Source organism: Arachis stenosperma, chromosome 8 (assembly GCF_014773155.1).
Source record: "Arachis stenosperma cultivar V10309 chromosome 8, arast.V10309.gnm1.PFL2, whole genome shotgun sequence".
Lineage (NCBI taxonomy): Eukaryota > Viridiplantae > Streptophyta > Magnoliopsida > Fabales > Fabaceae > Arachis > Arachis stenosperma.
In genome coordinates, this window is record NC_080384.1 from 33,436,097 (window position 1) to 33,580,275 (window position 144,179).

The following is a 144,179-nucleotide window of genomic DNA, read 5'->3' on the forward strand; positions in this document are numbered from 1 at the left end:
GAGTGAATCACCATGGTCAGTCAACACTTTTGGGATATGCTTTGATGAAAAACGAGAATATTCAATCATTCAAATGGTTATTTGAATGTTGGCTTCGTTGCATGGAAGAAAATGCTCCAAAAGACATTCTTACCAATCAATGCGCATCGATGCAAAGGGCTATTGAGGCTTGTATGCCCATAACAATTCCCTAGTGGTGTATTTAGCATATCATGAAAAGATCCCAAATAAATTAATTGGTTACAAGCGACACAAAAAATTGAATACGAAATGAGTCATGTTGTTTGAAACTCTTTTACAAAAAAATTATTTGATACGAATTGGACTGATTTTCTAATGAAGTATGGTGTTGGAGACAATAAGTGACTTTCAGATAATGGTATTTTTATTATGATTAACTGATTTTGTTACTTTTAGTGGATGGATATTTTTTTGTTTTGCTTGTACATTAGAGGTGTGAAAATGTATATCTTTCAGTGTATTTTAGTTCTGATTTAGGTATTTTCTAATTTTTTTGAACTTTTTAAAAATCATCATTTATAGAGTCCAGTTTATCTCAATCACTACTTTTGAGCTAGAATGAGAAGCACACAAAAGTGCAAGAGCATGCATACTTTTTTTAACATGTTTATTACGAGCAACGGCCCACTTATCCAATTCATCAAACAGTATGATACTTGCTTAGGAAGTAGAGAGCAGAGATATAGAGAGAGAGAGCAAAAATTGGATGCTGTAGATTTTCATACTATCATACTGTATGCAGTAAAATCTCCAATAGAAGCTCAATTTCAGCATGTGCATACTCACAATAAGTTCAAGGAAGCCCAAGCACAATTTAGAGAAAAGGTGAATTGCATCACAAGATCAACGCAATCTGCTCTAGGTTTGTGGTTATATACGATGGGATATCATCTAAAGTTAAATGACAATGCTTATTATTCGAGACAAGAGGGATATTGTGTCGTCATTCTCTAAGCGTGTTATGTTTTGAGCGAGTAAATAAAATATCGCCAAGATATATATTAAAACAATAGAGTAAGAACGTAAAGAGGAGGCACACACATATCAAGAGCAGTCACGACGAGCCTCTATTGGAGACAAGAAGTAAGAGATTTAATGATTTGGTATTTCAGTCATAAAATATTTGTGAATTTGCATCAGAATCTGAGGGGTTGACTGTAATTTTGCATCGCGCTTTTGATAATGCTATAGTTGAGATGCAAGAATAATACAAAGCAAAAAGTAAAGAAAAATGTGCGTTATCTCACGAAGACGCTTTGTTAGAAGATATTAACGAGTTTCAAAGTTCTCCACGGGTGAGAATAGAAGGACGCTTGAAAAATAGATTGGGATCAAACACAGAAAAGCAGATAGCAAATATTTTAAAGAAAAAGAAAAAGAAAAAGAAAACTCTAAGTGAGGTAAAAGTGATGCTCTTTAAATAGAAAAAATTGAATTTGTGCAAGTTAATAGCTTTGTTAATATATGATTTACTTTTTGCAGTTAAACTATTTTTTATCGTGGTTCAGTGATGCAATCAAATTCCAATCATTAATAGTTTTGTTAATATATAGATTTTTTCGTGTTTTTTGAATTCTTTAACACAATTCAGTATAATCTACGTAACATTTTTTTTTTTATGAAAATGATATTTAGTTTTTATATTTTATTATTTTATTCTATTTTATCATGTTGCTGGTTGTTTTTAAATTAGTTTATTCAATTATTTGATGGAATTTATTTATTTTAAATATACAGTACACAAATAATTTAATACTTAAATATTATAAAAATTCAACTTAGAATTTTTATATTTTCTGATGAAATTGATTTTTTTAAATTTTTTGGTGTTTATTTGAATAGTTTTCGGTGTATAAATAAAAAGAATTTTGGTGTATTGTAGAATTTATTCTTTTTTTTCATGCAATTTTTTTAATATGAATTCATTCAGATTAACAGTATTTTTATTACAGTATAGACAGGTTTATAGAAATTTAAAATTTAAAAAAAAAATTTATAAAAAGATTAAATTGAATATTTACAAAGATATAAACTATGTGTTTGTTTGAACTATGCATTGTACAGATAATTTAGTACACAACTAATATAAATTTTTTTTACAATTTACAATATTCAAACTATTTATTATTAATATCCCCTGATTTCAATATACAATAAGAACTTAATAATGCAACATATGGCATGAATAGTCTAATGGCTTCAGATTCTTGAATAGATCTATCTCTAAGTTGATTTATTTCGTCAAATAGAATGAGTAGTGAAGCATATTCGACTCTAAAATGATCAACTTGTTCCTACAGTTTAAAGAAATTTCTTTCTTTATTAAATTTTGCTAATTTAGTAATAGAGAGTTATATATTCATTTTTAAAGATAGTTACCTGTTTTCAATTCTTTCATAAATATTTTTTTTTTGATCTTTTTCGGTTCAATTATCTTCAACTATTTCATCACATATATTCCACAATCGCATCTAAAGACAAAGATAAAATAACACATTAAAATAGAACAGTAACAAAAAACACATTAAAATTTATTAAATAGAAAGATTTGATACTTTATTCGCTGCCTACTAGTGTTGACGTATGATACTTCAACACCATCATCTCTTGTCTATCAAATGTTTTCCTTTGGCAAATACCCTCATTTGTGAAATTATGAAGCCCTAAAATTGCGGATATGAATCCGATCTGTAAGGTTATCGGATCGGATTATTGGATCCAATCTGCATATATATATTACTAGGATCGAATTGTAAATTTTGTGTAGATATCTGCATATCCGATCTCATTTTTGCGTATCCGTAAAAATAAAGAAATAAATAAGTAAATGTTCTTTTTAAGTTTTATTTCAACTAATAATTATCTTATATGTTTGTATTATTTTAATTTATAATTTAAGAAAAGTATGTTTAATATTATTATAAGAGTAAATATATTTAAAAAAATAAAAAATAATTTTATTAATATTTTTAATAAAAATAAAATTTTAAAAATATTTTTGTGTTTTGCAGATATATATATTCGATAACTGATCCGATCCACAAATGTGCAAATCAAATCAGATCTAAACTTAAAAATTGCTGATATTAAATCCAATCCGATCTGATGATTTTAATGCAGATCAAATTAAAATTTTGACTATATCTAATTCGATCTGCATTCACCCATACATGTATTTATTGTCAAAAATGGAGACAAACAATAAACAAATAATAACACAGCTCAGATGCACTACGTGCAATAACTTGATTAAGATCAATCTAAGTGGAGTTTTGATCCTGAAACCTATAAAATTGCTATGGTGATTTGTGAGTTGGCGACGATAGTGGAGTAGATAGATCAAGATGTGATTTCAAAAATAAATAAATAAATAAATAAATAAATAAATAAATAAATATTATTAAGGGAAGCAAAGTATTATTAAGGGATCATATAATAATGATCCAATTGAAATACAACCATTTTATGATATATATATATATAAAAGATTAGTTGTTACATTAATTATTTATATATTAAAATTAAAATAAATTATATAATATATATACATAAATATAATAATTAATTTAATAATTAATTTTTAATATGTACATAATATTTTTTATTTAAATAAAATTAACAATGATAAAAAAATAATAATAAATTATTAAATAAAAAATATTAAAAGGTCATCAGAATTTATTATTTTTTATTATCACTTAATCATTAAATAAATTTTTTTAGTTTAATAATTTAATATAATATATTTTATTCTGTATTTTTAAATATTGATAATTAAATTTTGATAACCCCTAACATTCTTCATATTATAATATAATTCATTTCGAATTAGCGCTAAGGTCCCTTCATGAAACACCGATAATTTCAATCAACAACATAATCAATAATTTATAATTAAAAAAATTCAAAAGTAATAAAAATATCAAAAATTTAAATAAAAAATTTAAAATTTAGAATTAAAATTTAAAATTCATAATTTATAATTTATAGTTTAGAGTTTAATGTTTAAGATTTAGAATATAAAAATTAAAATTTAAAATTTAAGAGTTAATATTTAAAGTTTAAAATAATCAGTAGTGATAAGTAGCCGATAATCTCTAAAAAAAATTGCTGGCAGTTGATTGCAGCGACGGTGACTAGTGGCAGAGGTGTGTGGCTTGTGGTGGTACCGTGATATGTGAAATTATGTTGTGGAGAGAAGAATAAAAGTAAAAAAAGTTATAAATAATTTTAAAAAATATAAATAGGTATTGAACTTTTTGAATTTTGATTCTTTAAATTTTGAATTTTTATTTTAGAGAATAAAGTGTGATATCTCATTTTTAAATAATTTTGTTCTCATATTAATTTCTCTTGGTCTCACCTATAAAATAAATGATAAGAAATCACACTTTTTTTTTAAAAATAAAATTCAAAATTAAAAGAATTCAAATCCAGACTTTTTTAGATTGTTGACTAATGTTGTCTAAATTTTAGTTGGTTACTTACCCTAAAAAGTCTTCTTAAATCAATTTTTTAACAACTATTATAGATAACCAATAAAAAGTTAACCAATATTAGCCAATAATCTAAAAAATTCCAATGTTCATTCCCAATTTTTTTGAAATTATTTTTTTAATTATTTTTATCTGTTTTTTTTTTCTCGCAACACATTTTAATTTCATTTATTATCACAAGCCACCTACTTTTACTTTTATTATTAGTTATCGTTTTACTGCTAGCTATTATTTTGGTTGCTGGCAATCCTCCAACGACTATCTTTTGCTCTTGTCAGCCACTTATTACTGATTATCCTAAATTCTAAATTTAATATTTTAAACATTAAATTTTAATACAGAATTAATTACAATATAAGTCAACTAAGTCAATTTTTCTTTTATTTTTAATTTAAAAATTAAAAAATTAAGATAATAGGTGACTGTTTATTTTTTGTTTTATAATGAACCTGCTTTTAACTAGTTAACTTGAATTAATTTTACTCCTAGTTAATTTTTTAGCTCAACTCCACATTTCTAATTTTAAATGTTTTATTTTATTATGAATTGTTAGCTATTTTATTGGCTAAAAATTATCAATTACTAATACTTTTTTATTTTTTAATCAACATATAAGAGCAATAACCTTCATCCATATATAAAATTTTATTAATGTTTAATTTGTATTAATTTTATTTCCAACATTTTACATATGGTTTATTTACACTCTTATTAGGATTAACATCATTTAAATAAAATGCTAACATGACAAATACTTGCGCAAGACAACTTTTAGTTTATGCTCAATGACATGTTAGGCGTAAAAGGTTTAGGATGGTAATTTTTTTCGGCGGAGTGGATATTCGCGGCAATTTACCTGCTAGGAAATAGGTTTGAGGAGTATTTTTTCTATGGAAAACGGGTACGGATACCCGTATAATAAACGGAGCGGGACGGGGATAGAGATACTCGTTTAATAACTATATATATAAAATTACAAAATTAACCCTATATATATAATATTAAAACCCTAATTCACAATCACACCATCGTCACTCACTCACTTGACTCTCTTCTCTCTGCGCTCTCTCATGCTCTTTTACAGGAGCCTTTCTCTCTCACTCAAAATCTCACTAGTCACCGCCTCCTTCAGTCTTTCTTCCTTCTCACCGCATCGTCGGCGTTTTTCCTCTCAACCCCTCACGTCGTCGTTCCTTACCTTCCTTCATCGCCGCTCACCTTCTTCCTCTCATTGCGTCGCTCGCTGCTCACAGCTTCGTCGTCGCCTCCGCCTATGCTCTGTGCGACGCCTCAGATCTGTGACATCAACAACTCTGCTCCAACAACGCCTCTTCAACACGATGCCTCTACTCAGCAAAGACGATGACGATTCTGCTCCATAGCTGGTTTCTGTTGTTTGATGAAATTGGTTTTGATATATATTTTGAATTTTTATTGATGAAATTGGTATTAGGATTTTTTTATGGGTTTAGGATTATGGTTTTGATTCTGTTAATTGATAATTTTGAGTTCATAGTTAGATTCTATTGTGTAAAATTTGATTTAGGGTTTGGATTTGTAAAATTGGAATATATACTGATTTATTTTGATTTTTCATTGATGAAATTGGTTTAGGATTTGATTTATGGGTTTAGGATTATGGTTTTGATTCTGTTAATTGATAAATTTAAATTCGTAGTTAGATTTTGTTGCTGTAAAATTTGATTTAGAGTTTGAATTTATAAATTTGGGACATATACTAAATTTACTTTAAACTGTTTTTGAAACTTTTATTGATTCTGTTTTTTTTCTTTCAAATATGTGAATATCCACAAATATCCAAATATCCGGTGGGTACCAGGTCTCCGTTATCCGTCGCGAAGACGAGACGGAGACGGGGAATTTTTTGGAGGCGAAGAGCGGGGGCGGCCCGCCCCATGAAGCCCGCCCCATGAAACCCGTTGCCATCCCTAAAAATGATTGTCACTTCATATATTGTCCATATCTAGAATATAATTACAACATAATGAAAATGTGTTTGAAATCAAATATTACAGAAATTAATTTCTAAATGGATAACACAATGGTGAAGTGCAGATAAATGGATGCATGGTGTGATGTCCATAAATGTGGACCTGTGAAGATCAGAGACCTGCAAAACGCAGGTAACGTTTTGCAGGCATTGGAAACAGAAAATTGTAGGCCCTGCAAAACGCAGGCTGCGGCGAGGGAAGGGAGCAAGAAATTGAAACGTGCCCTGCATGCCGATAGGACCAAGGCTTGACCAACTTCGAACTGAGCAAAACGCAGGTTGCGTTTTGCAGGCTCCCTAGCTGCATGCATGCCACGTGTTCTGGGAGGGGGTTCAGCTGGGTCCTTATAAGTGAGAAACGCAGATTGAAGTAGAAGCATAGTTACTGAAGCAAAACTAGTTGAGGGAGAGTGAAAAACTGTGAAAGAGCTTGATGAAGAAGAAGAACTACATGGTATAGAAAAAAAAAAATGGTGCGTGACTATACCAAACCAAAAAATTATATTATTGAGTATTTGGATCATCCCCAGTTTGTAAGTAATTTTTTTTAATATTTAACAATAAATATATAAATTTATTTGAATTTTATTTATTTGTGTTGTAATTAGTAATATTAATCAATATTGTTATAATTAATATTATGTTATTATTAATTTTGTGTTACGTTTTAAATTTATTATTATTATTATTATTATTATTATTATTGTTATTATTATTATTAATAAGCAAATTAATCTCTTTATTGTTAGTAACGTTGTTGTTGTTATTATTATTATTATTATTATTTAGTGGATCTGTTAATGAAAATAATTTATTAATAATTTTTAATAAGAATAATGTCTAAAAATTTATTATTATTTTTTAGTGATTTATTATTTTTTTATGACAATAATAATAATAATAATAATAATAATACTGTCAACAGTAAACAGTTTTGTTAATAATGTTTACGTAGAAAAAAAATTATTATAGATATTATAATAAATGGTTTTTTTCAGTAATATTTTGTAATAATAATTAATACTGTATGTTAATAACAAACCGTGTAGGTTATAGTTATTATAATAAATGGTTATTATTATTGTTATTATTGTTATATTTGGATAACTATTATTATAATTAGAATGTTATTATGATTATTTTATAATACTGATTATGATAGTGAAAATACATTATTATTAGTTTTTAATAATTAATAATACTGTTTAATAAGTAATAGATAAATATTCGTGATTTTTTTATAATTTATTATTATTATGTTTTAACCGATATTATTTAGAATTTAATAATTATCATTTTTTTAGGCTATCAGAAATTTGTTGTCCAGAAAACTGGATCCGCCAGATACATTAAACGAGGTAGCTGCAGTGACATTGACATTGACTGGTTTTCAACACGTTTCGCGAGTAAGTGAAATGAGAGGTCATTCTGCACTACTGAGTGCTTTAGTGAAACGCTGGAGGCCGGAGACTCACACGTTTCATCTTCCGGTCGGTGAAGTGACGGTGACGCTAGAAGATGTAAGCCATATTCTTGGTCTCCCGATTAATGGGAAGGCTGTTACGGACAGATCAGATAGCAGCCACCAGTTTTTGGTGGAGAACTACATCGCGTGTTTTGGTCGGGAGTCCGGTCCGGACGATCACGTGTTGGGAAAGGTTAATATTGCTTAGGTTCGGCGGTGCAGAGACACCGAGCCGTGTGATACTCAGGAGTCTCTCGAGCGGTACGTCCGAGCGCACATTTTCTGCGTGCTCGGTACAATTATGTTTCTGGATAAGTCGACCGTTTCATTGAACTCGAAATTTCTACCGCTACTTAGGGATTTCCACCGGATTTCAGGGTATAGTTGGGGAGCAGCCAGTCTGGCACACCTATACAGATCATTGTGTCGTGCCTCACGATTCAACTGCAAGAAAATGGATGGCCCACTGATATTGCTTTTTGTTTGGGCGTGGGAGCGTATGCCGTTCCTGGCACCTATACCCCGCGATCAACTCAGCAATATTGGTGTTCCACTAGCGCGATGGTATTGGCTTTTAGCGTTGTTGTTATTGTTATTATTATTATTAAGCTTATTCATATTGTTATTATTATTATTATTATTATTATTATTATTATTATTATTATTATTATTATTATTATTATTATTATTATTATTATTTTGTTCTTCTTATTAATAATGTTATTATGTTTTCGTTAGGTGGAGTCATTGGCGCCGACATACGAGATATATACGGCGGCCTACTGCGCATTTTAGGCGAGGTCTCGACGACATGGGAGTTGACGACGTAAGTTGTACCATTAATGTCCAATGTTTTTATTCAGGAGAATAGTTTTTCTAATCGACCTCTTGGTAACTATTATGCAGTTTATATGGCGGCCATATATGGGAGTGGAGATTCCGGATGGCCTCGCTTCCCATATGATTATGAGCTCCACCCAGTCGCCTCTAGTGTCATTCGAGTGCATAGAATGGCACGCGACAGATCGGGTCAGACGACAGTTCGGGATGCAGCAGCTACCACCAGGCCCCGCGTTCAACCTTGGTCGTGATCACTGCAAGCGGCTGACAGGAGCACAGAACCATGACTGGGGACAGATTTACAGTCAATGGGTTAACAGATGGACATTTGACCGCTATAACACAGTGCAGCTAGGCGAGGAGATTATTGACTTCCATCTTCAACCCTCTTCGTTGCGAACTCTGAATACGTAAATCCGTTGCGAAGACGCTCATGAGCCTCGGTACTCTTTCGAGTGAACAACTCATTCAGCCGATAGAAAGTTGACTGGACCAAGGCAGTCACAGGAAGGTTGCGTGCCCCATTCAGGACAGAATTTATGCACTCTACCAAGTTTGTCGTCATATGTTCCCAACGATGACCACCATCGAATGCCAACACCCATCTCTCAACACCGATCTCATCGCACCATTGAGTATATGCCTCATCCCGCTCTTTAAGCCTTTGGTAGTTTTTGTTGTACTCCTTCTCCGTTCTAGAATAGCCTGTTGAACAAACCATTTAGTCATAAGCAGATGTCACAAATTTACTATGAATAGAACCATAATAGCGAGTTGATATACTTGTGTTCACCACGAGTTTATGCAAATATGGAGTCTTGAACCTCCTTAAGAAGTTGGAGCCGATGCGCCTGATGCAGTACATGTGCTACGCCCTTGGTGGTGACCATGCACCGTTACTGCGAGCTATTGCAGCATCGATGGAGGTATGGCGGTCAAAAATAATACCCACACCATTAATGGTAACAACATATCTCCGCAAATTCGTTAGGAAAAACTCTCATGCGTCTGCTGTCTCACCCTCGACTATGGCAAAAGCAATAGGCACAATGTTTTGATTCCTGTCTTGTGCAACCGCTACCAGAAGTGCACCTTTATATTTTCATACAGGTGCGTGCCATCAACTTGCACCAGCGGCTTGCAGTGTCTAAATGCTACAATACTTGCACAAAATTTCTGTATAAAAGGTTGCTCACCCTTTTCAAAATATGGCTTTGAATGTTATTACAAAGCCCATTTTGCAACTCGACAAAGCTCATGGTACATGGAATAGCAAATGACAACGGACATTCACAAACAAAAGTCACTCCTTCATGTGTGTTTGGTATAACTTCACCGTTATAATATACTCGCAAATTTGTAATATTTTTCATAACTTCAACCTCACGTACTCCGATTTTTTGACACAGCTAACTGCCAAAAAAAAACTAACAACTACAACATATGTATTTGAAAGAGGAGAATGATGAGTAGAATGGGAGTGAGGCCGTTGCGCTGAGGAGTGCTTTGTATTTATAGGCAGGCCTCTTCAGGAAAATATTTTTTTTTCAACAAACACAACTTGCGTTTTTCAAAAAGCAATCTGACAACGCCAAAAAATGCTACCTACGTTTTACATTTTTCAAAAAAAAAAAAGCTGGCCCTCAGCACAAAACGCAAATTGCATTTTGTTATTATAAAAAAAATTATTTAGCCCAACACAAAATGCAGGCCACATTTAGATTAAAACAAATTAAAAAAAATTTTGAAAATCCTGCACTAACCAAAACGCAGACCACGTTTGTTCCCTTTCCTGCAAAAAAAAAAAAAAAAACAAAAAGAGGCCAAAAGTAAAATGCATGTTACATTTTACGCCTGTCATCATAGCAGAAAAAATTTTCTCCATGCATCCATTACGTTGAATATCACCAAGCTTTAATCCATATAAAAAAAATGACCCCAAATATTAAGTATCAAATTGAAATAAAATATCAATACTGAAGACAAGATTAACATTTATTTTCAATGAATTTTGTTATAAATAAAAATTATATTAATAATGTCTTTAAATTAAACATATCACTTTTAGTAAAACTTATTTTAATACAATAATATTTTTTATTAAAAACAAAATTTTGATAAATATCACATTCTCATTAATAAATTACATAAAAACATTTTTTGAAATAAAATTAACTATTATTTATATCCATAAATATTAAAAACACCGATAAATTTATTCAAAAAACAAAACTAACATTATTCACAAAAGATAAATTCTAATTGACCCTATAACTTAAACACTAAAAAAACAACCTAAAATTTTTAAACTACCATTTCTTAATCTAACCGATCTCTAAATTTCTAATCACAGCTTTAACCCCACTCCGCCACCGTATTCTACAACCTCTCTTCTTCCATTCTTACCACCACACTCACCTTCTCTTTGCACTGTTCCAACCTCTTCAAACAACAAATCACCTCAACATCCTCTCGAAACTTCACACCCCCCCTTATTCTTTCCCTGAATTCAACCACTGCAACATCCAATGGAAGGGTAGACGCGCGAAAAGCTGGTCATGGAGGGTGAAGTGTTGTGCCTGAAGATAGGGTTCCCGAAGAATCATTTTCTGCCCTGAGGCTTGACGAAAGAGACGAGTCACTGTACGAAGTGGATAACGTGTGGCGGAGAAAGGTAAGGAGGAATAAACTTGTGTCCTCGACCAACAAAGCGTTTGTGTTTTCTATTTTGCATAGAGAAAATGTTTTTTGGTAAATACTTAAATGCAGTCGACTTTACATGAACTTATACTAAAATTGTTGACTAAATTTCCATTTTAGCACCTGACATTCACGCAATTACTCATTTTGGTTCTTGAAATTTAAAATTACCTATACTGGTCATCCAAATTCAAGTTTAGGTACCAATATGGTCCCTCGATTCTTTTCAATGATGATTAGGCAAATAGAGTGCTGAGATGACACCTTTCTTGTCACGTTAGACGCTGTAATGGCTAGTTAATATGGCGAGAGTTGTATTTGTATCCAATTTAGTCCCCTTTGTTAAAACTTTGTCATTATAACTTTGTCAAATTAGATACAAATACAACTCTCGCCACGTTAACTAGCCGTTGCAGCGTCCAACGTAGTAGGGAGGGTGTCATCTTAGCACTTCGTTTGCTTTATCATCGCCGAAAATAGTTTAGGGACCACATTGGTGCTCGAACTTGAATCTGGAGGACCAATATAGATAATTTTAAATTTTCGAGACCAAAATGAGTAATCGCGTGAATTTTAGGGACCAAAATGGGGATTTATTCTAAAACTATTAAATGATTTGACTAAATTTTTATCTAACGACTCTCAAATATCAACTTCACGTAAAATTGACTTTACCTGAGTTTTCACTTTTTTTTTATTTCCGACAAATTTTCGGGCTTGTATAAATATAAAACAAAGATTAAATTATTAAAATAATATACAAAAATTTATTTTTAACAAAAATAATTTTAAAAGATATTAATAATAAATAAATTTTAAAAAATTAAAAAATATGACATAAAAAATTAGATATTAAATATATATTTAAAAAAATTTTAAAAATTATATTTTGATATAATTTTTTATAAATATTATTAAAAAATAAAAATATTTTTATTTTTAAAATTTAATATTTTATATTAAATAAATTTAAAAAAATTAATTGTAGATCACCAAATTTTTTTTAAAAAAATTGAGATTAAATTTTATTCTGAATTTTTTTATATTTTAAATATTTATTTAAATATTATCACAAAAATTCAAAATAAATACATAAATTATTTATTAAATATGAATTTTTGTTATTTATAAAAATATAATATTTATTAATTATTTTTATTATATTTTTACATTATTTAAAAAGTATTTTATTGATAATATCTTTTAAATTTTTTTTATTAATATCTAAATTTTTTGAGTATTAAATTAGTTGTTATTTTTAAAATAAAAATACTATTTAAATATTAAAATCAACTATCAAAATTAACTACTGATATAAAATATATTTTAAAATATAAAATATATATTAAAAATAAATTAAATAACATATATATTTATATATAAATTAATTTTTATATATACCTAACCTGATTAATATAAAATTGAAACTCGTGGTAATTTGAAGTTTTTGAGAGAAACGCCGGTTAATTGAAACTGAAGCCAAAGAGGGATTTTTTTTTAAATTTTTTCCTATGATTTTCGGTGAGGTGATATGCTCCTCTTTACTCTATTTGTCGTCTTAAGTATAAAAAAATCATCCTTTAAAAAATCAGATATAATTAAATAACTGTGTCAGTACATTAAAACTAATAATATGATATAAAATATTTTTTATTGTGAATACAAAAAAAATTAAACTCCAACGTATATAACGGTGATATCAAGCACATAAAAAGTTTTATGAACAATGTTCGAGAGAAGGAAAAGTAATTTACCCTTTATTTCATAATATCATCATCTCCAAAGTCTTACCCCACATGGTAATAGACATTATAGCCATGAGCTAGCCCATGACCAACGTACCCTACCCTGATTGAGATAGAAATTATTAAACTACTAAAATAATATATATGAAAGCCAATCAGAACAATAATAGAGGTCTCGTTACATATATTATCATATTGCCTAATTCAATTCAAATTGGTCATCATTGACAAAGTTTGGTGAACACTTTTGATGTGTTGTTCAAAGATGTTGATGAATAGATTCATTCGAGGCCATTCAAGTGAAAATCCAACTTCAATTGCTCCTTCTTTATTCTTACTATCAGAAAGAGAAATTGACCCTGATGATTCAAGATGTGCCGCTTCAGATTTCCTAGGCTTCCCCCATCCAAAATCAGTTTCATACACTCCCAACCTTGGTGACCCTGCAACTATGATTAATCTTTCTCCAGACGTAGCTAATTCCTTATACCTTTCCATCACATTTTCACCATCTCTATATGCTTCTCTTTTCAACTCTTTAATTTCACTCTCAATTGCACTTGCCACCCTAACAATCCCATTTTCTCCTAATATGTCACCCCTTTTGAATGTCACAAACCCAGAGTCTAGACAATTTCCAAAGTAATTTTGAGGTACACAAAATTCAACATGGCCACGGCAATCAGCTAGAAACACCAAATGGCAATTTTCATCATACTTATTATTATTATTGCATTGTTCTTCTGATTCTATTATACTAACCCAAACCAAAGAGCTTGTGACAACAAAGGTTGAAATGTGTTGCAATGACTCAGAGTTATCACCATAGGTGTCGCTATATTTAAGCGACACCCATTTTTTTAATTTGTCAACTTGGTCACGTGTCACCACGAGCGTACCACGTGCCTTGTTGGTAGAAACATCTTCAACAAGCCCTCGGAATTCCAAGCTCTCAAAATAAGATTTTTTCAGCTCTTCCAAGAAAACTTGTTTCAGCCCTTTTGGGTCCTTAATCATGTTTCTATCATGGGAAGGTAGGGTTAAATTACTATTAGACCCTTCAAGAAAGGAGCCCAAGTTATTACCTCCTTTTGTTACTATCTCCTTGCAAAGTGTGGCCCAAAACTTGATGAAATGATGAAGAGACTTGCCATCTGCAACAAGGTGGTTGAAAGTGAGACAAATAGCGAATCCAGAATTCGGTATCATGGTTACTTGAATCGCCATTAGAGGGATCACACGAGTGCCATTCTCTAAGGTATCTTGTGGAGGCAAAGAAGGAACAAAAGGGTGCCAATCTCTTGCATTTTGTGGTGAATCAGATACAAGAAGATTGAAATCAGCTTTGGACTCCGCAACCGTGAATGCAACTGAGTCGCTACCTATGTATATTGCATAAACATAAATAAATAATATAAAAGATATTTAAAAAATAATAAAAAATTAAAAAACTATCAGAATTAATTATTTTTTATTATTATTTTTAGTCATCGACTCATTAAATTTAATAATTTAATAATATATTTAAATTTATATTTTAATATTAATGTCTAATAATTAACTATCAAAATATTACTTTTTAATTTAAATATGAAAATGAGGAATAATATAAGACGCAGTTATGAAGTGTATAGTTTTTTAATTTTTTAAACATAAATCGGAAAATTTTATTATTTTTGTTAAAATTTAAATTTTTTTTCCTACACTAATTAGATTGTTTAATTAGTAAGCTTAATCTTTTTTACAAAAAAATTAAATGATCCGATTTTTTCGTTTCTTATTTAAAAAAAAAATGAAAAAGTCTAGGGGGCCAGTAGTTTTATTGAATTTTGGCCAGCATGTAACCAGCAGAGGAAGGTGAGCCATTGGATGAAATTTCACACCAATCTCACACCATCAAATCATCATTGATGGTTAGTTGATGGCTAACAATCACAAAAATTGCTGCCCCCTAGCATTGCTTAAAAAAAATTATCTCACATTTATGCCTAACATTCACATTCTCCACAATAACACATAATACACATATGCTTCTCATATAAAAAAAATGAGCTTCAAAATATCGCCCTTAACATTTCTCTAAAAGAAAAAAGAGACTAAAGAGTCGATAATCCGTACCTTGGTGATAGCGCATGAAAGGTTCGTGCGGTGGTGGAGGCCAGATGAGTTTGGAGGCGAAAGGGAAGAAGTGTTGAAGAGCGAGGGAAAGAGAGTGTTTGAGAGGAGGGAGTGATGATTGAAGGAAGTGGTTGGTAGGGTAAGGGAAGTCATAGAAGAAGATGCGCTTGACGGGGTGGCATAGGAACCATTGAATATCGAAGAAAGTGAAGGGGAGTGTGGTTGAGGGAAGAGAACCTTGTGGTGGAGCAACTTGACAATTTTCTATGATCTTCACCTCATCATAGTTGTCGGTCTCAGGAGCCATGATCGATTATTATGTGTTTGTACACTGATGTGTGCCGCATATATACTAAAGGAAGTGTTAATAAGGAACACTTGTTCAGTGTTTTTTTTTTGGTAGACTTCTTGTTCTTTAAATGCAACTACGAATCTACAACAACACTTGGTTTTATTTTTTTTTCTTTTTTTTGCTTTGTATTTTTGTCCGTTACTTTTGTTATTATTACTATTATCATATGAGAATCTCTTAAGTGCAACACAGCAGATGAATTTGACGTATATGTGATGTATGTAATCAAATATAATTTGAGTAATGTTGGGAAGAAAATAAGCAAAAATTAATTTATTTAATTTAATATTTATAATTTTATGTATGTAATATTTATAACTATATATTTATTTTAGTAGTAATTACTGAAAACAAAATATGTAATTTTAAATTATTTAAATTGATTTTTATTATTTTTAAATAGTTTTTTTTATAATTTAATGGTGTCCGCATCTATATGAACGAAATTATTGATAGATATTGATATATAACTATATTAAAATCTACTTTAATTTGCTATTGGATATTTTGATGCAGGATATATATATATATATATATATATATATATATATATATATATATATATATATATATATATATATATATATAACTTAAATGAGAAATGTTAGAAATTAATTTTTTGTAGTTAATTTTTTTAAAAATTATTTTATTTATTTTAGATTTTAAATATTAAATTATAAATTTTAATAACTTTAAATTTTTAAAATAAAATAAAATAATAATTAATTAACTAATAATAATTAATTAAAAAATTAATTTCTTATATTTTTCTAATTTAAATTGACCGATCGGGAGGTTTGATCATTTTAAGAGTATACTATCCCCACCTTGTCTGGAAGATTTTAATTTTAATAGCGACTTAGCATCATATTAATATTATTCAACTACTCCTCGAAGAACTCATGGCATAGTTTCTTTTTTATTATTATTATTATTATTATTATTATTATTATTATTATTATTATTGGTTGACAAGTATAGTTTTTTTAATTCTTTATTATTATTTTTGTTTATAATAACATTACAAAAATATAAATTTTTTTAAATTATGTTGATGTATTTTAATATTATAAATTATAACAGATAAAATTTATAAAATTAAATTATTTTTACAAAATATTATAAGAGACAAAAATTTTCATAATCAACTAAGGCGACCAGAATTTTTATAAATAAAAAAAATTAAATAATAAATTATTTAATTATTATTTTTATATAAAAAATATAATTTTTTATTAATAATTACTTTTAATATTTATTATTTAAAATTTTAAAAATTTAATATATATACTTTTATATTTATTAGGTATTAATTCTATTTAACAAATAAAAATAATTAATATTTATATTTTTTATTTAAAAAAAATATTTTTCTCTCTTTCTCTTTCTAACTCTCTCTATATATATAATAATTAGATATTAGTATAAAAATTTTATATTGATAATTATAAAATTAACGTAAAATTAATTTTTTTTAATAATTAAATCTTAATCTTAATTATTAATCATAGTATTAGTATTCTCTTTAAATAATAAATATTTGAAAGAAGAGAAGTGAAATATAGATTAAAAAGATACACAATAAAAAATTAAAATTAAATAAAAAAAGTATGTATATAATAATAATAATAATTAAAATTTTTATGTGAATAATATTATAAGATTATTTTTTAATTATATTTAATTATAAATTTAATGTATTTTTATAATTTTATGAATTTTTTGTATTATATTATTTTATTAATTTTATTTTTTGTAGAATAGAAATGTAGAGAAATAGAGAATGAGAGAGAAAGTTAAAGAAGAAGGAGAGAGATTATTAATTTTGGAGGAAAAAAAATTATTTTAATTGTAATAAAAAATATATCATGATATATTTTGGTTTGTCAAATTAATAATATAAAATATAAATTATAAGTTATATATAGAGTGAGAAGAGTAGGAAAAAATAGAGAAGAGAGAGATAGATAAAATGAAGGAAAAAAGAGAATTTATTAATTTTTAAAAAAATATATTTCATCTCAATTTTAATGAGTGAGTGTAATGTGACACATTTTAGTTATTAAATTAGTAATATAATATAGTTATATTTTAATTTTGATTTTGATTTTAGTTACAATTAAATAATGTCATATTGTACATTTTGATTGTCAAATTTGTAATTAATCATTATATATAAAAGAGATACAGTGGGTAAAGGAATGAAGGAGATAAAAAAAACAGAGACACTACATGAAAAACACTGAATACCGTCGGATTTAGTGTCGGGTTTAGAGGCGGATTCATCGGTAGATTTTGCAATGAATTCGTCGGGTAAAAGATTTACTGTCAGATTCTAGTTTACAACGGTAAGAATTAGAAGGAAGGCGAAATATTGGCGCCACGATAACCGTCGGATTTACATGTGAATAAATCCGATGGTACCTTGATTAGTGTAAGGTTGTATTTTGGCCAATCACAAAACTTTATCCGCCAGTAAATTCGACGATAAGTGTATCCTAAATTTGAACCGCAAATCCTCTTTCCCCTCATTTTGAATTACTCTCTCTCTCTAACCCTCTCGTCTCCCACTCTCTCTTTAACTCTCTCCCCCTTCTCTCAACATTCCTTTCGGCAGCCTCTTCTTACGGTCCTCTCTCGTCGTCCGAACCGAATCGAATCGAATTGCTGCTGTTTGTGGTAGTTGTTGCTGCCACCTCTGTTGCCGTTGCTCCTTCGAAGTAGTATCTCCTTCTTCCATTTCTTAAATTTAGCTATGATTTGATATTAGATGACCATTGATTAGAATAGATTTTAAATTGATTATAAATTAGAAGTTGAGAATAGATTTTAAATTATATTGTTTGTTGTTTAACTAGATACTCAATTAATCAATTAATAATATAAATCATATAATGCTTAGTATAACTTAAATTTAAAGACAAATATATATTTACAATATTAGCTTAAATAAGGTCTAGTAATTTATATAAACTAGAACTTAAAGTTTTGATTTGAATATATAAAAATACGTGAAGTAATAGGTTTTAGATGATATTTAATATCATCAATCTTGAGTCGAATTAGAAAGAAAACATCATTAGTATTTAACAATACTTGATGATATGCTTGTTTTAGTAATGTTAAAGTTTGAGAATAGATTCTCTAGTTGATTAGTTAGGTTTAATTTCAAGAGTTCTAATTTTGTAAAGTTTCGAATTTAAATATGTTTCGATTGTTGTGCGATTTATTACCGTGAAGGTTAGCACCTTTTAAGGGAGGTTATGTCAAAATTTCTTTCAAATAATATAATTTTGAAAAGATTTATGTTAATTAGTATGCTTTTTACAGATATGATGACAGGTAGAGATGTCACGGATCGGCCTTGTGGTCGTAACCGTAGTAGAAGGAGGTTTTCTTCTGGTATTCTGAAACTTCTTTGTCGTCCCCCTCTATTCTGACTATTCCGGTAATGTCATAGACAATGGATACACCGGATTAGCTGTTCATCATGGTGTTTAACTCCAACGTGGCTCCTTCTACCTCGATGACACCGCCTTCATCCGCTTAGCAATCTACTATCTCGACGATGCTATCTCCAGTGACAAAGGAGCACGGCGCGACGAAAGAACACGACTTGAGGGAGGAGTACAGTGAGAAAAGAGCGCAGAGCAGTGAGAAGCGCTGGGCATGGAAAGACAGGGGAAGAGCACGGCAACGAAAGAGGAGTGTGAGGTGCTACATATCTATATTTTATGAGTGGGTTTAATTAATGGAGTGAAATCTGTTTTTTAAGATATTTAAAGAGTATTTTAAATGTGTTAGGATTTAAAATTAAATTGTTAAATTTTAATTTTAGCCAAATTAATTTTTGAATTTGTATTTTAAATTAAAAAATATTAAATCTATTTAAACGTGTTTGTTTTAATTTTTTTTATTAGTATAATAAAAAGTTGTTTAAAAGATATTTAGTCGTACCAGAATACCGATAAAGTTAAACTATATAACCAACATCATAAAATGCAAGTACATATATAATGACCACATAAAATAAACTACGTAGGGAAATCATGATCGATGTTTTGGAGGTGTTGTTCGAAAATTTTGATGAATTTCTTCATTCGGATCCTCTCAAGTGCAATTCCAATCTCAACCGCTCCTTCGTTGTTCCTACAATCCGAAAGAGAAAATGCTCCTGCTGATTCAACATGAACTGCTACTGATTTCTTAGGCTTTCCCCACCCAAAATCAGTTTCATAAACTCCTAATTTTGGAGACCCTGCCACCACAGTTATACTACGACATTTATTTAATTCTCTAGCATATGAGACAAAACTTTCAACCCTTGTTAATGCATCATTTCTCAGATTTCTAATCTCCCTGTCAATTCCACTTGCTGCCTCAAAAATCCCATGATAACAATCACCATTATTTTCTCCAACTAGCTCACCCCTCTTGAGTCTCACATATCCAGACAATAAGCAATTCCCAAAGTAATTTGAAGGTATTGAAAACTCAGAACGGCCACGGTAATCAGCTAGAATTATGAAATAGCAAACTTCATCATCAAAATTCTTCTTAGTATGATGATGATTGCCTTCGGTTTGTTCTTCTGATTGCATCATACAAACCCAAATCAAGGAACACGTGACCACAAACGTTGACATGTGTAATAACGTATTAGAACCATAGGTGTCACGGTCTTTAAGAGACACACATTTCTTGAGTTTCTCAACTTGACTATGGTTTAGGACAAGAGTTGCACGTACCATGGTGTTACTATTGACAGGGGCTTGAGAATTCATCAAGTTGTTGTTCTTCCTCAGCAAATCTCTTACCTCTTCCATGTAAACATGTTTAAGCCCTTTTGGGTCCTTAACTATGTCTCTATCATGAAAAGGAAGAGACAAAAAACTAGATTCTTTAACATCTTCATCATTTGTTCCACTACCTCTTGTTATTATTTGCTTGCAAAGATTGGCCCAAAACTTGATGAAATGATGAAGCGAGTAGCCATCGGCGGCGAGATGGCTGAATGTTAGAGAAATGGCGAAGGCAGTGTTTGGAAGAACAGTGACTTGAATGGCCATGAGAGGCATAACAAGCGTGCCATCCTCCATGGTAACCTTAGGAGGCAAGGAAGCGACCAAAGGGTGTAGAAACCGAACATCTTGTGGCGAATCAGATACAAGTAAGGAAAAGTCTGCTTTAGACTCTGCAATGGTGAAAGAGAGTGAGTCAAGACCGTCAAGAAAACGGATGAAGGGGACACTCGGGGAGGGAGGTACGATGATGTTGGAGGCGAATGGAAAGAAGTGTTGGAGGGAAAGGGAGAGGGAGTGTTTGAGAGGAGGGAGTGATGATTGAAGGAAGTGGTTGGTGGAGTGAGGGAAGTCATAGAAGAAGATGCGCTTAATCGGATGGCATAGGAACCATGGGATATCCAAGTAAGTGAGGGGAACAATGGTGGTGGTGGAGGCAAGAGACCCTTCTGGTGGTGCAACTTTACATTCTTCTATGATCTTCACTTGCTCATGCTTCGAAGCCATGATCATGCACTTGTTTTTTTGTTAGATATGACATACAATATGGTACAAGCTAAGGAGATATAATATAAAGTTTCATTCAAAAGTTCATCCCAATGGCATTTATAAATTCCATAAATAGTAAATACATTAGATATATATTTTTTTTAAAAAAAATATTCTCTGTGTTAACCGAAAATGAGAATAAATTTCTATTTTAATGATTTTTAATAAATTTATTCAGCAAGTATTGTAATTCTTTGAGATCTTTTTATCTTATTTTTAAATGAGTCTAATTAAATCTGTTTTTATTTGGAATTTTTTTAATAATATTAGAGAGTTAATATTTAAAATTATTTTATATAATATAATAATATTTATAATTTTATATACATAATATTCGTAATTTTATATTTATTATATCTAAAATTATATAATTATTTTAGTATTAATTAATAAATATTAAATAAAATAATTTTTACTTGTTTGAGTTTATTTTTTATAATTTTTAAATAACTTTTTATGGATAAAAACCTCTCTACTTGATATATATTCAAATTTCTCCTAAATTAAAAGGTTTACACAATAATTATACCATGAAAGAAATACTCCAAAGAGATCAGATTATTATATATTAAAGTCTCAAAAAACAGAAAATAACGTACCAACAGGCTTAATGTTATTTTGATTATAGGTCAAATATAAAATAAAATAAATGAGCAGGGTTAGTGTTGATAAGATAAGAGGAGAGGGATTAAAATTTTTTAAGGAAAAAAAAAATTGGTAAATAATAAAATAAAGAATTAAATTATTTTTAAATTGAGATAATAAAACATACCTCCTATCAAAATTATAGAATACGATTAATTTTTTATTTTATCATTTTAAAAAATTTAAATTCGAGAAAACAAGGAGACAAAAATATGAAGACAAAACATATTAAAATTCATACTTTGATAATACCGTCAGCAAGCTCTAGAAACTGACTGAAAGTAATTGAAGTCCATATACATGCGGCTTCATAATTCAGAATTAGCACTTGTCGGGATTGACAGTGAGAGAAAGTAAAGTTGGAATAGCTAGAAGGTGAACTCTCAGTTCATGCTTATATATGGAAATTAACCAACGAAGTTTGTCTCATCTTTATTATAATAAATGATTTTGTTATTTTGTATTTTATAAATATATGTTAAAATTATAAATTAAAATTTTTTTTATTAAAAATATAAAATATTCAAATTTTTTATATAACGAAGTTTGTCTCATCTTTATTATAATAAATGATTTTTTTATTTTGTATTTTATAAATATATGTTAAAATTATAAATTAAAAAAATTTATTAAAAATATAAAATATTCAAAGTTTTTATATATTTATTTTTTATTTATTAAAAAATTTAAAATATTTATTATTAATAATTTTATTATATATTTGAAAAACATATATTAATTAAACTGTATTATAAATTATTAAACTTTTTTTATGAATGAAATCATTGAGGCAAAATATTATAATAAAAATAAAATACAATTTATATATATAGTACACACTTATTATTATTATTATTATTATTATCTAGTTCGTTGTTTAACTAATAATGATTATTTGATTTAACAAATAAGTTTATTGTTTAATTTCCATTTTTCCAAAGCTGAACATAGATATATAGGAGCGCCATTGCGCCAAGCGGTGGACATGCTGTGGCTGTGGTATTCAACTATTGATTCTTAATTTCTTACCAAGGATTCAGTACCACATCATTCAGATAGAAAACCAACTTCGCACTAAAATCTAAAATTCATCTTCCCAAGGAACATGCATCGGTGGAAGAAGCGGCAGCAATTTGTATGTTCTCAGAAGAGAATCTGTGTGCAATTTCATTTATGATTTATGGAATAAGTAAATTCATTTTGCATGTTATAAATGTATAAGTTGTTCTCTAAGTAAGATTTGTTTTTTTTCAACTTACAAAGTTCTATAGATTTCATATAATCCCTTCTTAATCATAGTTAAATAAGGATAAAATATTAAAGTACGAAAATAAAATAACAAAACTGGGACTTGGTTTTCCTTTTTCTTTGTTGTAAATGGCCTGAACTGTTTTGCTTTATTTTTTGGACGGCACTTGTTGTTTGGTCCAATTTCTGGACAAAACTTGCTTTGGTCTTGTAAATAACAAATTCTTACCTTTTAACAAAAAATGATATAAAACATTTTCGGTTTTGACAAAGAAGAGGAAATAAACATAACTTAAATTGTTGACCCAAACAAAAGAGTAAAAATTAGAAGTTAGATTTGACCAAAAAAAGAAAACCAAAAAAAAAACACCTTAGATTAGAATTGATTGAATAATTAATTCACCTATTTATTTAAGAATTAATCTCTACATAAAAGTGATTTTGTTATACAAGTCTTACAAGTTCTCTAATTGATATTACGCTCAAACGCGCTTGTTATGCACATAATATGTTTCACGCGCCTCTAACATATTTTTAATTTTTGAAAGGATTCAGTTTCCTTTTTCGAATTTCTTGCCTTTTTTCTCTCTTTCTTCATTTATGTGCTTTTCTCTCTCTGTTCTCTTTCTTCGTTATTCTCGATTTCCATTGTTTTTTGACATCAAGCTCTAAAATCGTTTTTGAAGATAATGGATAATTCAACTTCAGATTGTCTTATGAACCAGTGCATGAAACTTGCCTGTGAAATTTGCTATTAATTCTTCCTTGTTTGAATTGAATCTAATGTACTAGTTCTGATTAGAATTAATATAAAATGGACAAGATTATATTAATTCTAAATCACACCAAATTCTTCCTTGTTTGAATTGAACCTTACTTGTTAATTCTTCCTTGTCTTATTCTTTTAGTTGAATTGTTTTAGTTTCTGTTTAGTTATTATTCATGAACCTGGTTTTTGTTATTTTTTATGATGGTTTTATAGTTGTATTTGCATTCTATAGTTTATGCTTGTTTTAATACGGTATATTTTGGGTATATTTTGCAGCCATTCTGTGGTGTATTTTGGGTGTATTTTGCAACCTTTGTTGACTTTGGTAGCTGATTTTAGTGTACACGTAACATAACTCATTTCTGTATCTGTAGCAAATTTGGGTGTAAAAACGAAGATATTTGGGTGTAAAACGAAGATATTTTGGTGTATTTTTATTCTGATGAGTTCTGCATAATTCAGAACTCTTTTTCTTACTTTTCCTCCTCCTCATCTTCTGCTGCTTCTTCTTCTTCATCTTCTTATTTCATATTCTCATAATTCTTTCTGGGAGGAAAAAATCAAACAAAGAAGAAAAAAAATACATAATGTTACAAAATCAAAAGAAGAAAGAGGAGAAACACGACGATGAAGATGAAACACGCGAAGAAAAAGAGGAGAAACACAAAGAAGGAGGAGAAGAAGAAGGAAGAAGAGGAAGAGGAGGAGAAACGCGAAGAAAACTAACAATTGTGGTTTTCATCGAGTAAGAAGAAGAAGATCAAGTCTTTCATAATGATGAGTAGCGCACTTTGGAAACAGGAAGTGGTTGAGTAACGTACGTGTATTTACTCTTGAATGTGAGAGTGTAATGCGTGTGTGTTTTATTGGCCTTGTACCAACTTGTAAGACTTGTAAGCCAAAAAGACTTGTATGTGTAGCATACCTATTTATTTAACTAAGTATTAGAAATTTAAATTTTGTCTTATGCATATAATAATCTATTAACTAATAAAAAAATTTTAAAACTTAGATTTACAAAAGATTAATCATTGACATATTAGATTAAAAAATATCGCAGAAATTAAATGATACAAACAGAGGTTAATGAATGGAATTAATCACAATAGCAAAATAATGTCTCGGTACATATATGCAACATGTGTGTAAGTATGAAAAAGTATAGAGTGTGGTCTATTATGAACAAGGAACATAAGAGGGAAATCCGAAATTGTGCATGAGTATTATTCAATTGTCCTAGAGAGATCACTTGCAAGTCAAGAACATAGAAAGTAAAGGAATGAAGCTTAATAAAGATAGGTCAGGGAAAAGAGAAATTCAGCAAAGAAGAGAATCACAATTTACTTGACACCCTTCACGATGCCTTCTCACACCTTTTAATCGTTTCTACTAACCAATTCGATTATGTTCTTTTTCTTGCTTGGGTTGCAAAGTTCTCTTTTCATCACCTCATTTGGTACATGTGATGGGCCTCAACTATAGCTATATTTTCCTTCTTTGTATCATTATCTCCTCATTTAAAAATGGCCTTATTCTCAAGGTAGAACGTAGTAAATTGTTGTTGCATTACTTTATATATATGGTTCTCAAGTTGCCTCCTCCTCGAATAAGCCTTGCCATTTGATAAGAACTTCTTCCTGCCAACAGTCGTGTTTCTTCACCATTTTGTATCCCAAAATAAGTTGTGGTTGTACTTTTATATCCGGCTCATCCAGGAGCAATGACATAGGAATATTAATAGCTCCTGGTTCTCCTTTACACTTTTTCAGTAATGATACATAAAAAAGGGGTATATCTTTACCTCTGGTGATAGTTGTAGTCGATAAACAATTTTGTTAATCTGTGCCGTGATAGGAAAATGACTGAAATATCTCATGCCAAACTTTTGATTCTTCCATAATGCTATTGATTGTTGACGATAAGGTTGCAGTTTTACAAAAACATAGTCTTCGACATTGAATTTCACTTTTTGTCAGTTACGATCTGTGTGGTGCTTCATGCGCAGTTGAGCTCGTTGGAGGTTTATCTTTAGGGCTGCTAAAATCTCATCTTGCTGCTGTAAATGCTTTTGAACTATTGGAGTATCAGTTTCAGAAGGCTCATAATGAATTAGAGGGAAGGGATCCCTAGCTACCAAAAATAGCTTTGAAAGGGACATTCCAATTACCGAATGATAGGACCTATTGTAATTATAAGTTGTCCAAAAAACAGAGAGGGAAGTTCTATGGTGTGGATGGAAAAAAAATCCATATATGTGGATATTATGTGGCAAGCTTGTTAGATGAATACGTTTTGGTTGGCCATAGTCACAAGTTCAGCTGATGGGACACTAGGTCATGGAGAAGCGGAAGTTTTACAGTTGTACTGCACATTGTAGAAAAATTAATAAGTGTAATTAGATGTTAATTATTTTTGGCAAGTTAAGACTATTGGGCAAGTTTTATTTTTTTTCTGTGTATGTGGCCATGAGTGGATTTTGGGCTTGGATCACATTTTTTTATGTAAGTGTGCAAAAACAAATTTTCTTGTGGATAAAAATTAGTCAAAGATAGCATTAAAAAGGAAATGGGCTAAACAAATTTTTGGACTTGTCTGGATTAACCGATTTTTTAATTTTCAAAGAATGTGGGTAAACTTCTGTTGTTTTGTTACGGTGTTCTCATAAGATGGAAGGGATTGTATATTGTTAAGTGGAGAAAGAAAACAAAAGGATGTAGTGCATTATTTGATATTTAACCTAAAAAATTAAATAAATAAATAAAGAAATATGTGACGTATGTTACTAATAAGACAGTAAAATAATATTTAAGACAGAAAAATAATATTTTTGTGAAAGGATAATATTATTTTTTGAATGTTATCCTTTATTTAGGGTAAAAAACTAAAATAAGCTAAGGAAAGATTCTTATTACTTGAATCAGCCAAAACGAAATCTGATTCACCAATCAACCAATGCACAAATATATGTAGTTCGAATCAAACTATTTCAAACTTGAGTTGAATGTAATTCAAATTGTACTAGCTCGAATTATATACAAACTTGAAACATACATAATCGAATAGAGTCAATTCGAATTACTATGAAAAGTAAAGTCAGCATAATTTGAATTGTATAGATTCGAATTACTACCAAACGTGAATAAATCCTAATTCAAACTGAGCTGGTTCGAATTACATATATATAGTGCGAATGAGGATGATTCGAATTAGTGTGGACCAGACCTGTATATATATGATGTGAACGTGAGTTGCTCTCATTAGAGGGGTCAGATGGCTAGTGAGGACAGTTTTGTAGTGTTGTTCACCACAGATGATTGATTAAGAGAAAAACGCGTTCCGGTGTGAAGTTCACTGATAAGGATCCTCACTGTATTATCGTGAGGCCTACGACGAGCTATGATGACCTTGTGGGCTCTGTACTGCTGAAACTTGGTCTGGAAGGTGTGAAACGGGTTAAGAAGTTTTTCTATTGCATTCCAATCACGGTGCTCCAAGAAATCGTGAAGTATGATTGTTTCATGACCAGGAGTGATAAGGACTTGCAGGTCATGTTTCATTGTCGCCGGTAATTTCTCGAAGTGAGGACACCAGAGCTGTTGGCAAAGTTGGTTGATGTGGTATCTAGCTCGGGAGTTCAAACCGGAATACCACCACTTTAGCCACGGTGGCCGGTTCTAGCTCCAGACCTGCCGTTGCTTCTTCCTCCGTCCCTGCGTACGAGCCACCTGTCCAGCATGTCACACCTCTCTACAGTGTGCTGCACCGGCTGGGGTTGGAGATGGATTGTTTGATGATCCAGATGACGATGATGTCGAGCCGGATATGATTGCTGATGACAGTGGCGATGATATTGGAGCGAGTGAGCCTACAGGAGCGGGAGGTGGTTCTAGCTCTGGCACACAACAGTACCCTCCACATTTTTCATCTTTGGACCTGGATGCCATGAGGCAGGAGGGGGTTCCTGGGCAGCCTGCTGAATTTGGCGCTAGAGATGCAGAAGGGTCTGCTGGTATGACAGAGTTCCAGGTTGGTCAGCAATTTCAGGATAAAGATGAGGCCCTGTTAAGTGTAAAGACTTACAGCATCCGCCGAGGGGTACAGTACAAGGTAGTGGAGTCTGACTATCGCCGGTATGTGGGCAAGTGTTCTGAGTTCGAGAATGGGTGCACATGGTTGATTCGGATGAGTCTCCGGCAGCGCAAGGGCATTTGGGAGGTCAAACGGTACAATTGACCGCATACGTGTCTCGCCACCTCCATCTCCAGCGACCACAGGAGTTTGGATTATCATGTCATAGCGGCATTCATTATGCCAATAGTTAGGGCTGATGCATCCGTCAGCATCAAGGTGCTCCTAAATGCCACGGCCGCACACTTTGGGTTTAGGCCGACGTACAGGAGGGTCTGGTTGGCGAAGCAGAAGGCTATTGCCGTCATCTATGGTGACTGGGATGAGTTGTACAACAAGCTCCCTAGGTGGGTGTTAGGAGTCTAGTTGACCATGCCTGGTACTGTTGCAGTACTTAGAGCGAGCCCTGTTCAAGTTGGGGGATAGCTGGACAAGTCTCAGGCTTATTTTCACAGACTGTTCTGGACGTTCCCACCGTGTATCGAAGCATTCCGTCATTGCAAGCTATTGGTGAGTATTGATGGCACCCATCTATATGGCAAGTATGGGGGAACGTTGCTTGTCGCGATTGCACAGGACGGGAACTCCAACATACTCCCAGTTGCATTCGCACTAGTTGAGGGTGAGAATGCTGAGTCGTGGTCCTTCTTTCTCTCCCACCTGCGTCAGCACGTGACACCGTAGCTGGGTCTGCTGGTTATTTTGGACAGGCATAACGGCATCAAGGCCGCGCTTGAGGCTCCCGACGGGGGATGGCTACCTCCAGCTGCATACCGGGCATTCTGTATTCGACACGTAGCAGCAAATTTTGCCCTCACCTTCAAGGGCAAAGGCGCACGGAGGCTTCTTGTAAATGTTGCATATGCTAAAACCGAGGTCGAGTTCGATTACTGGTTTGATATTCTGCGCTCTGAAGAACTGGCGATGTGTGACTGGGCAAACCAGATTGAGTATTCATTGTGGACACAGTATTGTGATGAGGGCCAGAGATTCGGGCACATGACGACGAATATCTCTGAGTATGTGAACTCAATCCTGAAGGGTGTCAGAAACCTTCCTGTGTGCTCACTGGTGAAGGCAACATACGGAAGGTTGGCCGAACTATTTGTCCGCAATGGGAGAGTGGCCGAGGCCCAGCTGGGTACCGGACAACAATTCAGTCAACATCTGGTGAAGTGTATCGAGGCCAATTTGAAGATGGTGAGGTGCTTCACCGTGACTTTGTACGACAGGGATAACTTGGAGTACACCGTGGCAGAGACGACTCCGACTGGTTTGTTCTCACTGGGTACCTATAGGGTCTCACTTGGATCTTAGACATGTGACTGCGGATACTTCAGGCACTTTATTTCCCGTGTCCGCACGCACTAGCATGCTGTGCCTACTCACGAGTTACTTAGCAGCCTTACGTCCACCAGGTGTATCGTCTTAGTTCGGTTTTTAGTGTGTATCGGATGGGATTCACACCTCCCATTCCGGAGGGTTTCTGGCCACCATATGATGGGCCGACAGTGATACCGGACCCGAACAAGAGGCGTGCGAGGGAGGATCGTCCCAGGTCCACTCGGATACGGACCAATATGGACGAGGCAAATCCAAACCGGCCAAAGAGATGTGGCCTCTGTCGGTAAACCGGACACACTCGTCGGAGTTGCCCACAGGTCGGAGGACCCAGCCATACAGGGAGAGATGAGTTAGTGTGGTGTTGTGTTGTTAGTTGTATTAGTTTGATCATTTGACTTTTTCTTTAGGACACCGATGTTCTAGGTTTGCTAAGTTGGCATTGTTTTGTGATGAAAAATTGTTACATTAAAAGTCATGTATTTTACATGTCTTATTAATTAATAAATATGATCCTTATCCAACATGAAATATCACTTGGTCAGCCTATAGTTAAGGCAATAACATGAACTTTCAAATTAAATGAAACATGCTAACTAAATTATGGAAATAAGTTAAATAAGCAAAGTACACGTGTTTTCACAGTGACTGATAGACGATAAAACAATAAGAAACGCACACATACATCAACTGATAAACTAAAGGTGGCTACGAAACAACACTGATAACGAAAGACATAAACGAAGATAGGTAACATACAACACTGATCATGAAATAACATACAACACGATACACAATCATCTAAATAGGTGCGACCCGTGAAGCAACGACGTGGAACCCGTGTCCTCTCATCTCTCCGGATAAGCGGCTCCTCATCCTCGATCTCATCCTCCTCGTCCTCCGGGACTGGCTGTGCAGGCGTCCTAGGCTGGACATGTAACGGTCGGGATGAAGACGGCCCGGTAACTGAATGTGACCCAGCAGTATGTGCGGAAGGTGGGGTACCACCCAAGGCGAAATAGTCAGTAGGAGCCATGGAGGGAGGCTCATTCAGATCGACACTAACGGTGCCTGTGACCCCGTCGTCTGACCCCGTCGACGGGCAGCCTCATCCTCCTGCATGATGGCACTGATCTCATCTAGGAAGTGTGATCCACCGAAATCCGCATCAAGACAATCACCGGCAAGAAAGTATGAAAACATGGATCCCGGACTCACCCATGGTGTACTCTCCTGAAGTGTCTGGTCGTCACCGGGAACACCAACAAAGTAATCTCTGAGCGGCCCCTCTCCAAGTCCAGCGTCACCATTGGCAGAAGGATCTCCCATACCGGACCCATACCACTCTCCACTATGCCCGCCATGATCGGGACTAACACCCCCCACTGCAGCCCCTCCTCCAGCGGCATCCTCACCACGATCACCGTGATCGTGCCTCGCAGCAGGCGCTCTCTGTCTGCCTCCACGCCCTCGTCGCCGACCACCACCCCTACCTGCCTCGTCACCCTCCTCCATAGCCTAGTCCAGCCACCTCCACTCATGCTGGCTCCGTCGTGTCCCGACACGAGCTCTCTTCTCAACCCGACGCCTATCAGGAACGTCGTCAACACGGTCCATATCAGGTACTCTCCCGGCACCCCTCTGTGTTGCCTCAACCAGAATAGGAATGGCTCTAGGATCCCCCAAGTACATCTCTAGTGACAAGAACCTCTTTCCGCGCTGACGCCACCAGTCCAAGAAGTCATGTGAGGGTCCCGGGTTGGCAACAACATGAAACCGAAGAACGTGATCCGCATGTGTCTCCCAATGAAGATGCCAGTACTGCAAGTGGTACGGGAACCAATGATCACCTCCTCTCCCGTCCTTCGACATCAAGAAGTCGATGTTCAGGGTGGGATGTGGGCAGGGCTGAACGCCGCCAAACTGCGGTAAGACCCTATCAACCTGGTGCCACTCAACCACCATAAAATATATCAGTGGCGTCACACACTGTCATAACGCCATATGACGAGGCTCTAACACCTCCGGATGGACAACCGGTACAACCATGCTAGTGCCGCCGACCCTCAGCTGTAGCCACCCATCTCCTCAAGCCTAGCCACATACGGTAGCCATCTGATGTGAATACGGTTGCCGGACTTGTCGGCAAACAGCTGGGTGCCCAACAACATCATGATATAGGCACGGGCATAGCGCCTCACTGTCTCCTCATCGGCCCCCTCAGGGCACTCTCTAAAACTCTCCTGGAACCAGGTGCAGTTCACTGCGAACTTTTGAATTTGGTTCGCAGGAGGTAACACACAGAACAACTCCTGGAACCACTGCCAAGGTGGCTGGCCACCCTGTATGTATTGATGGAAATCTGTCAGGCAACCACTGACGTAATGTCCGTCCACTGGCAACCCCAACTGGTACGCTACGTTCTGAAGTGTGATCGTGCACTCTCCAAAAGACATATGAAACGTGTGTGTCTCCAGACGCCACCTCTCTACGAATGCACTCACAAGGGGCTCGTCTAATCGGAACCATCTGTCGTTTAGTCTCGCAAGATGGTATAATCCGGCCATCTGCAAGTATGGAACGTACCTCTCATCCAATCTCATCCCCTGCTACCGCCGCATGCTCGATATGCATCGCTGGGGCTACGCATCAGATGGACCGCATAATTAGAACGAATTATAATACCACTTACAAATACAATTCATGACATAAACAACTAACAAATACCACATGCAAAAGCATATATAGTAAACCACTAGCAAAACCGCATACGGAAACTGCTAACATAGACCGCTTCAAAAAACCACATGCAAAAGCAAAAGGTAGTAAACCACTAGCAAAGCCGCATACTAAAACCGCATCCAAAAAACCACTAACGTAAACCACGCGCAAATCCACTTACGAAAGCAACAAGCAAAACCACTCAATTTAACAACTTCCAATACTACCAACGTAAACCGCTAACATAAACCGCTAACATAAACCATCAACAAAACCACATACAAAACCACTACAATAAACCGCATGTAATACCACTAACCCAAACCACTAACATAAACCGTCAATAAAACCGCATGCAAAAGATCTTAAATAAACCACTTGCAATACCACTTTCATAAACCGCTAACATAAACTATCAACAAAACCGCATACAAAACCACTAGAATAAACCGCATGCAATACCACTAACCCAAGCCACTAACATAAACCGTCAATAAAACCGCATGCAAAAACTCTTAAATAAACCACTTGCAATACCACTTTTATAAACCACTAACATAAACCACTATCATAAACCACTATTATAAACCACTAACCTCGTCGTTGATCACCCCGACGATATGAGCAACTCCATCCAAACGATACAGCCTTCCCGGATCGTCCCCTATCGTCTGAATATGCTGCTCGAGTCTTTCTCGGACCGATTCTGGATCGTTTTCTCTGGGATTTAGTGGGGTATGAGAATGAAAAATTGAATCGAATGACCTTAGTTCGAATTCCTTATATAGGAGAAGTCCTTATAATTCAAATCAATTAATTTCGAATTACTATGTGTTGCCAATTTGTGAGTAGTTCGAATCTATATGCTTCAAACTCCTTCAATCAAGTGCTGCTAGTAATTCGAATTAACCTTTCTCGAATTATGCTATTGTAATTCCAACCAGGTAGCTTCGAACTACCTATAGACATAGATTGAGCTTAATTCGAGCTAGCTTGTTTCGAATTATATGGAAATGTAATTCGAATTTAGTTGTTTCGAATTATATTATAGTGTACTTTGGTTGATTGCTGAATCAGATTTCTAGTTAGCTGATTTGTGTAATAAGATTTTTTCCTTGGCTTAATTATGTTTTTTGCCCCTTTATTTATAAAAGGCGTTAAAAAAATATTATAATAAATTGCTACTCATAATGATTTCATTTACATTATTAATATGAGATACGTAATGTTTAAAAGGAATTCTCTATTTTTATAGTTCACTGAAACTATGCAAATTTATGCTATATAAATAATTACTAACAACACACTAATAAAGGATAACATTCAAAAAATAATAAAAATATTATTTTTTTGTCTTAAATATTATTTTACTGTCTTATTAGTAACATACGTCACATATTTCTTTATTTATTTATTTAATTTTTTAGGTTAAATATCAAAACAATGCACTACATCTTTTTGTTTTCTTTCTCCATTTAACAATATACAATCCCTTCCATCTTATGAGAACACCATAACAAAACAAGAGTTACAGAAGCTTAGCCACATTTCTTGGAAATTAAAAAACCGGTTAATCCAGACAAGTTCAAAAATTTTTTTAGTCAATTTCCTTTTTAATGCTATCTTTGACTAATTTTTATCCACACGAAAACTTGTTTCTGCACACTTGCATAAAAAAAATGTGACCCAAGCCCAAAACTCACTCATGGCCACATACATAGAAAAAAATAAAACTTGTCCAATAACCCCAACTTGCCAAAAATAATTAGCATCTAATTACACTTATTAATTTTTCTACAATGTGCAGTACAACTACAAAACTGCTGCTTCTCTCTGACCTAGTGTCCCATCGGCTAAATTTGTGTCTATGACCAACAAAAACGTGTTCATCTAATAGGCTTATCACATAATATCCACAGATGTGGATTTTTTTTTTCATCCGCACCATAGAACTTCCCAAAAAGAGATGGTATCAATCGTAGGAGTTCTTTGAGTATAGAAGCCTAAGTACATTTCTAAACAATGATCGAGGATCTTAGTCTGTCCATCAGTTTTTAGGTGATACACAGAGTTCTGAGCCAATAGGATTAGGGGTGTGCATGGCTCGACCCGGTCCGAAGACCTGGTCCGATCCCGAATACTTTAGGGGCTAATTTGGTGTGATTTTACTGGGTCTATGGCCGAGTAAGGGTCTCAAAAATAGACCCGGTCATTATTTCGGGTCGGGATCCGGGCCATGGCTCGGGTCACCCGAAATCGGCACGGTGACCCAGTCATCATACACAATTAATATTTTGTGTTATTAGTGATGGATGATGGCTATTCTTATGTGAAATTTAAGTATTGTAAACTTTAATATTTTGTGTTATTAGTTATTATAAGACTATAAGTTAATGTTTTATGTTTAAAATGCATAAGATTTTAGACTAATTAATGCATAATATTGTGTTATTTGTATTGATTTAAATATTTGGTGATATTAGACAATATTAGTATTGATTATGGTTATGTTTTAATTTTAGAGAAGAGTTGGTTCTTGTTTTATTTTTCTAAGTGAATTTTACCATGTCAAATAATGGTTGGAGTATTGAAAATTTGGATATTTTCATATGCTAGCTTATAAGAAGGTATCAAGATAATGTAATGTTAACGGCTCGGTTTTTATCCGATATAATTGTAGCGCGAAAGTGTATAAGGTTTCATCGAATTTAGGGTCGGATTCGGGTCTAATAAATAGGCCCAGTATATATTTCGAGTCGAATTTGGGTCACATCAAACCCAGTTTTACCCGGCCATACACACCCCTAAATAGAATCCCTTGCTTGCCACAACATTGTTCCTAAAATTCACTGGTAAACACTTTATCTCTGTCCCGAGACAATGGTTTGAGGAATGCCATATACGCTCACCACGTTTCGAACAAATGCCTTCACAACTTTATGGGCAGTAAAATCCGCCGGCAAGAAAATAAAATGAGTGACCTTCGACAAGGGATCCACCACCACCAGGATAACAGAATAACCGTGGAAGAGTGGTAGCCCAATAATAAAATCTATTGAAATATCCTGCCAAATATGAGATGGGATGTTCCAACAATTCCGGTGGTAGCTGAGTACTATATTTTACTCGTTGACAAGTGGTACCAGCGGCAATATAATTCTTAATTGATTTGGCCATACACTTCCAATAAAATTGTGCCGATATCATTATTAAAATTCTGTGATATCCAGCATGTCCTCCAAGTAAGAAATCGTGTTCTCGCATAATTGTTTCTTGACCATAAGTCTTGTCGCTATAGGAGATTACCTGACTGCATTTGAGCTTTAGTGAACTCATCTGCTGGTATATATGTCTTGAGTTCCTCTCGTAATTGAGGTAGCAAGGAACAATTTATCACTGAGGCTGAGAAATGATCTTGACAAGGCATCCGCTTCCTAGTTCTCGCTCCCTTTCTTATATTTTATAGTAAAATCATAGCACAACAACTTCGAAAACCATAGTTATTATTCTGGTGTTTGTATGATTTAAGCTTGTATCTCCTTAATGCTCTTGTAATCGGTGCAATCATAAACTTGTAGCACAAGTAATGGCAACACTTAACTACTGGCATGAGGATTGCTTGCATTTTTGAGACATACGTTAATTGTTTTTTATTCAAGCTAGAGAGTTTCTGAAAAAAAAGTTTATTTTTACAACTCAAATTAATATATTATTATTTTTATTATTAATTTGATAGTATTTAGTGAATATATATAAAATCCACTTTAAAATATTTTATTTTATTTTTTTTATAGATATTGAGTTATTTATTTATTGCATATAATACTTTTTATAAGTTATTTATGATTAGTATAAATAACAAAAAATATATAAAATTATTTTATATAAAATAAATATATTTATAAATAATTTATTTTAAAAGTATATATTTTAAATATAAATATAGAAAAATAAATATTTTTTTGTGCATCATGCGGATACATATACTAGTACTAGTGCTATAATATATTACTAAGGAAACTCGTAGGAGAATAAATTCATGGTGTAAATTACACTTGATTGGTTTGATCCATTGAATTTAGTTGAGTAAATAATAGATAAAATACCGTAGTTTTGTGCTGTTGTTAAGTAACATCTAAGCTGTTCTTCATTAATTTGATCCATGTGCCTATTAGCAATAAATCATTAAATTAAAACATAATGCAGTATTTCTTGAAATGAAAATTCGCAGTTGAAAGTTCTAAGACGCCATGAATTATATCTTCTAGAATAGTAAATAAATATTCTAAGATACAAGTCGAGAATTGAGAAATATTCCAAACACAAACACATGGACCCGCGGCGAATGTGACTGCAGTTCGCCATTGGGTCTTTTTGGCCTCCTTTATCTCTGACTCGTCAAACGCGCCGAGTCAACTCGCTCTTCTTTTTATTTGACGCTTATCGTGTTCAGTAGTCACCTTCCTCTCTTGTCTGAATCTTCTGCATCCTTTTCACGCTCTCAGATCTTCACCGTGATCCGCATCACCTTTCTCCAGGTAAATTATTCATCTTCGTTTTCATTTCCTTTTCACTGAACATACACAATTCAACTTCATTCTCTATGCTCTTTTTGATCAACGTCACCTTGCATTTAAATTTTGACAACTTTGACTTCAAAATTTGTTATCCTTTGTTGTTAGCAATACTAAGCTCGAGGTAAAGCGCGATATTGTGAGTGGAAGCTGACTATAGCAATGGCTTCTCGCGACTCCGAATTCTTGAAGAACTTTTGGATCCCGAGTTACATGCTCGTGCCGGAGTCTGCGGCTGAGAGCAGCCAGATCGCCCGTGGCAATGGACCTAAGTGCCCGGTGCTTGTTTTTGCGAACTCCAAAAGCGGTGGCCAGCTAGGAGGGGACCTATTGAAAACGTACCGTGCTCTTCTCAACGAAAAACAGGTGCCTTAGTAGACATTATTTTGATTGCCGTTGCCGGTTACGGTTACTGTTTTCTGTGATTATTGAATATTAATATTGGGTAAAATTGCCGAAAAATATGACTGATCTCGGGGGCTCTATGCTGTAATACAGTGTTGGAAACCTCTACAATAATAATATTGTGGCTGCAATTGCATTTGTGGACAGAAATTTTGATGGTACCTTTTGCAGAAATTTTGAGACTCCGATTTTGTGTGTGAGGGACTGAGCAGGGCGTGTGAAATTTTCAGGTTTTTGATTTAGGGGAAGAAGCTCCCGAGAAGGTACTGAGCAGAGTCTATGCTAACTTGGAGAGACTCAAGGTTCAAGGTGATCAACTTGCTACAGGGATTATGGAGAGTCTGAGATTAATTGTGAGTTGATATTCTCTTTGATCCTGATCAATTCATCTTTAAACAATCATCAACTCCAAAAATTTTGAGTTTCTGACAATTTGATGTGCTTGATCTTATGAGTTTCTGACGTTAGTGACATTTGATATGCATTTCAGGTTGCTGGGGGTGATGGAACAGCGGGATGGCTACTTGGAGTTGTTTGTGATCTCAAATTGTCCCATCCGCCACCAATAGCCACGGTTCCTTTGGGCACAGGGAATAACCTACCTTTTGCTTTTGGCTGGGTAAGAAATCACGCTTCATTTTGGGGGCTTTTATTGAAGTACAAGTAGGGCATTATTATCTCTGACTCTACCATGAATTCATGGTTCAATAGCTACATATAATGGCTTTTAAGGAGCTATCATTTTATGCTGATTAAGTTAACTCTTGAATTATTTTGGTTCCCATGTATATATAAAGAATTGGGGTTTACACAAGGCCCTTCAATTCTGAGTAGAAGTTGGAGAAAGCTTTAGGCGGACTATACTTTAGTCTTGTCACTAAGAGCGACATTTCACCTAGGACTTACAATATTATCATATTTGTTTAGTTGAAATAACAATTTATTAATGGTATGAGCATAATCCAACTAAGTGCACCATGAGCACCTACCTTCACTGAGAATTGTGATGATAAATTGTCCATCAGAATCGTGAAAAAAAAAAAATTGAAGGGACTCATAATTTCTGCTGCTTTATTACAGGGAAAGAAGAACCCAGGAACAAACGAGCATTCAGTGAAGTCATTTTTAGATCAAGTAATGAAGGCTAAAGAAATGAAAATAGACAAGTAATGAATTTTGGTCCTATTCTTCTTTTCCTTTTATTTTTATTTTTTTGTAATCGATATGTTTTGTTATGCTGCCACCCATTTGTTTGTCTTTCTTGTGGGATAAAAATAAATCAATTTTTTTTTAATTAAAAGATACACATAAAAATTTTAAACCATTTAAAAATATTATGTTTTGTGTTTACATCTAATGCTGTTCTTAAGCTGTCTTGCTTGCTGTTGTTTGAAAAGTGTTATTAGTATCTCTGTTTTAGTAGGTTTGAGTTGTTTATTGTTTGGACATTGAGTTTGATTTTGTCTGTCATGATTCCCCAACTCCGGTTCTTGTGCTCCTTAATCCAGAGCAAATATACAATGAATATTTAAGGGCTACATGTTGTTTAAGATTCCTGATGGTAGTTGTTTGTTTTTCTTAACCATCAGTTGGCACATTCTTATGCGAATGAGGATTCCAAAAGAAGGTCCATGTGATCCGATTGCACCTCTTGAGTTACCGCATTCTTTGCATGCCTTCCATCGCGTATCCGAGACAGATGAACAAAATATTGTAAGATATGTACCTTTGACTATGTACACTTTTAATCAGGTTCATGGTGCAACTATAGGAATTTCAAGGAAATATGCTTTGTTTCATATGCTACAGTCTGATTTGACTTGAATTTGGGTTGTCCATTTTACTTGACAATTTATTTAAGAAAATGCCAGATGAGACAGGAGGGTTTATTATTACAGTTACACCTACTATGGGCATGAATTGCTGTTTTGTTCTGAACTTGGGAATGAACTTTGGTTTTCCTAAGACCAGTTCAACAAAACCTCTGCATATTTGATTGCTGTTTTTGACTTATGGAGTTTAACTGTTTTAGATAATAAAAACTGGCAGGATTTTTAGTTTGAATATCTATAGAGTTAGCTTTTTTCCTACTCACTGCACTTCCTTGTGTGATTACTGCTCCTCAGGAAGGTTACCATACTTTTCGTGGGGGATTTTGGAATTACTTCAGCATGGGTAAGCATAGTTTTCCCGAGTTGTACCATACTTGAACTTTAAATTTCAAAGTATGGAATTTCTATTTTTCTCATGGAAGAGTCGGTTGGTAGATCCTTTGATCTAGGTTAAGCATTTCTAAATATCAAAATACAAAAAAGCAATGCAGAAATTATTAAATGGCAATTACATGTTTACATTTCCCCCCTTATTTATTTATTTTTTTAATAGTCATTTAGAATGTCTTGGATCATAAATTATATCGGGGAACATCTTTTTGTTCCATCAGTTCATCTTATTGAAACATTTATTAAAAATGTCTATGATTCATGACTACAGGAATGGATGCTCAAATATCTTATGCTTTTCATTCTGAACGAAAGTTGCATCCTGAAAAATTCAAAAATCAGTTGGTTAATCAGGTATACTAGTGTTTCTGCAGTAGTAAAATTCATAAAAGCATCTTGCAGAAGATTAATGAATAACACCATTGCTTGTTTGACTTTGAACTTTTCAATCTTTTATTGAATGGAAAACCTGGATAGTTTTGTACCAGTCATTTATTCATCCGCTTTCTGTTCTGATTTCAATATTCATGAATCATGACAGACTACATACGCTAGGCTTGGATGCACGCAAGGATGGTTTTTGGCTCCTCTATTCCATCCTCCTTCCAGGTCAGTTCCTGTAGATCAGTTATTAAATTGATCAATTGCAAACATATCTAAGCATACATGCTTCTGGGTCCTACATAAGCCTTTTTCCAATATATTTTTATCACTTTACCAGTCAAGTCAATGTGATTTGATCATCTAACACAGGAATATAGCACATGTTGTAAAAGTACAAATCATGAAAAGGAATGGCCAGTGGGAAGACCTGCAAATTCCTTCCAGGTAAATCTTTCGGTAGAATCATATATATTTATATCTTTTTACTTTTCAATGGCCGAAGGGAGGATTAGACATCCAAAAGGTGGCTTAAAGGTTATAGACTTGGGTTCTACCAGTCAATTGAGCTAAGCTCTAGCAGTCGTATATCTTTAGGAAACATGAAAGTGACAATGATAAGAAGTTCTGGTGGATAACTCGCTGCATTTATTGATTGTCAATGATCCCAAAGTCACAGTTATACATGATGTTTCCATTATACTCAACATCTCATTCATGTTCTCTTAACTATGTTGCTTTTATTCACTGATGCTTTAGTTCTTTTATTGGTTGATTAATACCTTCTTAAAGTGAAAAGTTAATTTCTTGTTTGTCCAACTGTTGTTTTCTCCCCTGTTTACTTCTTGATAACATCTGATGTGTTCTTTCTATCGCATATCCAGCATCCGGTCAATTGTATGCCTCAATTTGCCTAGCTTTTCTGGTGGACTGAATCCTTGGGGTACACCAACTAGGAGGCAACAGCGTCAAGTAAATATCATATGCGTAAACTATTGATAGATTGATATATTGGATTTTCCTGTTTAATGAAGAGAAGAAAAGTTGTTTTTGAAGTTTGCAATGCATTGAAGGCATATTGTTAAATGAATTGTAGCTTACAAAGTTTTATTGTTCAGCCAAATTTTCACTTTCTTGATCCTTAAGGCATTGATTACTAAAATTTGTTTTATTTAGCAAAATCTCTTTTAACTGTAAACTGGAAATAAAGAATAGTAATTTTAAAAAAAAAAAACAAAACTAATGCTTCTATGCAATATTTTTGTTGAAACCTAAACTCTAAATATGCTATCAAATGCAGAACGACTGGACACGTCCATATGTAGATGATGGCCTAATAGAAGTTGTTGGCTTTAGAGATGCCTGGCATGGGCTTGCTTTGCTTGGTCCAAACGGACATGGAACTCGTCTTGCTCAGGTATGTGCAGTACCATGAAATATTAGACTTGTTTTACTTTTGAAGATAGTTTCCAAAAATTTCTTGCTGTAGTTTACATGACAGCATTAAGTTTCTGTACCAACCTTAATTTTTCCTTGGTTTCGATATTACAAATGCCTTGAAATTATCTCAACATCAGGCTCGCAGAATTGGCTTTGTGTTTCACAAAGGTGCAACAGATCATACATACATGAGGATTGATGGGGAACCTTGGAAGCAACCCCTCCCAATAGACGATGACACGGTTGTAGTAGAGATTTCTCACCATGGCCAGGTTAACATGCTTGCTACTCATGAATGCAAGTCTAAAAGTGTGCATGATCCTTCAACACATTACAATGATGATGCTGAGGAAGATGATAGTAGCAATGGAGACTCTTTAGCAGATGAATTTCGAAAGTTTGGTGCAGCTGATACATTTAAAATCCCAGATGAGGTAGATATTTCTCAGCTTAGTTAAAGGTCTTACATTCAATCATTAAAGATGTGTTATTGTACTTACTCTTATCCGATTCACTGAGCCAACACTTTCTCTTATACTATTGAATAGAATGTGGGACTCGCGAGATAAATCCCACATTCCATCCAATGATAAAGGGGCATGTGATGACTCTGTACCAGACAGAATGTGTATATACAGTATTTCTCTAACTCTTGAACCATTCTTTGGTTTTATGCGGTTGATATCGTGTTCCCCTATCAAGGTATATCACCAATTTGATTAATTCTAGCAGCTCTTCTGCAAACATGATAATTCATTATTGTGTAATTAAGAATTGAGACAAACTTGGTTGTAAATGTTATTACAGTTGAAACGCATAGATTTCAGTTTACTCCTCGTTTTTCTCTCTGTGTAGTCTTAACTTTTATATATCTTTAATTTTAATTTCATTTCAGTTTGTCAAATCCAATAAGAACCCTGAATAGTATCGATCTAATCACGAGTTTGCCCGTAGCCCCTCAAACAAAGGCACAACAAAAGGGCTATACATCATGATGAGTTCAAATGCAAAATGGATACATGAAATGAAAGGTGAGTATATGTATATACTGAAATATAAAAAATAGAGAATAGTCTGTTATCATGAGGAGAAAACTAATACATGTAAATCGTGTTGGATTTTGGAATTAACAATGGTTGACTCTAGGTGATACAAGGATTTCATGTTGATCACCAACACAGAATATTACAAATTTACACATAATAAAATATGCATATCGAAATTCGATTGAGTTGCCTCTACTGATTATCCAAACTCTGCATAACCAGAAATTATGTCAAGGACACCGAATTATCAGTAGATGTTATTTTCATAAGACCATAGCTGCTGACCAGACAGTTGTTGTCCCAAACACTTTGTAATGGTCTCATTAGCCTTTTGGGGTTCAGCTCTTTCTTCTCTTTTCTTCTTCTCCCTGAAGCAGAGAGATCATAGAATCAAAATCTCGCTGAGGAGAACCAGCAATATAAATGCATATCTATTCAATCTTCAGTTTAGGGGCTAAAGAATGTATATTTAATAGATTTGCAAGAAGGTAGTGTCATAAAGTTGAAAGCCATTAGAATGTAGAGAAGGAGAAGGAACAACATTGAAAGCTTTGATGATGTTTTACCTGTCAACGTATTCCTTGAGCAGCTCCTTTGCTTGAACCAACTTGGAAAGCAGATTCCGATACACATCCAAGTCCCGATCAACACTTTTTTTGTTGATGTTTAAAGCTGCGCAGAGCTGTTTGATTGACCATAAAGATTAATTGATAACACATGAAAATTCCTTAAGATGCAAGTAACAGATACTTTAATAATCAGAACAAATTCAAATCATAAGCCATAGTAGTGTCTTAAGTGAATTGGTTAACCTTTTCCAAAATTGTTGGCTCTGTTGCGTTTGTTAACTCAAGAAGACGAAATAGTCCTACTGCGAAGAAACGACTGTAGCTGAAATCCCCCTTTCCTGCTCTTTCTGCTATGTCCTTCAAGATCCCCTCAATTTCTCCATCTTTGGATGAAAACTCAACAAGGGAAGTTAGGTTTTGAGCCCTCGCCCACTCTTCCAACTTTTGAGCATCTTTTCTGCGGAGGGGAACATAGAAAGATCATCTGATGTAAGATAAAATGTTCCTCAGATGCAATATAAGCATAATCATTGTATAAATATGCAGAAAGAGGCTACAAAATGATAGTAGCTTAATTCAAAGACAATAAAATTGTTCAAAAAACCCCACCAGAATTAGCTTAATAGGAATCTGAAGCTTGTATGTTGAAATGGCCTTGGAGCCACCAAATGTGATTCTCAAAAATCATGTTGCATGCACAGCTAATTCGCCGTTTCTAAATGCGAAATGAAATTCACAACTAGAATCTTGTGAACCAAAGTTAACATAGGCTAATCTCCAAGGATTTACACTTTACAGCCATTAGTTTTCCATCATTGAATCAAGAGTTTTGAAGTTGAACCAAGCAAGGAAATAAGAAACAATAAACTTAAATAGTGAAATTTCTCAAACATTTCTAACCTGTATTGTTCAGGATCTTCATTCAAAGCATTAATATATGCTTTGAAGATAGCATCCCGGTCCTCATCACTAGGATACCCTTCCATGAGTTGATCATAAACAGTGACAAAACCAAGAGCAAACACAGGGTCATAGCGATACGATCTCTTATATCTCATCAAATGTTGCTGCACAATGAGCTCCTGCAGAACAGTGTTGTAGATACTTGGGATTGGTCGCTTATATGCCTTAAGGAAATTTAACTTTGTCTCAGAAACAGTAGGAGCATCTGCATATATATCAGGTATATAAATATTTAAACAAGAATCCATGAAAGAACCTAATGTGGAAACATGTTCAACTAATCAGCTTAATCTCACTCATAGTGCATTCATATATCTCAATAAAGGTTCTTACTTCTTATAAATAGAAAGTACTCTCAATTTGTATATGATACTTTTAGTTATCTTTTCAAACTTTGGGAACAAAAACTTCAAAAAATCGATGTCTTTCTAATGAAACAAACTCTTTAAACTTTCCAACATGCAGTGGCATAATAAGTTCGTTCGAAACTTAGATGCAATCACTTATTGCTCTATATTGTAGCATGCAACTCCATTACAGATGCAACATGTACATTTCTTCTACAATTTCCATATTGTGGCGAAATTATAACCACAATTTAAAACCATTAAGAAACCAAAGAAGCCCCCACGAACCTGTGGCAGAAGACATGCATTGAACAACCATTTTGGATGAGGAACAAGAAGCTCGAACACCCCCATAATGGTACGAGAAAATGGTCCTAAAACCGAAGACTTCAGAACTTGAAGAGACAAAGAAACGATGAGTTGATGAGGACACAGTTGCTTTTCTCTCACAGCACTGAGTGAATGATGATGAGAAGGACAAAGAAGTGAGAGCTGCCATAGTTGGAAAGGAAAGAGTGGAATGCAAATAATCAACACACAACACAAAGAGAAGAGGCAAATTCAGAAGGTGTCCACCATGGGAGGACAAGTTTCAGTGATGACCCTCATTTGGTTTCTAAGGTTTTTGTTGCAGAAAAGGGAAAAAGAAAAGAGAAAATCTTATCCACACTGTGAAGTCTCAAACTGAAACTGAAAGCCTTTTGTTTTTGTCAACTTTCCAAGGAGCCACTACTCTCATGACACGTTGAAATTTTGACATCACAACGGTTTTTCTAAGCTAAATAAATTGTATAATTAGATTCATTATTTTATAATCATAACTAAGATAAAACATTCCTCCAAAATTGTAACTATTTGTATTTAGACAACAAGTACAAAATTTGTTAGAAGACGACACCTTGCATTCACTCTATGATATTTGATATTTGTCTCACCAACTTGTGGCTGAAACTGAAAGGGAGATGAAACAGCTGGTTGATTTTGGACCAGTCATGCTCACTGCTTGATTGTTATTGGATTGTTGTAGTAAAAATTGAAAAATGTACAAGACATTTAAGAAATTCCAATTGTGACATGTACCATTGGTAGATTAGATTAGAAAGTCCAATTAAATCAGTGAGAAATTCAAAGGACATGTTATTAGATTAGATTAGATTACTACTTTTGATTGGTGAAGTATCAAATATCTAGTAGTAATAGCGTAAGGATGTGAATTTGGAAGAGAAAAAATGAATTAGTGGAGGATTGATGCCTTTCCTCACAAGTAATGAAAACCTTATCACAATATACAACACCACAGAAAGAAAATTCATTAGTGGAATAGGAATGAGAATACTTGGTTCAGTTGGTTGTTGCTTACAAGTTACAGTGGTCCTCCCATTTTTGTTTCAGTCGCATAAACTTGTCTGCTTCTGCAAATTCATATAATTAACAAAACATTGCAAAAATGGAGATGCGGGGTATCGATCCCCGTACCTCTCGCATGCTAAGCGAGCGCTCTACCATCTGAGCTACATCCCCACGATGACTGTGCTTTTCATTATTTTTTAACATTACATAAAGAGCCTAGGTGATACTGTAATTAATAACCCAGAAAACAAAATCATCAACTACAATCTTAATATACCATTATGAAGCAGTTTAGACTTGACACAGATGGAAGATTTGTAAGCCTCTCCTCAAACTGTAATAAGAGTAGAATATAAAATCTTTTTTAATGTGTAGTGAATATAAATTTCTTTTTTATGGAGTGAATGTGTGTATTAGTATAAATATATATATACTATTATGGAGATCGAAAGAGATGAATTCTGATGGAAAAATATTTTAAGATAAAATCACGGATAATAAAAAATCAAGCAGAATCAAAATTTTTATATATATACATCGCATGTTGATTAACATTACTAGAAGTAGCTATTAACTATATATATGACGTCTTGTGATCTTTTTAAACTACAAAGGCGAGGGAATAATATTCTAGATCTTTAGAAATTTGAGCTAAATTGACGCCATCAAAATGCCAGATAGGCAGATATTGCCTATCGCTCCTCCGCATGATTAGACATCATTACTATGCCACTGGAGCTCTATTTGAACGGGAAAAGAAAGGGGTAAAAATGTAGGAATTTTTAGTAAGATCAGAATTATTAGTTAAGTTCATTAATTATTTATTAATACCAAATAACCGAACTTAAATATAATATATAGAAAATAGTAGATAAATAGAAAAATAGAGAAATAAGTAGAGAATATAAAATACAACAAGAAAAGCACATACACGTACAAAATGCACATCAAGGAATATATGCAACAAACAAGTATAATGTATGTCTATTCTACGCAGGTCATGAGCTCATGCGTCAGTTGACTACTCACAACCCGACATTACCTAAGCACAAGCCCCAGCTATGACTTTTCAATTGCATTAGTTGCATATACAAGTAGTACGGCCGAAATCACATAAGTTGACTGATAAATCACTATTTTATGGTTTATCTTGTGCTAATTTGAGTGCTTTTTATCAACTCTCTGCTCACTTATTCATATGATTTGCATGAGTTTACATTTTCCTTCCTGATTTTGTGCTATGATTGAAAACATGCTTCTTTGGTCTTAATTTAGCTAATTTTAATCATCTCTTATTACTATTCGATGCCATGATATGTGTGTTAAGTGTTTTCAGAGATTACAGGGCAGGAATAGCTCAGAGGATGGAAAGGAAGCATGCAAAAGTGGAAGAAATACAAGAAACTGAAGGAAATGCTGAGCTGTCCAGCCTGACCTCTTCGCACTCAAATGGTCATAACTTGAGCTACAAAGGTTCAAATGAGGTGGTTTTAGTTGCGTTGACCTGGAAAAAATTCAATCCGCGCGAACGCGTGGACGACGCGTACGCGTGACTTTGCCGCGTGCTGGATGTATCAGAAATCGCTGGGGGCGATTTCTGGGCTTTTTTGACCCAGTTTTCGGCCAAGAAAACACAGATTAGAGGCTTCAAAGTGGGAGAATTCATCTATTCATTGAGACAACTTTCATATACACAATTTTTAGGTTTAGATGTAGCTTTTAGAGAGAGAGGCTCTCTCCTCTCTCTTAGTATTTAGGATTATGATTTCTCCGTCTTTTTAATTCCAGGTTCAATGTTCCTTTAATTTATGTTTCTCTTCTACTTTTATTTATTCTAATGCTTTTACTTGTATTTGACTTATGTTACCAAATTGGCTTACGAACCTTCTCATGTTAGATTTGAATATTCTATTTAATGCACATTGAGGTATTTCAAAATTAAGATTGCTTTCTTCAAATTTATGTTATTAATGCTTTTCATTTAATTTAGATTTATCCCCCTTTGGTTAAGTAATTGGTGACACTTGAGTTATCAAACTCAGCAGTTGATTGAAAATTGGAAATTGCTGATCGATTTGGATCCCTCTAAAGTTAGTCTTTTCACAGGAGTTGACTAGGACTTGAAGAATTAAGTTGATTAGTCCACTTGACTTTCCTTTATTTAGTAAGAGTTAACTAAGTGGGAGTAATAAACAGTTCTCATCACACCTGATAAGAATAACTAGGATGGAATTTCCAATTCTTGTGCCTTGCACCGGTGTTCATGATAATTAATTTACTTTCTTGCCATTTAAATTACTTGTCCCCTATTTTAAAAACCAAAAAATATACATTTTTCCATAACCAATAATAAATCATACTTCCCTACAATTCCTTGAGAAGACGACCCGAGGTTTAAATACTTCAGTTATAAATTTTATTGGGTTTGTTTAAGTGACAACCAAACTTTTGTACGAAGGGATTCTCTGTTGGTTTAGAAACTATACTTACAACGCGATTATTTTTATAAAATTCTTTACTAGCAAGAATCCTCTCGTCATTGACTTGAAGTCATATGGCCAAAGTCACATCAGTTGACTTTTAACTCTTTCTACAAATATGCATAACCATGGAAAGCAGTTCTCAGTCTGTGGGTATTCCCAGTATATATTTGGCACTAAGACCAAATAAAATATTCAATTTTCATTTTACCATTCCCTTTTATCCTTATCAATTCTCGATTGTGAAGTCTTATGACACAGTCATTCAGTCTACTTCTATTTCTCAATTTTCCTTTTCTATAAAATCCTTTTTAATTCCTTTCTTTATTCTTTCTCTATTCTTTTTTCTTAACCGTTTCTTTTCAATTATCAGTTCTCAATTTTTTTTCTTTCCATAACTTATGTTTTTAATCATATTTTCTCGATCTTAAAACATTTTAAATATATTTCACAATTTTACAATAAGTGAGTACCAACAAATATTTCAATGCTTCAAAAATACATATTCAAGTAAAATCAAATGCTTTAAAATAATATAAAACTTCTTCAAACATATATATAATCTCATAAAAATATATAGTCTCATGTGCATATTAAAATGAGCTTAATAAGGATAAATATTTAGTTTTAATAAATTAATTATTCAAACTAATTTTAAATCCTTTGATAGTAATTTTTTGTCAATATAACTATAAGTTTAAAGCACTGTATATCAAACTAATTATAGACGTAAAACTAAACAATTATAAATATAAAGTCTACTCACAAATTGGTCCCAAAGGACCGAGGAAACCAAATCCGGAATTCTAAGATAAAAGGTGAAGAAGGTTGAAGTAGAATGGAATGAACGAAAGAGCACACGGAATTTGAACCGGAGCAGCAGAAAGTTGCGGCTGCAACAACATAAGCTTCATTCTTACCAATATACACACAAATCAATGGAGCAATTGCAACACGATCACTGACAGCCCAAAGGAAACAACGTGATGGAGCATGAGCAGCTCCGGTGATCCTCTCCAGCCTGGACGGTAAAGGACTCAGCAGAACAGTGGTGACAACAGTTTCTCTCCTCTAGCAGTGACTCCCACAGCAGTAGCACCACAAGCTTTGACGAACAGCGGAGAGGCAGGGCTCAACCCCCGTGAAGTAGAGAAGGGCAGAACGCGAAGCAGGCAGGCAGGGGATCTAGTAGCCTCAATGGCAAGTTCCGACGACAGTTGCTCGGCGGTGACAGCGATACAACTTCATTCTTCTCTGTCGCAGTGTCTCGTTCTCTCTCTCATGCGTGGGCTCCTCTTCTATCTCTCTCTCCTCTGTGACAATGACACGACGACAATGACAACGACGGCAGCAGGACCAAGCCTTGTCATGTGGTCTCTCTCTTCCCTCCCCTCTTCTCTTCTTCCCATCTTCCGTTTCCCTCTTCCTCTGTTTCTTTTTCTCGACTTTCTTTTTTTCCTTGTGGTTTCAGATTGAGAGAGAGTGTGAGTGAGAAGTGAGAAGTGAGAGTGAGTGGGTATTTAAAATTAATAACCGGTGTCATTATCATATAATTATCATATTATTATTATTATTATTATTATTATTATTATTATTAAAATAATTAAAAATATTTTTGATTGATAATTGATAAGTAATTTAATAATATATTAAATATTAATTTTATATAACTATAATAAAGATATTTTCCTAAATTAGTATAATTATGCATTATTATTTAAATATTAATTATAGTATAATTATAATAAAGATATTTTTATAAAATAAATTAGAAGCGAAAATAGTGCATTCATTTTGGCGAAAAATAGATTTATATGGATTGGTTGTCTCACAATTCAATTGATTGGTTGTGTTACCCAATCGATTGAAGTCATCAAAACAATATGGATTTGCCTAATTCAACCGATTGGTTGTGTTACCCAATCGATTGAAAGCTTTTATAATTTTTCTCTATTTCTATGCACTATAGAGATATTTTAGTTTAAAAAACTCATATTTTTATGATGAAGTAATGTCATTTTCATTTATTATTTCAACAACAATTCCATACAAATTTTATGTCTTGTGAATTATATTTTATTTTATATAATTAATTTAGTTAAAAAATTTCATATCTTATTATTTGTTTGCATTCTATTTTATTCTTTTCATTTGTTCAAGATTTGACCTCTCTATTAAATCTTGACTAGAAAAAAAAAAATAAACCATGCAATATATATCAAAGCATTTTAATAATTTGTTGATATATTGCTAAGACATATACGAAGTATATATATTACAAATTTTTAATCAATTCTTCCTAGATTAACAATGGAAGTCCCCTTTCCAATCCTCCATTAGAGCGATAGGACTTTTAGACTTATCATCTTCAGATTTTACAGTTTCCTCAAGAGGCACACGATCCGTTATTTTCTCATTGTAAAGCTCTAATAACATTACTTTCATGTTGTGCTCTGCATTCTGAGCCTCCAATATATTGAACATCTGTTTCACAGCTCCAGGGATGACACCAGCATCACTCGGCAATTCGCCATTTTGCACGATGAAGAGCACAGAAGGATAATTGGATTTCAATACAAAACATTTAAGCAGACATAAAAAGCAGTTAAAAACAGGGGAATATTGAATATCTCCTACACCACCGATATCCCCTGCACCACCGATATTTCTAATTAGGGGTGTTTGATATGAATTTCTCAAAAAGGAGGAACATTTCAAGCAACGAATTCCCTATCAAAAATAAGAACATTCATTAGGAGTCAATACATGATTTCAAAAAAGGGTAAGTCAAGAGACATTATAACTACCCAGGCATCGAGTCATAAGCCTGCACCACTCTCTCATGATACATAAAGAGATTGATACACGATTTCAATGGTGGAATTGAATAATTGGTGATAGATTATTCACCAATTTATAATGTTAATATTAAAGAAAAGATAAGATTAGAGTATCTAAATCAAAATAAAGTCTTAAAAATTGAAAATAGAATTTTTAACGTTAAGATAGATGAATAATAAGATAATAATCTATAAAAATGATAAGAAACTTGAAAACGGCGTAGTACACAATTCAATCGATTGGGCAAGACAACCAATCGATTAAATTGGGCAAATCCATATTGCTTTGATGACTTCAATCGATTGGGTAATACAACAAATCGATTGAATTGTGAGATCTCAAGTTGCTTTGGAGCATTCAATCGATCAGGTAGTATAAGAAATCGATTGAATTTTAAAAGACCAACATTTTAGTCATCGTTCAATCGATTGGGTAATATGACCAATCGATTGATTTTTGCGAAAACCATGCTGCCTTGCAATTTTCAATCGATTGTTTTGTGATAACCTGTAGTCCAATCGATTGAGTTATGGGAAACCTGAAATTCAATCGATTGTTTTGATAATCCAATCGATTGATTTTCAAATAAACATGATTTCACAGCCTTGGACGAACGTCACGGATCAAATATAAACTTTTAATCGATTGGAATTGCCAAACAATCAATGAAAGATCTAATTCGTTATTGTTTTTTATTTTGATTGTTAATAAACATAATAGATGAATGATAAAATAATAATTTATAAAATAAAAAATAATTTTTATAATTAAATAAAATATATGGGTTCATTTGTAATTAAAATTAGAAAAAAACTATTTAGCAATTGTTAAAAAAACTTAAAAAATATGTTTTGTTATGAGACCATTTAATGGTCCAAACATTTTGGGACCATCGAATCCTTAACCATGACAATATAATAAATAAAGTAATAAACAAAACTAGAAGTGTAATCAATTAAAATTTTTATTTATTTGAATAAACTAAAATTAGGATAGACATAGCGATTATCAATTATGGTATGTGACACATTCTGGTATAAATTTTGTACTAGATATTCTTTTTATTTATTTCATATACTTTTAATTCCTAAATATACCGTTTATAGGGATAAGAACAATTAAATGTTATTACTTTGCTTTAATTCATCATTTAATATTTTGTTGAATATGGGAATATTCAATGTGATATAAACAGAAATGTATATATATTAAATTGATTAAAAAAATTTAAAAATAATTAGAAAGATATAATTCTAATATATATTGTTTGTACGAGATATCTACACAAATTTTTTTGTAGTAGATTTAGAATGCATGATTGGAAAAAAATTAATTTTTCGTTTATCATAGTAAATAAATATGCACAAATTAAAGAGTTAAATGATGACATAATTAAAATAAAATTCCATTTACATTTTACAGTAATAAATATACATATACATAAATATACATAAAGCGAAAATTATTTTTAAATTAATGTAAATGATAATTTTGTAAAAAAGTTTCATTGTCGTTGAATGCCTATAAATAATTCAATATTGAATCTCTTCTACAGTGTGTGAATTAAATTTCTGAACTTATTAATATGAAAATACATTTTCATTTCTTCGTCTTCTTACTTATTCTTTTCATGTGTTTTGGTTAGTACCAAATTTATCAAAATAATTCAATATAACATGTTTTGTTTTTAGCAATTGTTATATGATTTTAATTTCTTGGTTAATGACTGTGTATTTTATGTCTGAATGTTTGTAGGTAATAGCCAAATGCAGGTAACAGAAGAAACAACAATATGCTTTAGTATTGTCAAGGGAAAATATTGTCCATACACAAAGGAGGATAAATGTTTTAAGGCTTGCCTGTCTCTTCATGGTGCTCACAGTTTGATATATGGAGGATGTGTTCCAAAAGGATGCCAGTGTACTTTTTATAATCCAGATAAAACTAAACCATGTCCACCATATGATGTTTAATTTGTTATAACTAGAACAGTGATATACATTAGTTGTTTATCCTTTTTTGGGTGGCGTTCTAATAATGGTGAATAAAATGATGGCTGTATTATATTCTCTATCTATCTATCAAAATAATAATTAAACAGTGGTTGTACTATGATTTAAAAAAATCATGTTTAAGTACTTAATAATAAAGCTGATGTGGGCATATTTTTAAAAATATTTTTTGTTTTATTTTTTTAATTTATTAAATATAAGTTATTACGATAAACTAACTATATTAACTAATTAATTTGATTAGATATTTAAATATCACATAATTTATTATAATTTATATCAATTTAATTTAGTAATATTTTTTAATTTATTTTTTTAATATTCTATTAGTATTTTTTTAATTTATTTTTTTAATTTATTAAACCAAATTTATTATGTGTATTAATTAATTTGATTAATTTATTAGTTATTAAAATAATAAATCTATGAATAACATAGGCAATCGAAATATTTTCAACTAATAAGTAAATTAAATCAAATCATATATATTGAGACAAATTCAAATCATGTGAATTAAGGACTAAACTAAAATAAAATAATTTTTTATTTATTTAAATTAAATTCAATAAATACTGTTGAGTTTGGAAATAAATATTAAATATGATGATCAAATATTATTAAAATGTTAGTTAAATATTTATTAAAATATTATAAATTGTTTGTTTGATCAATTTGGTTAAATGTGCAGGCAATTTAATTTCATATTGGGCCAAAAGATAAACAAGCACAAATGGATCATTCAATTTAGCCTTGGACAAAATTAACTCAAATATTAGTGGCTAAATATTAAAAAAGAAAGAAATCCAAAGTTGGCCCAAAAAACTAATAAAAAGTCCAAATAAACTCTTCTCTTGGTCCAACATCATCATTGATCCAAACTAAAAGAAGAAAGAAGTGGATTAAGGCATGCTTCAATTACTTACTGGAATTCAAATTTCAATTAAATTAATTATATTCCTTGGTAATTGAAACTCTCATAGTTAATGGACTTCATATTGCAACTCAATTAAGCTCATACTTAAGTACCCTAAAGCCATACGTGACTGTATGTCTTGGTAACCAAAAATCAATTCAATTTAATTTATTTACATTGAAAACTCCACGATTACCTATTCTCTTTTGTAGATTGGAATTCAAAATCAAACTTGGTTAATTGCATAGGTAATTAAAACTAAAAATTAAATTGAGTTAATTTTACATTAAATGCTTTGTCTCTTTTCTCTTTGTTCTCTCTTTGTTTCGGTTGTCATTTCACTCAAGAAAGAAGAGTGAACAAGTTATCAGAGAAAATAGTACATAAAGGAAGGAAAAAGAAGTTATCAAAGATACAATGAAGCTATAAAGACGCAAAATGCTAGGTTGATGAAGGCCTTTGCAAAAGGAAGATCTGAAACATGGCGTGGCTAAGATTTTTGCCACTAAAGGCAAGATGTGAAGAAGAAGCTTCAAGATTTTCATGCCAAGAATAGAAGTAATCGGCCTTGGTCAGAGAAAAAGATCTCAGTGGTATAACTCGTTTCTATTTTTGTTCATCCAAGACAGAAGGTAGCTATTGGAGGTACATTGAGGAGGAAGCAAATATGGAACAGAAGGAGTTGTTAAGGATCAAGGTTTCATCAAGGGTCAGAATTCATTCTTGGGGACAAAGTCAAGATGAAAGGCTCATATTGATGAAGCTTGATGAGAAGGGATGAGAGAGAGGTACATGCATATTGATTTGCTTTCGGTTTCCCTCTCTCTTCTCTCTATCCGAACCGGTTGTATGAGATGGAGAAGATCTTGGTGGCTTGGTTGAACTGGTTTCAACCTTGGAAGCTTCCCCTTCTATAATAAGGGTGAATGGCCAAGGGTTGAAGTAAGGAGTGACAGCACACGTTCGAGTTCCCATAGCTCTTTGAGCTGTTTATTCTTCTCCTTCATAGCTTTCATTGAATACTTCTTTTTCTCAGTTTAGTCTGTCTATGTTTCATTGGTAAAAGGCAAAATGTGAGGTTTTGTAAGAAAAAACCAATGAGTGAAAAAAGGCAGAGAGTTAAAGAAAAAGTCATAGTTATCTCAGAAATTCTTTGTATGTGTTTATATTTTGTTGTCATGATCTTGAGGGGATTCTCTTTCAAGTTGGGTTAGCACTTTGCGGTTGAAAGTTAGATTGAGGTCTAGTCAAGTTTAGGTTGGGTTAGAATCTGGACTTGTCCTAGATAGGATTGGGTAGATCCTAGGGAGAATTAGTGTTTGTAATCTTGAAAAAGAGATAGTGAAATTCCATCATTGATGGAGACTGGATGTAGGTCACATTGTACCTAGTGGCTGAACCAGGATATATCTGGTGTCAATTGTTCTTCTCTGCTTCTTCTCTATTTCTGGTTCGTAGGAGACAAAATAAAAAATGTCTCTCAACTTGTTACGATACAAAACAAAAATGTCTCTTAACTTGTTATGAGACAAAAAGTGAAAATATCTCCTGAAACTCCTTTAAAAGCCAGAAAGTAATATTCAGCAAAAATGGTAGCTAAGATTCAACCCCCCATTCTCTTAGCTACTGATTACCATTAATTGATATCAGAACTTGATCTCAAAGAGATCAAACTTCACAGCTTGGAGGAAAAGATCCTGATGGCGAACTACTTGGGTTCAAACACAGTGGCTTATATTTTGACAGAAGGACAGTCTAACAATAGATCTCCATTGAAAAGAAAAACTAAATGGCAATGCTGTCAACATGCTGAACTGTGTAATCAGCTTCAAGGAATACCGGAAGGATTCAAGATGCAAAACAACAAAGAAAATCTATTTTAGATAGGTCCATAAGTTACTTTTTTTTTTACTTCTAACTTATGAAAAGGTATAGTATTAATATCTGGTACAATTTTTAACACCAAATTTTAACTTTTTAAACAGCTATTTTAGTGCTTATAGAGAAGTTAAAAAAAAATTTCATAATAAAAAGTTTTTTATCATTCTTCTCCTAAAATAAGCATTTTTAGAACTAAAAAACCAAACACAAAATAATTTATTTATAAATTACTTTTAATATAAATATTTATTGTTTAAACTATTTTTTAAAAATAATTTAATTAATTTATTTATTCAAATTGAACCTGAATCATTAGATAATGAATCCAATAACTATTTATAAGATTACAAGTTTGCATGTTTTGCTAGGCAACTCAAAGAACCAAAGACGAAAGTTAATTATGATCCAATTTTGTGGGCTGCTTTTAAATTATTACTTTCTTAACCTTGCTCTTTTATAATCATTATGATTATTTTCTTTTTTATATTGGTGATGAATATTTTATATATGGAGTGCATTTAAGAGACAAAATTAAAGTACACGTTCTATATTTAAGAATAATGATTCAATCATAAAAAATTAAAAAATATAATGTAATTAATTATAGATTTTATCTACTTAATATACTAAAATTGGATTTTCCCTCAACTACTAAAGGTGACGTGTCGATCTCTCATGCTTCCGTTTTCCCTCCAAAATAAATAAAATTTTTTTCTATTCTAAATTATTTTATTGTAATTATATTATAATTAATACTAAATGAATAATATACAATTATACTAATTTAGCAACATATCTTCATTATAATTATATCAAATCAATATTTAATGCACTATTAATAAACTACTTATCAATTATCAATTAAAAATACTTTTAATAATTTTAATGATAATAATAATATCAATAATAGTAATAATAATAATAAAAAATCTTTGTTACCCGATTCACGTATATCAAATAATTTTTTTAAATTATTTTATAAAAAATATCTTTAATATAATTATATTGTAATTAATATTTAATGAATAATATATAATTATACTAATTTAGAAACATATCTTCAATATAATTGTATCAAATCAAAATTTAATGCATTATTAAAAAATTACCTTAATAATATTTAAATTTACATATTTATTTTTGTTTTACTAAAGTCTATATATAGTGTTTTCCTATGGTACATAAATCTAAATTTGAGAGTCAATTCATAATTTTATATTTAGTGTTTTTTTTACTACTTCATAGAATAAGAATGTATTCTTCATTTTTTATTGAAGTTGATCCTTTTAAGGTACAATTTATAATTTTTTATAATATTTTTCATATACTCATTCTATTATATTATTCTTTTGATAATTTTTTATTTGTTGTTACTCTAAGTTATTCTTATCGTCTAATGTTCCAGTTCGATTGTCTTTTGTCACAATCATTTACAATGCATCACATCCATGAAATACCTCATCGAATTGTCTTCACTGATTCGGGTTCTAACTACATGGATGTAAGCATTCAAAGAAGAGGCAATAGTCTCTACTTTATCGAAAGATAGTTGGATCTACTCACCTATTATGACCAACCCAATGGAATATGGTTAAAGTTATATTTTTTAGGAGGAGCTCGATTTTTTATTGAGAAATTGCATCCACGGAACTTTATAGGGCAAGTTCAAGTTCCATCCCCTCCATACTTTTTACGTCTGCCCGAAAATCTTCGAAGTGGAGCACATAATGAAATTGAATTCCCTCAGTTTCAGTTCAGTTTTGCTAAATTTGTGACAAATTCAGATATGCAATTTCAACGATTGGTAATATATTTAAATTTTCTTAGTTTAAGTTGTTCATTATTAGAATAATTTTTTAATATATTTTGATTTTTTTTCAAAAATTACTAGCTTTCTTTTGCATGCATGCAATGCCATTGATGAGAATAAGAGTTAGTTTGGTTTATCGGTGTGGCAATTCTATACATTGTCGCATTGCATGGATAGCGGATGATGAAACTTATCTAACAAGAGGATGGTCTGATTTTGCACGAATTCTAAATATTGAAACTTACGATGTTATTTCAGTTGGTTGTCGTTACAAGAATGATTTTATACTATACGTAACTAAGGACTAGAATAGGTTCAATATTGTTTAGGTAATTTGATTTTACTATTAGTATTTGATTAAATTATAATTATAGAATTTTAAATTATTGCCTCAATTTATATATTACGATTATTTTTTGTGGATGTGCTATTTTTAAATAATTTTATAAAATGAAGTAGTGTCAGATATTATTAAGTTTATTTTTATCCTTTATTTCTTTATTTGTATTTTCATTATATTTGACAAAAAATGAACCTACACATATATTAAATCGTTGACCTAAAGACAATTTATTTGCCAATAAAAACAGATTTTATTTATAATTGGAATAAAATTTATTTGTCAATAATCGGTGGATAAAATTGAAATTACACCCATGTCATATAATTATATATAATTGATTAATTGGTATAAAATGAAATTATACCCGTGTTATGAGTAATAATCTAAATAATTATATCTTAACAAAATATAATTTGAAATAATTTATAAACAATTATCTTAACAAAAATAATTATTTAATAATTGATTTAAAAATCAATGCAAAAAATAATTATTAATAATAATATTATTAATTGGATAAATAATATAATTTCAAATTATTACTTGAAATATAAATAATATATGAAAATCTATTGCGTAAATCAATGATTTTGCACCTTAATAATTTGATAATTATTACTTAATTAACCAGTTAATTGAATTAGTAATAACAATTTCCAATTTCAAATTTTGTATATTAAGTAGTTATTAAAAACTGGGTAATAACGATTTACACGGGAAAATCATTGATAAATTCAATTAACCATATAGAAGATAATATACTAACAGTTTTAATATATTATTTATGGCAAGCGAAATTATTTCCTCTGATTTTTTATTAAAATTGAAATTAGTAATAGTTTAAAAAAATATTTATTAATAAAATTACTAATAGTCACATTTTTATACACAGGATATATGTTTTCTATATATTATTTAAAAATATAATGAAACATGAATAATGAATGAGTATGTTATTTCTTCAACTAGCTAATTAATGCAAAATCGAGTATCCTTTTTTATTCGATTGAGGTCATATCCTGTTTGGTGAAAGTTTCAATCACCTTAATTAAATCCTGTCTTTGTGCCTTAATTTATACAGGTAGTAATATGTTACATATTATTTGGTATATTTAAGTAGTTATTTTTCATAGGGGATATGTAAAAAATCATATTAAGGTTTATTGCCAAATAATTAGTAGATGAATAATAGTAGATTATATTATTTTGGAAAAGTATTTTCATTATAATTATATCAAATCAATATTTAATTATGATAAAATATGTTAATTATAATAATATCATAGAATTATAATAATTACGATATTTATGTTATATATTTTAATCATTTATGTACGTAAATAATTAAAAATCAATCAAATCAAATTATCACGGTAAATAATATGTTGTATATTATTATGGAAAATAATCCGTAGATAAAATTGAAATTACATCCGTGTCATATAATTATAATTGATTAATTTGTATAAAATGAAATTATACCCGTGTCATGAGTAATAATCTAAATAATTATATCTTAACAAAATATAATTTAAAATAATTTATAAACAATTATCTTAACAAAAATAATTATTTAATAATTGATTTAAAAATCAATGCAAAAAATAATTTTTAATAATAGTATTATTAACTGGGTAAATAATATAATTTCAAATTATTACTTGAAATATAAATAATATATGGAAATCAATTGAGTAAATCAATAATTTTGTACCTTAATAATTTGATAATTATTACTCAATTAACCAATTAATTGAATTAGTAATAATAATTTCTAATTTTAAATTTTGTATATTAAGTAATGACTACTCAAAATTGGTGATGGTTTAGCTGGTGATACAACAGATGGTGAATCAATCGTTCATATACCATCTGACATTTTGATTAAGAACTCTGAGACAGCTTTGGATGACCTCATTGATTTCGTGTATCCAGATATATTATCCAATTTATCCGTTGAAAATTATTTCAAGGATAGAGTAATTCTTGCACCAACTTTGGATTGTGTCACTGATGTCAACAACAAGATGACTGCAGGGTTATCTGGACAAGAAAGAGTCTACTTAAGTTCAGACTCTGTGTGTGCTGAAGAGGAAAATATGGAATTTGAATTAGATGCTTTCTCACCGAAGATTCTAAATGGAATAAATTGTTCAGGTCTACCACCACACAAGTTGGTTCTGAAGGTTGGCGCTCCTGTTATGTTGCTGCGGAATATAGACCAAACTAATGGTTTGTGCAATGAAACGAGGATGCAAGTTAGAAGAATGGGAAATCATGTGATAGAATGCAAGACTTTAACTGGTAACAAAGTTGGAAGTATTGTTCTTATCCCAAGACTAAATCTAATTCCAAATAATGAAACATTACCAGTCAGGTTTTAAAGAAGACAATTCCCAATTATCATGTCATTTGCAATGACAATAAATAAGTTCCAGGGACAAACTCTATCGAAAGTTGGAATTTACCTTCCAAGGCCAGTTTTCACCAATGGTCAATTGTATGTTGCGTTATCAAGGGTAACGAGTAAAGATGGTATGCGAGTGTTGTTGCAAGATCATTGACACTTGGAAGATAACTGCACGATGAATGTGGTATATAAAGAAGTTTTTGACAACCTATAATAAAAAGTAATAACAAAATGTCTTACTAAATTTATTTATTTATTAAAATTTATTACTATCACTTAAAAAATTTAGAAATTCTAGGAACTAATAGAAGAATTCTTATTGTACATTAATAGTTTGAGAATATTAAAATTATCATAAAAATTCGTATAATTTTATTCTCTTGACAAACAATTTTATAATTACGTTAATCATATAATTTTATATACGAACAGTGATATAGTGTTGTTTCATGTATATATTTTGCAGGTATCAAAGGATAGCATTGAATTGTTATTCAGTAGGTTTAAATTATTTATTGTTTATTACAAAACTTTTTGCATTAGGATTCTCTATTAATTTGTTCTTCATTTTGAGCTGATTTTGATATTTTCTTACTTTACAGTAAACCAACATATAAAACTTTGTTGGTAGATTTAAGTATTACTAGATTATTTATGGTCATATTGAGTATATATGCCTGATTTATTAAAAAAAGTAGATTAAATAACTATTTTATAGTTAATACAATTAACACTATATTAAGAAAAGAAAAACAACGCATACAAGTTATTTTTTTATTAATTAAATTATTATAATTAAAATAAAATTTAATATAATAACTTAAAATTATAATTTCAATCTTATCACGTGCATGGCACGGGTGATTAAACTTGTTTATAATGAAATATGAGATGAATTTGAGATATAGAGCTTATTTGAGTGAGCTTCTAAGAAAAGATCTTTTTTCGACTTATCTTTGTTTAGAAGATCTTATGTAAAAGTAAAAGTAATTTTATGTTTGAATATCTCATGCAAAAAGTTCTTTTTATCTATCAATTATGTTTGGGTATAACAATATAAAAGTATTTTTTTGTTTATTTATTACATAAAAAATATCTTTTTTTAAGAAAAAAAATCTTTTAAAAAAAGATGTAAATTACAACTTCTCAAAAAAGAAGTTTTTTTTTTATTTTTTTAGTACTTTTACTTTTGTTCTTAAAAATTTGCCAAACACATTAAAAAATAAAAAAAATATTTTTCATTAAAAAAATTATTTTGCCCACAAGCACATAATCAATCTATCATTGTTGGTTTAAAGATTTAAATAACTAGGTAAAGCAGCACACAAAATTGGATGATTTGTTGTATTTTAGTGCCTGTTTTTTAAATTAGTTCTCTCATATAAATCCATTTAAAAGTGAAATGATTGCCAAGTATATATTTTTAGAAAAATCATCAGAATGTAATCAATTAAACCTTTTATTTATAGAAATAATCAATTAAAAGATATAATTGAGATATACATAATAAAACTCATCAATACGGATATAGAATTTTGAATACGTGACGGTGGGTGAAAAACTCAAGAACATGATACATTATATATTCGGTGTGATCGAGTCTTCAAATTAATGCGTTATTTTAAGGGATGAGTCAATCATGACATTAAAATAAATAAACAAAAATAGAAGTGTAATCAATTAAGGTTTTTATTTATCTATTTATCTACTTAATATACTAAAATTGAATTTTTTCTCAACTAATAAAAGTGAGATATCGATTTCTCGTGACTTCATTTTTCCTCCAAAATGAATGCACTTTTTTCTATTCTAAATTATTTTATAAAAAATATATTTATTATAATTATATTATAATTAATATTTAATGAATAATATATAATTATACTAATTTAAAAACATATCTTCATTATAATTATATCAAATCAATATTTAATGCATTATTAAACTACTTAGCAATTATCAATTAAAAATACTTTTAATAATAATAATAATAATAATAATAATAATAATATAATAATATATAATGGCACCGGTCATGATAATCATGATAAGAATATTTGATTCTAATCATAAAATGATCAAATTTTATGATATTAATAACGCACATTGATTTTAAATATTTTTATTTATTTTAATTATATTAATTTTAAAAATATTGATATAATTCTAATTCTTATTCATTATCTAATAATAATAATAATAATAATAATAATAATAATAATAATAATAATAATAATAATAATAAACTTGAAAAACCCGTATATAAACTATTTCAATTACCTGTGTATTATTATTAAAATTCTATCTACTTAATATACTAAAACTGGTTTTCTCCCAACTAATGAAAGTGAGGTGCCAAATACTCATGAATCCATTTTTTTGCCAAAATGAATGTACTATTTTCTTTCTAAGTTTATTTTAAAAAATATCTTTATTATAATTAGCATTTAAGTAATAATGCATAATTATACTAATTTAGAAAAATATCTTTATTTTTAAAAAGTACTATTCATTCTTTTAAATTTAATTTTAGAAAAATATCTTTATTATAATTAGCATTTAGTGAATGCCTGATTATACTAATTTAGAAAAATATCTTTATTATAATTATATAAAATAATTTACTTAATATACTAAAATTGGATTTTTTCCCAACTAATGAAAATACGGTGTCAATTCTCATGAATTCATTTTTTTTAAATAAAAGTACTATTCTCTCTTCTAAATTAATTTTAAAAAAATATCTTTATTAGAATTATATTACTATTAGCATTTAATGAATAATTCATAATTACACTAATTTAGAAAAATATCTTAATTATAATTATATAAACAATTAAAATTAAACATAAATTTATAATTCTAATTGTCATAAATATGATATTAAGTGATAAATTGATATTACAATAATTAATTCTTATAATTATTTTTGTACCACTAAAGGCTATATATAGTATTTTTTTTTTGTGGTTCGTGAGTCTAAATCTAAGAATCAAAAGCATTTTTTTTTCTAATTTGTTATTCTTCTTTGATTGGACAATTGTTTTCAAGGAGCTTTGTTTGTCAAGTTCAAGTCTCATCTCCTCCACACTTTCAACGTTTATTCGAAAATATTCGAAGTGGAGCATATAATGAGATTGAATTTTCTCAATTTAGGTTCAGTTTTGAAAAAATTGTGTCAACCTTAAAGATGCAATTCAAAGATTATTGGTACTATATTTAAATTTTCTTCTCTTTAAGCTTTTTGTATTAAAAATAAGTTTGTAATATATTGTTATTTTTTTCAGAAATTACCGGCCTTCTGGTGCATTAATACAAAGCCATTGAGGAGAATAAAAGTCAATTTAGTTTGACAATTTTAACAAGAAGATGGTCTGAATTTGTATGGATCTAAATGTTCGATCTTATGATGTTATTTTGGTTAGTTGTTACGAGAATGACTCTAATCTATACGTATCTAAGGATTAGAATAGATTATATATTATTTAAATAATTTAGTTTTAATATTGATATTTGATTAAATTAGTTTTAGAAAAATTTAAATTGTTGTCTCAATTTATATATTATGACTATTCTTTTTGGATATATTATTTTTAAATTTTTTAATATAAATTTTTTTCTTTTTTTATGCTTAAGTTTGGTTTCTTTCTTGAATATATGTATCACCTTTTTTTTCTATTTTTCGTATTTTAGATTAGTAATGCAATTATTAAAAGAAATGTAATTCATCAATATATTAGAATGATTAAAAATTTAATCATATAATTAAGATTAAAGCATAAAAAAAAGTTAACATATGTGACTTAAATGCTTATATGTACAATTAACATATATAAAAAAATATTTAGAATTATTTAACAAAATTAATATATACGTATACATAAATAAGAAATTATTATAATTTATGAAAATTAGACATACGATGACATTAACAATAAAGAATAAAAAAATTATTGAATAATTGTAGGCTAAAAAAAAAATTAATCATGATAAAAAAATAATTAATATATATATGATTTAAATATATTTACATATAATTAATATATATATATATATATATATATATATATACTAAATAAATTAAAGAAGTATTTAGAATTATTTAACAAAATAAATATATTATAAAAATAAAAAATTATTAACTAAGCAAATGATATACATATAAATAAATACAGAAATTAGTATGATTTATGAATATTATTACATGTACAATGGTATTAATAGAATAATTAAATTATTGAATGATTATAACCTAAAAAAATATTTATAATAAAAAAATAAAAAATAATTAACATATGTGACTTAATATATATGTATACTTAAATAAGAAAAAATTTAAAATTTTTTAAACAAAATAAATAAATATATCTCATGAATAAAAAAATTATTGACTAAACGATCTGTACTGGTAGTATAAATAAAAAAATTATTAAATAAAAAAATAATAATATATTTTTAATTTTGAGAATAAAACGTAAAAATTATAATATAATAATTTATTTAATTATTAATATTTATAATTGTTATTTTAATCATAAATTTAGAAAAAAAAATGTAGATTAATAAAAATGATTAATAACTATATTAGAGTTGACTAACAGTAGATTAAAAAAATGAACAGATAACATGTTACTTTTTTATTAATCAAATTATTATAATTCAAATTAATTTTAATAAAATAATTTAAAATTATAATTTCAACCTTATCACGTGTATAGTATGAGTTATTGAACAATTTATTATTATGTATATGGCACGAATTATTAAACAATTTCTCATGTATTTTGTTTTCTTCAAAATGAAAACACAATTTTTACTTATAATTATTATTCTTTATCAATTCTTTCATTTAAACACTAATATTATTTATTATTTTTTTATTTTTATTTCTCACATTTATTAAAAATTCCTTTTCAATATTTTAGGTATTAGTTGTTGTTATTTATTTAACTTATTTTAGGTATTTAATTATTAAAATTTTAGATATTAATTATACCTCAATTACGGTATTAAGACTTCCCAGTTTGGGTAAACAACTTAATTAATTTTTTTTTTGAAAAAATAGCTTAAATAATAAATGACTATATTAAAAGTAACTTATAAATATGTTATTTTGTGTTTGGATTTTTAGTTCTAAAAATACTTATTTTATAAAAATATGGTAAAAAGTAGTAGTATTAGGAGAGAAGTAATTTTTTTTAACTTTTCTATAAGTTTCTAAATAGTTTTTTAAAAAGCCACAATTTAATTTTGAAAATTACACCAGACATTAATACTACTACTTTTTATAAGTCAAAAGCTAAAAAAAAGTTACTTTTAAAACTTCCCAAACGGCCCTAAATATGATCTCAATTTAATTTTGGATAATATCAAGAACAAATATATATATATATATATATATATATATATATATATATATGATATTTTAGGTATTAATTATTATTATTTATTAACTTATTTTAGGTATTTAATTATTAAAATATTAGATATTAATTATATCATGTTTACCGTGTTAAGACTTTAGACATAATCTTAATTTAATTTTGGACAATGTTAGAAGTAAATATATATAATATTAAATTAGAAGTGTAGATTTTAATTTACATAAAATAATATAATAGATATAGCATATAAATAAATTTACTTGACAAATATAATTATTCATAATGTGATATTTTATTACGATAACATATCTCTATGTATCGGCTCTGTAAATCCCGGTTAAATTAGTTAATAAATTAGTTTTTAATAAGGAGGATTAGAAATGTGAATATTATATTAAATTAGGATAGAGCTCATCGAAACGAGAATTTTGACACCAATTTCAAAGAAAACGGTCAAAAATTGGACCGAACCGGTTGAACCGGACCCGAACCGGGCTATCGGTCCAACCGGACCCACACTTTTAATGAGCCCGAAAGCCCTTCTTCTCCATTCCACCAGCTGCAGCGTGAAAAGCCCCAGGGAGAAGAAAAACACTCCCGAATCCTTACGGTAACCTTCCAACCCCCGTAACTTCTCCGTCCGAGCTCCGATTGCCGCACCATTTGCGGCTACGCGTCCACCGCGTCGAGCTCTACATTTCTACCGGAACAATTTCACTGGTAACTTGTTTAATCACTCTCAGCCCTCTTTTCCCCCAATTTTTGGATTTTTAAATGTGAAGGTTGAGTTTCTTTGATTTTTGATGTTTTAGGATCCAATTAGCTTGAGAAAAATGTTCACTCTTGCTTATGTGAAGCTTGGGTAAGGTGAGGATACGATAATTATATTTTAATTTCATTAAATTTGAGCTTTGAGTATTAAATTGGGTATATATGTGTTATGAATGTGTATTAGGTTGAAAACAAATAATTGGAGCTTGAAATTGTGAATACTGGAACTTGGAGGAAGCGGATTAGTTGAGTTTTGAGGGGCTGTCTTGGTTTTGAATAAATAGCTTTGGTCGTTACGTGGAAATCGGCCAAGGTATGGTTTAGGTTTCTTGCATTTAATATATAATGTTCTGTGAAAACTTAGGCTAGACGGCCATAGGATAAGTTGGAATGCAAGTGTATGTTTAATGTTTAGTAATTTATCGATGAATATATATTTGGTTGAAGTTTATTGGATAATTAGTTATTAATCTTGGATGGTGAATGTTGTTATGTTAATTTGGAGAGAATTATGGTTGAATGTAATTGTTGATGAACATGGTTGGTTTAGTGCTAATGATTTGGTGAATTATTGATTTGAGATATTTTGTGTTAGAAGCCTAGGATTAGTGAACTATGATCCTTAGTTGAATTTTGGTTGTTGGATTTGAATATTGTATGAGTATAACTGTTAATCTGAAGTAGATTTATTGTGGTGACTGTTATGATGATGAGGAAGGGTATGTTGAATTGAAAAGAAAGCAGGTTTGGACCCGAAAAGGGTGGCAAAGTCCGAGTTTTAGAGGAGATGCTGCCGAAATTTTATAAAAATTAGAGATTTTGTTTATATGATTATCTAAAAAGATTTAGATTCAAAGGGTATGTGGTTTGATTTAGAGTTATTAAGAAAATGAGCATGTTTTAAGTTTGATTCATTTAGAAAAGAATGAATTATGTTTTGAATTGAAACTATTGATGGACGGAATGGGAGGTGTGATAATGAAGGATAAAGATTGAATATGATTGACGTATAATGATGAATGAGATGTGATTGAGAATGATGTGGATGTTGATGAATTATAATTGAATTATTTATATGGCTTATGAATTTGAATAATCTGAGATACGAGATTCCCTGGATTAAGTGCCGTGGCTTGCCACCACGTGTACCAGGTTGAAAACTCGATACTCTGTTGACCCTACGACGTAAGTGTGACCGGGAACTATATAAATTCTCGGAAATGTTACCCCCATTGAGTAATATTGATTATTTGAGAAAAAATCTATGCATAGACTCTTGGGAATGCACGTCGGGGGACAGTCTAAGGATAATTCAGACTTGTCGGATTGGCTGGATAACCGACAGATGAGCCTCATCAGCCATAGGACAGGCATGCATCATATGCATATTATTTGAATTACTTGCTTGTGTATTAATTGGGAGTGCCTAAATGTACTTGCCATGTTAAATGTATATTTGTTATCTGCAGTACTTGTAACCTTCTTGTGTTTGCCTTTGTCTGTTTAGTTGTCTGTGAAAATGCATGATGGAGTTGGGAGGTATGGAGGAATGGCAGTATGGGATTTAGATTTAAGGTTAAGTTAAGTTAGGATTAAATATTTTTAGAGAACCACCTTTTATGGCTTCTGTTTAATACTTTAAGCTCTATAATCTGAGTGTCGGTGTTATAGGATTGCCTCTGGCATTCCCAGGACCTTATATATTATGTGTGTGGCACCTTTACCATACTGAGAACCTCCGGTTCTCATTCCATACTATGTTGTTGTTTTTCAGATGCAGGTCGAGAGGCATCTCGTTAGGCGTCTGGACTCTTGAAGCGGAGTGGTTACTGGGATATTTTGTTATGCTATGATGTATATATATGTACTTAGCTTTCTTTCCGCATGACTTATTCTTTTTGATCCTCTTAGAGGTTTATGGAGAGGCAGGATTGTGTATATGTACTTTTGGGTTTTGGGTTTGTATGTATATATGTGTAAATATGCTCCGGCCAGTCTTGACTTCGCAGGCTGAGTTAGGAGCTTGATATTTTGTATCTTTGGCACTCTATTCCCGCTTCTGTTATTTTGTGTTTAATAGTTATGGTTTTCTTAGCACGCAGGTTAACTCGTTCCTTGAGCGTTGCGCTTTTATTTCGCGATTTTTGTTTCCTCATTTCTTCAAGGCTCCTAGCATATTATAATTCTTCTGCTATTATATGTACTTATTTTATTCAGAGATCGTAATACCACACCACCTCTGTTTTATGACTTAAGCGTAAAATTTAGTGTGGTAGGGTGTTACATTATGGTATCAGAGCAGTTCGTTCCTATAGAGCCTGAAAGACGGACTGATTGTGCTTCTGTGCATTCTCTGAATATGTGTTTATGTGCTATTAGGATATCTGACTGATATATATGGCATAAACGTTTGTGAGCATGCATTTGGAACTTAAATCATTAGACCTGTGATATTGAGACTGATCAACTTAATATCACTTGTTTGGTGTGTATAGGGACCAGATGTCGACTCGCGGACGCGGTCGCGGGCGAGGTAGAGGTAGGACAGGCACCGTTACTCCTGCTTCCATAGGGACTGATCCAGTAGACTTTATGGCTGCCCTGGGAAATATGGCTGCAGCTATGCATGCAACAGTTGAGGCATTGGGTAATCAGATAAATCAGGATAATCATGGGAACAATAATGATGAGGATGGTCCTATGACACTTGCTACATTTCTGAAAGTTCACCCTCCGACCTTCAGGGGAACCTCAAATCCCACTAATGCAGATAATTGGATTCAGGCTATGGAAAGGGCATTACAGGCACAACAGGTTCCTGAAGAGCAATGGGTTGAATTTGGAACTTATCAATTGCAAGGTGAAGCTCAGTATTGGTGGCAGGGAACACGACGTATCCTGCAGCCTGATGGTGCTGCGATTCCTTGGGAGGTTTTTCGGACAGAGTTCTATAAGAAATACTTTTTTAATTCAGCTAGAAATGCCAAGGAACTTGAATTAATGCAGTTAAAGCAAGGACAGATGACTGTTGCTGAGTATACCAGTAAATTTGAGGAGTTATGTCACTTTTCTCGTATCTGTCAAGGTGTGCCTGAAGATTTTGCTGAATGAAAGTGTATTAAATATGAGGGAGGTCTTCGGAGCGATATTCTGAGCTTCGTTGCCCCAATGGAGATCAGGGTGTTTTCTGAATTGGTGAATAAGAGTAGGGTGGCTGAGGATTGTGTGAGGAAGGCGGCAGCAGAAAAAGGAAGTTTGAGGGTGCCTTTTCAGAGGCCTTCAGGGAGGAATTTTGCTCCGAGAGGTAGGAATTTCAAGCGTGGAGGCTTTATTCCGCAGCAGACTCAGGGTCAAGGTAATTATAGAAGGCCGAATACTAATGCTAGTCAAGGAAAAAGGTTTGGGAAGCAGCCACAGCAAGATCTAAATTGTCAGAAGTGCGGAAAGTATCATCCTGGAGTTCCGTGCAGACTAGGACTTGGAGTGTGCTATTCTTGTGGACAGCCTGGGCATATAGCCAGTAATTGCCCTGAGAAGAAGAAGTATGAGACTGGTAGGGTGCAGCAGCCGGGGAGAGTATACACCACTTCTACCATAGGTGCTGAGGGATCTGAGACACTGATTAGAGGTAATTGTGAAATGGCTGGTAAAATCTTAAATGCTTTATTTAATTCAGGAGCGTCTCATTCATTTATTGCATTTGAAAAGGCCCATGAGTTAGGATTGAGAATGGTGGTCTCAGGTTATGATTTAAAAGTATATAATGCTACTCATGAAGCTATGGTGACTAGGATAGGATGTCCACAAGTTCCCTTTCGAGTACAACAGCGTGAATTTGTGCATGATTTGATTTGTTTGCCTATGACTGGTCTTGATCTCATTTTGGGATTGGATTGGTTATCCAAGAATCATGTTTTGCTTGATTGTTCTGAGAAATCAGTACAGTTTATACCAGAAGGGTCAGAAGCACCGGTTGTGGTGAATAGTTATTATTTGAATTCTATGATAGTAAACTGTTCTGGAACCAAATGTCAGGATATTATGTTATTAACTGTGGGAGTATCAGGTGATGATCAGAGTTTAGAGCAAATTCCGGTTGTATGTGAATTTCCAGATGTGTTTCCGGATGATATTAATGAATTTCCACCTAACCGAGAGGTTGAATTTGCAATTGAGTTGGTACCTGGATCCGGTCAAATTTCAACGTGAATTTGTGCATGATTTGATTTGTTTGCCTATGACTGGTCTTGATCTCATTTTGGGATTGGATTGGTTATCCAAGAATCATGTTTTGCTTGATTGTTTTGAGAAGTCAATACAGTTTATACCAGAAGGGTCAGAAGCACCGGTTGTGGTGAATAGTTATTATTTGAATTCTATGATAGTAAACTGTTCTGGAACTGAATGTCAGGGTATTATGTTATTAACTGCGGGAGTATCAGGTGATGATCAGAGTTTAGAGCGAATTCCGGTTGTATGTGAATTTCCAGATGTGTTTCCGGATGATATTAATGAATTTTCACATAACCGAGAGGTTGAATTTGTAATTGAGTTAGTACCTGGATCCGGTCCAATTTCAATTACTCCTTATAGGATGTCGCCTTTAGAAATGGCTGAACTGAAGGCTCAGCTGGAAGATCTGTTGGGTAAGCATTTTATCCGACCAAGTGTTTCTCCGTGGGGAGCGCCAGTGTTACTGGTAAAGAAAAAGGATGGGAGTATGCGGCTGTGTGTCGATTATCGGCAATTGAATAAGATCACTGTGAAGAATAAATATCTATTGCCTAGAATCGATGATCTAATGGATCATTTACAGGGTGCCGGTGTGTTTTCTAAGATTGACCTGCGATCCGGATATCATCAGATAAGGGTTAAAGACGAGGATATTCCAAAAACTGCTTTCAGAACCTGTTATGGTCATTATGAGTATACAGTGATGTCTTTCGGGTTAACTAATGCCCCGGCAGTATTTATGGATTATATGAACAGGATTTTTCGACCGTATCTGGACAAGTTTGTTATTGTCTTCATTGATGACATTCTTGTTTATTCTAAGACTGAAGAGGAGCATGCTGATCACTTGCGAACTGTGCTGCAAATTCTGAGAGATAGGAAGTTATATGCTAAGTTATCTAAATGCGAGTTCTGGAAGAGTGAAGTGAAGTTTCTTGGCCACGTGGTGAGTAAGCAGGGGATAGCTATGGATCCTGCTAAGGTGGAAGCAGTGATGAATTGGGAGCGACCAACTTCAGTGACAGAGATCAGGAGTTTCTTAGGTTTGGCAGGGTATTATCGCAGATTCATTAAGGGATTTTCACAGCTCGCCTTACCTTTAACTAAATTGACTAGGAAGGATACACCTTTTATCTGGACTCCAGAATGTGAAGAGAGTTTCCAGGCATTGAAGCACAGGTTGACTACTGCACCTGTATTGGTATTACCTAAACCAAGTGAACCGTTTGAAGTGTATTGTGATGCATCTCTGAAAGGTTTGGGGTGTGTTCTGATGCAGCACCAGAATGTTGTAGCATACGCCTCACGGCAGTTAAGGCCGCATGAGATGAACTACCCGACACATGATTTAGAACTTGCTGCTGTTGTGTTTGCTTTAAAGATTTGGAGGCACTACCTTTATGGCGTTAAGTTTCTTGTTTTCTCAGACCATAAGAGTTTGAAGTATCTTTTTGAGCAGAAAGAGTTGAATATGCATCAGAGGAGGTGGATGGAGCTTCTGAAAGATTATGATTTTGAATTGAATTATCATCCAGGAAAAGCGAACAGTGTGGCGGATGCTTTGAGTCGGAAGTCTTTATATGCAGCTTGGATGATTTTACGGGAGGAAGAGTTACTGAAGGCATTCCAAGGTTTGAATTTGGGAGTTAGAGAAGAATCTGGAATCCTGTGTTTGAGTCAGTTGCAAATTTCTAGTGATTTTAAATCAGAACTTCTGAAGGCTCATCGAGACAGTGAAGCGTTACGTAAGGTATTACTAGCAGTCGAACAGGGAAAACAATGGAGAGTGTCAGAAGGACAAGATGGTTTGTGGAAGTTTAAGAACCGGATTGTTGTGCCAGATATTGGAGACCTGCGACAGAGAATCTTGAAGGAAGCTCATAAGAGCGGGTTTTCAATTCACCCAGGGAGCACTAAAATGTATCAAGATCTGAAAGCGATTTTCTGGTGGCCAGGAATGAAGAATGATGTGGCATTACATGTATCTAAATGTTTAACGTGTCAGAAGGTAAAGATTGAGCATCAGAGACCATCAGGAACCCTTCAGCCTTTGGAGATTCTGCAATGGAAATGGGAGAGTATCGCAATGGATTTTGTGATAGGTTTGCCTAGAACCCGGTCTGGTTGTGACGCTATTTGGGTGGTTGTGGATCGACTGACGAAATCAGCTCACTTTTTTCCTATCCGAATAAGTTGTACAATGGAAGAATTAGCTCGAATGTATATTAAAGAGATTGTCAGGTTGCATGGCGTGTGATGAGCGGATAATTTGTACGTTTTTTGGCATTGTTTTTAGTATGTTTTTAGTATATTTGGTTGAGTTTTTAGTATATTTTTATTAGTTTTTAGTTAAAATTCACTTTTCTGGACTTTACTATGAGTTTGTGTGTTTTTCTGTGATTTCAGGTATTTTCTGGCTGAAATTGAGGGACCTGAGCAAAAATCTGATTCAGAGACTGAAAAGGACTGCAGATGCTGTTGGATTCTGACCTCCCTGCACTCGAAGTGGATTTTCTGGAGCTACAGAAGCCCAATTGGCGCGCTCTCAACGGCGTTGGAAAGTAGACATCCTGGGCTTTCCAGCAATATATGATAGTCCATACTTTGCCCAAGATTTGATGGCCCAAACCGGCGTTCAAAGTCACCCTCAGGAATTCCAGCGTTAAACGCCGGAACTGGCACCTAAATGGGAGTTAAACGCCCAAACTGGCATAAAAGCTGGCATTTAACTCCAAGAAGAGTCTCTACACGAAATTGCTTCATTGCTCAGCCCAAGCACACACCAAGTGGGCCCGGAAGTGGATTTTTATGTCATTTACTCATCTCTGTACACCCTAGGCTACTAGTTTTCTATAAGTAGGACCTTTTACTATTGTATTACAGAGCTTTTCGATCATGTTTTTATGATTGAACTCACTTTGGGAGGCTGGCCATTCGGCCATGCCTAGACCTTGTTCTTATGTATTTTCAACGGTGGAGTTTCTACACACCATAGATTAAGGTGTGGAGCTCTGCTGTACCTCGAGTATTAATGCAATTACTATTGTTCTTCTATTCAATTCCGCTTGTTCTTTGTCCAAGATATCACTTGTTCTTCAACTTGATGAATGTGATGATCCGTGACACTCATCATCATTCTCACCTATGAACAAGGTGACTGACAACCACTTTTGTTCTACAAGCAACCAAGGCTCTAGTGAATATCTCTTGGATTCCTGATACACGATGCATGGTTGATCGCCTGACAACCGATTGCTCGCCTGACAAACGAGCCAGCCATTCCGTGAGATCAGAATCTTCATGGTATAGGCGAGAACTGATGGCGGCATTCAAGAGAATCCGGAAGGTCTAACCTTGTCTGTGGTATTCTGAGTAGGATTCAATGATTGAATGATTGTGACGTGCTTCAAACTCCTAGCAGGCAGGGCGTTAGTGACAGACGCAAAAGAATCACTGGATTCTATTCCGGCCTGACCGAGAACCGACAGCTGATTAGCCATATGCTGTGACAGAGCATAGGAACATTTTCACTGAGAGGATGGGAGGTAGCCACTGACAACGGTGAAACCCTTGCATAAGCTTGCCATGGAAATGAGTAAGAAGGATTGGATGAAGACAGTAGGAAAGCAGAGAGACGGAAGGGAAGGCATCTTCATACGCTTATCTGAAGTTCCTACCAATGAATTACATAAGTACCTCTATCTTTATCTTTATGCTTTATTCGTATATCACTATACCCATTTGAGTCTGCCTGACTAAGATTTACAAGGTGACCATAGCTTGCTTCATACCAACAATCTCCGTGGGATCGACCCTTACTCGCGTAAGGTTTATTACTTGGACGACCCAGTGCACTTGCTGGTTAGTTGTGCAAAGTTGTGTTTATGCCATGGTATTGAGCACCAAGTTCTTGGGGCCATTACTAGGGATTATTTGAGTTGTGAAAAGTAGTGATCACAATTTCGCACACCAAGTTTTTGGCGCCGTTGCCGGGGATTGTTCGAGTATGGACAACTGACGGTTCATCTTGTTGCTTAGATTAGGTATTTTTCTTCAGAGTTCTTAAGAATGAATTCTAGTGTTTCAAGGTGATGTTCTTATCATCACCAAAGCTGATTGATTTTCATCAATTTAGCTCTTGAATGCAATGTCCTGCTGAAGCTTGGCTGGCCATGTCTAATTCCTTTAGACTGAAGCTTTAGACTAACATTGCATGATTCCTGGAATTCTCATTAAGAATTTTGATATCTTTTTCCACTTAATTTTCAAAAAAAAAAACACAAAAAAATTACAAAATCATAAAATCCAAAAATTTCTTGTTTGAGTTTAGTGTCTCATTTTAAGTTTGGTGTCAATTGCATGCATTCATTCATGTGTCTTAAGGATCTTCAAGATGTTATTGATGATTTCTTACTCTAATCTTTAAATTCTCTTGACTTGAGTGTTTTGTGTGTCTCATATGCATTCTCATTAGTGTTAGTAGTATACAAACTGCTAAGTTTGGTGTCTTGCATGCATTGTTATTTGATCTTAGTTGTATTTTGATTATTAAAAATCCAAAAATATTTTTAATTCATGTCTTCTCAAGTCAATAATACAGAGAATTGAAGATTCAGAACATACAGCAGAGGAATTGCACAGAAAAAGCTGGGCGTTCAAAACGCCCAGTGAAGAAGGACAGACTGGCGTTTAAACGCCAGCCAGGGTACCTGGTTGGGCGTTTAACGCCCAAAAGGGTATAGTTTTGGGCGTTAAACGCCAGAATGTGCACCATTCTGGGCGTTTAACGCCAGGATGGCACAAGGGGGAGGATTTTGTTTTCAAATCAATTTTTTTTCAAGTTTTCAAAGTTTTTCAAAATCAAATCTTTTTCATATCATATCTTTTCAATCAAATGTTTTCAAAATCAATTTCTTTCCTTTTTCAAAGATACTTGCTATCAATTAATGATTTGATTCAACATTTCAAGTATGTTGCCTTTTCTGTTGAGAAAGGTTTAATGTTTGAATTATATCTTTTCTTGATAGCCAAGTTATTAATTTTTAAAATCAAATCTTTTTAAAATGTTTTTCAAATCATATCTTCTCAATCACATCTTTTTAAAACCAATCATATCTTTTTAATCACATCTTTTTCAAAATAGTTTTCAATCAAATCTTTTTGATTTCTAATTTTAAAATCTTTTTCAAAAATCACTTGATTCCTTTTCCACTGTGAGTTTTCGAAAATTATCAATCAATTTTTCAAAATGATTTTAAAAACTTTTTAATTAATTTTCGAAAATTCTCTTCCCCTCTTCCCACATCCTTTTATTTATGGAGTACCACTCCTTCTCAATGCACAATTCGAACTCTCTCTGATTTAGTTCGAATTCTTCTACCTCTTTCTTCTATTTTTCTGTTCTTCTGACACCTCAAGGAATCTCTATACTGTGACATAGAGGATTCCACATTTTCTTGTTCTCTTCTCTTTCATATGAGCAGGAGCAGAGACAAAGGCATTCGTGTTGAAGCTGACCCTGAACCTGAAAGGACCTTGAAGCGAAAGCTAAGAGAAGCTAAGGCACAACTCTCTGTAGAGGACCTAACAGAAATCTTCAAAGAAGAAGAACCCATGGCAGCCGAAAACAACAACAATGCAAACAATGCAAGGAAGGTGCTGGGTGACTTTACTGCACCTACTCCCGACTTCTATGGGAGAAGCATCTCTATCCCTTCCATTGGAGCAAACAACTTTGAGCTTAAGCCTCAATTAGTTTCTCTAATGCAACATAATTGCAAGTTTCATGGACTTCCATTGGAAGATCCTCATCAGTTCTTAGCTGAATTCTTGCAAATCTGTGACACTGTCAAGACTAATGGGGTAGACCCTGAGGTCTACAGACTTATGCTATTCCCTTTTGCTGTAAGAGACAGAGCTAGGACATGGTTGGACTCACAACCTAAAGAAAGCCTGGACTCATGGGAAAAGCTAGTCAATGCCTTCTTGGCAAAGTTCTTTCCACCTCAAAAATTGAGTAAGCTTAGAGTGGAAGTCCAAACCTTCAGACAGAAGGATGGAGAATCCCTCTATGAAGCTTGGGAAAGATACAAACAATTGATCAGAAAATGTCCTTCTGACATGCTTTCTGAATGGAGCATCATAGGTATTTTCTATGATGGTCTCTCTGAACTATCCAAGATGTCTTTGGATAGCTCTGCTGGAGGATCTCTTCATTTGAAGAAGACGCCTACAGAAGCTCAAGAGCTGATTGAAATGGTTGCAAATAACCAATTCATGTACACTTCTGAAAGGAATCCTGCGAACAATGGGACAAATCAGAAGAAAGGAGTTCTTGAGATTGATGCTCTGAATGCCATTCTGGCTCAGAACAAGATATTGACTCAACAAGTCAATTTAGTTTCTCAAAGTCTGTCTGGAATGCAAAATGCACCAAGCAGTACTAAGGATGCTTCATCTGAAGAAGAAGCCTATGATCCTGAGAACCCTTCAATGGAAGAGGTGAATTACCTAGGAGAACCCTATGGAAACACCTATAATTCTTCATGGAGAAATCACCCAAATTTCTCATGGAAGAATCAAGAAAGACCTCAACAAGGTTTCAATAACAATAATGGTGGAAGAAATAGGTTTAGCAATGGCAAGCCTTTTCCATCATCTTCTTAGCAACAGACAGAGAATTCTAAGCAGAACCCCTCTGACTTAGCAACTATGGTCTCTGATCTAATCAAAACCACTCAAAGTTTCATGACTGAAACAAGGTCCTCCATTAGGAATCTGGAGGCACAAGTGGGACAGCTGAGCAAGAAAGTTACTGAACTCCCTCCTAGTACTCTCCCAAGCAATCATGAAGCTAAATGACAAGTTATTTGAAAATGAGACTTGGGAGAATGAACCTCCTTTGCTCACCAAAGAACTGGATGACTTGTCTAGGCAGAAATTACCTCAAAAGAGACAAGATCATGGGAAGTTTTCAATACCTTGTACCATAGGCACCATGACCTTCAAGAAGGCTCTGTGTGATTTAGGGTCAAGTGTAAACCTCATGCCTCTCTCTGTAATGGAGAAGCTAGGGATCTTTGAGGTGCAAGCTGCAAGAATCTCATTAGAGATGGCAGACAACTCAAGAAAACAAGCTCATGGACTTGTAGAGGATGTTTTGGTGAAGATTGAAGACCATTACATCCCTGCTGATTTCATAGTCCTAGAGACTGGGAAGTGCATGGATGAAACCATCATCCTTGGCAGACCCTTCCTAGCCACAGCAAAGGCTGTGATTGATGTTGATAGAGGCGAGCTGATCATTCAAGTGAATGAAGAATCCTTTGTGTTTAAGGCTCAAGGATATCCCTCTGTCACCATGGAGAGGAAGCATGAAGAGCTTCTCTCAAATCAGAGTCAAACAGAGCCCCCACATTCAAACTCTAAGTTTGGTGTTGGGAGGCCACAACCAAACTCTAAGTTTGGTGTTGAACCCCCACATTCAAACTCTAAGTTTGGTGTTGGGAGGTTCCAACATTACTCTGAGAAAATGTGAGGCTCCATGAGAGCCATCTGTCAAGCTACTGACATTAAAGAAGCGCTTGTTGGGAGGCAACCTAATGTTATATGTTATCTATTTTCTTTTGTTATTTTATTTTATTTTGTAGGTTGATGATCATGAGAAGACACAAAATCAATTGAAAAAGCAAAAACAGAATGAAAAACAGGAAGAAAAACAGCACACCCTGGAGGAAGAACCCACTGGCGTTTAAACGCCAGTGAAGCTAGCAGTTGGGCGTTTAACGCCCAGTCTGGCACCATTCTGGGCGTTTAACGCCAGAAAGGGGCACCAGACTGGCGTTAAACGCCAGAAAAGGGCAAGAACCTGGCGTTAAACACCAAGAATGGGCACCAGCCCGGCGTTTAACGCCAGAAATGGCTCAAAACGTGATTTTGAATGCCATTTGGTGCAGGGATGACTTTTCCTTGACACCACAGGATCTGTGGACCCCACAGGATCCCCACCAACCCCACCACTCTCTCTCTCTTCTTCACCCATTCACCAATCACCTCAACTCCTCTTCCCCAAAAACCCTTCACCTATCAAATCCCTTCTTCCTCTTCACCACTCACATCCATCCTTCATAAAACCCCACCTACCTCACCATTCAAATTCAAACCACTTTCCCACCCAAACCCACCCTCACTTGACCGAACCTTACCCTCCCCCCTCCCCTATATAAACCCTTCTTCAACCCTTCATTTTCACACAACCTAAACACCACTTCTCCCCCTCTTTGGCCGAACACAAAAGCCATTCCCTTCTTCCTCATTTCTTCTTCTTCTACTCTTTTCTTTCTTCTTTTGCTCGAGGACGAGCAAACCTTTTAAGTTTGGTGTGGTAAAAGCGTTGCTTTTTCATTTTTCCATAACCATTTATGACATCCAAGGCCGGAGAAACCTCAAGAAAGAGGAAAGGGAAGGCAAAAGCTTCCACCTCCGAGTCATGGGAGATGGAGAGATTCATCTCAAGGGTGCATCAAGACCACTTCTATGAAGTTGTGGCCTTGAAGAAGGTGATCCCCGAGGTCCCTTTTTCACTCAAAAAGGGTGAATATCCGGAGATCCGACATGAGATCCGAAGAAGAGGTTGGGAAATTCTTACCAACCCCATTCAACAAGTCAGAATCTTGATGGTTCAAGAGTTCTATGCCAATGCATGGATCACCAAGAACCATGATCAAAGTGTGAACCCGGACCCAAAGAATTATCTTACTATGGTTCGGGGGAAATACTTGGATTTTAGTCCGGAAAGTGTAAGGTTGGCATTCAATTTGCCCATGATGCAAGGAGATGAACATCCTTACACTAGAAGGGTCAACTTTGATCAAAGGTTGGACCAAGTCCTCACTGACATTTGTGAAGAGGGCGCCCAATGGAAGAGAGATTCAAGAGGGAAGCCGGTTCAATTGAGAAGGCATGACCTCAAACCCGTGGCTAGAGGATGGTTGGAGTTTATCCAACGCTCAATCATTCCCACTAGCAACCGGTCCGAAGTTACTCTAGACCGGGCCATCATGATTCATAGCATCATGATTGGAGAAGAAGTGGAAGTTCATGAGGTTATAGCCCAAGAACTCTATAAGGTGGCGGACAAGTCCTCTACCTTAGCAAGGTTAGCCTTTTCTCATCTCATTTGTCACCTCTGTTATTCAGTTGGAGTTGACATAGAGGGAGACATCCCCATTGATGAGGATAAGCCCATCACTAAGAAAAGGATGGAGCACACAAGAGACCCCTCTCATCATGAGATCCCTGAAATGCCTCAAGGGATGCACTTTCCTCCACAAAACTATTGGGAGCAACTGAACACCTCCCTAGGAGAACTGAGTTCCAACATGGGACAACTAAGGGTGGAGCATCAAGAACACTCCATCATTCTCCATGAAATTAGAGAAGATCAAAGAATCATGAGAGAGGAGCAACAAAGACAAGGAAGAGACATTGAGGAGCTCAAGCACTCCATAGGATCTTCAAGAGGAAGAAAGAGCCGCCATCACTAAGGTGGACCCGTTCTTTAATCTCCTTGTTCTTTATTTTCTGTTTTTCAAATTTTAGTGCTTATGTTTATCTATGTTTGTGTCTTGTGATCATTAGTGTCTTAGTGTCTATGCCTTAAAGTTATGAATGTCCTATGAATCCATCACCTTTCTTAAATAAACAAATGTTCTTAAATTGAAAAAGAAAAAGAATTGCATGAATTTTGAATTTTATAGCAGTTTAATTATTTTGATGTGGTGGCATTACTTTTGTCTTCTGAATGTATGCTTAAACAGTGTATATGTCTTTTGAATTTGTGGTTCATGAATGTTGGCTCTTGAAAGAATGATGAAAAAGGAGACATGTTACTGAGGATCTGAAAAATCATAAAAAATGATTCTTGAAGCAAGAAAAAGCAGTGAATACAAAAAAAAAAGAGGCGAAAAAAAAACCGAAAAAAAGAAAGAGAAAAAGAAAGAAAAAGAAAGAATAAAGTTGTGATCCAAGGCAAAAAGAGTGTGCTTAAGAACCCTGGACACCTCTAATTGGGGACTCTAGCAAAGCTGAGTCACAATCTGAAAAGGTTCACCCAATTATGTGTCTGTGGCATGTATGTATCCGGTGGTAATACTGGAAGACAGAGTGCTTTGGGCCACGGCCAAGACTCATAAAGTAGCTGTGTTCAAGAATCATCATACTTAACTAGGAGAATCAATAACACTATCTGGATTTTGAGTTCCTAAAGAAGCCAATCATTCTGAATTTCAAAAGATAGAGTGAGATGCCAAAACTGTTCAGAGGCAAAAGCTAAAAGCCCCACTCATCTAATTAATACTGATCTTCATAGATGTTTTTGGAGTCTATAGTATATTCTCTTCTTTTTATCTTATTTGATTTTCAGTTGCTTGAGGACAAGCAACAATTTAAGTTTGGTGTTGTGATGAGCGGATAATTTGTACGCTTTTTGGCATTGTTTTTAGTATGTTTTTAGTATATTTGGTTGAGTTTTTAGTATATTTTTATTAGTTTTTAGTTAAAATTCACTTTTCTGGACTTTACAATGAGTTTGTGTGTTTTTCTGTGATTTCAGGTATTTTCTGGCTGAAATTGAGGGACCTGAGCAAAAATCTGATTCAGAGACTGAAAAGGACTGCAGATGCTGTTGGATTCTGACCTCCCTGCACTCGAAGTGGATTTTCTGGAGCTACAGAAGCCCAATTGGCGCGCTCTCAACGGCGTTGGAAAATAGACATCCTGGGCTTTCCAGCAATATATGATAGTCCATACTTTGTCCAAGATTTGATGGCCCAAACCGGCGTTCAAAGTCACCCTCAGGAATTCCAGCGTTAAACGCCGGAACTGGCACCTAAATGGGAGTTAAACGCCCAAACTGGCATAAAAGCTGGCGTTTAACTCCAAGAAGAGTCTCTACACGAAATTGCTTCATTGCTCAGCCCAAGCACACACCAAGTGGGTCCGGAAGTGGATTTTTATGTCATTTACTCATCTCTGTACACCCTAGGCTACTAGTTTTCTATAAGTAGGACCTTTTACTATTGTATTACAGAGCTTTTCGATCATGTTTTTATGATTGAACTCACTTTGGGAGGCTGGCCATTCGGCCATGCCTAGACCTTGTTCTTATGTATTTTCAACGGTGGAGTTTCTACACACCATAGATTAAGGTGTGGAGCTCTGCTGTACCTCGAGTATTAATGCAATTACTATTGTTCTTCTATTCAATTCCGCTTGTTCTTTGTCCAAGATATCACTTGTTCTTCAACTTGATGAATGTGATGATCCGTGACACTCATCATCATTCTCACCTATGAACAAGGTGACTGACAACCACTTTTGTTCTACAAGCAACCAAGGCTCTAGTGAATATCTCTTGGATTCCTGATACACGATGCATGGTTGATCGCCTGACAACCGAGTGCTCGCCTGACAAACGAGCCAGCCATTCCGTGAGATCAGAATCTTCGTGGTATAGGCGAGAACTGATGGCGGCATTCAAGAGAATCCGGAAGGTCTAACCTTGTCTGTGGTATTCTGAGTAGGATTCAATGATTGAATGACTGTGACGTGCTTCAAACTCCTAGCAGGCGGGGCGTTAGTGACAGACGCAAAAGAATCACTGGATTCTATTCCGGCCTGACCGAGAACCGACAGCTGATTAGCCATATGCTGTGACAGAGCATAGGAACATTTTCACTGAGAGGATGGGAGGTAGCCACTGACAACGGTGAAACCCTTGCATAAGCTTGCCATGGAAAGGAGTAAGAAGGATTGGATGAAGACAGTAGGAAAGCAGAGAGACGGAAGGGAAGGCATCTTCATACGCTTATCTGAAGTTCCTACCAATGAATTACATAAGTACCTCTATCTTTATCTTTATGCTTTATTCGTATATCACTATACCCATTTGAGTCTGCCTGACTAAGATTTACAAGGTGACCATAGCTTGCTTCATACCAACAATCTCCGTGGGATCGACCCTTACTCGCGTAAGGTTTATTACTTGGACGACCCAGTGCACTTGCTGGTTAGTTGTGCAAAGTTGTGTTTATGCCATGGTATTGAGCACCAAGTTCTTGGGGCCATTACTAGGGATTATTTGAGTTGTGAAAAGTAGTGATCACAATTTCGCACACCAGCGTGCCTTCTACCATTATATCTGATAGGGATCCTCGCTTTACATCAAGATTCTGGGGAGCTTTTCAGCGTGCATTTGGGACTCAGTTAAGTTTAAGTACTGCATATCACCCTCAGACAGATGGTCAGTCAGAGAGAACTATTCAGACCTTGGAGGATATGCTAAGGGCTTGTGTTTTGGACCAGCCGGCAAGCTGGGATCAGTATATGCCATTAGTAGAGTTTGCTTATAATAATAGCTATCATGCGAGCATCGGAATGGCTCTATATAAGGCTTTGTATGGCAGAAAATGTCAGTCTCCACTATGTTGGTATGAAACTGGAGAAAGGAGTTTATTAGGGCCTGAAATGATAGCTGAAACAACTGAGCAGATAAAGAAGATTCGTAGTCGAATGCTTATAGCCCAAAGCCGCCAGAAGAGCTATGCTGATCAGAGGCGAAAGCCTTTGGAATTCGAAGAAGGAGAGCATGTCTTTCTAAAAGTTACACCAACCACTGGCGTGGGAAGAGCTATTAAGACCAAGAAACTGAATCCCCGTTATATTGGACCGTTTGAGATTCTGAAGAGAATTGGACTAGTGGCTTATAGAATTGCCTTACCGCCGTACCTTTCAAATTTGCACGATGTATTTCATGTATCACAGCTTCGGAAGTATACTCCTGATGCAAGTCATGTTCTAAAACCAGAACCAATCCAAGTGAGAGAAGATCTAACACTCTCAGTAATTCCGGTGAGGATTGATGACACCAGTGTTAAACGATTACGAGGAAGGGAAGTATCATTGGTAAAAGTAGCTTGGAGTCGAGCTGGTATCGAGGAACATACCTGGGAACTCGAATCAGATATGCGAAAGGACTATCCAAATCTCTTTTCAGGTAACTAGATTTGAATTTTGAGGGCGAAATTCTTTATTAGGTGGGTAGGATGTAAACCCTGGTTAAATTAGTTAATAAATTAGTTTTTAATAAGGAGGATTAGAAATGTGAATATTATATTAAATTAGGATAGAGCTCATCGAAACAAGAATTTTGACACCAATTTCGAAAAAAACGGTCAAAATTGGACCGAACGGGCCGAACCGGTTGAACTGGGCCCGAACCGGGCTGTCGGTCCAACCGGACCCACACTTTTAATGAGCCCGAAAGCCCTTCTTCTCCATTTCACCAGCTGCAGCGTGAAAAGCCCCAGGGAGAAGAAAAACACTCCCGAACCCTTACGGTAACCTTCCAACCCCCGTAACTTCTCCGTCCGAGCTCCGATTGCCGCACCGTTTGCGGCCACGCGTCCACCGCGTCGAGCTCTACATTTCTATCGGAACAATTTCACTGGTAACTTGTTTAATCACTCTCAGCCCTCTTTTCCCCCAATTTTTGGATTTTTGAATGTGAAGGTTGAGTTTCTTTGATTTTTTATGTTTTAGGATCCAATTAGCTTGAGAAAAATGTTCACTCTTGCTTATGTGAAGCTTGGGTAAGGTGAGGATACGATAATTATTTTTTAATTTCATTAAATTTGAGCTTTGAGTATTAAATTGGGTATATATGTGTTATGAATGTGTATTAGGTTGAAAACAAATAATTGGAGCTTGAAATTGTGAATACTGGAACTTGGAGGAAGCGGATTAGTTGAGTTTTGAGGGGCTGTCTTGGTTTTGAATAAATAGCTTTGGTCGTTACGTGGAAATCGGCCAAGGTATGGTTTAGGTTTCTTGCATTTAATATATAATGTTCTGTGAAAACTTAGGCTAGACGACCATAGGATAAGTTGGAATGCAGGTGTATGTTTAATGTTTAGTAATTTGTCGATGAATATATATTTGGTTGAAGTTTATTGGATAATTAGTTATTAATCTTGGATGGTGAATGTTGTTATGTTAATTTGGAGAGAATTATGGTTGAATGTAATTGTTGATGAACATGGTTGGTTTAGTGCTAATGATTTGGTGAATTATTGATTTGAGATATTTTGTGTTAGAAGCCTAGGATTAGTGAACTATGATCCTTAGTTGAATTTTGGTTGTTGGATTTGAATATTGTATGAGTATAACTGTTAATCTGAAGTAGATTTATTGTGGTGACTGTTATGATGATGAGGAAGGGTATGTTGTATTGAAAAGAAAGCAGGTTTGGACCCGAAAAGGGTGGCAAAGTCCGAGTTTTAGAGGAGATGCTGCCGAAATTTTATAAAAATTAGAGATTTTGTTTATATGATTATCTAAAAAGATTTAGATTCAAAGGGTATATGGTTTGATTTAGAGTTATTAAGAAAATGAGCATGTTTTAAGTTTGATTCATTTAGAAAAGAATGAATTATGTTTTGAATTGGAACTATTGATGGACGGAATGGGAGGTGTGATAATGAAGGATAAAGATTGAATATGATTGACGTATAATGATGAATGAGATGTGATTGAGAATGATGTGGATGTTGATGAATTATAATTGAATTATTTATATGGCTTATGAATTTGAATAATCTGAGATACGAGATTCCTTGGATTAAGTGCCGTGGCTTGCCACCACGTGTACCAGGTTGAAAACTCGATACTCTGTTGACCCTACGACGTAAGTGTGACCGGGCACTATATAAATTCTCGGAAATGTTACCCCCATTGAGTAATATTGATTATTTGAGAAAAAATCTATGCATAGACTCTTGGGGATGCACGTCGGGGGACAGTCTAAGGACAATTCAGACTTGTCGGGTTGGCTGGATAACCGACAGATGAGCCTCATCAGCCATAGGACAGGCATGCATCATATGCATATTATTTGAATTACTTGCTTGTGTATTAACTGGGAGTGCCTAAATGTACTTGCCATGTTAAATGTATATTTGTTATCTGCAGTACTTGTAACCTTCTTGTGTTTGCCTTTGTCTGTTTAGTTGTCTGTGAAAATGCATGATGGAGTTGGAGGTATGGAGGAATGACAGTATGGGATTTAGATTTAAGGTTAAGTTAAGTTAGGATTAAATATTTTTAGAGAACCACCTTTTATGGCTTCTGTTTAATACTTTAAGCTCTATAATCTGAGTGTCGGTGTTATAGGATTGCCTTTGGCATTCCCAGGACCTTATATATTATGTGTGTGGCACCTTTACCATACTGAGAACCTCCGGTTCTCATTCCATACTATGTTGTTGTTTTTCAGATGCAGGTCGAGAGGCATCTCGTTAGGCGTCTGGACTCTTGAAGCGGAGTGGTTACTGGGATATTTTGTTATGCTATGATGTATATATATGTACTTAGCTTTCTCTCCGCATGACTTATTCTTTTTGATCCTCTTAGAGGTTTATGGAGAGGCAGGATTGTGTATATGTACTTTTGGGTTTTGGGTATGTATGTATATATGTGTAAATATGCTCCGGCCAGTTTTGACTTCGCAGGCTGAGTTAGGAGCTTGATATTTTGTATCTTTGGCACTCTATTCCCACTTCTGTTATTTTGTGTTTAATAGTTATGATTTTCTTAGCACGCAGGTTAACTCGTTCCTTGAGCGTTGCGCTTTTATTTCGCGATTTTTGTTTCCTCATTTCTTCAAGGCTCCTAGCATATTATAATTCTTCTGCTATTATATGTACTTATTTTATTCAGAAGTCGTAATACCACACCACCTCTATTTTACGACTTAAACGTAAAATTTAATGTGGTAAGGTGTTACAGGCTCCCTCTATAGCAATTATATATATATATATATATATATATATATATATATATATATATTAGCTCATTATTTTTCTATTACATGACATATTTATTATTATATTTTAAATTTAAAGTTTTCTTAATGAAAAAAAAATATAGAAACATTCCAAACATAATTACCGCTAATCCTTTTTTCTTTAGTTTTCAAATATGTTATTTATTTTATTTATTTAGAGTAATAACTAAATTTATTATAACTATACTATAATTATCTTTAAACTATTAATATTATTAGTATATTTTTAAAAGTATTGATATATTATTAGTATATATAATAACCAATAGTAAATTTCTTCTCATATTTATCATTTAAAAAATTTATAATTTTGAATAGTTTTTTTTTTTCATACCTAATGCCTATTGGCTACAATCCTATCAATATATCACCTAATAAAGACAAAAATTATAAAGCTATAGAAAATCCCATCTAAGTTTGACAAGAACAAGACGACTTACATAGAAATAGTTCTAATAGATGATAAGATTAGTTGATTCATTTACTAAATTTTTTCAAGTAATGCTAAGTTCAATTATATATAGAGTTTAATTTCGATGCATTGATAGTGTAAAGCGTTTTACACAGTCGTGCAATCACATCCGTTCTTTTGGATGACCATTCACGCGATCAATATAAAAGTTATTTATTTTTATTGATGTATCATTACGTAATTGGATGCACGTGTAAAACTACTTTACACGGTCAGTGCATTAAAATTAAATTCTTATAAATATTTGTAGTTCATATTTTAAGTTAATTTTATAAGTACACTATTTCACAACTCAAAGAAAATTCTTTTTAATAGCTTTGTAAATGCTAATAGCTTTTATATTTAATTTATTTTGTAGTACGATAAAATTTATTGTTCAATCAAGAATTATTTGACAAAAATATTTGAGAATGAATTGATAGAAAGGAAGGTTTATATCTTCTCAAATTTTGAGACTGAGAAATCAATCAGAATATATCTTCTGACTGTATACACATGCAAATTAAAATATCTTTTAAAAAGGAGTCACATATAATACATACGGTCGATAATCGTAAAATTTTGGATAATCATTTTAATTTGCTTGCCCATGCGAATATATTGAAACAAACAAACGAACGATTCTACTTATTTGGTACGTAGTTAATTTATATTAACCCACACAAAATTATTTTCCTTTTAATTTTAAGTTTTGCCAAAAAATTGTATAATAGCATCGTTTTATCGATAACAAAAATTTTAACAATTTATTTATGAAAATATTTGAAATTGTATTGTGACTTTTTTTAAAGGTATATCCTTTTGTTAATATACCATTGTTAGTTTTATCATTTAACATAAACTAAATCAGTAAAATCTCTTTATTTATACACGTACAAAGTTATAATTTCTTATATTATTCACTCATTTGTCTTTAATTTGGTACTTTTAATTCAAATTTTTTTTGTTCAATTAGATATTATTGGACTCTTGACTAAAAGAAAAATTATATCATGGTCAAAAATAGAGAGAAGTGACCAGTACATTGTGATTGATCTTCATGATTTGCAGTATGTAAAATTTTAATATTTAATATGAATATTTTTTTTTTGGTAATAATTATGTGTTGTGGTGCAATTTTTTTTCTTTATATTTACTTACTTCTCTTAATTCTGTTTTTTATTCAGAAATGAGAAAAAATAAGATGTACACTGTGAGATCAATTTACAATCCAATTAGTTAATAATCTATGTGATCAACATTGGTAAACATATTGGTTTTACATTTATTTATATATTTTATTTATTTATGTTGTATTTGTAATTATATTATATCTATTTTTATCAATATATTTTTAAAAAAAGTACCGTTAATGTTAGCACATAGTGTATTAAATAAATTAAATGATAGAAATATGTAACTATTATTTTTTTCAGTCAAGATTCAAGAAAATATTGTAATTTAGACTTGCAATATCAATATATTAATAGTAAAGTAGAAAAAAATATAATATCATATTAAAGAAAATTTTTTAAATCATAATTATAATTTATAATTAAAATTATAATTTAAATATTTTAAATGGAATAATATATTTAATACAATATTTAAAAAATACAAACAATGTATATTATATTATTTATTTATTAATTAAATTATTATAATTCAAATTAATTTTAATAAAATAATTTAAAATTATAATTTTAATCTTATCACGTGCATGACACGGGTTATTACACTTATTTAAATAAACTAAAATCAGAATAGACATAACGATAATCAATTATGGTATGTAGTGGCACATTTTGGTTTAAATTTTGAATGAGATATTCTTTTTATTTATTTCATATACTTTTAATTCCCAAATATACAGTCTATAGGGATAAGAACAATCAGATTTCATTACTTTGCTTTAATTCATCATTTAATATTTTGCTGAATATGGAGATATTCAATGTGATATAAACAGAAATATATATATTAAATTGATTAAAAAAATTTAAAAATAATTAGAAAGATATAATTCTAATATATATTAGTCACCAAAATTCTAATATATATTGTTTGTACGATACGTAAATATCTACACAAATTTTTTTATACTAGATTTAGAATGTATGATTGAAAAAAAAATTTAATTTTTTGTTTATCATAGTAAATAAATATGCACAAATTAAAGAGCTAAATAATGACATAATTAAAATGAAATTCCATTTACAGTAATAAATATACATATACATAAATATACATAAAGAGAAAATTATTTTTAAATTAATTTAAATTATAATTTTGTAAAAAAGTTTTATTATTGTTGAATGCCTATAAATAATTCAATATTGAATCTCTTCTACAGTGTGTGAATTAAATTTCTAAACTTATGAATATGAAAATATATTTTCATTTCCTCGTTTTTTTACTTATTCTTTTCATGGGTTTTGGTATGTACCAAATTTATTAAAATAATTCAATAAAATTTTGCTAACATTCCATGAAATTCTGTGTAGATATTGTCTTAAGATAGGAGAAAAAAAAATATTCAAACTGGAGATAAAAAAAACATCTTTGAATCTTGTTTGTTAAAAATAAAGATACACAGACAAAAAAAAAGTAAAAATTAATTTTGTTTTCATCTTTTGTCACTATCCTCAGCAAACTAACTTCTTCTACCACTATTCTTGAGTGTTGAGCATTAAAGTTTTTGGCTCTATACATTATTATGTCTCCTATTGAGTGGAAAATTTTTTTTATAAATTTTTGTTTCTCAAATAAAATCTTTTTCTTTTCTTAAATTTTTGTCCATATCCTTCCTTTTAAATATCTTTGTTCTTGTATTTGTATTTCTATTTTTCTGTCTATATTTTTTTTAGAACAAATAGAATCTAAGGACACGTGTCAAGATTATTCTCAATAGAAGTTTTAAATTTTTTATTTTAATACACGTATAACAAATGTATTAAAGATTTAAATTTTATATATATTTTCAAAAAAAATTTCAAATTAGTAATAGCATATATTTTGCTAAATCCTTTATGATTTGAGTTATAACATGTTTTGTTTTTAGCAATTGTTATATGATTTTAATTTCTTGGCTAATGACTGTGTATTTTATGTAGGTAATAACCTAACAGAAGGAGGAACAGTAACATGCTCAGTTGTTTTGAGTAGGGACCAATATTGTGCAAACCCTAAGGCATGTTTGAAGGCTTGCGAGTTTTTTCATTATAACGATTTGGTCTATTCAGAATGTATTCCAAAGGTAGGATGCGTTTGTACTTTTATAAATCCAGATCAAACTAAACCATGTCCTACACATCATATGATAAACTAGAACAGTCATATACATTATATTATTTAGTTGTTTATCCTTTTTTGGGTGGCGTTCTAATAAAATAATGATGACTGTATTATATTATCTATCTATCTATCTATAAAAATAATAATTAAACAGTGGTTTTGTACTGTGATTTATAAATCCTTGCCTTTCTCATTTTACTATCATATGATAATTTTATTTTATCGTTAAATATTTTAATCAAAGAAAATTCTGAGTTTTATATTTGTTAGGGTCTTTCATTGACGATAGACACTTTAGTTTGAATTTTTTTCCTCTGAGTAATAAAAAGGTCATATCCTATACTAACCACAAATTGGATAATTGGATATGACTAGATACATATATATGTTGTTGTTAATGGTCACAAAATACTCTTAATTGCACTAATTGCATTGTGTTTATAGCTAAAGTCGTCGTGGACCAAATAAAAGTTAAGGCGAATTTTGTTTATTAAGAATAAACATATGTTCCTAAGGACATAAAATGTTCATATAATCCTGATGAATTTGTTGTCAAATTTTGCTTCACAGCTCAACAATAGTAATTTATGCTATCGTTAAAGTAAAATATTGTATAAATAACTGACAAATTTATCCACCAAATTTGAGAGAAAAAAATGTGATTAATTTATACTGACTTTACTATGAGAAATTTTAATAGTAAAAAAATTACTAAAATATCTTGCTGGTAAGATAAAAATATTTTTTTTAAAAAATTGACAGAGAAAATTTACAATTAGAGTTGGTGATATATGAACATTTTCTCTCCATTATGAAAAAATGAAGTGATTATAGTAGAAGCAGGAAGAGAAAGTGCATGTAGATATTCAAATGAGACCATCTAGAACAAAACATCTTATTAAAATTCGATCTAATACATATTAAATCAATATTTTCTCAAATTTTTTTTCAATTTATTATAAACAAAGAATATGAAATATGTTTAAAGTTATTTAATCTTGGTCGAAGTCTGATCTTGGCATAATAGCAATTCATTTGTGGCTGAGATCTTGACATAATAGCAATTTATTTGTCTTATGAGTAACTTTAACCCTTTAAATATTATGTGTGTGTAAGTGTATAGTATGTGTAAATTTATAATATCATTTAATATACTAAAATTGAATTTTTTCCCAACTAATAAAGGTGAGGTATCGATCCATCGTGATTTCGTTTTCCCACCAAAATGGATGTACTTTTTTCTATTCTAAATTATTTTATAAAAAATATCTTTATTATAATTATGTTATAATTAATATTTAATGAATAATATATAATTATATTAATTTAGGAACATATCTTCATTATAATTATATCAAATCAGTATTTAATACATTATTAAACTACTTATTAATTATCAATTAAAAATAATAATAATAATAATAATAATAATAATAATAATAATAATAATAATATATGATAATGATATGATAATGGCACCAATCATAGTAATCATGATAAGAATATTTTATTCTAATCATAAAATGATCTAATTTTATGATATTAATAACGCACATTGATTTTAAATATTTTTAGTCATTTTAATTATATTAATTTTAAAAATATTGATATAATTTTAATTTTTATTCATTATCCAATAATAATAATAATAACTTGAAAACGCGTGTATTAATCTAAATATTTAATGAAAATAAAGGATGAATTTGTGGCTGGAATGATAATACAATTGTATATTCTTGAAGATTTTAAGGCTACGAGTAAATAAGTGATATAATAGAAAAATGCTTTTGAATATATATTCTTTCTATATTAATATACGCATGCATATCACTTCAATATTTACTTTTTAGATCGCTCAATTTTCATTAAACGTAATAGAAACCATAAAAACCAATAAATAATTATTTGAGTTTTTTGTTATTCCTATATATAGGCTTTATTTTTTTTTATAATACAGTCTATATATATTTATATCTATTTTTTATATAGCAATAATATTATATATATATATATATTTATATATCTTTTTTTTTTAATTTTTTTAAAATATTAGCATATAATTAATGTAAATAACATATATACTAAATAAATATCTCTATTGAATTAATTATAACGATTAATACAAGATAATAAAATAAGAATAACCTAATTATAGTAAGAATTTTCATTATTTCGTTTATTAATAATTTTTTTATAATTATTTCGTTTTATATATATGATTTTTTTATTCTACAATCGTACAATAATTTTTTATTTTTTATATCCATATATATTCCTCAATTCCAGCCCCATTTATACGCATATTAACAGTTTTTTCTAATAGTGATATTTTAATTTTTCGTTTTTCTTTTTTTCATGTATCTTTTATTTTTTTAAATAGTGATGTTTTAATATTTTTTTTTAAATATATTTTTATAAATAATTACATTACTAATCTGAATATAAAATGAAATAAAAAGTGATACATCTCTAAGAAAAAATAAACTTAAAAATCAGAAAAAAAAAGAAAGAAATTTTATATTAAAAAATATAAAAATAATATATTCAAAAAAATAGTCGTAATATATAAATTGAGCCGACAATTTAAATTTCTCTAAAACTAATTTAATCAAATACCAATATTAGAAATGGATTATTGAAATAATATTTAATCTATTCTAGTCCTTAAATACCTATAAATTCAACTAAAACAACATCGTAAGTTCGAACATTTAGAATTTGTGTAAATTCAAACCATTCCCTTGTTCTTTGAAAACCTTTTGTATCCCTGATAGAGTTCAATCGTAATTCCTTTTATGGAAAAAGAGTTACGGAGGTCGCTTTGATGTGTTGGAGACCAAAATCTGGAAGTCACTATTTATATTTGAGTGTGACACCCATTAAACTTAAAAGGCCAAATAAAATAGTATCTCTGATCTTATTCTCATTTAATTCTAAATCAAAAATAATAATGACTTATTTAATTCAGGATTTATGATAATAAATGAGATGACCACTACATTTAATGTAAAATAGCTTAATTTGCGATTATAATTAATATATGTATTGCCTATGAATAGATTAGGAACTAATAATCTCATAACAAAATAATCATTCAATTTGAATTACAATTAATTGATTGATAGAAATTATAATAAATTGTATGATATTTAAATAATTAACTAAATCAATTAATTGATATAATTAATTTATTATAATAAATTGAATTTAACGAGGTAAAAGAAAAAAATAAAAAAATACCATAAAAAATATGCCACGACAGTTTTATCATTAAGTGCAGAAATTTAATTGTTATATAATAAAATAGATATTTACAGATTATTATATTAAACACAGACTAAAAAAATACACTAAACAAAATAAAAGCATCAATGGTAAAATATAACCTAAAAAATCACTTAAATTAAAAAAGAACCTTGATGAGTTATAATAAATCTACAAGTTTAATTACCCGTGCCATGCACGTGATAAGATTGAAATTATAATTTTAAGTTGTTATGTTAAATTTCATTTTAATTATAATAATTTAATTAATAAAAAAATAACTTGTATGCGTTGTTTTTCTTTTCTTAATATAGTATTAATTGTATTAACTATAAAATAGTTATTTAATCTACTTTTTTCAATAAATCAGGCATATATACTCAATTTCTACCAACAAAATTTTATATGTTGGTTTACTGTGAAGTAAGAAAATATCAAAATCAGCTCAAAATGAAGAACAAATTAATAGAGAATCCTAATGCAGAAAGTTTTGTAATAAACAATAAATAATTTAAACCTACTGAATAACAATTCAATGCTATCTTTTGATACCTGCAAAATATATACATGAAACAACACCGTATCAATGTTTGTATATAAAATTATATGATTAACGTAATTATAAAATTGTTTGTCAAGAGAATAAAATTATACGAATTTTAATGATAATTTTAATATTTTCAAACTATTAATGTATAATAAGAATTCATCTATTAGTTCCTAAAATTTCTAAATTTTTTTAAGTGATAGTAATAAATTTTAATAAATAAATAGATTTAGTAAGACATTTTGTTATTACCTTTTTATTATAGGCTCTCAAAAACTTCTTTATATACCACATTCATCGTGCAGTTATCTTCCAAGTGTCCATGATCTTGCAACAGCACTCGCAGACCGTCTTTACTCATTACCCTTGATAACGCAACATACAATTGACCATGGGTGAAAACTGACCTTGGAAGGTAAATTCCAACTTTCAATAGAGTTTGTCCGTGGACTTATTTATTGTCATTGCAAATGACATGATAATTGGGAATTGTCTTCTTTAAAACCTGATCGACAATGTTTCATTATTTGGAATTAGATTCAGTCTTGGGATAAGAACAATACTTCCAGCTTTGTTACCAGTTAAAGTCTTGCATTCTATCACATGATTTTCCATTCTTCTAACTTGCATCCTCGTTCCATTGCACAAACCATTAGTTTAGTCTATATTCCGCAGCAACATAATAGGAGCGCCAACCTTCAGAACCAACTTGTGTGGTGGTAGACCTAAACAATTTATTCAATTTAAAATCTCCGGCGAGAAAGCATCTAACTCAAATTCCATATTTCCCTCTTCAGCACACACAGAGTCTGAACTTAAGTAGACTCTTCCTTGTCCAGGTAGCCCTGCAGTCATCTTGTTGTTGACATCAGTGACACAAAAATCCAAAGTTAGTGCAAGAATTGCTCTATCCTTGAAATAATTTTCAACGGATAAATTGGATAACATATTTGGATACACGAAATCAATGAGGTCATCCAAAGCTGTCTTAGAGTTCTTAATCAAAATGTCAGATAGTATATGAACGATCGATTCACTATCTGTTGTATCACCAGCCAAACTATCACCAATTTTGAGTAGCCATTCTGCAAAATTTCTGAGTTCTTGTATGTTGTTGTTTTCACCTAGTGACAATCTCATATTTTTTGTAAGCTTCAAAACCTTACAGTTATGCCACAAATATGAAGAATTAATAGAAGACTGGATTATATCTTGCCTTGAGCCTCTGGGAATCACAGGTAAAAATTGTCTAAAATCTCCTCTGAGAACAACAACTTTACCTCCAAATGGCAAATGAGCATTATACGAATCTGAGCACCTTAAGATGTCTCTGAGGCATTTATCTAAAGCTTCGTAACAATACTTACTTATCATTGGAGCTTCATCACATGTGATTAATTTGGCCTTAGCTTGGATATTAACCTTGCAAGAGGACTTCCCTGTTTAATGCTACACAAAAAATCCTCATTTATGGCAAAAGGAGTTTTAAACCTTGAATGTGCAGTTCTTCCATCAGACAACAAAAGTGCAGCAATCCCACTCGAAGCAACATTTAAAACTATACCTCCTTTAGACCTAATTGAGCATGATATAGTTGACCATAAAAATATTTTTCCACAACCACCTTAACCGTATAAGAAGAAAAGTCCACCCATATTACCGCTAACAACACCAATTATTTGATCGTATGCAAATTTTTGCTCATTAGTTAGCCTTTTTAAATACCCACTTAGTTCATTCGCAAGAGCATTAACGTCAAAATAATTGAAACAATTGACTATTACGACTTATATATATATATATATATATACTAATTACAAACGATATGAATTTTTAAATGGAAATACTTGATACTAATAGAAAAAAAATTATATAAATAGAAATTATTTAATTTCAATTTCAATTTCATATAACAAAACTGTGGTTTTCAAAAATTATGGAATCTTTTTTTGACATATGTATTATGCCATACGTATAAATTATACGGGTTATTATATAAATTCATATATATGCATAACAAAATAGTTTAATATTATATATTTTCTACGTTAATTATATGTCAATATTTTAAAAAAAGAGATAAAAGGAGAGATATATAAATATGTATAATATTATTACTATATATGAAGCAGTTTTATATTGTTTTAATTATAGAGACTTACTATAATTATATAAAATTTAATTTGAGAAAATAATTTTCCTTGCCATAAATAATATACTAAAACTGTTAGTATATTATCTTCTTTATGGTTAATTGAATTTATCAATGATTTTCCTGTGTAAATCGTTATTATCCAATTTTTAATAATTACTTAATATACAAAATTTGAAATTAGAAATTGTTATTACTAATTCAATTAACTGGTTAATTGAGTAATAATTGTCAAATTATTAAGGTGCAAAATCATTGATTTACTCAATTGATTTTCATATATTATTTATATTTCAAGTAATAATTTGAAATTATATTATTTACCCAGTTAATAATACTATTATTAAAAATTATATTTTGCATTGATTTTTAAATCAATTATTAAATAATTATTTTTGTTAAGATAATTGTTTATAAATTATTTCAAATTATATTTTGTTAAGATATAATTATTTAGATTATTACTCATGACACGGGTATAATTTCATTTTATACCAATTAATCAATTATAATTATATGACACGGGTTTAATTTTAATTTTATCTACGGATTATTTCCCGTAATAATATACAACATATTATTTACCGTTATAATTTAATTTGATTGATTTCTAATTATTTACGTACATAAATGATTAAAATATATAACATAAATATCGTAATTATTATAATTCTATGATATAATTATAATTAACATATTTTATCATAATTAAATATTGATTTGATATAATTATAATGAAAATACTTTCCCAAAATAATATAATCTACTATTATTCATCCACTAATTATTTGAAAATAAACCTTAATATGATTTTTTACATCTCCACTATGAGAAATAACTACTTAGATATACCAAATAATATGTAACATATTACTACTTGTATAAGTTAAGGCATAAAGACAGGATTTAATTAAGGTGATTAAAACTTTCACCAAACAGAATATGACCTCAATCGAATAAAAAAAGGTACTCGATTTTGCATTAATTAGCTAGTCGGAGAAATAACATACTCATTCATTATTCATGTTTCATTATATTTTTTAAATAATATATAGAAAACATATATCTTGTGTATAAAAATGTGACTATTAGTAATTTTATTAATAAACCTTTTTTAAACTATTACTAATTTCAATTTAATAGAAAATATGAGGAAATAATTTCGCTTGCCATAAATAATATACTAAAACTATTAGTATATTATCTTCTATATGGTTAATTGAATTTATCAATAATTTTCCTGTGTAAATCGTTATTACCCAGTTTTTAATAACTACTTAATATACAAAATTTGAAATTGAAAATTGTTATTACTAATTCAATTAACTGGTTAATTGAATAATAATTGTCAAATTATTAAGGTGCAAAATCATTGATTTACTCAATAGATTTTCATATATTATTTATATTTTAAATAATAATTTAAAATTATATTATTTACCCAGTTAATAATACTATTATTAATAATTATTTTTTGCATTGATTTTTAAATCAATTATTAAATAATTATTGTTGTTAAGATAATTGTTTATAAATTATTTCAAATTATATTTTGTTAAGATATAATTATTTAGATTATTACTCATGGCACGGGTATAATTTTATTTTATACCAATTAATCAATTATAATTATATGACACAGGTGTAATTTTAATTTTATCCACCGATTATTGGTAAATAAATTTTATTCCAATTATAAATAAAATCTATTTTTATTGACAAATAAATTGTCTTTAGGTCAACGATTTAATATATGTGTAGGTTCATTTTTTGTAAAATATAATGAAAATACAAATAAAGAAATAAAGGATAAAAATAAACTTAATAATATCTTACACTACTTCATTTTATTAAATTATTTAAAAATAGCACATCCACAAAAAATAATCGTAATAGATAAATTGAGGCAATAATTTAAAATTTTATAATTATAATTTAATCAAATACTAATAGTAAAACCAAATTACCTAAACAATATTGAACCTATTCTAATCCTTATTCACGTATAGTATAGAATCATTCTTGTAACGACAACCAACTGAAATAACATCGTAAGTTTTAATATTTAGAATTCGTGCAAAGTCAGACCATCCTCTTGTTAGATAAGCTTCATCATCTGCTATCTATGCAATGCGGCAAGGTATAGAATTACCACACCGAGAAACCAAACTAACTCTTATTCCCCTCAATGGCATTGCATGCATACAAAAGAAAGCTGGTAATTTCCGAAAAAAATTAAAATATGTTAAAAAATTATTCTAATAATGAACATCTTAAACTAAGAAAAATTTAAATATATTACCAATCATTGAAATTGCATATCTGAATTTGTCATGAATTTAGCAAAACTGAACGCTTACATCCTTCAGTAAAGTAGAGACTATTGCCTCTTCTTTGAACGCTTACATCCATGTAGTTGGAACCCGAATCAGTGAAGACAACTTGATGAGGTATTTCATAGATGTGATGCATTGTAAATGATTGTGGCAAAAGATAATCGAACTGGAACATTAGACGATAAGAATAACTTAGAGTAACAACAAATAAAAAATTATCAAAAGAATAATATAATAGAATGAGTATATAAAAAAATATTATAAAAAATTATAAATTGTACTTTAAAAGGATCAACTTCAATAAAAAACGAAGAATACATTCTTATTCTATGAAGTAGTAAAAAAAACACTAAATATAAAATTATGAATTGATTCTCAAATTTAGATTCATGTACCATAGAAAAACACTATATATAGACTTTAGTAAAACAAAAATAAATATGTAAATTATCTATTATTAAGGTAATTTTTTAATAATGCATTAAATTTTGATTTGATACAATTATAACGAAGATATGTTTCTAAATTAGTATAATTATATATTATTATTCATTAAATATTAATTATAATATAATTATATTAAAGATATTTTTTATAAAATAATTTAGAAAAATTATTTGATATACGTGAATTGGGTAACAAATATTTTTTATTATTATTATTACTATTATTGATATTATTATTATCATTAAAATTATTAAAAGTATTTTTAATTGATAATTGATAAGTAGTTTAATAATGCATTAAATATTGATTTGATATAATTATAATGAGGATATGTTGCCAAATTATTATTATTATATATTATTTATTTAGTATTAGTTATAATATAATTACAATAAAATAATTTAGAATAGAAAAAAAATTATTCGTTTTGGAGGAAAAACGGAGGCATGAAAGATCGACACGTCACCTTTAGTAGCTGGGGGAAAACTCAATTTTAGTATATTAAGTAGATACATATATTTATTAAATTAAAATTATTTTTAAAATAGACATTAAATTTAAATAAACGATATGATTTTGAAATAATATTTAAATTATTTTGTTAATCTTAATTTCAATTTTAATTTTATATGTATAATATTATTATTATTATATATGAAGCAGTTTTATATTGCTTTAATTATAGAGATTTACTATAATTATATAAAATTTAATTTGAGAAAATAATTTATCTTGCCCTAAATAATATACTAAAACTGTTATTATATTATTTTTTTATGGTTAATTGAATTTATCAATGATTTTCTTATATAAATCGTTATTACTCAATTTTTAATAATTACTTAATATACAAAATTTGAAATTGAAAATTGTTATTATTAATTCAATTAACTGGTTAATTGAATAATAATTGTCAAAATATTAAGGTACAAAATTATTGATTTACTAAATAATGAACGTTTAGCAAATGTAATAAAATCATTATCGAAATTATAATTTTATTACAAATCATTATCGTAATTAATCAATGATTTTATTACAAATCATTATCGAAATTAAAGTACAAAATTATCACGTGCATTAATTACTTAATTAAAGTACAAAATCATTGATTTATTCAATCTTATTCATTGGTATATAATTTTCAATCTTATTCATTTGATTTACCTTTAACAAAATATTCTATTATTTTAAATTATATTTTGTTAAGATATAATTATTTAGATTATTACTAATTTTATTTTATACTAATTAATAAATTATGATTATATGACACGGGTGTAATTTAAATTTTATCTACGAATTATTTATCGTAAGAATATACAATATATTATTTACCGTGATAATTTAATTTGATTGATTTCTATTCTATTTACGTACATAAATAATTAAAATATATAACATAAATATCGTAATTATTATAATTCTATGGTATAATTATAATTAACATATTTTATCATAATTAAATATTGATTTGATATAATTATAATGAAAATACTTTTCCAAAATAATATAATCTACTATTATTCATCAACTAATTATTTGGCAATAAATCTTAATATGATTTTTTACATCTCTACTATGGGAAATAATTACTTAGATATACCAAATAATATGTAACATATTACTATCTGTATAAGTTAAGGCACAAAGACAGGATTTAATTAAGGTGATTGAAACTTTCACCAATCAGAATATGACCTCAATCGAATAAAAAAGGGTACTCAATTTTGCATTAATTAGCTAGTCAAAAAAATAACATACTCATTCATTATTCATGTTTCATTATATTTTTAAAATAATATATAAAAAACATATATCATGTGTATAAAAATATGACTATTAGTAATTTTATTAATAAACCTTTTTTTAAATAATTTATAATTTCAATTTTAATAAAAAATCTGACGAAATCATTTCGCTTGCCATAGATAATATACTAAAATTATTAGTATATTATTTTCTATATGGTTAATTAAATTTCTCTAAAACTAATATTATAATTAGAATTTCAAAAATGTAAAATTAGAAATTATTAGGGAGATAAGTAATATAAAACAATATAAAATTCGATTAGATTTATTTTATATTCGATTATATTGCATTTTTATATTATCTAAATTTATTATAATTATCTAAAACAATAATCATAAATATAAAATTATCTTAACATTATAATTTATCTTATTTTCAAAATATGTTATCACGTGCTGTCTTAAATAAATTCTCGATAAATTACAATTTAAAACACGGGTGAATTTCAACTTTTGCCATCGATTATTGGTAAATAAATTTTATTCCAATTATAAATAAAATTTGTTTTTATTGACAAATAAATTGTCTTTAGGTCAACGATTTAATATATGTGTAGGTTTATTTTGTGTCAAATATAATGAAAATACAAATAAAAAAATAAAGGATAAAAATAAACTTAATAATATTGGACACTACTTCATTGTATTAAATTATTTAAAAATAGTACATCCACAAAAAATAATCGTAATATATAAATTGATGCAATAATTTAAAATTCTATAATTATAATTTAATCAAATACTAATTGTAACACCCTAATATTCAAATCCTTATGCTCGAGTTATAAGTCAATGATATTACGGTGGTACGACTCTCAGGTGGATTTTTAATATATAAATATAGTTAATTTCGAAAGGAGTATTAATCGAGAAGCCTGAAAAGAGTAGAAATAAAATCGCGAAGACGTATCACTCACGTTTCGACAACGAAAAGTTAAACTGTGAAGCCGAAAGCGACAAACGGACAAGGCATAAATGAGATTAAGAGATAGATAACGGATAGATATATATAACATAAGTAATAGCCACTAGTCGCGACCCGCGAAGTTTAGGCCGGCTAGGGTACAGTATGAAAGTAGTTGACAACAGTACATCCTAATCTCTCCCAAAGGAAACATAAGAGCCTCTATAGGCAAGTTCCAAAAGAGTTCAACACATAATATAATCTTTTCAAAACAAAGGTGGAGAGATTCTAAGCAAAACACAAAGTAGAGAAAATAAATATCTTCGCCGTCTCTCAGACGAACCGCAGCTCACTTCTGAGCACCTAAACCTGTATCTGAAAAACAAGAGATATATACGGAATGAGAACCCCGGGCCCATGGGTTCCCAGTACAGTAAAAGTGCCAAATAAATACAATGCACTGCAATAAAAACTCACTAAGCATCCTAAACTCCTTTTCACCAAGTATCCAGCCTAGATTCTCACTAATCCATAAATAGGCATCTGTCGTAAGTGGATACTAAATCTAGTTCATGTTACACATGTTTCCCAATTCGCTGATTCTTCCACGAATCAGACTCAGAATCATAAGCAAAACCATTACCAGTTGTTCTGCCTCAGCAACTCTATATCAATACATTATACCCTCGCCTGGAGCTAGTGAAATCACATCACTGCGTCTACCCAGGGGGCTCAAATGATCTCATTCAAAAATCATCATCATTATGCAATCGCATTATCAATTCATCTCATCAAGAACAGCCTCCAACATCCACCAACACCATCATGAGGGATCTCTCAGTTGTACAAACACAAGCAATACAGACAAGTAATACACAAATAAGGTACAAGTAGAACAAGTAGCATGTAATCAGGTAACATAGCATATATGATATAGAAATCCAAAACAAATAGGCAAACCCAAACAATTCAAACATATGCAAATGATGTATGCCTGCCCTGTGGCTGATGATATCATCTGTCGGTTATATAGCCAACCCGACACGTCCTGGTAGCTAACCATGGACAGAAACACCCCTTGCGGAGCAAGTAGGTTTGAGCTACAACCCCCTTGCTACTACCCGCTCAGCCCAGAGCCAGTGGAACAACCACTACTGCGGCTACTACCCAGGCAGGTGTTTAACAGCTCAACCTGGATCGAGTGGATTCACCACTACTACCGCTACTACCCAGGCGTCACAATCTCTGACCTGGAGCAAGTGGGACGAACCACAACCCTTGCTACTGCCCAGGTATCTCAAGCATTAACCCGGAGCAAGCGGGACGAACCACAACCCTTGCTACTGCCCAGGTATCTCAAAAGCATTGACCCGGAGCAAGCGGGACGAACCACAACCTTTGCTACTGCCCATGTATCTTAAGCATATATTCATTCAATCTCAATTCAAATTATCAATCCTCATTGTTATCAAATCTCAAACATTAACCTGGAGCAAGTGGGACGAACCCCAACCCTTACTACTACCCAGGTATCAGAGTTACATTCATTCAAAACTCCATAATTAACTCATTTATCATAAACATCCTTTTCCGTCTCATACCCGGAGCAAGTGGACAACGCCACTGCCTACTACCCGGGGTTACACATCACATTTCAACATCTTCCATTATTATCCATTTAACACATTCATTCATTAATCATATATGCAATTATTCTCAGCCATAATCAATAATGGCTTTGCCGTGACCCGGCAATAACTCAGCCATCCGGCTCATGGTCCAATCAGGAACCAGCCATTTATCAATAAATATAGCCCTTCGGCTCATGGCATACACGGTACTCCTACCGTCATCCTCCATATCTCATATAATCATCGTTGATCGCCATTGATCATAACTTTTCCCCTTGCTTCACTCGCAAGTTACCACATCCCCTAGTTCCTTTCTCATTACTAAGCATATCATAATGATTTAATACATAAGGGGTGAGATCGGAGGCTTAAAAGTATGAGATTTGGCTTTTAAAACTCAAGTATCAACTTTGGCATGAAAACAGGGCCACGCGTACGCGTACTCCACGCGCACGCGTGGATGGCCACAAAACTCATCGGCGCATACGTGCCATTCACGCAGACGCGCGGATTGAAAAATAGACAACGACGCGTACGCGTCAGCCACGCGTACGCGTGGGTACACTTGCGCCCCAAGCACAAGACTGGCACAACTCTGGCACAACTCTCGGGAAAAAGGCTGGGCAATGGGTGCAGCGCATCGACGCGCACGCGCACACCACGCGCTCGCGTGGATGGTGCCTTCTCGAAGAACGACGCGTACGCGCCAAGTGCGCCTACGCGTGGAGGGTCATTCTGCTAAAAGAATTTCTAAGTTAAAAGCTGCAGAATTCACAGATTCAACCCCCAATCTCCCGACGGACATAACTTCCTCATTTTAAATCGTTTTTCACCCGTTCTTCGAACGGCATGGACATCCCGGATCCAATTTCATTTCTAAACAGATTTGGCACAAAACAGAGATCCGTAGTCCAAGTTATGTCCCGTCAAAGTATGCCCAAAAACCATGTTTTCATATAAAACCACAAGGTGCCATTTTCAAAACAAGCCATTTTCAACTCTTTTCAAAATCAACCAAAACATGCCAATTTCAACCCTTTTTGAAACCAATCAAAATATACCAAAATCAACATCAAGCCTCCTCAACTCATACATTAACACCTTACCACAATTCACAAAACCGCCATATAACCATCTTTACCCATTTCAAACAAATGGCTAAATTACAACATATCAACATGTCATACATCCTTCCTCATCCCAATTTCCAACTATACTATTTCCAATCAACCATCATTATACATAACCAATATCATACTCACTATCACGTGGTTTCACCCCCAAATCAACCTTAATCATTTCTCAAGCATATATCACAACATACATATCTCTCATGCATTATCATACCATCAAGGCATCAATAATCATACTCACATATATGACCACATAATATATCTCAACCAAAATCAAACATACCTCATCTATACAATTTCACCCAAAATTACCAATTTCCACACTTCAACTCCTCAAACCTCATTATCCAATAACCAACCCAATCATTCATATATTCATTATATGAAATTCATCCAATCACTTGTGTCATCATACAATGCACACATCAACTTACCTCCCTTACCTCTTTCTGGCTTCCGGCCCAAAATTTACGGCCTCCGGCCCAATTTCACAATTTAAATGCATAAACCACAAATTAATACTCATTACCCAATACATCAAATTTTCAATACACCAAGCATACAAGGCCACACAATTCTCAACCCAATCATCAATTCACATTACATACCAACTATGCATATTATCATCAACCATTTACACAATCCAAACTTAATCCTAGGGGCATCTAGCCTAGGAATTCTCATCACACCACACGGTACTTAAATGAAACTTAAACCGTACCTCTTGTAGCCAAATCAATTGAGCCTCTTCTATGGAAGTCTCCACCAACCCTTAGCTCCAAGCCTCACCAAAGCTCCACAAGCAATACCAACCTCCCAATTGTGCATCAAATCACCAAATACACTAACATAACCAATATCACATACATACATCAACCTAGGGCTCATAAAGATGATAAATCACAAGGGTTTGAGCACTTCTTACCTCAGCCCATATGAAGTAGGGATAGAACCCACTTAGAATCCATGTTGGAGTATCCCTAAACACCCAAAATCACAAGATTTCAACACTAACTTCCCAAAAACGTGTAACAGTGGGGAATTTCGAAAACTGGGCAGAGATGAATGGAATACTCACCACAAAACTTAGATAGAATTGTAGAGGATGAGAAGAGCGACGCGTGGCCGCAAACGGCTTGTCAATCGGAGCTCCGTAGCTCAAGTTATGGTGATTTGAAGATCAAAGAGAGTTAGGTTTTCTCTCTTCTCTCCTCTCTTCACTATTTCAGCGCCCCAACCTCTCTTTTAGGGTAAAAATGAGCTGAAATGCTCATAACTAATGTTTATATATGTTGGGTCTTGGGCCCACTTAGGCCCAATTCACTTATTTTTGTCCGTTGGCCCAATTTTGGACCAAAACCTTTAACATTAGCGCTCTAAATCGCACTTCAAATATTTCTACCTCCCTTAATTATAATTCCTCATTTCTTAATCTTATTTACTCATAATCAACTTTCTCAGCTGCAGTACCAGACAGGTCTCAGCTGGCACTGCCGGTCAAAATTCCACTGCGCACTTTTACGCAGAAAACTATGTCTTCCGACTCGGAAAAATTCACTGAATCCAAATATCATATTGAAATCATCAAATTCCAATTGCCAAATCTTCCAACCATATTTGCTCCTACTTACTCATTATTTAATTAATTTCGGTTAGACCGGGTATTACATTCTACCCCCCTAACAGAAATTTTTGCCCTCGAAAATTCCATCCATCACTACAAGTACGCGAGCGTAGTCTGCCGTTATATCTAACGCATAACAGTTCCAAGGTCCTTTTACTCTGCGCGCTTCCGTTGCCGCGCTCTGATTTCTCTATCTCTGAGGATCTCGGTCATTCGTTCCTTACTTTTATCGTCTCATCAACTCACACCCTATTAAATCTCAAATCATGTCATCAATAATATTGTCATCATCGTTAATCATAGCCATCATCCCACATCACTATAATCAATCAAAGCTTTCTTAGTTTTTTTAAATTCAATGAGTTTGTACTAACAAGCTGACAAACTCTTATGAATCCGCTTCCCTTTAATAATCTATAAAAGCTTTTGAGACACATCTCTTTTGTTGAAGTTACTCAGATCAAAAATCATTTTTAAAAATATAACCAACACTCCTTCAATTCTTGGGAGAATTTTCAACAGCACCTCCCTAAAAATTGGAGTTTACCACCCGTCACGGGTTCCCTCAAACCAATCTCAGTACCGCATCAGTATTGCAATTTAAAGGTTTCCAAACGATTTCTCTGAAACCGATCATTACAAATCTTGATCAAAATCCTAGGTCATCATGACCAAACATCATAGTACTCATCTCTCAAACACAACAACTTGCACTCAATCATCATCTAAATCCGACTATGCATCAATGATAATTTCCTCATCCATTTCAGAACCATTAAGGCTCACCGCTGCAATTAATTCCAATTATCGAGAATCAGTATCTGTATAAGCTCACTAAACTTTTAAGTACTCAAAGCATAAAGCATTTTTAATCATATCCCACTTTTCCTTATTATTACCCTAGTATGCGAACGCTTTAGCAAGCTTCTACTATGCCACTTTGATTTCTCGTCAAGTATTAGCTCCATCATTTATTTCCTCAAGTATCCAACCACAACTTAGCATGACTGGCATTTCAAATCAACGTTTCCAAATCCATCATTTAGGACCATTGCTTATCTATTTAAATCAAAGGAACTAAAAGTCACAGGTTCAATCCGTTTTACCAAAAATCTAGAAATCAACCAACTACATAACAAACACAACACATCATTCTCAACAGAAAATCATTTACATCACGGGCATTTATCCATTTGTATTAAGGCAATTCCTTACTCGGACCATCCGGTTTGCTTCTCAGTCTAATATTAAGCTCGACATTCCCAGTTTTTCTGTACAGGCGGTATTATAAAATCACACACTGCCATTTAAGCCTGATTATTGCAATTACCTCAATCTTACTGCCGCAATCGGCCCGCATCCTGACTCTCTCCTTGTTGGCAATTTCTTGATACATGCCCTGGTAACCCGCACTTGTAACATACGCCTAACCCCAATCGGCATGGCCTATCTGGGTGATGACTTCCACACCTCTGGCAGCTCAAAACATTAGAAGCAGCCGCTACCCGTTTTTCCCTACCGTTTCTTTGGGACTCCTCACTCGTTGCAAAGTCATTCCGTCCTTGGGGAAAGTGTTGTATGTATCCTCTCTCCTTAAACCCTCGATCCCTTGGTGCAATTCCTTGATTGTGCTCTCTATGACTTCCTTTCTCTGCAACCATCCTCTTCACACACTCTTCAACAATTCTGCTCTTATTCACCAACTCTGAAAAAGTTCGGATCTCCATTGGTCCCACTGAACTCAAGATGTCACTCCAGAGCCCTCCTTCATACTTAATGCATTTCCATTCCTCGAAGTCTCCCGGAGCTCCCTGACACATGCGGGAAAAACTGAATAGCTCCTCAAATTTGTCTGTATACTCAGATATGGACATAGCACCTTGCTTCAACTGTAGTAACTCCAATTCCTTGGATGTCCTGGCGAAATTTAGAAAGTACTTCTTATAGAATTCCACCTGGAAGGCATCCCAAGTGATAGGATCATTCCCCTGTTTTAGGAGACTTCGAACCCCTTGCCACCAATGCGATGCTTCCCCTGTGAGAAGATAGGTAGCAAATTCAACACGCTGCTCTTCAGGCACCAACTGCACTTGCAGTGCTCGCTCCATGGCCTGAAACCAAGTATCAGCTTCAGTCGGATTGGTGGTTCCCTTGAACTTAGGTAGATTAACCTTTAAGAAAGTTGCCAGTGTCATCGGGCTCTGAGCTTCCCTTCTGCCATTGCCATTATTGTTTATCTGTTGCCCAAGAGCCTCCGCAGTGGCTTGCATAGCAGCAGCCATATTCTCCAACGCCGCCATAAGGTTTACCGGGTTATTCGAGTTGATTTCCGGTTCCTGTGTACTAGCACGATCTCTCTCACGTCCCCGACCGGGTCCACGAGGCGCCATCTGGTTCCTATACACACCAAACAATCGATATCAAGTTGATCAGTCTCAATATCAGTAGTATAGTGCTTCAAAGTACCAAAGGTACACTCATGGACTTCATGCTAGATGTATCGGTTAGATACCCTAACTAGCACAGGCACAGACTCAGAGTATGCATTGAAGCATAAGCAGTTCCATCCCTCAGGCTCACGAGGACGAACTGCTCTGATACCATAATGTAACACCCTAATATTCAAATCCTTATGCTCGAGTCATAAGTCAACGATATTACGGTGGTACGACTCTCAGGTGGATTTTTAATATATAAATATAGTTAATTTCGAAAGGAGTATTAATCGAGAAGCCTGAAAAGAGTAGAAATAAAATCGCGAAGACGTATCACTCACGTTTCGACAACGAAAAGTTAAACTGTGAAGCCGAAAGCGACAAACGGACAAGGCATAAATGAGATTAAGAGATAGATAACGGGATATATATAACATAAGTAATAGCCACTAGTCGCGACCCGCGAAGTTTAGGCCGGCTAGGGTACAGTATGAAAGTAGTTGACAACAGTACATCCTAATCTCTCCCAAAGGAAACATAAGAGCCTCTATAGGCAAGTTCCAAAAGAGTTCAACACATAATATAATCTTTTCAAAACAAAGGTGGAGAGATTCTAAGCAAAACACAAAGTAGAGAAAATAAATATCTTCGCCGTCTCTCAGACGAACCGCAGCTCACTTCTGAGCACCTGAACCTGTATCTGAAAAACAAGAGATATATACGGAATGAGAACCCCGGGCCCATGGGTTCCCAGTATGGTAAAAGTGCCAAATAAATACAATGCACTGCAATAAAAACTCACTAAGCATCCTAAACTCCTTTTCACCAAGTATCCAGCCTAGATTCTCACTAATCCATAAATAGGCATCTGTCGTAAGGGGATACTAAATCTAGTTCATGTTACACATGTTTCCCAATTCGCTGATTCTTCCACGAATCAGACTCAGAATCATAAGCAAAACCATTACCAATTGTTCTGCCTCAGCAACTCTATATCAATACATCATACCCTCGCCTGGAGCTAGTGAAATCACATCACTGCGTCTACCCAGGGGGCTCAAATGATCTCATTCAAAAATCATCATCATTATGCAATCGCATTATCAATTCATCTCATCAAGAACAGCCTCCAACATCCACCAACACCATCATGAGGGATCTCTCAGTTGTACAAACACAAGCAATACAGACAAGTAATACACAAATAAGGTACAAGTAGAACAAGTAGCATGTAATCAGGTAACATAGCATATATGATATAGAAATCCAAAACAAATAGGCAAACCCAAATAATTCAAACATTTGCAAATGATGTATGCCTGCCCTATGGCTGATGATATCATCTGTCGGTTATATAGCCAACCCGACACGTCCTGGTAGCTAACCATGGACAGAAACACCCCTTGCGGAGCAAGTAGGTTTGAGCTACAACCCCCTTGCTACTACCCGCTCAGCCCAGAGCTAGTGGAACAACCACTACTGCGGCTACTACCCAGGCAGGTGTTTAACAGCTCAACCTGGAGCGAGTGGATTCACCACTACTACCGCTACTACCCAGGCGTCACAATCTCTGACCTGGAGCAAGTGGGACGAACCACAACCCTTGCTACTGCCCAGGTATCTCAAGCATTAACCCGGAGCAAGCGGGACGAACCACAACCCTTGCTACTACCCAGGCATCTCAAAAGCATTGACCCGGAGCAAGCGGGACGAACCACAACCCTTGCAACTGCCCATGTATCTTAAGCATATATTCATTCAATCTCAATTCAAATTATCAATCCTCATTGTTATCAAATCTCAAACATTAACCTGGAGCAAGTGGGACGAACCCCAACCCTTACTACTACCCAGGTATCAGAGTTACATTCATTCAAAACTCCATAATTAACTCATTTATCATAAACATCCTTTTCCGTCTCATACCCGGAGCAAGTGGACAACGCCACTGCCTACTACCCGGGGTTACACATCACATTTCAACATCTTCCATTATTATCCATTTAACACATTCATTCATTAATCATATATGCAATTATTCTCAGCCATAATCAATAATGGCTTTGCCGTGACCCGGCAATAACTCAGCCATCCGGCTCATGGTCCAATCAGGAACCAGCCATTTATCAATAAATATAGCCCTTCGGCTCATGGCATACACGGTACTCCTACCGTCATCCTCCATATCTCATATAATCATCGTTGATCGCCATTGATCATAACTTTTCCCCTTGCTTCACTCGCAAGTTACCACATCCCCTAGTTCCTTTCTCATTACTAAGCATATCATAATGATTTAATACATAAGGGGTGAGATCGGAGGCTTAAAAGTATGAGATTTGGCTTTTAAAACTCAAGTATCAACTTTGGCATGAAAACAGGGCCACGCGTACGCGTACTCCACGCGCACGCGTGGATGGCCACAAAACTCATCGGCGCATACGTGCCATTCACGCAGACGCGCGGATTGAAAAATAGACAACGACGCGTACGCGTCAGCCACGCGTACGCGTGGGTACACTTGCGCCCCAAGCACAAGACTGGCACAACTCTGGCACAACTCTCGGGAAAAAGGCTGGGCAATGGGTGCAGCGCATCGACGCGCACGCGCACACCACGCGCTCGCGTGGATGGTGCCTTCTCGAAGAACGACGCGTACGCGCCAAGTGCGCCTACGCGTGGAGGGTCATTCTGCTAAAAGAATTTCTAAGTTAAAAGCTGCAGAATTCACAGATTCAACCCCCAATCTCCCGACGGACATAACTTCCTCATTTTAAATCGTTTTTCACCCGTTCTTCGAACGGCATGGACATCCCGGATCCAATTTCATTTCTAAACAGATTTGGCACAAAACAGAGATCCGTAGTCCAAGTTATGTCCCGTCAAAGTATGCCCAAAAACCATGTTTTCATATAAAACCACAAGGTGCCATTTTCAAAACAAGCCATTTTCAACTCTTTTCAAAATCAACCAAAACATGCCAATTTCAACCCTTTTTGAAACCAATCAAAATATACCAAAATCAACATCAAGCCTCCTCAACTCATACATTAACACCTTACCACAATTCACAAAACCGCCATATAACCATCTTTACCCATTTCAAACAAATGGCTAAATTACAAACATATCAACATGTCATACATCCTTCCTCATCCCAATTTCCAACTATACTATTTCCAATCAACCATCATTATACATAACCAATATCATACTCACTATCACGTGGTTTCACCCCCAAATCAACCTTAATCATTTCTCAAGCATATATCACAACATACATATCTCTCATGCATTATCATACCATCAAGGCATCAATAATCATACTCACATATATGACCACATAATATATCTCAACCAAAATCAAACATACCTCATCTATACAATTTCACCCAAAATTACCAATTTCCACACTTCAACTCCTCAAACCTCATTATCCAATAACCAACCCAATCATTCATATATTCATTATATGAAATTCATCCAATCACTTGTGTCATCATACAATGCACACATCAACTTACCTCCCTTACCTCTTTCCGGCTTCCGGCCCAAAATTTACGGCCTCCGGCCCAATTTCACAATTTAAATGCATAAACCACAAATTAATACTCATTACCCAATACATCAAATTTTCAATACACCAAGCATACAAGGCCACACAATTCTCAACCCAATCATCAATTCACATTACATACCAACTATGCATATTATCATCAACCATTTACACAATCCAAACTTAATCCTAGGGGCATCTAGCCTAGGAATTCTCATCACACCACACGGTACTTAAATGAAACTTAAACCGTACCTCTTGTAGCCAAATCAATTGAGCCTCTTCTATGGAAGTCTCCACCAACCCTTAGCTCCAAGCCTCACCAAAGCTCCACAAGCAATACCAACCTCCCAATTGTGCATCAAAATCACCAAATACACTAACATAACCAATATCACATACATACATCAACCTAGGGCTCATAAAGATGATAAATCACAAGGGTTTGAGCACTTCTTACCTCAGCCCATATGAAGTAGGGATAGAACCCACTTAGAATCCATGTTGGAGTATCCCTAAACACCCAAAATCACAAGATTTCAACACTAACTTCCCAAAAATGTGTAACAGTGGGGAATTTCGAAAACTGGGCAGAGATGAATGGAATACTCACCACAAAACTTAGATAGAATTGTAGAGGATGAGAAGAGCGACGCGTGGCCGCAAACGGCTCGTCAATCGGAGCTCCGTAGCTCAAGTTATGGTGATTTGAAGATCAAAGAGAGTTAGGTTTTCTCTCTTCTCTCCTCTCTTCACTATTTCAGCGCCCCAACCTCTCTTTTAGGGTAAAAATGAGCTGAAATGCTCATAACTAATGTTTATATATGTTGGGTCTTGGGCCCACTTAGGCCCAATTCACTTATTTTTGTCCGTTGGCCCAATTTTGGACCAAAACCTTTAACATTAGCGCTCTAAATCGCACTTCAAATATTTCTACCTCCCTTAATTATAATTCCTCATTTCTTAATCTTATTTACTCATAATCAACTTTCTCAGCTGCAGTACCAGACAGGTCTCAGCTGGTACTGCCGGCCAAAATTCCACTGCGCACTTTTACGCAGAAAACTATGTCTTCCGACTCGGAAAAATTCACTGAATCCAAATATCATATTGAAATCATCAAATTCCAATTGCCAAATCTTCCAACCATATTCGCTCTTACTTACTCATTATTTAATTAATTTCGGTTAGACCGGGTATTACACTAATAGTAAAACCAAATTACCTAAACAATATTGAACATATTCTAGTTCTTAGTCACGTATAGTATAGAATCATTCGTGTAACGACAACCAACTGAAATAACATCGTAAGTTTCAATATTTAGAATTCGTGCAAACTCAGACCATCTTCTTGTTAGATAAGTTTCATCATCCGCTATCCATGCAATGCGGCAAGGTATAGAATTGCCACACCAAGAAACCAAACTAACTCTTATTCCTCTCAATAGCATTGCATGCATGCAAAAGAAAGTTGGTAATTTCTGAAAAAAAAATCAAAATATGTTAAAAAATTATTCTAATAATGAATAGTTTAAACTAAGAAATTTTAAATATATTACCAATCGTTGAAATTGCATATCTGAATTTGTCACGAATTTAGCAAAACTGAACTGAAACTGAGGGAATTCAATTTCATTATGTGCTCCACTTCGAAGATTTTCAGGCAGACGTAAAAAGCATGGAGGGGATGGAACTTGAACTTGCCCTATAAAGTTCCGTTGATGCAATTCCTCAATCAAAAATCGAGCTCCTCCTAAGAAATCTAACTTTAACCACATTCCATTGGGTTGGTCATAATAGGTGAGTAGATCCAACCATCCTTCGGTAAAGTAGAGACTATTGCCTCTTCTTTGAACACTTACATCCATGTAATTGGAACCCGAATTAGTGAAGACAACTCGATGAGATATTTCATGGATGTGATGCATTGTAAACGATTGTGGCAAAAGACAATCGAACTGAAATATTAGACGATAAGAATAACTTAAAATAACAACAAATAAAAAATTATCAAAAGAATAATATCATATAATGAGTATATGAAAAATATTATAAAAAATTATAAATTGTACCTTAAAAGGATCAACTTCAATAAAAAACGAAGAATACATTCTTATTCTATAAAGTAGTAACAAAAATACTAAATATAAAATTATGAATTGACTCTCAAATTTAGATTCGTGTACAACAGGAAAATACTATATATAAACTCTAATAAAACAAAAATAAATATGTGAATTACCTATTATTAAAATAATTTTTTAATAATACATTAAATATTGATTTGATACAATTATAATGAATATATATTCCTAAATTAGTATAATTATATATTAATTTAATCATATCCCGGAACGAAGATTAGTACAATAATTTGAATGTGAATCAAAATAGATTGAAATATATGATGAATACAGTTAGGAACAATAATGAATAATTTTAATGAAATTATTAACCATAATCAATTAGTATAATGAACATATGTTCCTAATCTTTGTTATTTATCAAAAATAATTTAACGGAATATAATTTGAATAAAAAGTATTTTTAATTGATAATTGATAAGTAGTTTAATAGTGTATTAAATTTTGATTCGATACAATTATAATGAAAATATGTTTTTAAATTAGTATAATTATATATTATTAATTAAATATTAATTACAATATAATGATATTAAAAATATTTTTTATAAAATAATTTAGAAAAATTATTTGATATACGTGAATCGAGTAACAAATATTTTTTATTATTATTATTACTATTATTGATATTATTATTATCATTAAAATTATTAAAAGTATTTTTAATTGATAATTGATAAGTAGTTTAACAGTGCATTAAATATTGATTTGATATAATTATAATGAAGATATGTTGCTAAATTAGTATAATTATATATTATTTATTTAGTAGTAATTATAATATAATTATATTAAAGATCTTTTTTATAAAATAATTTAAAAAAATTATTTGATATACGGGTAACAAAGATTATTATTACTATTATTGATATTATTATTATCATTAAAATTATTAAAAGTATTTATAATTGATAATTGATAAGTAGTTTAATAGTGCATTAAATATTGATTTGATATAATTATAATAAAGATATGTTACTAAATTAGTATGATTATATACTATTCATTTAGTATTAATTATAATATAATTATAATAAAATAATTTAGAATAGAAAAAAAAATTTTCGTTTTGGAGGAAAAACGGAGGCATGAGAGATCGACACGTCACCTTTAGCAGTCGGGGGAAAACCCAATTTTAGTATATTAAGTAGATATATGAGAAGTAAAAGTAAAATAAACAATTAAAAATAAGGTAAAAAAAGCAATTAAAAAAATAAAAGAAGATAGAAAAAATAATGTGAGGAGTAGATAAAAAATGTATGCAATAGAAGATTAATATAATTAATTAATACAAAGGATGAAATAGAAAAATTAAAATACGATCTTATTAAACAAAATTTAAAAACTATTTTAAAAAAGAACCTATTAATCAATTTTTATAAACATATTACAAAAAATTTAAATTATCCTTGAATAAAATAATAATACCCTTAAGAATTATTAATCAAAATAAATAAAAATATAATTAATATAAAACAAAATCATAAAAATATTAGTAAAATTAAGATAAAAAAATAAAAATAAAAAATTACAAATACTTTATCTGAAGTACAAAATAGAGAGAGAGAAAAGGAATATATAAAATAATGAGATAATAAATTAAATTATTTGAGTTTATTTATTTCATTGCTTTATATATTATTTATTAAATAATTTAATATTTTCTCGATCAAATTAAATAATAAATTAGTTATAATTAATTTGGTTTAATGAATCAAACAAAATTTAAAATAATTTGATATTTACTCTAATTAAATTAAATATTTGAAGTTATGATTAGTGTAATTTAATGAATCAAATAAAATATTAAATGATGAAATATTTATCCTAATTAAATCAAATTACATAATTGATTAGTTATAATTAATATAATTGAATGAATCAAACACATTAAATTAAAAAATAATTTAGTTAATTTGTGTTAGACACATTTTAAAAATATTTATTTTTCAACAACTTTCATAAAATATATTTTTATGATATTTTTATTCTATGGTCTAAAAGCACAGTTATAATAACCCATTAAAAATTATTTAATTAGTTAATACAAATAATTAGTATAATTGATTTAGTTCAATAAATTAAAAAAATAAATGTGAAAGGAAGAGATAAAGAGAAAGTGAAATTATAAAAACGTATAGCCATTAAAAAGTTATAAAAAAGTTTTTTTTAGTTTTTTATTTATTAATTATTAATTTATTATAATTAATTTCACAACATTTATTATACGTTATTCATCTTATAAATTAGTACAATCAATTAATTGATATCAATTATCGATAATTAATTATAATTGATATAACTCATTTAGCTATACTATCTAAATAAATAATTAAAAATGCACGTCTCAATTTTTTGTTAAAGTAAAATAAAATAAAATACATAAATAATTGAGTATATATAAATCTGAAAATTATAAAATTTTATTAACAACTCAAATAAATTAGTAGCTTTAATGTCTATTTTAAAAATAATTACTGACCTTTTATTCTTTTAATTATTAATAATTTAAATAAAGTAATTCTCTATAACTTATTTTGTTATCTATTTTAAGTAATTATTAATATTCTATTTTTTAATTATTTGCTTGTCTTATTTATCATTTATACTTTCAATCAATTATATTAATAAACAAATAAACTAAATTAATTCTGGTTATACTTGGACTATTCAACAATTCAACATAATCTTTTTAATTTGGGATTAACTACTAACGATAGAAAATAAAAAAATTTAGAATAATTCAATATTATGAACATTAATTATTATTATTATGGTTGTGAAATAACCTAAAATCATAATGCAATTTATTTTTACCGAAATAATCAAGTATTATTGTTAATTATGAAATAACATAAAATCATAATGCATTTTATTAAAAAAAAATCATCCATTAATATCTATAAATAGTTACTATCGTCAAAATGCTTTGATTAAAAATATGAGGGATTAATTATCATTCATTATTAGTAATATATCAATTATATCAAAAAGTAAAAATATAATTATCTGCATTTACACCATTAGAAGAATTACCATCATGAATAAAATTTTGTCAAAAGAAAAAAAAAGAATAAAATTGCATACATAGTAAATTTAAAAAATAAATATCGTTAAGTAATTTTGTTTTTTTTAATAAATAGTAAAAAATTAAATATTATAAACTATATTTTTTCAAAAGTAACCCTTTTAAGTTGTTATATTTGGCATGGTTTATTTGTATATCATTTAAATTGACATTATTTTTAATTATAATAATCATTTATTCTTAATAATTATTGTTAAAATTTAATAATTTTTCATGCCTTACAATAATTATCTATAAAAAATATATATATCCTAAAAAGGTTATTAAATAAATTTATTCTTTTTGTCCTATTTTCTCATTAAATTTTTTTTGTTCTGTCTTATTTAATTGTTATTATGTTATTAAATTTGTTAAATAATATTAAAAAATTCTTTAAAAATAGAAATAGCGGTGGCACCTTGAATAATTAATTCAATAGAATTAAATTTAAATGAATAAGATTATTCAATCAATTATATAAATAATAGCATATTTATAAATATTAATAATAAAAATAGTCTCACTAATGTAAATGATCAATACAATAATTATATGAAAAAAACCTAATCACATAATTGCATAATTTCCAAGATCCTGTATAGTTAAATCTAACAGTCAAATAAAAAAATATCTATATAATAATGTCTTAATATTTTAGCATACTATAAATCATATTATAAATATATATCATATTATAATTTTAATTTTAAGTCAACTCCTTAAACACATTATAACATAAAGCATCTAAAAAAATATACCAACAATGAATATCACATGGGTCACAACATACACTCTAAATTGTCATGATATTTCAAATAAAAAGAGTATCAATACAGAGATATCAATGAATATAACTAAATAAAGAGCAACAAAGAGACACACAAAAAAATAATAATAAAAAAAAATCAATAATAACATTAACATATAAATCACATACACGAACAATGTATATATTAATTGTGAATCACAAAAAAAAGATATATATATATATATATATATATATATATATATATATATATATATATATATATATATATGAATTGAAGTATACATGACAAAATACAATATTATAAAATAAAATTATAGTAAGATTATTTAAAAACAACTTTAAGATGATACATCTTTTTTGTTAATCAGAAACTAAAAAAAGTATGCGCCTAATAATAAGCAATTAAAATAAACAAAAATTAAAAAAACATAAAAAAATGAAATGTATAAATAAAGATAAAAGAAACAAAAAATAAATAAATTACAAAAATTGTACCTTAAATACGAGAAAGAGTGAAAGGGAGGGAGGGAGGGAGGAAGAGAGAGAAAGAGGAAAGAGAATGAATAAGTAAAAAATATTTTTATATAATAGAATAGATAGAATAGATAACAAAGATATTTGTTAAATTAGTATAATTATGCATTATTCATTAAATATTAATGGTAATATTATATTGTAATATAATTATAATAAAAATATTTTTATAAAATAAATTTATTTAGAGAAATATAAATTGGTTATTAATAATCGGTGCTATTATTATATAATTATCATATTATTATTATTATTATTATTATTATTATTATTATTATTATCAATATAATTAAAATGATTAAAAATATTTTTGATTGATAATTGATAAGTAGTTTAATAATGCATTAAATATTTATTTTATATAACTATGATAAAGATATTTTTTAAATTAGTATAATTATACATTATTATTTAAATACTAATTATAGTATAATTATAATAAAGATATTTTTATAAAATAAATTTAGAAGAGAAAATAATACATTCATTTTAAAGAAAAAATAGATTCACGAAGAATTGATAACTCATTTTTATTAATTGAAAAAAATTCAATTTTAGTATATTAAATAAAATAGATAGTAGATAAACAAAAATAGAAGTGTAATCAATTAAGGTTTTTATTCATTTGAATAAACTAAAATTAGGATAGACATAACGATAATCAATTATGGTATGTGGCACATTCTGGTTTAAATTTTGAACGAGATATTCTTTTTATTTATTTCATATACTTTTAATTCCCAAATATACCGTCTATAGGGATAAGAACAATCAGATATCATTACTTTGCTTTAATTCATCATTTAATATTTTGTTGAATATGGGAATATTCAATGTGATATAAACAAAAATATATATATATTAAATTGATTAAAAAAAATTAAAAATAATTAGAAAGATACAATTCTAATATATATTAGTCACCAAAATTCTAATATATATTGTTTGTACGATACGTAGATATCTACACAAATTTTTTTATAGTAGATTTAGAATGTATGATTGAAAAAAAAAATTAATTTTTCGTTTATCATAGTAAATAAATATGCACAAATTAAAGAACTAAATAATGACATAATTAAAATGAAATTCCATTTACAGTAATAAATATACATATACATAAATATTCATAAAGAGAAAATTATTTTTAAATTAATTTAAATTATAATTTTATAAAAAAAATTTATTATCGTTGAATGCCTATAAATAATTCAATCTCTTCTACAGTATGTGAATTAAATTTCTGAACTTATCGATATGAAAATACATTTTCATTTCTTCGTCTTCTTACTTATTCTTTTCATAGATTTTGGTATGTATCGAATTTATCAAAATAATTCAATATAAAATTTAGCTAACATACCATGAAATTCTGTGTAGATATTGTCTTAAGATAGGAGAAAAAAATACTTAAACTGAAGATATAAAAAAAAGCATCTTTGAATCTTGTTTGTTAAAAATAAAGATACACAGACAAAAAACATTTTTAAAATTATTTTTGTTTTCATCTTTTGTCACTATCCTCAGCAAACTAACTTCTTCTACCACTATTCTTGAGTGTTGACCATTAAAGTTTTTGGCTCTATACATTATTGTCTCCTATTGAGTGGAAAAAAATTTATAAATTTTTGTTTCTCAAATAAAATCTTTTTCTTTTCTCAAATTTTTGTCCATATCCTTCTTTTTAAATATCTTTGTTCTTGTATTTTTATTTCTATGTTTTTGTCTATATTTTTCTTTTAGAACAAATAGAATCTAAGGACACGTGTCAAGATTATTCTCAATAGAAGTTTTAAATTTTTTATTTTAATACACGTATAACAAATGTATTAAAAATTTAAATTTTATATATTTTTCAAAAAAAAAAATTTCAAATTAGTAATAGCATATATTTTGCTAAATCCTTTATGATTTTAGTTATAACATGTTTTGTTTTTAGCAATTGTTATATGATTTTAATTTCTTGGCTAATGACTGTGTATTTTATGTAGGTAATAACCTAACAGAAGCAGCAGCAATACCATTTGCATGCACAGGTCTTTTGAGTGGGGACCAATATTGTCCAGACATTGACGCATGTTTGAAGGCTTGCGAGTTTTTTCATTCTAACGATTTGATTTTGGCACAATGTTATCCAAAGGTAGGATGCCTTTGTACTTATGTAAATCCAGATCCAACTAAACCATGTCCACCTCATATGATAAACTAGAACAGTCATATACATTATATTATTTAGTTGTTTATCCTTTTTTGGGTGGCGTTCTAATAAAATAATGATGACTGTATTATATTATCTATCTATCTATCTATCTATCAAAATAATAATTAAACAGTGGTTGTACTGTGATTTATAAATCCTTGCCTTTCTCATTTTACTATCATATGATAATTTTATTTTATCGTTAAATATTTTAATCAAAGAAAATTCTGAGTTTTATATTTGTTAGGGTCTTTCATTGATAGACACTTTAATTAGTTTGAATATTTTTCTGAGTAATAAAAAGGTCATATCCTATACTAAACACAAATTGGATAATTGGATATGACTAGATACATATATATGTTGTTGTTAATGGTCACAAAATACTCCTAATTGCACTAATTGCATTGTGTTTATAGCTAAAGTCGTCGTGGACCAAATAAAAGTTAAGGCGAATTTAGTGACTATATATTATTATTATTATTATTATTATTATTATTATTATTATTATTATTATTATTATTATTATTTAGTGACTATATATATATATATATTATAAATACATACATAAAAATCTAATAAATAAATTTATTATTACTTTTATTCAAAAAATACAAAAAATCATTGTATAATATTATTATGCAATTAATAATAATAATAATTTTATTTTATTTTGAACAGAGAACTATTATTATTATGTCTAACAGAGAAAAATATTAGAGATTAATCTGTATATTAATTTTTTTTAGAACTAAAATGTTTATTTTTAAAATCTTTGTGGACTGATTTGGGTAATTACTCTGCCGAAAAATAAACTAGAGACTGATTTGTTTGACGGAATAAAACCTTGGGGATTGATTTGTGTATTAATTTTTTTTTTAGAGAAAATTCCACTCCCCTCCTGTGCAAGATGTTAAAATAACACTCCCCTCCCCTCTATTTTATATGAGGAGTGCTAGGGGCTAGCACTTTTATTAAATTCTGGGCAGCACTTAACCATCAAAAGGAAATTGAATGATTCTACACCATTAATTAGATGCAATCTCACACCATTAAAAACAGCATTGATAGTTAATTGATTGCTAAAAACCACAAAATCTGCTGGCTCCCTAGACTTTCTCATTTTATAAATGTACATTCCCCTCCTTTCTAATTTTTAAAAAACCTCCTCTTTAATCCATTTTAAACTTTTTGTGATAACTAATGTTAACTTTATCCATTTTTGAAAAAAAAAACTAGTGTATGTTTTCCATGCCTTGCACGGATAATACATAAAATTATATAAAAAAATTATTAAAATTTAAATAAAAAAATATTTATTATAATTATTATTATAAATATTTTATAATTTAAAAATATTAAAAATAATTAATATTTGTTTTAATTAATTTAGATTGGTTGAATGGCTATCTCATTTATCCGCTTAAACAAGTATTTGGAATTCGAATCTTGTTTAGTTAGCGATAGACCCTTAATAAATAGAGCATCAATATGTGGTGGATTAGTCCTCGACTTGCCGAGTTAGGAAATCCGTAGAAAAAAATTATATTTGTCTTTAAAATAAAATAATTTTTCATTAATAGCAATACTTATGGACCTTTATTTTTGTTGAAATTTATTTGGGACAATTTTATTTGTTGGTATCATATTCATTTTTAAAGTCAAAACAATATGATCAACATTATGACTTGTTAAAACTTCACATTTTATGAAATAATTTTTAAATTTTTAAATTCATAAACTTATCTCATTACAAAAGTTATTAGATTGATTAATATTTCTTGATAAATAATATAAAAAATAAATTGAATATTAGTTAATGTAAAAAGAAACCAATAACAACTTTTGTTATTCAATATATAATTTATTCTATTAAAAAATAAATTAATATTTCCTAAACTTGTAAATATATTTTCTTCTAATTTCTTACACCATTTTATTTGACAATATTTATCATTAAAAAATAGTAAATGACCATACTATTCTACAATATATATGATGTACAAAGTAATTTCTTATCTTAAAATGAAGTATGGTTAGTGAGATAAAATTTAAAATATTTTTTTAATTTTCTTACTCAAATTTAATTTTAAATTTAGAATTGATTAACAACTCATCTCTTTTTAATTTCAATAAAAAAATAAATTGGTTAGATGCAAAATATTCAACATTTAATAATTTCAATCATTTAAATTTTAATTACAAAAAATTAGGTTAAAAATTAATTATAAACTCAATAATTGATAATATATATATATTATATTAGTACATAAATAATAATATCTAATGTATTGATTATTTATTTTTTTGACAGAATTAATGTATAATCTATTGAGAATTGTTTTATTATCCAAAATTTTTTTATAAATTTTGTAATATGTGTTAATAGTGCTTTTATTTTTTATTATTATTTAAAAGAATTTTTATAATTTTTTAATTATATAATTAACTTAATTAATAATTTTTATTATTGTTTTTATACTAAAAAAATATCAATTTATACTATTTACATATTTTTTTACTACTAATAAATAAATAAGTATTACACTATTATACTTTTATCTTAGATGATGACTTAAGTTATTTATTTTGTATGTTAAATAATATTTTGTATGTTAAATTTATTAAATATTAAGATGAAAAAATTGTTCAATAAATTATACAAATAGTCGTTATAGAAAAGAAAAAAAATTATATATCATATATAATAATCCTTGATATATATAGTGTCATGTATATATTAAGATTATCTATTTTAATTAAGTGAATGATTATTGTTATTTTCACTTTTTCGTTACATTAGAAAATAATATTTAAGACTAAAAAAGAGATAATTAATTTTTTTCATTTGAATTAAAAAATATCTTGTAAATATATCCAATTTTTATATATGCTAAGTGTTATAATATTAAATAGTATAGTATTTGCTATAACATTGACTCAAAATATCAATCCAAGATATATTTGGACCTAGTAAGACCTCAATGCAAGTAAGATCAACTAAAATTCATTGTTAGGTCCCAAATTCGACTTAGGTTCATTATCTTAAAGGCCCAATGCAGATGAAGTCCACGTGTCCCTTCTTAAATCGGCTAAGATTGGATCTCTGTTGCTAGTTAGATATGGTAATGAGTATTATTTGAACCATTAATTAAAATTAATATGTAAATCACATTATTATTACAAAATTATTTTTTTAACATAATTAGTAGTGCTTATTTGAACTATTAAATTTAGTTTCTAATGATATTAAAGTCAACTTATTTTATTATCTTGTACCTTCAAAGAATTTACATGACTGACATAAAAATATAAAAATTAAAAAAAATTCATTACAATGGGTATATTCATTTTAACAAATATTCTTCTATCTAATACTATAAAAAAAAAATACATCGGCCACTTTGAAAAATTGAGATATATTCACCAAACAAACAATCAATAAAACACTCATCCATACTTTCTCATTTTGGATACATTTATACATAAAAGAAATTATACATAAAGAAAAAAAAGAAGAAGAAAATAAGAGTTGAAATAGCAAGAGCAATAAAAATCACGATTCTTATAATTTTGTGTGACCATCTATATATAGTAGACCAGACAATTATAATTATCAAACAAAATTAATTTGTATTTATTGCACTCACGTTGAATAAGTAAGAAATTATCTAATTTTAATTTAGTCTTTAATTCACATGATTTGAAATTAGTTCAATATATATAATTTTATTTGATTTGATTTAATTGTTAGTTGAAAATATCTCAGTTGCCTATTTTATTCATAGATTTATTATTTTAATGACTAATAAATTAATCAAATTGATATAAATTATAATAAATTATATGATATTTAAATATCTAATCAAATCAATTAGTTGATATAGTTAGTTTATCGTAATAACTTGTATTTAATGAGTTAAAAGAAATAAATCGGAAAAAACTCTCAGAAGCATGCCATGTCAGCTCCATCATTAAATGTAGAAATCCGATTTTTATATAATAGAATAGATAGATAATTTTTTTTAAAAATACCCAATAGCAAAAATTTTATTTTTTATCATTAAATTTTGCTTACTAAAATACCCTTTAATAAATTATTCTTTTATTAATTAAATTATATTTTTTAAAAATTTAATAATTATATTATTTTTTTTCTAAATTATCCTTCAATAATTTTTTAATTATTAAATTATAATTTTACCAAAATTTTCATTGACAATTTTTTTATATTTTACTATTAATTTTTTTATATCTATATATTATTTTAACATTAAATAAAAATTTTAATAAGATTATTTTTCAATATCAATATATATTAATTGTTATACATATTAACAGTGGTAAGATTTTTTATTTAATGTTAAAATAATATATATTGATATAAAAAAATTAATAGTAAAATATAAAAATAATTGTTAACAAAAATTTTGGTAAAATCACAATTTAATAATTAAAAAATTATTGAAGGATAGGTATCTTATAAAAAAATAATTTAATTATTAATTTTTTTAAAAGTGTTTTGGTAAAAATATAATTTAATCAATAAAAAAATAATTTATTAAAGGGTATTTTGATAAGCAAAATTTAATAATAAAAAATAAATTTTTTGTTAATGGATATTTTTTCAAAAAATAATTTATTTTTTTAAAAAAATGGATAAAGTTAACATTAGTTAATAAAAAAAATTTTAAATGGATTAAAGAGGAGGTTTTTTAAAAGTTAGAAAAGAAGGAAATGTACATTTATAAAATAGAAGGAAGGAAAATGTCATTTTAAGATCTCGCAGAAAAAAAGAGTAAAATTATTTCTTTTCTTTAAGGACTAAAATGTCCACTTTTAAAATTTTTAAAAAATAATTTGGATAATTACTCTATAATAAATTTGTACTCATTGTCTTTGTATAAAATTATCTTTATATGTTTTGCCACATAATTTATTTTGAGTCTTACTGTTTGTAAGTATGTTCCTGTCACTTGTTTTCTTTCGTACGTACTCCCAATGTTTTGTTGGAAAAGGTTTTAACTATCAAAAATAAAAAAATAATTTGGATAATTACTCTACAATAAATTTGTACTCATTGTTTTTGTATAAAATTATCTTTATATGTTTTGCCACATAATTTATTTTGAGTCTTAATGTTTGTAAGTATGTTCCTGTCACTTGTTTTCTTTCGTACGTACTCCCAATGTTTTGTTGGAAAAGGTTTTAACTACCAAAAATGAAAAAATGTACTTGAGTGATAAGCATATTCTATTAATAATCCTCATGGTAGTTGATAACCATAATTCTTATCACTCTTAATGGAATTGATCAATAGAATTCATTATATTATTCTAAACCATTTGACTTCATCGTAGAATCATGTAACACCCTAATATTCAAATTCTTATGCTCGAGTCATAAGTCAATGATATTACGGTGGTACGACTCTCAGGTGGATTTTTAATATATAAATATAAGCATATTTAAAGGAAATATTAATCGAAAAGCCTGAAAAGAGTAGAAATAAAATTGCGAAGACATATCACTCACGTTTCAACGACTAAAAGATAAAGCGTGAAGTCGAAAGCGATATACAGATAAAGGTATAACGGAGAATAAGAGAAGGACAGTATATATATATATATATATATATATATATATATATATATATATATATATATATATATATATATATATATATATATATCATAAGTACATAGCCACTAGTCGCGACCCACGAAATTTAGGCCGACTAGGGTACAGTATAACAGTAGCTGACAATAGTATCTTCTGATCTCTCCCAAAAGAAACATAAGAGCCTCTATAGGCAAGTTCAAAAGAGTTTAATACATAACATAAGTTTTTCGAAATAAAGGTGGAGAGATTCTAAGCAAAATATAAAGTAGAGAAAATAAAGATCTTTGCCATCTCTTAGACAAACCACAGCTCACTTCTGAGCACCTGGACCTGTATCTGAAAAACAAGAGATATATACAGAATGAGAACTCCCGACCCATGGGTTTCCAGTACGGTAAAAGTGCCAAATAAATACAATGCACTGCAATAAAAACTCATTAAGCATCCTAAACTTCCTTTCACCAAACATTCACCCTATGTTCTCGCTAATCCATAAATAAGCAACTGTCACAAGGGAATGCTAAATCTAATCATATCTTTCATGCTCTCCAACTTTCTAACTCTCCAACAAATCAGAATTAGAATTATAAACAAAACCATCACTAGTTATTCTGTCTCAACAATTCTATATCAATACATCATATCCTCACCTGGAGCAAGTGAAATCAATTCACTACGTCTACCTAGGGAGCTCAAGTTACCTCATTCGATAATCATCATCATTATTCAATCACATCATCAATTCATCTCATCAAGAACAGCTCTCAGCGTCCACCGACACCAGCATAAGGGACCTCTCAATTGTACAAACACAAGCAATACAGGCAAGTAATACACAATTAAAGTACACGTAGAACAAGTAACACATAATCAGGTAACATAACATATATGATATAGCAATCTAAAACAAATAGGCAAACCCAAACAATTCAAACATATGCAAATGATGAATGCCTGCCCTATGGCTGATGATATCATCTGTCGGTTATATAGCTAACTCGACAAGTCCTGGTAGCTAACCATTGTACTGTCCCTCTATCGTGCATCCCCAACTTGAGTTATTCTCAATCATAATCATGATCATAATCATAATCATGCAACACCTACACTGGTGTTTATCTATACAATACCCACACTAGTGTTTATCCACGGGGGCGAGCTCATCCGGCACTTTCACAGTGTCCAGCCACACTTACGACATAAGATCAGCAGAGTATCGAGTCTCAACCTGGAGCATGTGGTGGCTAGTCACTGCTTCCATCCAAGGAAACTCGTATCTCAGATAATCATTTCACATTCATTCATAACATTCCATAATCATTCATCATGATCATATCGTTATTTATACATCACATGATGGCACATTTATACTTCACTCATCATAATCCGGGGTAAATGGAGTGAAACCACAACTTTTGCGTCCATCCAGGGAGCCTCTATACTAACCAACCTAGAGCAAGTGGGGCGCAACCACAACCCTTGCATCTACCCAGGAGGTACGTTCTCATATGCTCAGGAGGAACCAAGGAGGGGATCCTAACCTCCCACCATCTCGCTGGGGGAAATTTTATAATACCAAGAGGAACAAGGAAGGGGATCCTCACCTTCCTTCATCTCTCTGGGGTCACACTTCCAAGAAAGAGAGTTCAAGATAAAACAATCATTCAAAGCCATATTTTCATTTCCAGCCATAAATCAATATTTATCATAGCCATCCGGCTCATGGCATAACCAATAACCAGCCAATAATCATTATCAAATACAGCCCTTTAGCTCACGGCATACACCGCACTTCCATCATCACCCTCAGCATCCCATACAATCATCATTAATCATAACTCATCATTAATTCTTCCCTTACTTCGTCCACAAGTTACCACATCTCCTATCCTATTTTCATCCCTAGGCATACTATAAGTATTTAGGACATAAATGGTGAGAAAGGAGACTTAGAAGTCTGAAATTTGGTTTTGAAGACTCAAAAATCAACCTTGGGGTGAAAACAGGGTCACTCATCGATTCTGTCGCTGGTCATGGCGGATGCAGCAATCTCAGTGAAAGTATTGCAGAATGCGATCTCAACGAAATATGGTTTCAAACCCAGTTATAGGAAGGTGTAGATGGTTAAGCAGAAGGCGATTGCACAGATTTATGGTGATTGGGAGGAATCTTACAACCTGATTCTGAGGTGGATAATCGGGGTTCAGATGTACATTGGTGGACGAAATTGTGATCACTGTTCTTTGATCTGATTCATTGTAATTGGATTTATTCAATAATTGTCCTTATTTGAAGTCACAACTCCGTTCAACTAACCAGCAAGTGTACTGGGTCGTCCAAGTAATAACCTTACGTGAGTAAGGGTCGAATCCACAGAGATTGTTGGTATGAAGCAAGCTATGGTCACCTTGCAGATCTCAGTTAGGGAGATTAAAATTGGATTGTGGGTTTAAATAAAATAGAAAGAAGTTAATTAAAAAGGGATAGAAATACTTATGTAGATTCATAGGTGGGAATTTCAGATAAGCGGAATGGAGATGCTGTAGAGCTCTCGGACGCCTGCCTTCCTACTGCTTCTACTCAATCCTTCTTACTCCTTTCCATGGCAAGCTTTGTATAGGGGTTCACCATCAACTGTGGCTACTTTCATCCTCACGGGGAAATATCCTATGCGGCTGTCACTCGCACAGCTAACCAGTCTGGAGGCATCACCCATGGTTGATAACTACATCCCATCCTCGCAGTGAAAGCTAATGCTCACGCACTCTGTCACAGTACGGCCAATCACCGGTTGGTTCCCTCCCCTACTGGAATAGAATCCCTCTTTTGCGTTTGTCACTAACGCCCAGCAGGTTACAGGTTTGAAGCACGTCACAGTCATTCATGAACGGAATCCTACTCGGAATACCACAGACAAGGTGAGACTTTCCGGATTCCCAGGATCCTACTCGGAACACCACAGACAAGGTTGGACTTTCCGGATCCAGACAAATGCCGCCATCTATCTAGCTTATACCACGAAGATTCTGTTGGGGAATCTAAGAGATACACATTCACGCCTTGTTGCATGTAGAACGGAAGTGGTTGTCAATCACGCGCGTTCATCAGTGAGAATAATAATGAGGGTTATCTAACTCATCATCATTCATCATGTTCTTGAGTACGAATGAATATCTTGGAATAAGAATAAGATAGAGAATTGAATAAAAGAAAATAGAACTTCATTAATCTTTGAGGTACAGCAGAGCTCCACACCCTTAATCTATGGTGTGCAGAAACTCCACCGTTGAAAATACATAAGTAAAAGAAGGTTCAGGCATGGCCGAATGGCCAGCCCTCTCCATGATCAAGTGACCGAATGATAAAAGACTTAGAGTGGTCAAAAGATGGTCAAAAGATGTCTAATACAATAGATAAATGTCCTATATATACTAGGCTAGCTACTAGGGTTTACATGAGTAAGTAATTGATGCATAAATCCACTTCCGGGGCCCACTTGGTGTGTGCTTGGGCTAAGCTTGATCTATCCACGAGCTGAGGCTTCTCTTGGAGTTGAATTTCGAGTTATGATGTGCTTTGGGCGTTCAACTCCGGATTATGACGTTTTTCTGGCGTTTAACTCCAGAAAGGAGCGTGTACTTGGCGTTCAACGCCAAGTTGCGTCGTCATTCTTCGAATAAAGTATGGACTATTATATATTGCTGGAAAGCCCTGGATGTCTACTTTCCAACGCCGTTGAGAGCGCGCCATTTAGAGTTCTGTAGCTCCAGAAAATCTATTTCAAGTGCAGGGAGGTCAGATTCCAACAGCATCAGCAGTCCTTTTGTCAGCCTTTTTCAGAGTTTTGCTCAAATCCCTCAATTTCAGTCAGAATTTACCTGAAATCACAGAAAAACACACAAACTCATAGTAAAGTCCAGAAATGTGAATTTAACATAAAAATTAATGAAAACATCCCTAAAAGTAGCTCAAACTTACTAAAAACTATATAAAAACAATGCCAAAAAGCGTACAAATTATCCGCTCATCATACATCCCGGGCAGTATTGCAGTATTGTGTACTTCACCTATAAGGTCTGGTAACACGATTAATGGCTCGAGAGTGTGTTTTTTCATCGATTGTTTTGGACGTTTTCGCCATGCGTTGAGACCTTCAAGAGTTGCAAGCCACTGATATCCATTGATGGTACCCATTTGTATGGCAAGTACGGGATACCTTACTCATGGCGAGTGCACAAGATGGAAACTTGAACATACTCCCAGTTGCGTTCGGACTAGTTGAGGGTGAGAACACGAATTTGTGGAAGTTCTTCCTTAGTCACCTTCGTCATCATGTGACCCCGCAACTCAGAATTCTAGTTATATCTTAATGTCACAATGCAATCAAGGCCGCGTTAGTTGCTGAAGATGGTGGGTGGCTCCCACTGGCCGCATATCGTGCATATTGTGCTAGGCACATAGCTGCTGATTTCGCGCTTAACTTCAAATCTAAGGATGCACGGAAGATTCTTGTGAATGCAGCATACGCAAAGTTTGAACAGGAGCATGATTACTACATGGAGATCAATCTTGAGGTCGGAAGACCTGGCTATGGTTGAATGGTGTAACCAGATTGGGTTAGACTTGTGGACCCATGTCGCCTTCGTTCCTCGCCATCTTGCACTGCCCCCTCCACCGACAAAGCAACCTTCCACCGCCGCCCTTATCAGCTCAATCCTCCGTCGTGGGCCACCCTCTACACCGTGCACCGGATCCCACTCCTCCCGCTGCCTAACCAACCCTCCACTACCACCAACTTTCCTCCACTACACCCTTCGTTCACATTTTGGCTGTGGTTCTCCTCCACCCAAGTAAGCTCCTCGCCGCTAATGGCAGTCTCTCAAATGAGTCATTACTCATGGGAAGGTAATTAGGATTTGAGGGTATACATGATTCATCCTAATGTGTTGAGGGGTCTATATATGCACATAAATCGTGCTGGGTTGTTGGGGATTAGGTAAGCACGTAAATCGTGCTAGGGTATTGGCGGGATCCAATTTGCACATAAATCATGTTAGGGGATAGAGAGATACAAAGTTGCACGTAAATCGTGCTAGGGTAGTAGATTTTGGGGTAAAAGGCATTATACACTTCAGGGTGGGACGATTTACATGTGTTTTGTAACACATAGAGGGCTTGGACGATTTATGCCTTTTTAAGCATTGCAATTCATGCATAAATCGTCTCAGGGTGCCATGATTCATATATTAACTAAAACACACGAGCCTAAAACGATTTATATCTTATATGATTTAAAAAAATCATGTTCTCGAAAACCATTTAGAAAAATCATATAATTTAGATGTCCAAAAAAATTATTTAATAAAAATGCCTAATATATATATATATATATATATATATATATATATATATATATATATATATATATATATATATATATATATATATATGGTACGTCTTATAGTCTTATATATACACACAGGAACGGCGGACATAGGGGATAAATTATTAAGTATGATTTAATATTTTAAAAGCGTCTTATAGTCTTGTATATACACACAGGAACGGCGGACATAGGGGATAAATTATTAAGTATAATTTAATATTTTAAAAGATTTATTTAATATTTAGTTTAGTATAAATAAAAGTCTAATTTAACTTAAATATTAATAATTTTTAATATCTAAAAAATAAGTAATAATATTAAAAAAATCTGAAAAAAATATTATTACTAATATTTTTTAATTAAATAAAATTTTTTAAATCTCATAAAGTGGATTCTTTTTTTTTCTTGTGATCGTCTTTCTTGATTCATTTGGTATTAATTCTCTCTGTTCTAACTACTATAACTGAAAGATCTTTTTCAATTATGAATATTGTGAAGAATGACTCAAAAACAAAATAAAAGATGAATTTCTTACTAATTGTCTTTTATTATATTGAAAAAAAATTGCTGAAAATTTGATAGAGATTCTATATGAAAAATCGACCACTTCGTTAGTAAAAAGTACGCACATGTTTTTTACACTTTAAAATATAGGGCTATGCTACACATTCAAGTATTTTTTCATTTAAGTTTTATCCAAGTAAGTTCAACACCAACAAAAACCACTTTCATTAAAAGAGCGTCATTACACGTGCTTTATCTTCTTCTCCTCCCCCGCGCTTCTTCAAATTCAGGTATACCTCCTCCTCCTCCTCCTCCTCCTCCTCCTCCTCCTTCTTCACGCACGCAGATTCTCCTTCTACTTCTCCTCCTCCTCCTCCTTCTTCTTCTCCTCTTTCGTTATCGTCATCACCAACAACACCAATATTTTGCTAATGAATTATTTTTTCAATCAAATTTAATGAAATGCAATTGCTAAATTGAATTGAATGGACGCAGGTGTTCTGAATTTGAATTGAATTGAATTGAATTGAATTAATAATCTCTAAATTGTAGACAGAGGTGTTTCAAATTTGATTTTATATAATGGATTATGTTTCGTTCATTTTGTACTATACAATTGTTTCACCATGAGTACGTGTTCGGTTCATTATGCAGAAAGCTGTTTGAATTTGATTTTATATAGTGGATTATGTTTCGTTCATTCATTACTATACAATTGTTTCACCATGAGTACGTATTCGGTTCATTATGCAGAAAGCTGTTCGAATTTGAATTTATATAATGGATAATGTTCCGTTCATTTAGTACTATACAATTGTTTTACCATAATAACATGTTCGGTTCATTATGAATTTAATTGAATTGAATTGATAATCTCTAAATTGTAGACACAGGTGTTTTGAATTTGTTTTATATAATGGATAATGTTATGTTCATTTCTAACTATAATTTTGGTTCATTTTTGTTCTGCACAATTCAAAACTCTTCCTCCTCATCTTCTACTGCTTCTTCACAGGGAGAGAAGGAGGAAAAGGAAAAAAATACAGCAGCAACAACAACAAAAGAATGACGATAAAGAGAAAACACATGAAGAAAAAGGAATGCGAAAAAGAAGGAAGAAAATGAGGAAGAGGAGGAACGCGGAGAAGAAGAAGACGCTCTGTACGTAAACGAGCGTGAGAAGAAGAAGAAGAAGTGCGGCGGAGAAGAGAAGAAGAGAAGAAGCGTGTGGGAAGAAGAAAGGGGAAAAAGTGCGTGACCTAAAATTGTTTGGATGAACTTGATGCCAAAATTGTTTGGATGTGGAGAATATCTCTAAAATATATTCTCTATCGGTATAATTTTGTAATACATTTTATATTATATAATTTTTTGCATAATTTGTTAATATTATATATATTATTGACCCTCTATAATAATATTTTTGAATCCGTCTCTGTATACACACATTATTAATTATATATATATATTATTAATATAAATAGTATGGACGCCCGTCCTCGTATTATTATTATTATTATTATTATTATTATTATTATTATTATTATTATTATTATTATTATTATACTCTATATATATATAATGATTATTTAGAAAGGGAGAAAGCCCCGCCCGCGCCTTAATTTATTTTAATTCGTTTCGCTTCGTATTTTTAAAAAATATTAAAATATTAAATAAATATAATTTTATGTATTTAAAATTTAAAGAGATTCAATCAGTAACTAAGCAACAAAACACAATTCATTTCTGTTTAATTTACCAAATTTTATTTTTTGATGTTAGCTCACAAAAATTAATTTTCTTTCGATAACTTCAAGCCCACTTTGTTTCCTAATATTTGATCAAAAACAGCAATTTTTAAACATATAATTTGATGATCAAACCTTTATCGTAAATTCAAAAAGAGAATCTTTAGAAATTGGATATGGTTGTGAAGAAAAAGAAGAGACGAACACTTTAATTGGTTTAAAATTTTTGTTAGAGTTTTAAAATTAAATGACCAAGCCTCAGAAAATTTATTAACTATGGAGCTTCAATTTTTCTCTCTTATTCTTTTTCTTAACATTATGTACGAAAAGAAATAAAAGAAGAGATAATTCTTAAGATTATTTATGAAGAAGAAAAAAAAAAGCAGAAAGTAGTTGAAAATAAAGAACGGTAAAAATTATAATGGTGAATTATTAAAATAAATTAATAAAATATTATTATAATAAAATATTAATATACTAAAATATTATTATCTAAAAATATTATTATTAAATAAAATATTATTATTTATTTTTTTCGCATATTCAAAATCAACTTGTCAAACTAAGTTTAACCGCGTCACTCGGATTTTGCGAATCCTAACGTATAGAGTTTAAGAAATCTGTTGTTAAAAATTTGGGTTGTTACAATCTACCTTCTTTAAAAAAATTTATCCTCAAAATTTCAGTTACATATAAAAAGTTACGAAAGATCCATTTTCAAATGATCTATTTCCTTCAAGCCATTTTAACGAAGAGAAGAATTCGTTTCATACAGCAACAATTTCGCACACAACAATAGCCATGGAGATTATAACAGTTATGAAAATAATTGTGTCTCATACCAATTTATCGTGCGGAACTCGTTTAAATTATGCATGTTCATTGCCATTAAGGTCTTATCCGCACCAAACAATTAACATTAAGGTCTTCGATCTCTAATATCTCAAATTAAGTACGAACATTTTTAAAATAATGCTCATAGACATTCATACCAAATATTTCTTAAAAATACCTTACAGCATGAGATACACATGCAGAACATGTAGTGAAGCATGAATTATTAAGCAAGCTAAATCATCAAGAAAATCTAACAAGCCTATCTAACAAGGAGATTCAAATTATATATATATATATATAATTAATGACAATAAATAAAAGTGTTAGGTGGGAGATACTCTACTATAATAACACTTTTATTATTGTCATTAAGTTAGACATTTTAACGAATTTTTTGTCACAGAAATTTGTGCTTGAATTCATATTGAAACTTCCATCAATATTTGGACTTCTAATGAACTCCAAAATTTTTAGTTAAGTGCACCAAATTTTGATGAAGTGGTGAACAAGTTAGGAGTTTTCAAAATAGATCCTCACTTCTTATGTTAGGATTCTATAACTTGTTTTTACACCCATCTTTTAGTTGGCTCTCATGATTTCATTCGGGTGACAAAATTTTGGAATTTTTTCTAAAATGCTAAATCCTCCTCTTAGATCCATTTTGGCTGCTGCACCATTCTTGAAAACCAAACTTTGAGGTTTCAACCTTAATGAGCCTTGATTGATGTTTTCAACCACTATCTCCCTCTCTCTTACTCTTCAACCCACGAAGAGTTCTAAGTTGACCATCTATTTCAAACAAAATATATTCAAGCGGACTAATAAAACTAAAAGATAATATTTTTACCTACTCAAATTGTGTGTTGGATTGTGGTGACTTAGGAAGAGAGGCTTCCAATGGCTTTAACAATGTAATTTTCACTCCCTTTTGCTCCTCTTGTATAATTTTAACCTCATGACAAGCTTCTTCAAGTTCGATTTGATGCGTGAGCATCATTTGTATATTTTTTGTGTGATTTATATGATTTTCTGTTGATTTGTTAGAGAATTTTAGTGGATTAATTAAATAAGTAACATGTTATGCATTGTTTGTTTTTTTTAATCTAGTGTTAATTGGATTAACTCTAAAATAGTTATTAATCGGTTTTAATAATCTACTTTCTTCAATAAATCAGACATATATACTGAATGTGATCATAAATAATGTAGTAATAGTTAAATTCACCAACAAATATATTATTGTCACACTATAAAACAAATTAAATATAAAAGCTATTAGCACTTATAAATCTATAAAATCGCACTATCTTTGATTCGTGTAAGGGTTTACTTATCAAATAAACCTAAAATATGAATAAAAAATCTTTATAAAATGGACCTAGTATCACCAGAAAGAATCATGAAAAATAATCAACCTACCTTATCATCCATGAGAACCATTTCTATGTAAGTCGTCTTATTCTTGTCAAATTTAGATAGGATTTTCCATAATCTTATAATTCTTACTTTTATTTTTCAAATTTTTTTATTACATAATCTACCATAGGTAACACTTCTAATAGAATCGTAGTTAATAGCCTATAGGTATGAAAAATAATAAGCATAAGAAGATATATGTCTGAGGTATGAATTTTTTAGATGATAAATAATTATAACAATTCACTATTACTCCTTATATATATACATATGCACTATATATATACATATATATACATACACACACTAATTAAACACGGTAATAATTAACAAACATTTTCAATGAAGATACTTGCTACAATTAAATAAAATTTATGTAATTATATTTTATTAACCTTTATAATTAAAGATAATTTAAAAATTATAGTTATTTAAAGATAATTTAAAAATTAAAGATAATTTAATTATCGATAAAATATTATTAAAGATAATTTAATTAAAGTTATTAACCTTTTACACGGGTTAATGAAATGAGTTATATCAATTAAAATTAATTATCGATAATTGATATCAATTAATTGATTGTATTAATTTGTAAGATGAATAATGTATAAAAAATGTAACACCCCAAATTTTGAAAAGTTATTAATAAATTATTTATGATTCATTATATTATTTAAGATCATATTTTCGGAGATTTTTATAATATATAAGTTGAGTACATTTTTATTTATTATTTAAAGTTCTTATAATTGAAAAATAATGAGTATTTTATACACCTTAATTTTAATATATAGATTTTTAACCTTATTTTATAAATGAAGGAGAATTAGTCTAATTATCATTAATTTTCGTTGAATTAGTATTTATTCGAAAATAGATTTCAAGTTGATAATAAAATGGTATTTCAAAGATGGTTATTATATATTTAATTTGAATTTAGATTATTACTCTATACTTATGTTTTTATTTTAAATTACTACCTTGTCTTAATCCCTAAAATTTCCAGTTTTACTACACAACACAAATCCTAATTTACCTTCACTAATCTAAACCTTACCCACACTAACACACACACGCACGGTACCTAACCCACCCCTCACTCAAGTCACACACTTAGACTCAACAAGCACACACACACGCTGAAACAAAATGAAAGAAAAAAAGAAAAAGAAAGAAAAAAGGGGAAGAGGGAGGTCTGAGAGGGAGAGAGCGTCGGAGATGGGTGAGCTGCAACGGGGGAGAAGGGAAGAGAGAAAAGAGGGGACTCGAGAGAGAGGGAAGGCGCTGGGGAAGGATAAGCTCGCCGCTGCTGTGGAGTATTGCTGCTCGCGCCGCCGTTCGTCCTTGCTGCTGTGGAAAATGTGGTTTGATAGGACCCTAAGGGTGGCATAATCCGAATTTTAGAGGAGATGCTGTCCAAATTTTTATAAAAATGGGAGATTTTATTTGAAATGGTTATTTAAAAAGATTTAGATTTTTAAGGATTTTATAAGTTGATTTTTGCTGTTGTTAAGAAAAGGGTTACGTTTTGGAGTTTGATTTATTTAGAAACGAATGAGTTATATTTTGAATCTGAATTATTGAAGAAAGTAATAAGTGGTAAGATGAGAATGAGTATGAGAATGAAGATGGATTTTTGAGTATGATTTTTGAATAATTGAATGACAATGAGAATGAATGTGAAAATGAGATTTGTATTTGATTGAGATACCTGGATAGTAGCAAGGATGGTGGTTCGTCCCGCTTGCTCCAGGTCTATGTTTGAGATTTGATAATAATGATGATTGACTTAAACTGAATAAATGTATGTTTAAGATCCTGGATAGTAGCGGCAGTAGTGATTATCCCACTCACTCCAGGTTGAGCTTTTAAACACCCGCTTGGGTAGCAGCCGCAGTAGTGACTATTCCACTGGCTCTGGGTTAAGCGGGTAGTAGTAAAAGGGTTGTAGCTCAAATTCACTTGCTCCGCAATGGCTGTTTCTATCCATGGTTAGCTACCAGGCGGGTTGCCTATATAACCGACAGATGATATCATCAGCCATAAGACAGACATGCATCATATACACTTGTATGCTTTGCTTGTGTTTGAATTTGTTTGGGTTTCTCTAATTGCTAAACTGTTATTAACTGCTATTTGAACTATTTGCCATAACTGTTATCTATACCTGTGTTTTTCTTGTATGTTTTGCCGGTGTTTATTTCTGTTGTGGTACCTTCGAGTTTGGATATTGATGATGAGATGATAATTTGGTTGTGGAATTGTTTGAGTCGCTGAGTTAAAGGCTGTGGTTGATCATTCTCAGGAAACTTTTAATTTTTTTATAGTAAATACTGAGTTTGGAATTTCCGAATACTTAATCTCTGAGTTTGAAAAATAATTTACCTACTATATATCTTCTTATAACAAATTCTGAAAGTCCGTGGTGAGACCATGTGATTAGGTTCTCACCCTTCTATCTCTTTTCAGGAAACGGATGAAGAAGCTTATGAAGAGTAGTTGAGTTTAGCTTATGCGATAGAAGATGTTTTAGTCTAGTTATTATTATTCTTCCCTCGCCATTAATATTATAATTTTTGCAAGAGGGATAGGAGTTTTGATATGTGAAGTTTATATATTGGAATGATGTATTTATATATATATTATTTGTAACTATTGTAGATTGTATTGAAAGGTATGGATGTATATTTGAAAATTCAGTTTAAGATTTAAACAGGCTCATATTTTAGTATTAAATATTTTAAAAGTCGTCGTAATACCCGAACTAATCAGAGTGATGCAGCCAGAAGCGTGACATTTGATAGTTAGGGTGTTACATTATGGTATCAGAGCGGTCCTTCCTGTAGAGCCTGAGGAATGGACCGACTATGCCTCAGTTGCATACTCTGAGCGTCTATCATGTGATAGGTCTTGTTTTGGTAACGAGAGTTAGAGCTTTATGCACATGACGGTCTACTGATTAATGCCGTTAGTCTTGCATTGCATAATTTCTGGTATTAATTTTGGCCGACTTTACACTAGTGAATTATGTATATGGAAGCACTAATGGGTTATCATAGATGATATACGAGTAATAGGTAACGCATATCGTGGTTTTGGGAGCGTTAGAAATTAACTTTGAAGTTAATTCCGTTTCGGCGTATAATCCTTCATTCGTGCTTAGTTTTATCTCCTTCTCTATCAATTGCAGTGGAATTCCTCATTTATTATTTCCTTCATGAAATTTGATTGATTCAATTGCCAACTTTATCTTACTATTCGTACATTGTCTTTACTTAGTTCTGTATCTGGTTGTTACTTGAAACTTTTGGGATATTTACCCTTATCAATGTTAATAGCCATCTTTATGATATTTACCTTTATACTCCTTAACTTGATCTGGAATTTGTTCTGGTGCCATAAATGATTTACAGATCTCTAGAAACATTAACCATTGATTTTAGCTACCCTCACTTATGAGCTCTGTGTTCCTTTCTAACTGTTATTAACGGATGCGCTATGAATCGTGCCATGTTATGTGATGTATCATTAGTCTTTCTTTTCTTCATCTTGAAATCACTTGCTTAATTACTTTTTCAAAAGCAATATGAATTTTCTTACGCATAACCTAGTTGATAGTGTTCCTAGTTTCTCCTTTTTTATTCTTACAATGTGGTCTCTGATTTCGCATTCCTCTACATGAACTAAGAAATCCTTGAAGTGAGTTGAACCTGCACCGTTTGTCCTTCTCTAGTTAGGGGTTCCTTCTTGAAAATTTTTTTTTATTGATTGAGTTGTCTTTCTTTGCGCGTTTTGTATTCCTTTGGACCAATTGAAAACTTATTTGATAATTCATGCTTAGTGAGTTTTTGTTTGAATTCTCTTGATTTAAAGATCCTTTCTTCCATGGGCTGATTACATGTTAAGCGCATCGTAATCTTTTTAAATGATTTTTGCGATGTGGTTATTCCAAGTATACTTTCAAAATTTTGTTATCAACTATTTTGAAGAAGTTTTGAATTCTTTTAAAAAAAATCAAGTTTTGAATCAACTTTTTAAGTTGCTGAGTTCCTTTTTAAACTTTTCGTTTCTATGAGTGACATGCTTTATGAATCCTGATTGAAATCCTTTGATTTAAGTTCCTTTCTTGAAATGAGTTAATTTTCTTCTTAACGCATCTTATATTATTAAACATCCTTATAAAGCTGTGATTTCAAGTATATTATTGGAGTTTTGTTTTAAACCTTTTTAAACAAGTTTTGATTTATTCTTATGCAAAGTTGTTCTTGACTTTGCATTCCTTTACTTGAGCAGTGCCTCTCTTTGATGTGATTTGAACTTGTTTTGGTGCGATATAACCATCTATTGAAGTTTTAATAAAATCGCTTTCAATTCAGCCTACACTCCTTTACCTTATACTATGAAAAATTCTGTACGTGATTTAAACCTGTTCGATTGGTATCCTCTTTTCTTTTATGAGTAAAACTTTATCTCAGGTTTCCTTCCAACAAGATTGCAGTTTTCATACATGCTTGAAAAAGAAGAGAAAATACAATTTTACTCTTAGTCAAATTAATCTTTCCATTTACAAAGTTTGTGTAATCTATTTCCACTTGAATTTATATTGAGATAATGCCATATTTACGCTTTTATTAATATTTTGAAAGATGTTTGTTACCCATTTTCTCTTTCAAAACATGAAATGATTTTTCCTTAAGTTTTCCATTCTTTACGAACAGTGTATTCAAAAGTATTTTTTAAACCATACTCTTGAGTTCTATAAGCTTTATCTTTGGTTTTGAACACTCTTCTTCTGTGAACCTCATATTCTGAGACTCGACTTGATTTTGTATGAAACTATTGCTTTATTTTTCTTTTTATTATTCCTATCGAATGTCATTGACTCGGGAGTCATTCTTAAGATTGCTGAACTAATTTCCTTTCTGGCACTCTTCATTCCTTTTGCATCCCTGATTAATTGTGACCTCAACAACTCTTTCAAATTCTTGCGGATATTGTCTTTGTCGCTTGTCCTTTTTCTTAGGTTTAGTACCCTTCTGATTAAACTCGGAGATTTCTTTAATGTCACATGCGACCTTTACATATAGTAATGTGATGCGTTGGTTCTTTAAGAGCTGGTTTAAGAATATGGAAGGTGAAGCAGTAAGTGTGCAACATTATGGAGGTTGTGAGAGTTTTGCTCCTTGAGAAAGAATTGCGGATGATTAGGCTTGTGACAGGTTAGGAGGTTGTGAAGTGACTGATGGCGTTGGGAGGTTGAAGTTTTCAAGTTGGTATGAGGTCAATGCACAGGCGTTATCCTATTTGTTTACGTCAACCTATTTTCAAACTTTTGCCGCCGTCTTTATTTTCTCAAACACCTAACTAGAATACTTGCACCCTCTTATGCTTCAAGTTTTAGTAAAATAATAGCCTCATGTAACATCTTTGTTTTGAACCATCTTGTAATTTTTGCTCTAGACCACACTTTTTCCTTACACCAAAGATCTACGAGTTGTCCGGTATTTGAAAAATTATATACATATATATGCCAAGACCTCTGCTTTTCTAAAGCATACAAAAATAAAGTATTCAAAACTATTTTAGTATTTTGTGTATTAAGTTAATTTTCGCGGATGAAAATTTCTTTAAGTGGAGTAGGATGTAAGACCCCGAATTTTGAAAAGTTATTAATAAATTATTTATGATCAATTATATTTATTTAAGATTATATTTTCGGAGATTTTTATAATATATAAGTTGAGTAAATTTTATTTATTATTTAGAGTTCTTATAATTAAAAAATAATGAGTATTTTATACACCTTAATTTTAATATATAGATTTTTAACCTTATTTTATAAATAAAAGAGAATCAATCTAATTATCATTAATTTTCGTTGAATTAGTATTTATTCGAAAATAGATTTCAAGTTGATAATAAAATGGTATTTCAAAGATAGTTATTATATATTTAATTTAAATTTAGATTATTACTCTATACTTATGTTTTTACTTTAAATTACTACCTTGTCTTAATCCCTAAAATTCCCGATTTCACTACACAACACAAATCCTAATTTACCTTCACTAACCTAAACCTTACCCACATTAACACACACACAGTACCTAACCCACCCCTCACTCAAGTCACACACTCAGACTCAACAAGCACACACACACACAAAAATAAAATGAAAGAAGAAAAGAAAAAGAAAGGAAAAAGGGAGAAGAGATAGGTCTGAGAGGGAGAGAGCGACGAGAATGGGTGAGCTGCAACGGGGGAGAAGGAAAGAGAGAAAAGAGGGGACCTGAGAGAGAGGGAAGGCACTGGGGAAGGAGAAGCTCGCTGCCGCCGTGGAGTACTGCTTCTTGCGCCGCCGTTCGTCCTTGCCGCCGCCAACTGCGCCGTCGCGGAGGAGAGACCGATTCCGTCACCATCGCCGCGCCGTGCTACACGCCATCGCCGCCACTGTTTCGTCACGAGTGAAGAACGCGCGAGGGAGGAAACAGAACCGCGAGGGAGCTCAGCCACAGAGAGAGGAGACGCGCGTCGGATCTGTTGCTGCCGGTCCGCCCAGCTGACCCGTTGCCAAAACACGTCACCGTCTATGAAGCTGTCTTTGTCGCCGCTGCCGGAGGTTGCCATCGGAGCGTTAGCCTCCGCTCCACTTCTGTCATTCTTCTTCTTACATTGAGTTGTTCGCGCCTTGAAGCTCTTTCTGTAATCATTCTAGCTATCTGTGGTTAAGGACTTTGATGTATAGATGTTGTAGGGTTAATTTTATGGGTTTGCATGTCAAAAATTAAGGTTGTTGCTGAGCCATTCAAGCTCCTGGCCGCTGTCGGAGCTACTGCCGGTTAAGTTTGGGGTGGCTGGCGCGTCGTTCTTTTATTCCAGTAAGTGTCTCTATCTCAGAATCCTCGCCTTTGATTTTCTGTTATGTGTTTTGAGGTTTTCACGATATTGATGTTTTAGGAGTTAATAACCGGGGTTGCATGTTGGGACTTAAAGATGTTTATGCTGTGGTAAAAGTGTGCGGGCTATGAATTGAAGCTGCCATTGACTTCGGGTCGAGAGGAAAGGAATTTCTTGAGTCATTTGGATTGTGGTTTGAACGTGTCGAGGTAAGGGCGTTTTCTTAAATTCATTTTACTTTAAAGAATTGTTATAAGTCGATAATAGCATGAAAAGTATATTTTTATAATTGCGTGAGTCTTATGGATTGAATTGAACTATTTGGATAGCTGTGAATATTTATTTGATTGATTTATTGAATTATTGAGGAAGCTGGTTATTCTGATTTGCTGTTTTTGTTTGTTAAGTTGATCATTGTTCAATTATTGGGAGAGATTTAATGTTGAAATTTAGTTTAATTTTGGAAATGTTTGATTTTAGAAAAGATTCAAAACCAGAATTTTGTTTGATTTTGGAAAGCATTGATATTTGAAGTCAGATTGGAAACGGGTTGGAAAATGTGGTTTGATAGGACCCTAAGGGTGGTATAATCCGAATTTTAGAGGAGATGCTGCCCAAATTTTTATAAAAATGGGAGATTTTATTTGAAATGGTTATTTAAAAAGATTTAGATTTTTAAGGATTTTATAAGTTGATTTTTGCTGTTGTTAAGAAAAGGGTTACGTTTTGGAGTTTGATTTATTTAGAAACGAATGAGTTATATTTTGAATCTGAATTATTGAAGAAAGTAATAAGTGGAAAGATGAGAATGAGTATGAGAATAAAGATGGATTTTTGAGTATGATTTTTGAATAATTGAATGACAATGAGAATAAATATGAAAATGAGATTTGTATTTGATTGAGATACCTAGGTAGTAGTAAGGATGGTGGTTCGTCCCGCTTGCTCCAGGTCTATGTTTGAGATTTGATAATAATGATGATTGACTTAAACTGAATGAATGTATGTTTGAGATC

At 31.6% G+C, this 144,179-nt stretch overlaps 9 protein-coding genes, 3 long non-coding RNA genes and 2 other non-coding genes across 17 annotated transcripts in view; 9 read left to right on the forward strand and 5 right to left on the reverse strand.

The window, feature by feature from the left end:
• Window positions 1–5,555: 5,555 nt before the first annotated feature.
• Window positions 5,556–9,569, forward strand: LOC130943993 (serine/threonine-protein phosphatase 7 long form homolog). Its single transcript, XM_057872106.1, has 6 exons — window positions 5,556–5,902; window positions 6,594–7,001; window positions 7,833–8,254; window positions 8,371–8,557; window positions 8,732–8,819; window positions 8,900–9,569. The coding sequence occupies exons 3-6, from the start codon at window positions 8,077–8,079 to the stop codon at window positions 9,245–9,247; spliced, it is 801 nt and encodes a 266-aa protein (XP_057728089.1). The 5' UTR covers window positions 5,556–5,902; window positions 6,594–7,001; window positions 7,833–8,076; the 3' UTR covers window positions 9,248–9,569.
• Window positions 9,570–13,224: 3,655 nt separating this feature from the next.
• LOC130946425 (coumaroyl-CoA:anthocyanidin 3-O-glucoside-6''-O-coumaroyltransferase 1-like) lies at window positions 13,225–15,795 on the reverse strand. Its single transcript, XM_057875177.1, has 2 exons — window positions 15,397–15,795; window positions 13,225–14,660 (listed from the first exon to the last, which is right to left on the reverse strand). Exons 1-2 carry the CDS (start codon window positions 15,701–15,703, stop codon window positions 13,483–13,485), a joined length of 1,485 nt encoding a protein of 494 aa, XP_057731160.1. The 5' UTR covers window positions 15,704–15,795; the 3' UTR covers window positions 13,225–13,482.
• A 3,987-nt stretch (window positions 15,796–19,782) lies between these two features.
• On the reverse strand, window positions 19,783–21,276 carry LOC130945837 (coumaroyl-CoA:anthocyanidin 3-O-glucoside-6''-O-coumaroyltransferase 2-like). Its single transcript, XM_057874534.1, has one exon. It carries the CDS (start codon window positions 21,274–21,276, stop codon window positions 19,783–19,785), a length of 1,494 nt encoding a protein of 497 aa, XP_057730517.1.
• Window positions 21,277–27,802: 6,526 nt separating this feature from the next.
• On the forward strand, window positions 27,803–29,425 carry LOC130945838 (uncharacterized). The gene is made up of 4 exons (XM_057874535.1): window positions 27,803–28,203; window positions 28,303–28,455; window positions 28,564–28,749; window positions 28,819–29,425. Exons 1-4 carry the CDS (start codon window positions 27,803–27,805, stop codon window positions 29,423–29,425), a joined length of 1,347 nt encoding a protein of 448 aa, XP_057730518.1.
• A 7,033-nt stretch (window positions 29,426–36,458) lies between these two features.
• On the forward strand, window positions 36,459–45,068 carry LOC130944813 (diacylglycerol kinase 5-like). 3 transcript variants are annotated; one of them, XR_009072158.1, is made up of 15 exons: window positions 36,459–36,708; window positions 36,853–37,110; window positions 37,380–37,502; window positions 37,640–37,768; window positions 38,230–38,315; window positions 38,739–38,862; window positions 39,276–39,324; window positions 39,643–39,725; window positions 39,913–39,980; window positions 40,125–40,199; window positions 40,637–40,724; window positions 41,053–41,169; window positions 41,330–41,626; window positions 42,088–42,223; window positions 44,236–45,068. XR_009072158.1 is itself a non-coding variant. In XM_057873353.1 (14 exons), the coding sequence occupies exons 2-14, from the start codon at window positions 36,907–36,909 to the stop codon at window positions 42,115–42,117; spliced, it is 1,473 nt and encodes a 490-aa protein (XP_057729336.1). In that variant the 5' UTR covers window positions 36,459–36,708; window positions 36,853–36,906; the 3' UTR covers window positions 42,118–42,423. The 3 variants fall into 3 exon arrangements, 1 of the variants encoding a protein (XP_057729336.1); XR_009072159.1 differs by having other exon boundaries at window positions 44,293–45,068; XM_057873353.1 differs by lacking the exon at window positions 44,236–45,068 and having other exon boundaries at window positions 42,088–42,423.
• On the reverse strand, window positions 42,276–44,639 carry LOC130944814 (protein THYLAKOID FORMATION1, chloroplastic-like). Its single transcript, XM_057873354.1, has 5 exons — window positions 44,406–44,639; window positions 43,708–43,975; window positions 43,051–43,264; window positions 42,805–42,920; window positions 42,276–42,606 (listed from the first exon to the last, which is right to left on the reverse strand). The coding sequence occupies exons 1-5, from the start codon at window positions 44,614–44,616 to the stop codon at window positions 42,486–42,488; spliced, it is 930 nt and encodes a 309-aa protein (XP_057729337.1). The 5' UTR covers window positions 44,617–44,639; the 3' UTR covers window positions 42,276–42,485.
• Window positions 45,069–45,565: 497 nt separating the features above from the next.
• On the reverse strand, window positions 45,566–45,638 carry TRNAA-AGC (transfer RNA alanine (anticodon AGC)). Its single transcript has one exon. It is a non-coding gene; the product is annotated as a tRNA-Ala (tRNA).
• Window positions 45,639–55,413: 9,775 nt separating this feature from the next.
• LOC130945839 (uncharacterized) lies at window positions 55,414–60,131 on the forward strand. Its single transcript, XM_057874536.1, has 2 exons — window positions 55,414–55,531; window positions 59,578–60,131. Exons 1-2 carry the CDS (start codon window positions 55,414–55,416, stop codon window positions 60,129–60,131), a joined length of 672 nt encoding a protein of 223 aa, XP_057730519.1.
• Window positions 60,132–66,352: 6,221 nt separating this feature from the next.
• LOC130943570 (uncharacterized) lies at window positions 66,353–68,320 on the forward strand. Its single transcript, XR_009071851.1, has 3 exons — window positions 66,353–66,408; window positions 66,497–66,625; window positions 68,087–68,320. It is a non-coding gene; the product is annotated as an uncharacterized LOC130943570 (long non-coding RNA).
• A 494-nt stretch (window positions 68,321–68,814) lies between these two features.
• LOC130945840 (uncharacterized) lies at window positions 68,815–69,423 on the forward strand. Its single transcript, XM_057874537.1, has one exon. It carries the CDS (start codon window positions 68,815–68,817, stop codon window positions 69,421–69,423), a length of 609 nt encoding a protein of 202 aa, XP_057730520.1.
• A 57-nt stretch (window positions 69,424–69,480) lies between these two features.
• On the forward strand, window positions 69,481–70,521 carry LOC130945841 (uncharacterized). The gene has a single exon (XM_057874538.1). The coding sequence runs from the start codon at window positions 69,481–69,483 to the stop codon at window positions 70,519–70,521; it is 1,041 nt and encodes a 346-aa protein (XP_057730521.1).
• Window positions 70,522–76,563: 6,042 nt separating this feature from the next.
• LOC130946993 (small nucleolar RNA R71) lies at window positions 76,564–76,671 on the reverse strand. The gene has a single exon (XR_009072408.1). It is a non-coding gene; the product is annotated as a small nucleolar RNA R71 (small nucleolar RNA).
• A 7,489-nt stretch (window positions 76,672–84,160) lies between these two features.
• Window positions 84,161–85,967, forward strand: LOC130944136 (uncharacterized). The gene is made up of 3 exons (XR_009071970.1): window positions 84,161–84,199; window positions 84,288–84,416; window positions 85,877–85,967. It is a non-coding gene; the product is annotated as an uncharacterized LOC130944136 (long non-coding RNA).
• Window positions 85,968–142,475: 56,508 nt separating this feature from the next.
• The window catches only part of LOC130943410 (uncharacterized), a 2,582-nt gene continuing 878 nt past the window's right edge, over window positions 142,476–144,179 (forward strand). Inside the window, exons 1-3 of one of the 2 annotated variants that reach the window (XR_009071791.1) lie at window positions 142,476–142,968; window positions 143,056–143,144; window positions 143,224–143,372. This is a non-coding gene — a long non-coding RNA (uncharacterized LOC130943410). Of the gene's footprint in view, window positions 143,145–143,223; window positions 143,373–144,179 lie in introns of both variants that reach the window. The other variant, XR_009071790.1, reaches the window with a different exon arrangement.

Coding starts and splice junctions, on each gene's coding strand:
- LOC130945841 (XM_057874538.1), top strand. CDS start 69,481: ATGGAGATCAGGGTGTTTTCTGAATTGGTGAATAAGAGTAGGGTGGCT.
- LOC130945840 (XM_057874537.1), top strand. CDS start 68,815: ATGTCGACTCGCGGACGCGGTCGCGGGCGAGGTAGAGGTAGGACAGGC.
- LOC130944813 (XM_057873353.1), top strand. CDS start 36,907: ATGGCTTCTCGCGACTCCGAATTCTTGAAGAACTTTTGGATCCCGAGT. Junction 38,316..38,738: donor AAAGAAATGAAAATAGACAA/GTAATGAATTTT, acceptor CTTAACCATCAG/TTGGCACATTCTTATGCGAA. Junction 38,863..39,275: donor AGACAGATGAACAAAATATT/GTAAGATATGTA, acceptor ACTGCTCCTCAG/GAAGGTTACCATACTTTTCG.
- LOC130944814 (XM_057873354.1), bottom strand. CDS start 44,616: ATGGCAGCTCTCACTTCTTTGTCCTTCTCATCATCATTCACTCAGTGC. Junction 43,265..43,707: donor GAAGATCCTGAACAATACAG/GTTAGAAATGTT, acceptor TCCCCTCCGCAG/AAAAGATGCTCAAAAGTTGG. Junction 42,607..42,804: donor CTCAAGGAATACGTTGACAG/GTAAAACATCAT, acceptor TCTCTGCTTCAG/GGAGAAGAAGAAAAGAGAAG.
- LOC130945837 (XM_057874534.1), bottom strand. CDS start 21,276: ATGGCTTCGAAGCATGAGCAAGTGAAGATCATAGAAGAATGTAAAGTT.
- LOC130946425 (XM_057875177.1), bottom strand. CDS start 15,703: ATGGCTCCTGAGACCGACAACTATGATGAGGTGAAGATCATAGAAAAT. Junction 14,661..15,396: donor TTTCATGCGCTATCACCAAG/GTACGGATTATC, acceptor CAATATACATAG/GTAGCGACTCAGTTGCATTC.
- LOC130945839 (XM_057874536.1), top strand. CDS start 55,414: ATGGCGAACTACTTGGGTTCAAACACAGTGGCTTATATTTTGACAGAA. Junction 55,532..59,577: donor CTGTCAACATGCTGAACTGT/GTAATCAGCTTC, acceptor GTGATGGTTTAG/CTGGTGATACAACAGATGGT.
- LOC130943993 (XM_057872106.1), top strand. CDS start 8,077: ATGGGAAGGCTGTTACGGACAGATCAGATAGCAGCCACCAGTTTTTGG. Junction 8,255..8,370: donor ACTCAGGAGTCTCTCGAGCG/GTACGTCCGAGC, acceptor ACCGGATTTCAG/GGTATAGTTGGGGAGCAGCC. Junction 8,558..8,731: donor GGTGTTCCACTAGCGCGATG/GTATTGGCTTTT, acceptor TGTTTTCGTTAG/GTGGAGTCATTGGCGCCGAC.
- LOC130945838 (XM_057874535.1), top strand. CDS start 27,803: ATGATTGCTGATGACAGTGGCGATGATATTGGAGCGAGTGAGCCTACA. Junction 28,204..28,302: donor GGCATTTGGGAGGTCAAACG/GTACAATTGACC, acceptor GCCAATAGTTAG/GGCTGATGCATCCGTCAGCA. Junction 28,456..28,563: donor TTGTACAACAAGCTCCCTAG/GTGGGTGTTAGG, acceptor TTATTTTCACAG/ACTGTTCTGGACGTTCCCAC.